At 56.0% G+C, this 129,710-nt stretch overlaps 6 protein-coding genes across 10 annotated transcripts; 5 read left to right on the top strand and 1 right to left on the bottom strand.

Annotated features, from left to right (window-relative positions):
- The first annotated feature begins 27,640 nt into the window (after nucleotides 1-27,640).
- Nucleotides 27,641-54,210, top strand: Inf2 (inverted formin 2). Its single transcript, XM_040742369.1, is given in 24 exon segments — nucleotides 27,641-27,789; nucleotides 39,015-39,414; nucleotides 40,416-40,531; nucleotides 40,607-40,766; nucleotides 41,083-41,116; nucleotides 41,962-42,103; nucleotides 42,889-43,030; nucleotides 43,191-43,753; nucleotides 43,756-43,981; nucleotides 44,919-45,064; nucleotides 45,156-45,217; nucleotides 45,598-45,700; nucleotides 45,872-45,957; nucleotides 46,347-46,447; nucleotides 47,291-47,361; nucleotides 47,465-47,572; nucleotides 47,900-47,970; nucleotides 48,681-48,801; nucleotides 49,165-49,329; nucleotides 49,522-49,624; nucleotides 49,787-49,948; nucleotides 50,472-51,092; nucleotides 51,606-51,662; nucleotides 53,557-54,210. Coding segments are annotated over 22 exon segments (3,750 nt in total). The 5' UTR covers nucleotides 27,641-27,789; nucleotides 39,015-39,023; the 3' UTR covers nucleotide 51,662; nucleotides 53,557-54,210.
- A 4,166-nt stretch (nucleotides 54,211-58,376) lies between these two features.
- On the top strand, nucleotides 58,377-79,979 carry Adss1 (adenylosuccinate synthase 1). Of its 2 annotated transcripts, none has more exons than XM_005068308.4 (13): nucleotides 58,377-58,635; nucleotides 66,863-66,965; nucleotides 70,881-70,943; nucleotides 71,324-71,374; nucleotides 71,715-71,781; nucleotides 72,867-72,974; nucleotides 73,118-73,199; nucleotides 73,390-73,516; nucleotides 74,007-74,161; nucleotides 75,130-75,254; nucleotides 76,928-77,025; nucleotides 78,329-78,478; nucleotides 79,593-79,979. In XM_005068308.4, exons 1-13 carry the CDS (start codon nucleotides 58,444-58,446, stop codon nucleotides 79,643-79,645), a joined length of 1,374 nt encoding a protein of 457 aa, XP_005068365.1. In that variant the 5' UTR covers nucleotides 58,377-58,443; the 3' UTR covers nucleotides 79,646-79,979. The 2 variants fall into 2 exon arrangements, with proteins under 2 accessions (XP_005068365.1, XP_040598302.1); XM_040742368.1 differs by lacking the exon at nucleotides 58,377-58,635 and adding an exon at nucleotides 64,225-64,648.
- A 3,611-nt stretch (nucleotides 79,980-83,590) lies between these two features.
- On the top strand, nucleotides 83,591-87,601 carry Siva1 (SIVA1 apoptosis inducing factor). 2 transcript variants are annotated; one of them, XM_005068307.4, is made up of 4 exons: nucleotides 83,591-83,763; nucleotides 84,981-85,196; nucleotides 86,091-86,247; nucleotides 87,436-87,601. In XM_005068307.4, the coding sequence occupies exons 1-4, from the start codon at nucleotides 83,646-83,648 to the stop codon at nucleotides 87,491-87,493; spliced, it is 549 nt and encodes a 182-aa protein (XP_005068364.2). In that variant the 5' UTR covers nucleotides 83,591-83,645; the 3' UTR covers nucleotides 87,494-87,601. The 2 variants fall into 2 exon arrangements, with proteins under 2 accessions (XP_005068364.2, XP_005068363.1); XM_005068306.4 differs by having other exon boundaries at nucleotides 83,594-83,763; nucleotides 85,002-85,196.
- A 704-nt stretch (nucleotides 87,602-88,305) lies between these two features.
- On the top strand, nucleotides 88,306-88,930 carry LOC101825906 (40S ribosomal protein S20). The gene is given in 1 exon segment (XM_013112137.3): nucleotides 88,306-88,930. A coding segment is annotated over 1 exon segment (360 nt). The 5' UTR covers nucleotides 88,306-88,543; the 3' UTR covers nucleotides 88,904-88,930.
- A 4,449-nt stretch (nucleotides 88,931-93,379) lies between these two features.
- On the bottom strand, nucleotides 93,380-115,228 carry Akt1 (AKT serine/threonine kinase 1). Of its 2 annotated transcripts, none has more exons than XM_013112191.3 (13): nucleotides 115,208-115,228; nucleotides 112,055-112,190; nucleotides 102,019-102,147; nucleotides 99,189-99,300; nucleotides 98,734-98,881; nucleotides 98,143-98,274; nucleotides 98,003-98,068; nucleotides 97,212-97,280; nucleotides 96,299-96,553; nucleotides 96,011-96,225; nucleotides 95,702-95,789; nucleotides 94,556-94,658; nucleotides 93,380-94,252 (listed from the first exon to the last, which is right to left on the bottom strand). In XM_013112191.3, the coding sequence occupies exons 2-13, from the start codon at nucleotides 112,098-112,100 to the stop codon at nucleotides 94,173-94,175; spliced, it is 1,443 nt and encodes a 480-aa protein (XP_012967645.1). In that variant the 5' UTR covers nucleotides 112,101-112,190; nucleotides 115,208-115,228; the 3' UTR covers nucleotides 93,380-94,172. The 2 variants fall into 2 exon arrangements, with proteins under 2 accessions (XP_012967645.1, XP_040598301.1); XM_040742367.1 differs by lacking the exon at nucleotides 115,208-115,228 and adding an exon at nucleotides 114,474-114,567.
- Nucleotides 115,229-118,976: 3,748 nt separating this feature from the next.
- Nucleotides 118,977-125,311, top strand: Zbtb42 (zinc finger and BTB domain containing 42). 2 transcript variants are annotated; one of them, XM_040742365.1, is made up of 3 exons: nucleotides 118,977-119,235; nucleotides 119,659-120,932; nucleotides 124,709-125,311. In XM_040742365.1, exons 2-3 carry the CDS (start codon nucleotides 119,676-119,678, stop codon nucleotides 124,940-124,942), a joined length of 1,491 nt encoding a protein of 496 aa, XP_040598299.1. In that variant the 5' UTR covers nucleotides 118,977-119,235; nucleotides 119,659-119,675; the 3' UTR covers nucleotides 124,943-125,311. The 2 variants fall into 2 exon arrangements, with proteins under 2 accessions (XP_040598299.1, XP_040598300.1); XM_040742366.1 differs by lacking the exons at nucleotides 118,977-119,235; nucleotides 124,709-125,311 and having other exon boundaries at nucleotides 119,387-122,954.
- The last annotated feature ends 4,399 nt before the right edge of the window (nucleotides 125,312-129,710 follow it).

The following is a 129,710-nucleotide window of genomic DNA, read 5'->3' as shown; positions in this document are numbered from 1 at the left end:
TCCAGTCAGAGGGCATCATGGGGGGGGGGGGACAAATGGAAGACAGCAGACCAAGCCTGGCTCAGTCAATGTGTTACTTAAGATTTTTAGCCTCCTGTGGGCATGGTGGTGCAGGCCTGCCTTCCAAGCATTCTCGAGACTGAGGCAGGAGAATTGCAAACTTGATTGCAGGCTGGGGTGACCAAGCAATTAGAGGAGCCCGGTATGGAGAGTGAGATCTTCACCGTTGCAGGAGATGTTCTAAGGAGACACATGTGACTCCTCCTTTCAGCTATCAGATCCTGAAACAACAGGCTCTAGACACTGGAGTTTCTCCAGGAATGCCACACCAAAGGAAGGCAATGTCTGAAGCCTGGTGTCTGACAGGAGGAGGGCTTGTCTACCAGGAAGCAATTTCACACAGATCCAGCGATTTGTCAAACCAAACGAGAGACTGGAGCCCAAAGAGTCGGTGATGGGTGGGACCACGCCTTGACCAGAACTGCTTAGCTATGCATTATCTCTTGCCTTCTATTTAGAGTTAAGCTTAATGCCAGGACCCCAAAGATGAACTTAGGGTGTCACCATGCCTCTTTAAGAAGCCACTGAGGACAGATTGCCAAACCCATCTTGGGGTGCATTGACCCAAGAACTCCCAAATTAACTTCCTGTTTTAGTGGGGGGGGAAGATTTCTAGTATAAGCTCAAAAATGAAATGGGACTTAATTACAAGATTAACTCACCTCATGAAAGGGCTGCCAGACTCTGTGTGTGTGTGTGTGTGTGTGTGTGTCTACAAGTGTGTATACATGTGTGTTCATGTGCATACATGTCTCTACCGGAGGATAACTTCAGGTCTTCTTCAATCATTCTCCGCATTATTTACCTATTTTTATCTATCTGTCTACCTATTTATTTAGACAGGGTCTTACTAAGCAGCTCTGACTGGTCTGGAGCTCTCTATGTAGACCAGGCTGGCCTTGAACCTGGAGATCTGCTTGCCTGTGCTTCTCAAGTGCTAGGAGGCGTGTGCCATCATGCCCGGGCTCCCTTCTTCTCAGTTTAAATCTAGATCTTACCAATCTCAGCACTGGTGTCTCACTTCCCATTGAAGTCTAAGAGTTCCTGTTTCCCTTCCCTGTGGGAGTCATGCAGTAATTGAAACGCCTCCCTGTGCCCAGTGGTGACCTCTTAGCAGGTGTTAGTCTAAACACAGGGTGTGCAGTCACTTAATCTTACCAGCACCTGTATATCGTGGGACTTTCATTTTCCCTAGAAGGCTTGCGCACACAGATAAGTACTAGGGAAACCAGGACAGTTAATCTCCCATGCTTATCTCTGCAAGGAAGGGATGTGTGCCAGTTTTACACCCAGAAGGCCAGGAGTGGATATAGTTAATAACCTGATGGCCTTTGCTGTCCATAGGGCCAGGCCTCAACAGAACCCCCAGGATGTTTATCCCGAACTCTCTCTCTCTCCTTACACCTTTACCTTTAGCTTCAGTTTTCCCACAAGAGAACCCATCCTCAGAGGAAATGTCACATGTAATTTTCTGCCTGGTGACCAGTGCACTATCTTGGTCAGAGACCACACCAGATCCTAGGCCTTTAAGCTATAGAACCCATCTTTATGGCACAAGTAGCAAGGCAAAAGAGTTTCTACGTAGTCATGCCTTAAGTTTTACTGTGCACATGGGATTGGGTAATTATTACCAGGAAACTTTTTCCAAAACTGTAATGTACTTAAATATGTCTGAAATAAACTGGCCTGGTGTCAGATTCTAGAAGTTTGAACCAGCATTGACGGGGATATTCTCCTGTATGTGTGCTTCTCTTATTGGTTGACGAATAAAACACTGATTGGCCAGGCAGAAAGATAGACAGGCAAATTCTGGGAAACATAGGCAGACAGAGTTGCCACGTGAGCCTGGGAAGAAAGGACGTGCCAGGCAATCTCTGGTAAGCCATAGATTAATAGAAATGGGCTAATAATTAAGACACAGCTAGCTAATAAGAAACCCTAGTCACCAGCCAGTAGTTTCATAATTAATATAAGTTCTGTGTGTTTATTTGGGGTCAAACGGCTTAGGGAAACTCCACAACCCAGCACTGGTTAAGTCATACTGAATGGAGCTTCCTTCTTGCCTCACACGATTTGTTTCCCTGCCGGCCATGAAGCTCGTAAGGACCCCACACACAATTCCCCATCATTTCCAGATGATGCAGAGCAATGAAGAGATTTGTCTAAGTCGTGTAGAAATGACAGTAGCCCAGATTCAGGACTTTTGCCCTAAAACTCCGGTATCACTTTCAGAATACAGTTTGCAACAAGATAGATGTTCCAAATTACACGGGAAATCAATTATTTGAAATGCAATTACCAAAGTCATAAAAGTCTAATTTATTATAGAGTAATAAGTGACCTTTCTCACTAATACATTAATCAAGATCCAGCCCCAGGTCCCAAGGGCAAAAATAAAAAATAAAAGGAAAGAGAAAGTACAAGTGCAAAACTTCAAGGCAAAATCACCCGACAGGGAGTCGGTGCTTTGCGGGGTAGCCTCACGGGCTCTGTGGGGCCGCACACTTCACCTGCATCGCAAGCTTCCATTCAAGACCACAAGAAGGGATTCTAGAGACGCTAGTTTAGGACACTAGGTCAGAGTCTGCCCCTTCCATCTCCTGTAACCATGACAACCCAAACAAACCCAGGAACATCCCACTGTCCATCCTGAGGCTCCCCACATGAGTGCTTCTTCCAAGGAGGCCCCAGGCAGGCTTGTGAGGGTAGCTGCGAGGCTTTGCGTGTCCAGAGACCCTTTACGATGGCTGGGTCACCGGCTTCCCTTCAGTTCCCTGATACATGGCTGTCTATCTGCTTTGAGTAAAAGGACAGGGTACCTGACTTCTGTTGGGATTTTCTCATTATTTGGAAGCTTTTAGAGTTTTCTTTGAGTCAGAAGCATAAGCCATGTCTGGTGCTGTGCTTGTCCTTCTGAGCCCTGTCACTCTCTACCCTGGACTTGGAGGGAAAACCTTCTAGTTCCCCTCTCTGGCGTCTGGAATGGTGTCAGCAGGTGATAGCAGATCCCCACTGCCTGTAATGTAGTGTGCTTATCGTGTGGAAACACCCCGTTCTCCTGGGCATTTCTACCTGTGGGTTACTATGAAGACGACTTCTCCTTAAGCTCTGCTGTCTAATTGACAATGATAGTGTTAGTTTAAATGGAGTTTTGGTGATAAAAAAAAAAAACAAGGAAGTGTCACACAGCTGGAACACATGAGTGTTTCTATTGAGGAGCTGAATAGACTCTGGCTTAGGTTAATGATTAAGAAAAACAACTGAGGCCCAGTAGCCCGGCTAGCTTAAACTTTCCTAACTTAAATGTTGGGAGACGGGCTGGAGAGATGGCTCAGCTGCTAAAGGCTAGGCTCACAACCAAAAATGTTGGGAGATATATGCACAAGTTTCAGAGTGCATCATAGCTGAAACAAAGCTTTGAAAGTAAAGTTAAGCTAAGATGTTTTTGTTAAGTACATTTAAGGTGAAAAACCCAAGAAGACAGTCTAAAACTTTAGAAAGGCCCACAGTTGAATAAGGAGCTCATTAAAGCCAGGGAACAAGAACAACGTAGTGCAGCTATCATTAGCGGATGTGCCTTTCTTGTTAGGATTGGTTGATGACTAAAGGTGATGATTAATTCTTTATACACATTTCTGCCCTAACCTCCTGATATAAAAAAATATATAGACGAGGGGGGTATGCACCCTAAAGATTTAAAGTAGAGCTGACTGATTCCTTTTCATATATAGAAGTTTAGATTTGTGATTCCTTTTAAATTCCTAAGATTACCTTTCAAGTAATAAAATGATTAGTTCTTTCTTAGTAACCGCAAAACGCAGCCTTCCAGTAAAAGGATATCTGGCTTATTTATGACCTGTTAATCTATAACAAGTTGCTCAGATATGAATGTATGTGGGCTCTTGGGATAATTTGTTTTTCAAATGTAAAACGTAAAATGTTTATTCATGTAAGGGATATGGAAAATGTGCTGTTTTTTTTTAAACTTGTATTCATTGTAATCATTCCATTGAAAAACAGAATGTAGCCACGTTGCAACTTTCATATTACCGGAAGGATTTTGCTGGGGTACATAAGCTGTGAGGGAAAGTATAAAGATAGAGTTAAAATGAGTTAGGGGGAAAGCACCAAGAATGAGAGAATTAGAAAGAATTAGAAGGAAAACATAAAGAATAAGATAGAACTAGAAGGAAAAGGTCGAGAATGAGAGAAGGAAATCATCAGGAAAATAAAGACTAGAGAATGTGGGGAAGAATGAAGGAAAGGCCTGAAGGAGACCATCCAGAGAGTGCGTGAATGGGACCCCCCCCCGCCGCGGAGAGCTGCCAGTTGGGAGAGGAGCCAGCCCGAGAGAGAGACACGTGTGTTGCAGTCAACAAGCTGGACAGAGTTGGAGATCTGGAGAACTTTTAGATGCTCTTTGGAGTTTGCCCCGCTGGTTTTTGCTCATGCTTTAGTTCAGTATTTCCTCACTATGCTCCCTTCCCTACACTTTGGAAAGGTAATGTATGTCCTGTGCCATTATATATTGTCAGTATGTGATCTGCTTTGTGATTTTGTTGTTGTTGTTTTTTTACAGTCTGAGAAGAGACTTTGGACTTTGAAACAAGCTTGAGACTGTTACAGACTATTTGGGCTTTTGAAGTCGTGCTGAATGCATTTTTTTGCATTATGACTATAAGTCTTTGGGGGCCAGGGAGTGGGCTGTGGTGGTTTGAAAGAAAATGGCCCCCAAAGGGAGCGGTACCATTAGGAGGTGTGGCCTTGTTAGAGGAAGTGTGTCACCCTGGGGTCAGGCTTTGGGGTCTCTTTTGCTCAACCTTCTCTTAGTGTGACTGTTGCCTTCCTGTTGCCTCTGAGTCAAGATGTAGGACTCTGAGCTCCAGTGCCATGCCTGACTGTGAGGGACCAAAAATTAAAATTAATACAAGTTTAAAAACTTGGGCCCTAAATCTATACAGAGAAAGGGAACTCTTCTAATGGAAAAGGAAACTCCTTAAATCAGGAGTGCCGTGGCTGGCGCCTGAGCCTCTGCTCTCAGAGAAGGGGAGGCAACTGTCCACCACTCCTGCTGACATTCCTTGCTAATTGCTGGTCATAAAGATCCCCAGGCCCAGGGGACAGCTGACAGACCCTGTGACCCCGTAACCCTGCAAGCCCATGCCCTATCTTATCTTACCCAAATGTAGCTTGCTTAAAATATATAGTTACTGCTTTACTCTGTACCTTGTTTAACCTTAAGTAACCATGGAAACTGAAATTTGTGGCCTTCAACCTTATGGTCTGCCCCTTTAAAAAGTCCTCCTTTTGGCTGGTGGGCATCTCGTTTCCTCCACCATAGAAGAGATCCAGCTGAACAATAAATGGAACCTTTGCTTTTGCATCAGAGTGTGGATTCCTTGGGTTAGTCTCTGGGCTCCGTGAACCTGGCCCAACAACTGAACCTCTGAATGTCTTCATTTACAAGAGTCGTCGTCGTGTCACAGCGTCTCTTCACAGCAATAAAAACCCTAAATAAGACACACAGGTGACTTCAAGATGCTACTGAAGCTTGAGGAAGGGCCGTCTGGGGCCAGCTGAGGGCACTGTGGCCGGTCTGCCACGTTCCCAGCGTGCAGCAAGTTCGGGCACACGAGAGAGCTGAGCTGTGCGGAGAGCACAGTCCCGGGATTGCTGTGTGTAGACAGAGGCACAGGGCCAACAAGAAAGGACGCGCCAACTCTTGTTCCGGGTCTTCTCTCCACTGTGGCATGGGACCGTCCCTTGATACCTTCTGCAGCGGGAGGTTCCCACACAGCCTCAGACACCAGAACTGCCAGGCTCCCGGATGACACCTGCAAAAATATCCCCCAAACAAGGGCAAGACAGGTTCACCAAATCACACGCCGAGGAAAGGGCCAAGCAGGAGATGCATGTAACTGCATAGAGGCTGTGCGGAATAGTAGCTGGTACATAGAGAGTGGTGGTTTTTTTTAATTTTATTAGTAAAACTCCCTTGATAGCCACAGGTAAAAGTCAGGGGCGACCATAATCAAAATACATTGTATAAGAATCTATTTTCAGCCGGGCGGTGGTGGTGCACGCTTTAATCCCAGCACTCGGGAGGCAGAGGCAGGCAGATCTCTGGGTTCAAGGCCTTGTTTACATAGAGAGCTTCAGGGCAGCCAGAGCTACATAACGAGATCCTACCTCAAAATAAACAGCAAAAAGAGGTCTTTCCAATCAACGTGGGAAGGGCAGACGTCTCCAAGAAGAAACGGGCAGAAGAACCTGGAAACACCTAGCATGAGGATAGTTCAGGGGTCAGTGAACACACGGGAAGGTGCCGGGGTTAGATAGGACCATGTAATGAGAATTAGAACCACAGTGTGATCTCAGCTGCGCTGCTATGGCGTAAAGAACAACACTGCTATATTTACAAGGACACAGAAGAGCAGGGCTCCTGTGTGCTGCTGGTGACTAACGCTGGGTATCCACAGTGAGAAAGTACGGGGCCACACCCATTAAAGCTGAACACACGCAGATCCACTCTACTGTACCCATTGAAGTTGCACACATGCAGATCCACTCTACTCTACCCATTGAAGTTGCACACATGCAGATCCACTCTACTGTACCCATTAAAGCTGAACATGTGCAGATCCACTCTACTGTACCCATTAAAGTTGCACACATGCAGATCCACTCTACTGTACCCATTAAAGTTGCACACATGCAGATCCACTCCTAAGAAGCACCCAACAGAAACGTATGAAGAGCCAGCCAGACACACTCTGTTTGGACGGCCATACAGTTCCATGAAACAGAGCCCCTATGGGCATCGTAGATGTCTTAGTCTGTATGAAGACAGATGACCGTGAAGTTCCCTGAGGACACAGCCCTCAGGATGCATCCAGACATTCAGTGACACGAAACTGTGGCAGGTCTTTCTTCGGTCCATCAGCTCCCAAAAAAATGACACGGAGACTTGGCCTTAGCTTAGGCTTGTTCCGAACTAGCTCTTAAAACTTAAATTAACCCATTTATATCAATCCACATTTTGTCAAGTGGTTCATTACCTCTCCTCCGAGCCCGATGTCTGACTTCCTCTGCCTCTGACTGGTGAGCCTTTCCCTGAGTTCCTATCTCTGCCCAGAAGTCCTGCCTACCCTCTCCTGCCTGGCCAGTGACTGTCCAGCTAAATCAATCAGAAGGTGCCTTAGGCAGGGGGTTGGGGTGGGGAAGTAAAACAGAGACACATCTTTATACAGTGTACAAAAAGATTATCCCAGCATCTCCCCCTTTTAATCCAATAAAAGACTCTTTCTCTAACATCAATAAACTATTACACAATAAGAACAGCTCTCAGGGAAGACTACATTCACAATGCCCAGGGTTAAATCTGCACCTCCACGCCTCCATAGACAAGAGTGTACCTCATGCTGGCAGTTAACTTTGTAAGAGTCACCCAGGTGGTATTGGTTTTAAAGACATTAAAGGGCCATAGAGAGCAGCTAAGGCTAGGTACCGTATGGCAAGGCTGGAGTTCCTGAGAGCCCAGGAGAGGCTACTGGTGACAGTGCAGCCCCCAAGAAGTTTTAAAAATGTGGGTGCCACAGTCTGTATGCGATTCCAAGTGTGGGGCCAGAGGAGCAACCCAACCCCCCTGAGGAAGCCCAGAGGCTTGTGAGTGGATCCCAGAGGCTTGTGAGTGGATCCCAGAGGCTTGTGAGTGGATCCCAGAGGCTCGTGAGTGGATCCCAGAGGCTTGTGAGTGGATCCCAGAGGCTCGTGAGTGGATCCCAGATGTTGAATATTGAGTTGTTTGAGCTATTGGAGTTTGGTCTTGCCTTGTCTACATTGTGATTATGCCCTGTTGCTTCCCTCTTGAAGAAAAAAAAACAGGTACTTAATTTATTTTTTGATATTGTGGGAGTCCACAGTTGAGAGATCTTAAACATCTTTAAAAGGAACTGTTAAGCCGGGCATTGATGGCGCATGCCTTTAATCCCAGCACTCAGGAGGCAGAGGCAAGCGGATCTCTGTGAGTTTGAGGCCAGCCTGGTCTACAGAGCGAGTTCCAGGACAGCCTCCAAAACAATACAGAGAAACCCTGTCTCGAAAAACCAAATAAATAAATAAATAAATAATAAAAGGAAATGTTGGCGTTTTATAGAAAATTTAAACTAAAAGAAAAAACCGGATCTTTTGTAAGTAACAGCTTTTAAAATATGTCAATTCATAAGGCTGTGGGACATTTTAATTTTATAAAATGTGTTACACTATGTCTTTATTAACATGCAATTTTAAAATAAATAAAAGGCTAAAGATGTGGGGGCCACAGCTACAAGCACCAAACGCTAAACACCAGAAACTGGGGTCCCTGTCTTATGATGTGGAAAGACAAGAGCCTAAGCAACCTGGCAAAGAGCCCACAGAGTGCTCTCCTTCCTACAGTCTTCAGGCTAACAGAGACCGGCTTAGGAATTAAGTCTCAGCACCCTGTCTTTTCTAACTTTGTTAAGCTTTATCTATGTTGATAAACTGAGTCACACAAGAAACTGATATTCTGCGGTAGGTGCACTGTGAAGGGACCAGGAAGAGATGTTCCAGTCTCCCTGTGGACAGATTTAAAGTTTTATTTTGACACCAAAAGAACCTTGATTCAGAATTTTCTTTTCAGGCTCAAACGTAACAGAAATAAAGCTGTAAAATCATGTTTTAAGAGCTACTAACTTATTGCAAACTGTTATTTAATCCGCTTACAGAAATAAGATTTATTTATCCTCCTGTATGTGTTTTCAAGGTTAAGACTAAAGCAGGTAACTAAAAAAAAAAAAAGTAAAGTTTATCTAAGATCAGGTATACTTCATAGATTATGGCCCTCAGACTCTTCAGAGATCTGCTGATGTGGCATTTTAAATGTTTAATGGGAAAAGTTTTCCATAATTGGCTGAGATGCTAGCTCCTAGTGGTGGCCCTAAGGTCTCCAAAAAAACACTATGGGCACAGACAACGCCATCTTGATTGTGGTAGTGCTAACCACTGAGTAGAACTGCATCATGGCTCTCCCCCCTCCAGGACCCTGCACAAACTGTGGACAAGAAGGACACGGTTAAGTCGATTGTTCCACATTGCTCGGACAAAGTAGGCAGGGCCCCCAAGTCCCTCCTCCCCAGGAAAGTGTCTCAGATCTTGGGGGGGGGAAGGGGCCTTGTGGCCAAAGACTTCCTTGGGACCTCTACCCCCAACTAAGCCATTGAGACCACAGGGGCCTAGGGTAACCCTCTAGAGAGTGGTTAAGTCTCTGTCATTTTAGTTGATACATAGGTCATTTGGTCTATATTTCCTGCTCTAATTTATCCTGTTCAGCTCTCTGATGGTGTTAATTGTTAATGGCTAACTGTAGCCTTATGTAGCAAACCAGCTCCTTCCTTCTCCAGGGCTACAGACACCTCGTTAGTTTGTTTCACTCGTAAAAATCAGGCCTTGCTATTTTTAGAGCTACTAGGTGTCCTGCCGAGAAAGGCAGATAGGTTTGCCTTGCTAACCGGCTTCATATTAGAAGATAAACAGGTTTCTGATGTAAGACTTTACTTTTGCTTATTTAAAAGAACTTGGTTTGCAATGACTGCTCTCACAGTAATAGCGACATGTGTCTCTGGTAAATGATTAGAGGGGAAGAAAAGGTTCTAAAGTTTATGTAAGTTCTGGAGGGTCTAGGAAACTGTTCTAAGATAAATACAAATTGTGAAATTCTGAGGGTGTGAAGATTACATAGATTGTGAGGGTCTAAAATGTGTAAATGTAAATTAATAAAGGTCTCAGGAAGTGATCTAAGGGATGTAAAACATTCTTAAAAGGGAAATATTTTGACTTTCTTTTCCTCTCTATGCTACTGTTATACTAAGATTTCAAAGGTTCGGAGTTTAAGCATTGATGGATGGAGTTCTGACAAGCTGGTCCAGCACTGACCACTACTTTCAGCCACAAACTCAAGATTTTAAATATCCTGTCCTTGTCCTCGAAATATAGACCTCAGGGTGCTTCTCATCGGGCTAAAGACATTTCTGTCCAAACTGTATATCCAGCTATCTGGACATATTAAAGAATGTTCATGTCGTTTAACCCAGAGCCATAGCTTTTGTCATGACTCAAAGGCACGAGTCTACCCCAGCTGTTTTACAGACACCTGTTAGATGCTTTTTCTGCAATGAGGATTTCAGTACAGATTTCAAACAATGGTAATGCTAATATAATTTTTTGTAAACTAAAAAGCATCGCCGGGCGTTGGTGGCGCACGCCTTTAATCCCAGCACTCGGGAGGCAGAGGCAGGCGGATCTCTGTGAGTTCGAGGCCAGGCTGGACCAACAGCCTCCAAAACAGAGAAACCCTGTCTCGTAAAAAACCAAAAAAAAAAAAAAATGGGGCTGGAAAGAGGATGGTTCAGCGGTTAAGAGCACTGACTGCTCTTCCCAAGGTCCTGAGTTCAATTCTCAGCACCCACATGGCAGCTCACAACTGTCTGTAACTCCAGTTCCAGGACACGGCAAAACACTAATGCACATAAAATAAAAATAAAAAAACTAAAAAGCATCAGGGAGTCATAAGACCTGAGTCCACATGTCACAGGTCAAATGGACTTCAGATAAGTGCTCTTGTCATTGTCAACCAACAGCCTGAGTCTCCCTGGCTTGTTGCCTATTACTGAGAGGGGACTCTCCAGATGTAAGATTTTTCCTTTAAGTTTCTTTTTCTTCCTTTTTTCTTTCTTTCTTTCTTTCTTTCTTTGTTTTTTTTTTCGAGACAGGGTTTCTCTGTGTAACTCTGCTGTACACCAAGCTGGCCTCGAACTCACAGAGATCCACCTGCCTCTGCCTCCCGAGTGCTGGCATTAAAGGCGTGCACCACCACTGCCCAGCCTCCTTTAAATTTCTTAACTTTAACTTCTGTCCTATTGTATATCTGTCTCAGCAGATTTACACTTGGCTGACAGACACCTTCCAGGAATCATCTACAGACTACAAACCGGTCCAAACAGCTATAAGCCCTGGCCTTACTAAAAGCTGATGTGGACCAGTCCAGCTGATGTGATTTCTTTTGTCTCTTCAGAGGGGGTCAGTTAAACAGATGCTCCATTGTCTGAATCCCTCCTGGCCTTTGACTAGCCTTCCTGGGTCCTGACAACGGCATCCTAATTCCAGCAGGAAGTATTACAGAAGAGAGTACACAGCCCCTCATCCTCTACAAAAGGCTGGGATGTCAGGTTGAAAGGAAACTCCCCAGCAAAGGGGACAAGATGCCTACCTACAGTGCTTGTTGACATACCAGAAAGGGAACCTGTTAAAACCAAATAGACCAAGACTGATGAACAGTAGATTCATTACCTGAAGTTCTACAGTGTGAAAGGGCACTGAGCCTGCTCTGTGTAGAACAAGGACGTTATTGCATGGCCTTAAGAGAAGCTTGTTTCTATACAAAACTAGTCATGAGCCATTAGAGATAATCTGACTGTACTTTTTTAAAAAATCACAAAAAAGGGGAACCCAAGATGAAATAAATGACTGGTCCCCAGTCTCATTTTCATGCTCATCTTACGTCAGCCATAGCAGGGCCCCCGGCACTTCTCTTTCTGCTAATTACTGTTGGCCCTTGCATCATTAATGTCTTAACTAGATACGTAAGTTCCCATCTGGGTGCCATGTTGGGTTCTTAGGTCCCAATATAAACAGGTACCTACCTCAGACTCAAGGACGTGACTCAAGATACAACTCAAGGGGACAATGTGACAGCCAAAAGCTACATTTTAGGTTTAAAGTACTGTGCTTACAAGAGCTAGAAAACAAAAATACCTCTAACCTGAAAGCCTCACTTGCTCAAGTACAGACGACTTCCTGGAATTCTGTTGTTCATGTGAGATAACAGGCCTCATGTTTTGCTCTCTTAAATGAGCTTGGTTGCCCCAAATGTGCAGGGCGTGCTTGATCACACATAGGAGGCAGGCAGGCAGGAAGCTTGTCAGGATTCATGCCTGCCCCCAGTTGGACGAAGGTGGGAAGAAATTAGCTTATAAATGGTTTGCCTTTATAAGCCTCTGACTAATGTAATTCAGGACCAAACTCTGGGAATCCCAGGTATGGATCTGGCTGGTGTCCATCATCCTGGCCACTATTTAATAAAGCCTGCTTCAAATTTGGCTCAAAAATTATGGTAATGGTCTTTTTCTCTCCCGGTTGGACTAACACACACCGTGGGTATGTCTATAATGGCGTTTCCTGAGAGATTTAGCTAAGCGGGGAACTCACCTGAATGTGGGTGACACCACCAACAGGCTGGAGTCCCAGCCTGAATAAATAGAAGACAGTGCGCTGTTCATCTGCTTCCTGATGTGTGACCATCCGCCTCCCTCTCCTGCTGCCGTGAATATTCCTGACGTGGCAGGCCACATCATCAAAATAAACCTTCCTTCCTCAAGTGGGTTTTGTCTGGTATTTTGTCACAACAATGAGAGAAGTAGCTAATACACTCTGGGGTCTAATTTGCTTTTCCTGATGAGTGAGAGTCAGGAAACTTCTAATAAACTAACAGCTAATAAAACCAAAATCATCTACAGGGCGCTGGGGAGATTATCTTTGAGTATCGTGCTTGCTTCACCCGGGTGGGATCTGGTGTCTGCACTCCCAGAACCCAGGCGAAGGGGGAAGTGTAGAGGCCACCTGTAATCCCAGCATTCGGGAGGACATCCCTGCAAGCTGGATAGCTAGGGTAAGTCACCTTGGAAGCTCTGGGTTCAGCAATAGATCCTGCCTCAACAAATAGCAAAGAACAGGCAAAGGAGACACCCAGCATCCACTGTGAGCCTCTGCACACCCCCACCCACATGTGGACCACACCCATTTCAATACATTGTTAAAATGCCTACAGAGAAAGGGCATATTTCCCCAACAACATCTCAAACGAGAATGCTAAAAGCAGTGGGGAGGAGGCCTGAGAAGATGGTTCAGGAGTTAGGAGCAACTACTGCTCTTAGGAGGAGCCAGAGTGCTGATTCCAGCACCCACTAGGAGACTCACATCTGCCTGTAACTCCAGCTCCAGGGGACCCAACACCCTCTTCTGGCTTTCTCTGGAACTGTATTCATGCACATACACAAAGACACATACATATACACATAATTTGGTGGGGGAATGTTTCAAGACAGGATCTATATAGCTCTGGCCATCCTGAAACTCACTACATAGACCAGGCTGGCCCCGGACTCACAGATATCCACCTGCCCCTGCCTCCCAAGTGCTGGGAAGGTTAAAAATAAAAATATGATTTTTTTTAAAATGAGGCCTGGGGATGTAGCTCAGTTGGCAGAGTGCTTGCCTAGCATGCACACAAGTCCTGTGTTCTAATCCCCAGCACCGCATAAACTTGGCCTGGAAGTGCAAGCCTTTAATGCCAGCATTTGGGAGGTGGTGGCAGGAAAATTAGAAGTTCAAGGCCATCGCCCTCAGCTACACAGTGCGTTCAGGGCCAGCCTGGGACACATAAGACCGTGTCTCAAAAGACAAACCAAGAGTTGATATAGCGGTTAAAAAGACACGCCTTTGGTTCTTAGCACCCAGCTCAGATGTCTCGAAGTCACCTATAACTCTAGCTCCAGGGAATGTGACACCTTTTCTGGCTTCTGCAGGCACCTGCATTCATACGCGCACACACACACAATATTAAAATAATAATAAAGACAACCCCTTAAAAACATAAACAAGAGCAGTAACCAAAGAACTGTTCTTGCTTAAGACCAGGACACTTGCAATCCCGGGTTTTACTATTTCAGCACTCAGCTCCTCCCAAGTCTTCAGAGTGGCCTCATCAACCACCTGAGGACAGCATTTACACAGAACATCTTTACAACAAGAAAAATAAACCAGCTCATATGTTTTACCTAGACTTTCCTGGAAGTCTAAGCTTGCTTTCGCTTAAACATTGTTGCAAATGACACCCTTTGAGAAATGCAACAGAATTCTACAGGCTTGGATACAGTCAGATATCTCTTGCTACAGACCTCCTCTGGAACCTTGGGATTGCTCACACTATTTCCTATGTGGTGCTTCATTTAAATACTTAGCAAACTCACTAACTCAGCTGAAGCCAGGCATCCGGCTTCACCTATGCGGGCTGCTGTTGGCTGAGGGGCTGTCTCCTGGCTGCTGCAGACAGTCAGTGTCTTTGTTCCTGATAGTATTTATCTGGAATCCAGCAGCTCCCTCCACTTAAGTGCAAATGAACTACAATTTGATGCTTCCCCCCTACACACACCGCATCTATGAAGTTCCTCTCAACTGTTCCATTATGCCCAGCCCTCCTCTCTCTGGACCAAGGCTTGGCGATTTACCTACAGTTATTGCTTAGTTATTGGACTGAAATGATGGTAAAGTTAACATTTTTGTTTGTTTGTTTGTTTGTTTGGTTTGGTTTTTGGTTTTTCAAGACAGGTTTCTCTGTGACTTTGGAGGCTCTTGTAGACCAGGCTGGTCTCGAATTCACAGAGATCTGCCTGCCTCTGCCTCTCAAGTGCCGGGAGTAAGGTGTGTGCCACCACTTCCCGGCTAAAGGAACTTTTAGAACTTCTTTATTACACTTTCTGTACTCACCACTGTTCCCAGTCAGGGTTGGTTGTTTGGTTTGCAACAGGGTATCTCTTATGTATTCCTGACTGTCCTGGAACTCACTCTGTAGACCACATTGGTCTCAAACTCACAGAAATGAGCCTGCCTCTGCCTCCCAAGTGCTAGGATTAAAAAAAGTGTGTTATCACCACCTGGCTGCAAATGTCTTAAAGTCAGGTAGGCAGAAACCAGTGAGGCGTCCTCTCTTGCAGGGGGGAGGGGGGGGCGTGTCAGAGGCTCTCTGATGACATTCTTAGCTTTTCAGGTTGGTGGCTGTTACTACATTCCAAAGGTTTTACCTGATAGTCACAAGGGTATTAGTCCAGACACAGAGACAGGCGATGAAAGGCTACTAAGGGGGAAAAGGTAATTCACCTGTGGATCAGCAGCATTCCAGTTTTATGCAATCACAGAGTTCCATTCAGTCAGCTTTGTATAATCTTCAACACAGACTTTATCTGGCTGCTTCGGTTTACACTCCTAAGTCCAGCTCCTGACATTACGAGTGCCTCCCGTGTGCAGGGTTACACCAGCTCCAGGCACCTGGTTTAGAGTATTCTTAACCTATCAACAGTAAGGAAGTTTCTTACACAGACAGCGGCTATATTCATAGCTGCAGACATGTTGGGGGAGAGCCAGAACACCACACAGCCACACTCTAAAGACCACAGTCAGAAAGACCCTGCCCCACTCTATGAAAAGACCTGTCTGCATCCCACAGGAGGGGGACTCCCGTCTGCAGAGAAGCAGGAAGAGGCAGGAAGCACTGCCTGGTCCAAGGGGCTTTGAGACAAGCATGCCTCTAGGGACAGAGGACAGCTGGGCTTGCAGGTGTCGCCAAGGATGGTGACACTCTGGGTGTACTGAGTTCACGAGCCTCCTGGAGATTTTACATGCCTTGAAGCAGGGCAAGAGAGGGCCCCAGAGGCAGTTCCAGAAAGCCCCCAGGGACAGTCCCCAGAGTCCCTTAGGTGGGAATCCTGGGGTTTCCCTGCACAGACTCAGGAGCCCCACCCCTTGGCTTAGGTGCAGGGGCAGTGTGTGTGTGTGTGTGTGTGTGTGTGTGTGTGTGTGTGTGTGTGTGTAGGAAACAGGAGCTAGATAGGGAGCTGCAGTGGAAAAAACATCTTATTGTGTAGCTAGGAAGCTTCCTGGCCCTCCTTGATCCTCCCCCCCTCCCCCTTCCCGCCCTCTGGTGCTCTTCCTGAGGAGGCAGCTGGTGGAAACTCCTCTTCCTTCATTTTCCGGAGCAGCGTGACTCAGCCAGGCAGCTTCTTCTCCATCCCCACCCCCACCCCGCCCCCACCCCGAGCTGGGTCTCCTCCCCAGGGGCTCCCCAGAACTGGGCCCCATCAGTTGCACATGTGAAGCCCAGCTGAAAGTCCCTTCCAGGACCTCCGCCTGGGAGGGAAAGGGCACCTGGGCCATGGCCCACCAGCCTCCTGAGGGGGGGCCTTGAAGTAGCCGCACAAACGTGTGCTGGGGCTTCAGAGGACCACCCTGGTTCAGGCGAGGGCCGAGTTAGAAAGAGCAGTCAGGCCAAGAAAGGAGGGAGCCGAGGGGGAGTCTCCAGAAGCACAAGGAAGCTGGAAGACTCCGGCAGTTTTCAGGAGTAGGAGGCGAGGCCGCTGTGGAATGCTGCAGGGAGAGGCCAACTGACTGACATGGACCCAAGCCTGGAATGAGAACTTTCCTCACCCGCCATCTCCTGCCTCCCATCCCACCTAGACAGTCCTGGGAGACAGCTGTAGGAACCCGCCCATGGTCAAGGCCCTTCCCCTAGTCCCAGGGCTGAAGGTGGCAGGGCCATAGAAACCACCCCGAGGCACCCGGCCCATTCCTGAGAAGTCTACTTGTGGCAGGTCTGTGCCAGGCCACGCCCAGGGCCCAGATAAAAGAGGCCTTCTGCCTGGAGGCGCTTACAAGCCGGGTTGAATCCTGCTGCCACCCTGAAATTGAGCTGTGGCCACTCTCATGCCCCACTCCCAAGGAAGTTAGTTCCCTAGCCGCTACACTTGAGGCTAGTAGCCTGCTGGGCACGCCCAAGTTACACGCCAGCTTCAGGGTCTCTTCCCTGACAGCCACTCCCATCTTGAGCCTCGGTTTCCCTATGTGGAGTCAGGAATAACAAGATGCCCTGCTGTTCTTGACTCTGAGAAGACCTGAGACTTTGATCACAGGGCCTATGCCACCAAAGCCCAGATCCGTGATAACCAGATGCGGTTCCAGCCTCTGAGCAAGCCCTTGCCCTCCAGGACCCCGAGTTCACCTATCCGTGGAGAGGTGGCCACATCTGCTGGGTGGAGCCATTCCTGAGACTCTGTCTGTCACTCACTGCACGCTGAGGACCTGCTGCAAGCATGTACCACTGAGCAGGGCGGAGGGATGGAGAGAGAGAGAGAGCCTGCTTCTGTTCTGGACTTGAACAACAGCCTGTGACAAGGGAGCATGGACCACAAAGCGGGGTCTGCTGTGCCTTCTGGTTCTATCTTTTCAGAGCCAGGCCAGACAAGGACTTGAGGGAACTACGTCATCCCCCCAGGGGCCTCAACCATTCTGGCCGTGCTCCAAGGCTCACAGGGCTAAGAGGCTGAGCAGGGAGGACCGAGACCCTGAGGGAAGACAACATAGTAGATAACACACTCCCCTTACCTCACCTCAGCCAGCTGACCACCGTGCTGGCCCCCAGAGTTTCCACTGTCCTTCAGCCTCAGACAGCCTGTGCTCTCTCGCACTAGTTGAGAACTGGTGACCCAGCTCTCACGCCAACCATTCTCCCTCCTGTCACGCTAAGACTCAAACCCGCTCATGCCTGGCAGTCTGCGGTTTGACATCGCTCATGCCTGGCCCTCTTCAGCTTCTCACCAGCAAGTCAGTCACAAAGCAGGGCCGCTCCCTGGCTTCTGCCCTTTCCCGCCGATTCAGCCCCTGGCTTGTGCCTTCCGTGAGCCCCATCACTGGACCTCAGCGAAGTCCTTAGCTGGGCTCCTAGCTGTTTTTCCTGTCTCTACCTGGCCTTGATATCTTGGCCATTTTCCTTGGCCACAGCTGAGCAGGGCCTGAAGGACCTGACGCACATCTCCAGGTGGCTCTCCAGCTGCCTCTGGAGACTAGAAGCTGGGTTGCTGTCATCACCGCCCAAGGCCTAAGAGGCCAAAGCTCCCAGATTACAGCTCCCAGCATCCTAGGTACCTGCCTGCGGCCAAGCTTCTCGTGAGGGGCAGAGAGAAGACCTAGACTACTGGGCACACAACCTATGGGGCTCTAGCCTCTGAGAATCCCTTTGGCAGTCCAAACCCCAGGGCGGGAGCTTCTGTAGCCCAGCACAGGGTGGTGACTCAGTGGTCAGTCTGTGCCCGCCCTCCCCCATCCTTGATCCAGCAAACCACAAGTGTGGCTGCATCAGGGAGATGGGAGACGACTCAGGCCTGAGTCAGCAGCTTCCAGAAAAGGAGACGGCCGTCCCTTTACCAGCACAGGGAGGCTCCTCCGCTCTGTTAGCGGCGTCAGTGCTGCTCAGTTCAAGATATGGAGCCCTGGACCACACACACACACACACACACACACACACACACACGCACACACACGCGCACGCACGCACGCACGCACACACACGCACACACGCGCACACACACGCGCGCACACACGCACACACACGCACACACACACGCACACGCGCACACGCACGCACGCACACACACGCACACACGCGCACACACACACGCACACGCACGCACACACGCGCGCACACGCGCACACACACGCACACACACACACACGCACACACACACACACACACGCACACACCATCACCAGGGGCTGGACAGTGTCGGTGTCTCTGAACTGGAGGCTTCCTCTTCAGCCTCTCTGACCACAGCAGCCCCCTTGCCAAGATCCCAGCAGATGCCTAAGACAGGACAGGAGACAGGAGAAGAGAAAGGCCCCTCGCTTTAATTCTGATCTTCTCCATTTACTGACTGACACGCGGGACATCTGATATAACTGAGCAGCTCACCTGCAGCAAACCCTGTCCTTCCCAGAAACATTACAGAGCAGATTGTTGAAACGGCCTAGAAGCTAGTCCTCGGGTCCAACTGTCTTGTGTCCTATGGTCGGGGTTTTATGCCTCCTAGCACCCCCTCTCCAGTGGCAAGCCCAGTCAAGCTCCTCAAGAAAACGCTCGTCAAGGACAGAAGGCTGTAGAGAAGGAGGAGGAGGGGCCTTCAAGATGGTTCGGGCGGGCAAAGAAGCTCGGTGCCAAGACTGCCGACCTGAGTTCGTTCCTAAGGACTCTGATGGAGACAACTGACTCCCACAGGTTGTCCTCTGTGGCATGTGCGCCCACACATGTGTATGTGTGTGCGTGCAGACATACATGCAAACAAATAAGGATAAAAGGAAGGGCTGGGAAGATGGCTCAGCGGTTTCGAACGTGTGAACCATTCTTCCTACAGCTTTGTTCGCTGAAACAGAGTGGTGGCTCACTGGAACTGCAGCTCCTGGAGATCCTTGCTACCGGCCTGCCTCTGCAGGCTCCTGCACATCCTATCCTGCCCCACACACAGTATAATTTAAGCAAATTATTAAAAAAAAAAAGATAGGCCAGCGCACACTTCCCAAACATCTAAACTTAGCTGCAGACAGAGTAATTCGCAGCCTTGGATCACACAGGTGGTCACTGTGGCGTTTGGATCCAGCCCTCTCCCGACTTCCACATTTGACGCTCTTCAAGGACCTCTTGTGCCTCTGCTTTGACAAGAAATTTACTAGCGTTGTTTTACTTTGACTCATCCTGAAATTGTTTTCTGTGGCAGAGTCCAGGGAGCAGGCTGCCCCTGACTAGAGCCCCTGGCTCAAAGGGGACTCAGGCTCCTCAGGCCAGCCTTGCTTCCTGCTAGTGACAGCACACTGACTCACTCAGCAAACATCCTGACTCCTTGAACCAGGCACCGGAGGGGCAAACATTGTAAACCGCTGCCAGAGATGGGAAGGGAAGAGGGAGTGTCATTGTCCCCACAGAAGGAAAATAGAGTTTGGGAGGAGGGCCTAAAGGGCTAACCAGCCCTTCACACCCTACTCCAGCCTGGACTTTCTGTCTGTTGGCAGAGAAGTGTTATCACTCAGTGTGAAGAAGACGTTCTGGAAGGAGTCAACCCACACAGCTTGGCATAGCAACTCCCAGACAGCAGAGCGGGCAGCGGCTCCGTCGAAACCGGGGTCCGGTGCTAGGGTTGGGGTGGGATGCCCAGGACTCACTGTGGAAGGGCTGACTCAGTATAGCATCCAGCACCTGCCCACCTCACCCATGGGGCCCAGGGTCTCAGCACACAGATTTCCTGAAGCCCGGAGAATAGCAACAGGCCCACGGCTGTCCCTCTCTCTGAATCCTGATATCACAGGTGATGAAATAAGAGTTTGATGTCAATTTCATGTGCAAATAGGGCCAAGGTAGTAAGTAAGGTGTCAGTGGACAAACAGGAGTGAGGTACCAGACGGAGAGGCAGCAAGGATGCTGCAAGCAGAGGGAGGGGCAGCAGATGTCTTCAGGTCCGAGAAGAGGACACCAGAGAAGGACATAGAGCTGCGGTCCCAGGCACAGACCGCCACTGCTGGCTGCAGCATAAAAGGTTGCAACTCCAACTCAAGTCTGAAAACTGTCCCTGCCTGGAGAACTAAGACACAACGGACCTTATTCCCTAAAAGTGAAGCTCAGAGATGGCTGGGGGAAAGCAGGGGCAGGCTATGTGTCACCCGGGGATGAGCAGGTGGGTGCAGGGTACGGAGACCTGGGGCAGGGAGGGCCTGGAGGTCCCTGCCAGACAGGTAAGGGAAGATCCAGACCAGCATTCACCCACGAACAAGGCAATGGGTCCCATCAAGCTGGAAAGCAAGTTGCATGGGGGGCAGTCATAGCTTCCTGTCTAGCAATAAGACTGGAGGGCAGATGTTATGCAAGAATTAGATGTTCTCAACTCACTTAATTCAGGCTGCGTATTGTGCAATCAGACCAAGCCCCAAAGGAAGCCAGAGAAGCTGCTGGACAGCACCCCAGCACAGGGGTATTAACGGCCATGCAACAGCACCCTAGCTTTTTCCCCCCAAGGCCATCCTGGGGTCGAATGTTAAGAGGAAGTCAGCAAACCCTGGGGTTATCTGTGGCTCACTGGACTTAGTTTAGACGTGGGGGAATGTCCAGGGCTGGCTCAGCATCACTGTACAACACTCAGGGCCAGACCAAGAAGGGACCACCCTCCCCTGGTCCCAGTGTCCTCTGTAAAGCAGAGATCTCAGTGCCCAGATCACTAGGGTTGAGAGGATCAAAGGAGCAGGGATTCACCAAGAGGTGACAGGACAGCCAGGTGCCCATATAGGTGTGGTTGGCCCTGAAGATCAATCACAGGTAATTAAGTAACTGACTTAGATCTGCAGGTTAAATGAAAAGAAATGAAAGCGATAGTTTGCCTTTGTAGGCAATACTAGAGGTTTTGTTAAATTTATTTAGTGTGTGTGTGCGTGTGTGTGTACTTTCCAGTGTGTGTGTGTGCGTACGTGTGTGCGCGTGTGCGTGCATGCGTGTGTGTGTGTGTGTGTGTGTGTGTGTGTGTGTGTGTGTGTGTACTTTCCACTGTGTGCAGACAGAATCAAAGGACAGCTCTTGGGAGTAGGCTCTGCCCCCCACCATTGAGTTCTACCCCTCAGGTTTGGTGGCAAGTGCTCAACCCACTGAACCATCTCAGTCGCCTATATTAGGACTTTTTGTTTTTTAGTTTTAATTTTTAAAAATTTACGGGAAGCAGAGGCAGGCGGGTCTCTGTGGGTTCGAGGCCAGCCTGGTCTGCAGAGTGAGTTCCAGGACAGCCTCCAAAGCTACACCGAGAAACTCTGACTCAAAAAGAATTATTTTAGATTTATTTATTTTATTTTATGGTTGTGTTTCTCTCTCTCTTTGTGTGTGTGTGGGGGGGGTGTGTATCACATTTTCATGCCTGGTGCCTGTGGAGGTCGGCGCCTATGTAGCTGGAGTTAAAAAGATGGTGTGAACCACCATGTATGTTCTCTACAAAAGCAATAAGTACTCTCGCCCACCAAGCCATCTTTCCAGACCCCATAGTAGGACTCTCAAGGGGGATTAAGAATCGCTGTATCTGATGTCGTCTGACGCTTGGCGCTCTGGCAGGGTAGACCACACGTGTTTCAACCGTAAATGCATCTGAAAATGGAAGTAAAGCCCTGGGGAATGATTGACAGGGTTTACTGCATTAGTAAGCGCAGTAATAGGGCTGGTCAAATAAAGACGGGTAGCGTGACTCTGAGTGCGCTGCTGTAACAAGCTGTCGACCTTGAAAACTCATAGGTGAGGCAACCGTGAACCCTAAGATAGACAGTGGCCTGAGAAGGTATGGGCTGAGGAGCTGGAGTGCTCCGTCACCATGGGTGCCTCTTGATGTCACAAGGCGTGGCTCTCTCCCCGTCCTGCAGACTGGGGTGCACGCCCTATGTTCACGGTTTTCTCAGTGGCCTGGCTTCTCACGGTTTCTGAACCATCAGCCAGGTGTGGCAGGGCACAGTGGTTGTCCACAGTGACCGGGAGGCCTGAAGGCCAGTGTGGTAAGTGGGGAGGGACATTATGGGAGCCACGGAGATCTGGTGTGTGGAGGCCGAGTTGGGAGTGGCGGGGTGCATCAGGAAGGGCTGAGACCGGCTGGGTTGTTGGGAGTCAGCCCACAGTGGTGTCCCTTCGCTTTAGTATGACACCCCCAAAATGCTTCCCAAGAACTAGGAGCCCGAGCCCAGGCTAGCCCATGGCAAAGTCAGCAGAGAGGACTTGCAGGCTCCGTTCATGTCACTTGAAGGACACAGATACAGTCCCAGCCTTAGCCTAAGTGTTTCTGCATTTCTTTGCTCCAGCCCTCTCCCATCCTGCCTGGCCCTGCCCTCTGAAAGTCTAAAGGTTCAAGACTAGCAAGAATAACGCTCTTTTCCTTCAGAGGCCAGGGTTGAGGCAAGGGTGGGACCCAAGCACCCTCCACTCAAAACCATGTCCCTCCCCTCCTCCAACTCCTAGTACCCAGGCTGCAGATCCAGCGGTTTCTCATAGCATTGACTACAGAAACCCCCTTTCAGCAAAGGATGACCCAACTGCATCAAAAAGTTCAAACTGAGGGCCTCCCATCCCTACTGCACTAAGCATGTCTTTGGGCTATGCTCCCTGGGGGGCAGCCAGAGGTCTTAGACAGGAGAAGAGGTGTATGTGGGTATCAGTGTGTGGAGGGATAGAGTTATGGCTTGGGTTCGTTGAGGGTCATCAAAAAGGCCCAGATTATGTTCTAGGTATGTCCCAGGTTTTACCACGGCTGGCCAGCTGCCTGGGTTGGGGAAGGCCACCAAGAAGTTAGTTATCCACGCACAGCTGTCTAGTTCAGAGCCCAGCTGTGAGGTGTCACCATTAGAATAAGAAGCCAAGAGCAAAAATGAGTGTCTGTGCCTGCAAGGCCATGCTGAGTGTCCACCTAAGAGCAGAGGCTAGCCCTCACCAGGAAGCGTGTCCAGATGTGGAAGCCGCACATCCTAATGGCTGACTGCACCAACCCCATTGGCCACCAGCCATCTAATGGCTGTATAGGTTGTGATGTGTTTAATGATGGTATATTTCAAGGTGATGGAAAATAACGAGCCTAGGGCTTCTACTGTTAGACAGTGTCCACTAAGCTCAACAGGGAAAAGGTGTTTGTGAACTCTCAACAATATGGTCACCTCAACAAGACCAGCATAATGATAATACCAGTTGACAAGCCCCTTGGACAGGAGTAAGTCCACAAGGTCCTACCCCTAAATAAAGAACTGTAGATGACCAATGGGGGAGAGAGGGAATCTGCTTCCTCCAGGGATGAGCTCCCACACAGCTTGTCCAATCTGAGTGGTCAGCCCTGGACACATGTACATATAAGCAAAGCTAGAGAGGTGGCTCGGCTAAGAGCACTGGTCTCTGTCCCACGGTACCCTGGTTCAATTCTCAGCACCCACATGGCAGCTCACGACCATCTGTGACTTCTGCAGGGGATCTGATTCCCCCTTCTGGCTTCTGCAAGCACATCATTCACATGACGTACAGACACACGTGGGGCAAAAATGTCCACACATGGAAGCAAGCTAAAAATAAATATATTGTAAATGGACTCAGTCAGTTATATATACACGTGTGTGTGTGTGTGTGTGTGTGTGTGTGTGTAACAATAATAAGCAAAGGAGGGATTGTGATTTGGGGGGAACATGAGGGGAGTTGGTGGGGGAGGGAGGGTCAGGAGTGTTCATATGTAAAGTTCCTTTATAGAGAGAGAAAGGGGGGAGAGAAGAAGAAAGAATGAGTTAGCAGTACAGAAAGGCACGGGTTTCTGTAGAAAAAAATTAATTAACTACAAGGGTGGACATGCTATAAAATTCTAGCCCTTCCCTGCCCCCCCAAAAAATCTGAAAATAAAGAGGCAAGAAGAGAAATGACCTCATCTCTGGAGGTACAAATTTGGGGGCAGAGGATACAATGAAACTTCCAGGGGTCTAGAATGGTCCATGGCCGGTCGCTCTATAAAAATGAAAACTCGCCACGCTGTAAACCATGACTGCACGTCAGCTAAATACAACCATTGTTTCGTCGGTCGACATAACAAAGACTGACGTGTCTCAGCTATGGGCCATCAGCCAGCTAACAAAGACTGAGCCATGCTTCTGAGGAAACACAAGGTAGGTGTCTGTGAGCCTCTGGGTCACATCAAGACTCCCTGCTCAACCTGCTGCTGCTCAGCACTGACTCGGGACTGCAGCACTAGAACTCAGGCATGGACCGCTCATGCTTTCTGCATAGGACATTGTGGCATTTTTTTGAGCTTATTCCTGGGGCCACTTTAATGGTGAGGTCACCAATACAACGCACAAAAGTGAAAGACCATGCCTCACATAGACAGAGAAAATTTCCAGCTGTCCATTGGTGACCCCAACTTTCTCCTTGTGTGCATGTCTGAGAAGGACAGCAAATGGCCTTCCAGCATTGATCTTAGGGCTGTAGACACATTTCGTTGAGTAGGCATATTCACAAACACGGATTCTGCAGTTCTGAGCTGCTCTGATGAGCTGCGTGGTATCCAAACAAGGAGGACAGAGAGCTGGCCTGGGCCAAGCCCCTGGCTAACCAACCTGCACATTGTCCCTCTTCAAAGCCGATGTTTAGTCCTTGCTCCAACCCGCCCTCTTCCTGGGTCAGGGATGAGCCCTCTCTGGTGTCTACGTCCTGCAGACAAGCACTGTGGACTTTCAGACCATTCTCGTAGACACTCGGGAGAGAGTGTGGATGCAGAGGGCTGCCTTGAGCAGAGCTCGTGCCGAGGGTATGGGTCTGGGGTCAGAAGCAAACAACTGCATTCTCTTTGGAGCCAAGGTAACTGGACTGGTCTTGTCTCTGTCGGGACTCCTGTTCAAGGTGGGTGTGTGGAAAAGGGGCGGGGGAGGGTAGCTGGGTGTGTGTGTGCCTTCACTTACTTCATTCAATAACAGCATCGGAAGGCATCTCGGGGCACCCAGGAGGAAGAGAAAAGAAACAGTTTCAAAGGCAAAAGATAAAAAGTATTCCAGGACCAGATACAATGGAGGGGGGCGGGATGAAACCTAGTCCTAGGGGCTGCTTGGGGTCCCAGAGTCAAGTATCCCCTCTGGGCCTTCGAGGGGTCACCTGCTGCACCTGCTGTTTGTCTGGGCCTTGTACATGGTGCCAACCAAACCACCCGGAGGGAAGACTCCTCTTTGGGAAACGCCCACGCCTGCTTCTTGCCTTGTTCCCAGTGAAGCATAAGCTGGCAGCGCCGAGGTCTGCTCCTCCCTTGTTCCAATCACAGCGAGTCTCTGCTCCCTGATGAGGCAGCAGTGAGCTCTCCTCAGGAAGGCCCTGACTTGTCAGCGTGGGGGCACACTCTCAGTGGGGGCAGGTGTGCGGGCCTCCGCCTGGTGTCCTGTTGGCACAGGGCATGCATGTCTAGCACATGCTTACGTGTCTGTAGGCATCTGGTGCTGAGATGCGAGAAAGCGTGCGTGCACTTCCAGCTGCAAGGACAGGCTCACACCCCCAGATGTGTGCTGTCCGTAGCTATGGCTTCTAGAAATAAACTCCTAAAGTCATGTAGGGCCCAGTGTGCTGAGCATGGCCACAGAAGAAGATTTCTGAGGGTGCAGAAAGAAAGTGAAGGATGGGGTTGGGGTGTCTGGTGGCGCAGAGGGTGACAGTGGAGTGAAAGAGGGGGAGAGGGAGAGAGAGAGAGGGAGGGAGGGAGAGAGGGGGGTCAAGTATTGTACTTCCCAAGCCAGGAGAATCAAGATTTCTAGGCTACATGGTACAACTCAAAAAACAAAGAAAAAAAAAAGAAAAGAAAAAGGGAAGGGTCTGAGGATATCAGTAATCAGGGCAGCTGTTGTTCCCAAAGCTGAGGTTTCCCTGATCTGGCCAGAGAGCCCAAGCCGAGATCCAAGGGAAAGCCCCATCTCCCCATCCCCGTCCCCCAGCATCCATAGGCACAAAATACCAGATCTCTGACCCTTCACCCCACTACCCACTGTCTACTTTGTCCTCTTCACCCTGCTCTGGCCTCTTGTAACCCGGTCTGACCTTGAGGTACAGCTCCAATGGGCCCCCAGCAGTGCCCATGGTGCCTGGAATGTAACCCTGTCCTTGGGTCCAGCCAACCCACTCAGGGAAGAAAGCCTCAAGAAGAAGCCAACAGGGAGGGGTGGGGGGGTAGGGTGGCCCTCCACCTCCATCGGGGATACTGCAGAAGGTCCTGGAAAGATGGCACAGCTCCCCCACACAACCTCTCAGGGTGGCTCAGGTAGATTGAGGGACGGTGGTCAGGCTGAGGCCAGCGGTCCTCTAGGCTGGGACTTGAAGTCGCATTCCTCCTTCTGAATAAATAAACACACCCACTAGCCAAAGGCAGCTCTTATCCAGAAGATGCCAGACCTAGGTGATACTGGGTAACCAGAATTGCAGTTTGGACAAGGCAGGAAGGTCTCTGGGGGGGGGGGGGGGGTAGTGGGGCTGACTGGCTTCTTAGGTAGAGGCTACAAGGACTGTGTGTGCATTCTAAGAACAGCTGAGTCCCAGTCCCAGTACAGGAATGACCACAACTTACATCCCAGGATGGACAGTGTCCAACAGTCAGTCAGTGCCTGCCTTGGCGGGCTCCCCTGAGCTCAGAGTCTGTCCCAGCGCTGGCTGGCTATCAAAGGTTACTCCTGCCCTGGGGCTCAGCCAGGGTTTCCAGGGATTGAGATGATGGGGCCAATCAAGGGACTCGGAACAGGGAGATGGCATTTACAGGCAACCAAGGGTGGGCTTAATCCCATGTGGCCGGGGAGCACACTGGGCACCCCAGACACGAGATTATATCCAGAAGTGACTACACAGCTAGACAGAGACCCAACGCCCTCACTCTGCCCATCGGCCACATGCCCTCCACCAGCTCGGGGAATTCAAGACACGAGTGGAGAACCTTTATTCGCGCTCATGCACCTTTTAGAGCTACTGCTTCAAGCCAGGGAGCGCACTTCGGGTCCTCGGGACAGAGTTGGAAACTGGAAAGAGGTATCTCACACGAAGGATGAGGGTTGGAGCAGAGATCAGCAGTCTAGAGCAGGGCTCCCGTGTAGGAGGCAGAGTGGGACCAGAAGCGGCCAGCGTAGGAGACAGACCAGGAACGTGCTAGGGAGCCTAGGCGGGAACTGACAGTGAGATCAGAGGCAAAGGAGCCACCCCAGCCCAGTTCTGGAATGTCCCACTTCTTCCCATCTCTCCGCCCCCTGCAGAAAAGCTAAACCCTGCTGGGCAGGGCCTCCTAGGAGACCCCACCCGCCCCGCCCCAGGCAGCACCGCCCCCCACGTGGCCGCCGCCGGGCGGGGCCGCACCTCCCCTTCCTCCCTCCAGCCCCGCCCGGCCCGCGAGCGCGGTTAGACCGTGCGGAAAGGAGCCGCGGGGCAGCCGCCCGCAGCCTCAGACGTTCCGGCGCCGCCACCGAGAATCCTCTGCATCATCTCTCGCTGTGCCCCCCCACCCGGTAAGTCTGAGGCTTTGGGCTAGTCTGGGACTCAGAGGGAAACTGAGTCTGGGGGCGGTGAGGGGTAGGTTGGGATTGAGGAGAGGGCTCCTGGCTGCCGCGTGTGCACCAAGGTAGCCAAGAATCCCTCCCTAAACTACGGGCTGAGATGGGGACGCTGCTCACTGTCTGCCTGGTGTTTGCCCAGGGTCTGATTGGAGGAGTTCCCCCACCTTGCGGCTACCACATCCTGACCATGAATCAGCCACAGTTGAGAAAATAAACTTCAACTGGAGGTTAGCTTCTCGGGCAGCACAGTGCGACTTGCAGCCCCGCCTCGATGCTAGCCTCTAAAAATGCCCAGCAGTGAAATAGCGCAGGCCCTTGCACCCCACTGGCCGACCTAAGGGAGTGACACAGCTCTGTTTCTTGTAGCAGCATCTGCCAACCCCCATCCAGGGCAAGGGTGCTGGGGATGAAGGTGATTTTAATAGGAAAACTGAGTGACTCCCCAGCTGTGCCTTGGCGGACTCCCCAGAGGACCGTGGGGTGGCGAGGGATGTATGGAACTGTCTGTCCAGGCCTCTAACCACCCAGGGCCCCTTGTCACACAGTGGCAGGTTGGGCACACTGGGAGTCAGTGGCAAAAATGGCCCTGATCCTGTCTGGGCCCCCCCCCCAGGTCAGTGCATCCACACCAAAACCTGCACACCCGCGCTGAAGCCAGAGTCGGGAAGTCCCTTCTCAGTAGTCCTCCTGTGGCATTTGCCTTCTCTCGGCCTCAGTTTCTCCACCTGTACTTGAGGGGTGAGGAGAGTGGCTCAGACGTGAGCAACCGTCTAGATCTCTGCAGGGTGTCACCCAGGGCAGGGGGCGTTTGAGGAGCAGACACGTGTAGCAAAAAAAAAGGGGGTGTTTGTTCCAAGGCTAGGGACTGAGACTTCTCCCGTTGGCTCGGGGGCGGCTGTTCAAGTTGACCTAGCAGGGTCCTCCTACGGCCAGGTGGAGTTGACCCTGCCCGGTTCTACCCTCCTACCTCTTCCCTACGCATCTGGCTCCAGCCCAGCACTACCAGGGAGGACCACCCTCCACCACCCTACCCGAGAAAGGGCTCTGCTCCCGAACAGCAACGAGTCAACCTTCAGGTGAGGCCCCTCACTTTGTGGGGGTGCTGATGGCTGTCGGAGCTAATTGCACATGTCTCCCTGTGCTGGGTCCCTGAAAGCACCTACCTTAAATAGACTCGTTCACCTTCTACCAAAGTGCACTTGCTACAGAGGGAAAAGTTTTCAGGCTCGTGAAAGCTGTTGGGGGAGGCAGGGGAGTGGCTGGATGGTGGGTGCAGGTGCCACCTGTGGGTGCAGGCAGGCTGCTGCTGGCCCAATCTGGGCAGGGATGGTGGCGTTCCCTGGAGTAATCTGAATCCCTGGGCTCTGCCAGGGTGCTAGTGGGTCGGATCCCGTGGTCTGAAGGAGAGTTTCTGACTCACCTACCTCAGACTTGCACACAGCAAGTTCCTGTTAGAGAAGGCACGCTGGCCTCTTTCTGGAGTGAGCTTCAGAGTCAGAGTCCACGGGGCTGCCCCTGGGGCCATAAGAGAAATGGACTGCAGAGCATCTGGTGTGGACAGGGAGGAAGGACTCCCTGCCCCTGGAGCTGTGAGACAGGGCCCTCTTCTGTAGCCTTCACCCTGGTAGCCTGATCTCAGTGAAGAAAGTCTTGTTGAGACATCCTGGGCCTTGAGCCAAAGTAGGATCTGTTCAGAGCTACCCACCTGCCTGGCACCCAGCATGTCACCCCAGCTGTATAGGAACCGGGTAGGGGACGCGCCAGCTGCTCCTGGGTGCCCCTTTCCTAAAGTGTGATTACATTAGGAACAGGGCAGGGGTTTATCAGGCTCTCTCTGCTGGGACCCCCTCCGTGATCCCTCAAGCACTGGCCTCACGCCCTGCTTTCCTTATTTCTCACAGTCTGTGAGCAGGTCTGTGTGCTAAGAGCAGACAAGCCAAGGGCTGACGGGACCCATCTGGCCCGTTGGCTCTCACTCCGTTTGCAGAGTGTGCGAGCTACTGTCTATTCTGACAAGAGGCACTTAGGATGCCTGCGCTATAGGCATCAATTCATTGTACCCACGTCGCCCCACCCACCCACCCGGGAGGTGGTACCCCGGGATATGCCACGCAAAGCCCTCTTACCTCCCTATCCATTATTATGGAGTTCTGAGGATGGGGCCCTAATATGCAGTCTTCCCCCTGGTAGCCCGACTTACATGAGCAAGTACCCACCACAGGGGAGCATCTGGGGACTGGGCGCTGCAGCCCAGAGAGTCAGATAGCCTTGTCCTGGTCAGGTAGCCCCTGCTGGGTCACCCTCTACCCTCCCTTTCCCACAGTGACTGTCATAGAACCTGCTGCCCAGACTCCTGGGACCTTGGTTCATGGGCACTGGTAGGTGGAGTAGGGTGTGGCTAAGGGGTGGTGTCATACTTAGGGTTCCTATTGCTGTGATAAAACACTATGACCAAAAACCAGCAAGGAAGAAAGGGTTTATTCCATCTTACAACTCTCAGGTCACGTTCCGTCACTGACGGAACTCAAGGCAGGAGCTGAGGCAGAAGCCAGGAGGAGAGCTGCTTACTGCCTTGCCCTTCATGGCTTGCTCAGCCTGCTTCCTCAGGGTACCCAGGACCATCTGCCCAGGGATGGTACCACCCTGTGTGGGCTGGGCCCTGCCCACATCAATCACTAGTCAAGAAGGTGCCCTGTAGACATGGCTGCAGGCGATCTGATGGGGACATTTTTTCTCCATTGAGGTTCCTCTTCCAAGATAACTCAGGCTTGTGTCAACTTGGCTACAAACCAATCAGGGCAGAGGGTGTACACTGCAGCCCAGGACCCTTCACCACTATTTGAGGACAGGATGGCCACGGCTGTGTTCCTGTCCTTTCTATTCGAAGCAGACATAGGACAGAGGAGGGAATGGGAGAGTCCAGAGAAGAGGCCAGGTAACCTCGGCCAGTCTCCTGCCTCTGGCTCACTTCTGTTGCTTATGGACTCCTGGGAGGGTTAATGGGCTTGAGGAGAGCAGGCTGGTCCCCTGCAGAGGCCTTGGCAGAGTCAGAGTACCAGCCCCTGCCTATGCCGTCCCAGCATTCTGCCTGTTTGCAGAGCTAGACTTGGTCAGAGCATCCCAGATCTACATGGGCTCAGCCTCACCAGCGTGTGTGGCCCGTGCTGACAGAGTTCGGGCTCATTGGGGTCTGGGTGTGAGGCTCGTAGTGGATGGGAGGCCCATGGAAAACTCACATGAAGGAACGGAGCCAACATCAAAGGCAAGCACTAGACCAGCCCAGGGCCTAGTGAGTCAGGAGGGACACACACCCCAGCATTCCCAACCGGTGGTAAGCAGAGGCTAGCCCAGGACCCCGAGCCAGGACTGTCTCTCATAGTCTCCACCAGCACTGAGAGGAATGTTGGCCCTTGCCGGTGGTGGGTGTGGCCTGGAAGCCACCTGGATGCCTCCAAACTTTGTAAAACAAACTGGCATATCTGACTCGACCTCCTCGCCTGCTGTTCCAGGCCCCCTGAAACCCTGGGCTGTGGTCTCCACGTGAAGACTCACTCCCTCATCATCCCTGTGTCCTCATTCCTGCCCCAGGCACAGCTCTCCTGCTGCTGTACCCACAGCAGGGAGGTAGACATCTGTTCCCAGCCTGGCCCAGGCTAGGAGGAGGGCGCTGCTGTCCCACGCCCGTCTCTGCCCCACTTCATGTACAGGCACGAGTGGTTTGAGAACAATTCTCTCTGTGTGTCTCTCTCTCTGTCTCTGTCTCTCTGTCTCCCTGTCTCTGTCTCTCTCTGTCTCTCTCTGTGTCTCTGTGTCTCTGTCTCTCTATCTGTCTCTCTGTCTCTCTCTGTCTCTGTCTCTCTGTCTCCCTGTCTCTGTCTCTGTCTCTCTCTGTCTCTGTCTCTCTCTGTGTGTCTCTCTGTGTCTCTGTCTCTCTATCTGTCTCTCTGTCTCTGTCTCTGTCTCTCTCTGTCTCTGTCTCTGTCTCTCTCTCTCTCTCTGGGACACCTACGCAGAGGGCCTAGGCTGCGGACATGTAGACAGGAGTGGGGCTGGACCCTGGATGTTGCAGGGAGGTGGGGGGTCTCTGAAAAGAGTGAAGGATAAGCATTAGAGATGTGATGCTTGCAGGTCTGACAGCTGTCGTACGGACAGTGCTGGGTCATCCAATCCATGCTGAGTGTCCAGAGCTCCATCCTGGCCACTGGACAAATAAGAAAACCCAAGCCCAGAGTGGGCTGGCTCCTGCAGGAGCCCTGGTGTCCTCGTTTCCCAGCCAGTGCTGTGAGCAAAACATTGCACCTCGGCTGAGGATCTCGCTCGCCCGGTTGGGCCTGACAGCCTCCCTGGGGCCAGGTGGCTGAGGAATGTAAGCAGGAGCCCTGGAGACTGGGGCACTAAGTTAAGCTGACAGAGACTGGGGGCCGAGCTGACCCTGTGCGGTAGTAACAGTAAAAGTGGCATTTTTTTTTTTCTGACAACCAAGTAACCATGGTGCGGTGGTGATGCGCTTGTCATCGTACGAAGACAGAAACAGGAAGTCCATTGGGTTGGCCAGGGAACCAGCAGGCCGGAGGTGAAGCCCTCCTCACTTGGAGGCAGCCTTGTCTTCTCCGCGAGCCCTGCCTACTGCCCCTGGCCGAGCTAGAGGACACAAGTGCTGCCCCTCTCCCATTTCCAGGGAGTTCTTCATGCCCCTGTGAGGGGAGCCTGGAGCTGGACACTGGCAGAGGGCGGAGACTTCGATGTGGCATGTGGGTGGACAGGACGGCTCTCCCATCCTGGTCATGGGCAGGCTGAGGCCCAGCTCTCTGAGGGCTGAGCAGCACACAACACTTGCCACGTAAATCCCCAGAGAAGTCTGTCCTCCCAGGTTGGGAGAGGCCTTGCCAAAAACATCCGAGGGACCAGAGAGCACACCAGGCCTGTTGGAGGAGGGCTTTCCAAGTACATCTGATTTTGGAGTCGGAGAACCCAAGTAGATGGATTCTAGGGTGAGCCTGAGGTCCCCATGGCCACAAACTCCTGAATGCAGCCCCGCAGATGGAGGGAAGTTGTGGTTAGGAGCTCAGGTCTGTAGCACATAAGGCCACAGCTGTAGCCCTGCCTTCCTACCTGCGGAGCCTGGCAGACCCGGAAGCCCAGATCCGCATACCTCATACCTCTCCCGTCCACTGAGGGGCTTGGCCACAGGAGGAAAGTGCCCTCACAGATGGCCACCAGGGTCGTCGTTCCCCTGTGCCTCTCCACAGCCCCAAAACGCCAAGAATGTCAGAGGGGGCCGGGCTGTCCTGTGCTTAGCGCAGCTGGGGAGACAGGCTAAGAAAGGGGCCTCTCTGGTGACATTGCAAGTCTAGGGTAGCTAGAGTCCCCACATCATCCCGAGCGGGTGGAAGTGAAAACAGCTTCCTGGCGTGGGCGCCTCCACCCTTCCTGTCTCCACCTTGCCTGGGCGAAACCTCCAGGAGAGGAGGAGGAGGACACTCCGAGACCACCCCAGCCTGCCCACAGGACCCCAGCACCGGCCTCCCCACGCACACCTTTCTCAGAGGGAGCAGGGGCTGAGGGGTGTCCCCTAGCCCGAGCAGGCATCCTGTTTACTGTTTCTCTTGCCAGGCAGGTGTCTTGGTGACAGCCCAAGTGTTAACTCCAACTGAAGTTCCACAGACCTGTGGGCTCTTTCCCTGACAGTGCCAAGAGCTCCTTCATGTACACCCCCTCCCTGGGACCCTGTATCCTGCGCCACATACTACGGTGGCCCCTAGGGACCCTCACTCTCCTTTCACACCCATCCTGAGCCATGGTGACAAGTGGAAGTGGGCTGGGCTGCTGCTTGGGCAGCCATTTCACCCGGCCTTATGCACCCCGTGTCTGTGGGCACAGGGACGGTGGGTGGGTTAATTCTTTGGCTTCCTGGGGATGGTGGATAGGTTAAGTTTTTTGCTTCCTGGGGATAGCGAACGGATTAAATCTTTTGTTTCTTGAGGACAGTGATGGATTAATCCTTTTGCTTCCTTGAGGTCCGCTGTGCATATAGGCTGTCTTAACCTGAGTTGAGCCTAGGCCAGCTGAGGTCCCCTGAGGGGCTCACAGTCTGGCAGGAAGATGACCTACCTGCTTTGAACTGAGGCTGGTCAGGAGAGAAGGTAACGGGGTCAGGGTAGGACAGGGGCTGTCCCTGAGCCCACAGAAAGCAACCAGGAATACGTGCACTTCTGTAAAACCAAGCGTTTGTCAAGCAGTGGAAAATCTGGGAAAAGCTAAAAATACAGCGTGGCAGCCCCTGCCACCCAGTTCCGGAATCCCGCTTCTGCTCTTTCTCACTCCCACCCATGGAAGACAAGCTCAGTCCTTTGTGTTTCACCCATCCCCACCCCCACCCCACCCCCTCTGGCTCTGGGCCCAGAAACACCCCAGGCCTTATTTTGGTGCTGGCAGGGTCCTAGGCAGCAGCCCCTCAAGGGGTCCCCTACCTGGCCTGTGCCTGACCTAACCACTTACCTCTGCATTGGCCCAGCAGCTCCCTACAGCTGACAGTCCCTGCAGGGGTTGGGTGCAGATGGCAGCACCTACCTCCCCAGGGCTTAGGTGCAAAGCCTGGCCTGCTGCTCCTCAAGGGATTCCTGAACTCTCTCAAGGGCCAGTGTAGCTGGCTGCCAGGCCTCCTGGCTCCAGGAACTGTAGCCCATGTTTTCCTGGATGTAGCAATGAGGAAGCTGAGAATGTGGGGTCGTGTGACTCACTCAGATTCTCTAATGTGTTGGGACACCACCACAATTTTGGGTGCTAGGGGACCCATGCAGGATTTCATGCTGCTGTCTCTTGCCTTGGTTTCTCTGTTTGCATGGCATGCTGGGTAAGTGGAGTTGGTCCTCCACACCCACTCAGCTCACGTCAGATTAGCAGGCAGGGGCGGAAGCCTCTGGAGTTCCATGAGTCAGAGTAGCTGCCCAGGCATGTGGGATGGAGTTGCGGGCAGCTCCATGCCAGGGCGGTCTAGAGCTCGTGGAGGAGGCAGCCAACTCTTACTGAGAGCCTCCTCCCAGGCGGTGACCCTGAGGCCCGCGGGCCCTGATCCTCTCCTTTCTGGGAGTCCTGTCAGTGCTCAGATCTAGGCTGGTCACCATAGACCCTGAGGGAAGTAGTCTATAAGTGGAAGATCTGGCCTGTGCCTGCAGAAAGGTAACTCTTAACCATGTGTGCAGGCTGGAAAGGTGGCTCAGAGGTTAAGAGCACTGGTTGCTCTTCCTGAGGACCCGGGTTCAATTCCCCAGCACCCACATGGCAGCTCACAATTGTAACTCCAGTTCCAGGGGATCCAGCATCTTCACACAGACATGCGTACAGGCAAAACACCAACGCACATAAAATAAAGATAAATTATTAAAAAAAAAGAACCAGGTATAAGCATGGTAGTACGTGCCTTTAATCCCAGTACTCTGTGAGTTCAGTGCTAGCCTGGACTGTGTAGCCAACCACAGGCCAGCCAGGACTACATAGTGATACCCTACTTTTAAAAGAAAAACAGCAATAAAAACACATGGGTAAAGGACAAGCTACCCTGAGCCCCTGGCTCTGGGGATTTTATGTGCAAAGGCCCTGCCCACTGCAGTCCCATTAGTGCCGAGTGAACTGGGTAGGCAGATGGGACAGTCTCCATGTCCTGGTCCCCATCTGCCAAAGCTTGGGCTGCAAAGCTGATCCTTCCACCCTCAGAAGCTGACTGGGGAAGACTCCTGAGAGTGTCCCCGTGCTGGGCCATCCCCATACCCTGGGCAAAGTCAGGGTATCCAGCCCCTCTGAGTCTCCACCAGGTCAGAGTTGGACACTTTGCCCCAGACAGAGCTGGAAGTGGCATCCGCAGATGCCATTAGAACAGCTTCGTGCCAGCCATGGAGGCACACGGAGAATCCCAGCACTTCAGAGGCATGGGTGAGAGGTCAGGAGTTTGAGGGGCAGTCTCGGCTATATAATAAGTTAGGGGCCACCCAAGAGGACATGAGGCCCTGTCACAAAGCAAAACAAAACAAAACCAGCTACACGCATTCCAGCTCCACTCGGATCGCTGGCTCTAATTCTGTGTGGGTCACACTGCAACCAGCCCGCTTTGCAGACGAAAGAGAGAGCTCAGGAGAGTGAATTTCCCTGAGACACACAGATAATAAGCACGATGAGGCTCTGCCCCAACCTCGCTTGGCACCAGTACTTTCCTGGGTACTGTTCCCCGGGTCCCCCGTGGCAGGCAGAGACTGCAGTAGTAAAGGGGTTGACCACAGCTGTTTGTCACAAGTTTGAAAGCAGGCAGGAGAGAGACGGAGAGGTTTAAAATCTCCACAGGAGGGTGCAGGATCGGGGAGGAAGGCCCAGGATGCTTCATGGAGGCCAGCCAGAAATGGGACATCCAGTTGCTTAGATTTGCCCTGATTCTCTGATTGGCCCTGAGTTGGAAACATGGGCACAGGTAATGAGGGCTGTCAGTCATTAATCAGGTCCCAGCTGTTGGCCTTCCTGGCCAATGCTGCTAGACTGTGGAGTGCCCGGATGCTGTTGCAGGATGCTGTTTCAGGCCTAGGCCACCGTCACCTGTTCATACTCAGTGTCATCCTGCGGAGAGGCAGGAGGCCTGACAGATACCCCAAAGGAGGGAAGGTGGCCCTCACTTTGGCATCCTGGTTTCCAGCCAGACTGGCTCTCCCAGGTGGGCAGTCATCACTAGGGCTTTGGGAGCAGAGCCTCCTTACCCCACCCCCACCCCACAAGTTGCCCAGGACAGAGAGCACGAATCCAGGGCCCACTCCACAGATGCAGGGAGGATCCTGTCAGGGAGTGAGTCCAGAGTGCTTGGACAGAGTTCACACAGGCCTGGAGGACCCGGCAGTATCAGAGGGGCAGTTGTGAGGCAAGCAGGTACCGTGCCCTGACCTTTGTGTCTGGAGGCCTCAGGCCTGGGGAGCAGTGACTCTGGTGATCCGATTTTCCCAGAAAGATTGGGTGAGTTCAGCATGAAAGTCTGGGGCTCCTGGCCAGAAATCTCTGGATGCCACAGGCCAGGTCTGGGTGAGTTCATACTCCGGCCATGCAGCCTGTGCCAAGGGGACAGGGCCTCTGGCCAATAGAGGCAGGGGTGGGGGTGGGGAGGCCAGTTCTGGACACCTTTTTGGGCAGCACAGAAGCTGGGGAGTGCACAGAGGCCCATCAGCCGGTTCCGTGCTGTGGTGAAGCTCCCACACCTACCACCAAGACGTACTTCAGGGATATTACGCTTCCCAAGGGAGACCGAGTTCAGGCCAGCAGCTGGCGTCAGGGATGCAAAGCTGGAGGCAGGGCCCCGCATGGGTAGGCAGAGGCGGCCGGAAAGTCTTGCGCATCTGGGTGAGTAGATGGATGAACGGAGAAAAGGGCCCAGGACTCGGTGAAAGCGGAGATTAAGGGTAGGGCCCGGGGTTCCCACACAGTGAGGCGCAGCGCAGAACCCAGGCTGATCTCCCTGGACATCCCTCTTACCCACAGGCAGGGGAGGAAACTGAGACTCAAACAGGCTAATTAAAACCCACAGCAGGTCCAGGCTGCTTGTGAGAGGGGGGACCTACCGGCCTCCAGCATTTGAGCGGGCAGAGAACGGGGAGCCAGGCAGGGGCTCTGTCATCACTGCTGGGCGGGCAATGCTCTCCGTAGCTTCCACCCAGGGCAGTAGGGCCTCGGGTGCGGGCAACGGACACCTGGGACCCAGAACCACATTGGCAAAGAGCCTGAACGCTCGCTCCACTCAAGCGATGGTCTCGGGGTACCTCTTCATCCCGAGGCCTCCGCTTCCCTGACAGCTGGGGAAAACCCGATACAAAGTGGACTGGCCTCCCAGCTTTCAATGGGTTCCAGGGTCACTTGCAGGGGTCCAGTCAGTGTGGGTGTGGCCACAGCACCAGCCTCCCTGAGTGCTGCCTATAACCCTTCACCTGTTCAGCAGGTAAAATGCCTGTCCTGAGACCAGTGGGGAGCGCAGAACTGGACCTGTGGGATGCTTGTCCCAAGTCCTTTCCCTCGGTATTTTCCTCCCACGGCTCCATGATGCCGCCTTTCTCAGATGCTAAATATAAGATCCCAGCCATACATGGTTGCAGGAGGGCCTGGGATTCCCCTGACCTTTGAAGCTGTCCCCAGGGGCTGTGATGGGGCAGTGTTACAGCCAGTGGACCTGGGAGATGGCCCCGGGGAGGATTGCACGGATGGAGGAGGCAGGAAGAGAGCAGTTTGTCTGTCTGCAGTTACGCTTTGAGGAAAGGCATGATTCGGAGAACGTTTCAGGCCTGACTTGCGGCCCCCCCCCTCCCCCGACTTGGGGGCCATTTCCTAAGTTGGAGTTAGGCCTGTTGTTGCTCGAGGGACTCGCTTTCTCCCCGGGTGCACCCTCCCGAAGGCAAACCGAGACCAGGGGAAGCCGCCACCCACTCCGTTAAACCCTGGGCATCACATCACACAGTGTGTCCTCAGCCTGCTCCCGTGACCCGCCCCTCCTCCCACCCCACCCTCCCCACCCCCAGGCTGTGGGCAGTGGGAAGCGCCTGGAGCCAGATAAGGGAGCCTCGGAGATGCTGTTTTTGTTGCATCATGACCAGGATGTCATAGCGTTCCCCCAGCATGGCTGCCCGCTTCTCCCCCCAGGCTCTCCTGGCTGCACCGGGGCTTGTCAGGATAGGACAAGCTCCATACCTAGGCACCGGTCTCTAATGGAACCGCCGCCTCTCGCTGCGCCTTAGGGTCTTGGCACACATGGTAGGACTTTCCTGTCTGCTATTCACCCCAAATGGAGCATGAAGAGCCTTAAGCAGGGTCAGGAACAAAGTACCTGGCCCAGGCCGGGCGGTGGCGGTGCACGCTTCTAATCCTGGCACTCGAGAGTCAGAGACAGGTGGATCTCTGTGAGTTCCAGGCCAGCCTGGTCTACAGAGAAAGTTCTAGGACAGGCTTCAAAGCCACAGAGAAACCCTGTCACAAAAAAAAGCAAAGTACCTGCCCCAACTTTCCATCGTTGGCCTACAGCCAGAAACCCAAAAGAGAAACGGAGGCAGCAACCAGTGCCTCCACGAGTCACCTATGGCCAAGCTGGCCTCTGACCTCTTAATCTGTGGGCCTTTTCTATCCCCTGGTCAGGCTGATGGCCTTGCCCTTGTCTGTTCGTGCAGCTCAACAAGATGTCTGTGAAGGAAGGCGCCCAGCGCAAGTGGGCGGCACTGAAGGAGAAACTGGGGCCGCAGGAATCAGACCCCACGGAGGCCAACCTGGAGAGCGCGGAGCCTGAGCTGTGCATCCGGCTGCTGCAGATGCCCTCGGTGGTCAACTACTCGGGCCTGCGGAAGCGCCTGGAGAGCAGCGATGGCCTCTGGATGGTGCAGTTCCTGGAGCAGAGCGGCCTGGACCTGCTGCTGGAGGCTCTGGCGCGGCTGTCAGGACGCGGTGTGGCCCGCATTGCAGATGCCCTGCTGCAGCTCACCTGCATCAGCTGCGTGCGCGCGGTCATGAACTCGAAGCAGGGCATCGAGTACATCCTCAGCAACCAGGGTTATGTGCGCCAGCTCTCCCAGGGTGAGCTGTGGGTCCTTGTGTGTGAGGGCGGGGCGGGGGGGGGGCGGGGGCCTCATCAGGGAAAGCTGAGCCCTCAGGTGAGGAAGGTGGAGACCACTCCCCCCCATCCAGGCCACCAGCCGTGTGCTGGCTCTACCCTCGGACCTCCAGGCCTGGTACACAGAACTGATCGCACATACACTGCCTGGCTCCAAGCCCCCATAATAGCGCAGCCACAGACCCGTACAGGCCTGGCCCACACCTGCTAAGGATGTCGCCCTCTGCATTTTAGCACCTTACCTGGTCCCCCAGGCTTCCCTCTATGCCTAGCTGACCACCCCAGCCACGCCTCCTGCTTCTGCCTTTGAATACCTCAAAGGCCAGCTTTACCTTCTGGCTTATTGCGGTGTCTCTGTATGTCCCTCAGTGGAAGGCACTAGGTCCCACGGGGGCTCTAAGACTGTCTGTGGAGCAGTGACTAGGGAGATGGTGTCTGTGTGAGCAGGGAAACCAGAGGCTGCCACATATGTCTAGCCCGGGACCCACACCAATTGTAGTCTGTCCCTCCCCCCCAGCCTGGACTTGATTGTACCCCTCCATCAAGTCCTTTGTGGCTATTCTTAGCACAGCCAGATGAGGAAACTCCCCAAAACTTCCCTAGCTCAGGATGGAGAAGGCATGGGCTCACAGGGATAAGGAGGCATCCAAGCTGTCAGGGATGCAATTGCTGTCAGGTTTGGAAAACACTCAGCCTGGAGCCAGCTGCAGGGGCTGGGCTGGGCTGAGCCAGGCTCTGTAGACTCCATGTACCCTCCCTTGCCCTCAAGCCCTTCCCTTCCCTGAAAGGGCCTGTCTGTGGCCCAAGAGACAAATCCGGGGTGCCGAGACAGATCCATGTGGCAAAGCCTGGGCCCGGAGTTGGCATCCTAGGCGCCAGCCCTGGATTCAGATCACAGGTCTGTTAAAGACTGACGGGGGAGGCAGGACAGTGGCCTGCTGACACGTTCCTGACCCCTCCACAGCCCTGGATACATCCAATGTGATGGTCAAGAAGCAGGTGTTCGAGCTCCTGGCTGCTCTGTGCATCTATTCACCCGAAGGCCACGCCCTGACACTAGACGCCCTGGACCATTACAAGGTGAGTGGGGGGGAACCCGGGCCAGCATCACAGCATCTCCTGCCGGAGCGCATCCTAACCCTGCCCAACCTACAGACGGTGTGCAGCCAGCAGTACCGATTCAGTGTCATCATGAACGAGCTCTCGGACAGTGACAACGTGCCCTACGTGGTTACCCTACTCAGCGTGATCAACGCCATCATTCTGGGTCCCGAGGATCTCCGTACCCGTGCCCAGCTGCGGAGTGAGTTTATCGGTAAGTGCCCTCACCGGCTGCCCAGGCATCTCCAAGACCTTCCAAGTGCCTGCTGGGCCAGCCCAGCCTATGCCACGCCCCCTAGGATCCAGGGTCTGGCTGCCTCGCACCACCACCTGCTCCTACGGCAGGGGAGCACCTCAGGTTCTGTCTGATAGCCGGCCGGGTAGCGGGGCAGATAGGCGGCCCGCCCCCAACTCCAGCTCTGCTCCCTCAGGCTGATGGTCTTACAGGAGGGAGAGGGGAGATACAGGGGGCAGGGAGAGGCCCAAGGTGGTTTCTGGACTTTCTGACCCCATCCATCCATCCCTCCCAGGGCTACAGCTGCTGGCTACTCTGACCCGGCTACGGTGAGTCCCAGCTGAGGCTGCTTCTTCCAGCTGCCCCTCCCGAGTCCTTCCTCGGGGTTCCAGCCGCCTGGCCCATGCAGAGTCTCCAGAGGGAGCTGAGAGGTTTCTTCCAGGAGTGGACCTGGGCCTCAGACACTGCCCATAGGAGCGAGGTCGCCACGTTAATTCGGGGTTCAGATGCATGGCGTGGGGTCCCTGTGGTGTAGAACCAACTTCCGCTGACAGTTGCTCTCCTTCCGATGAAGCTCAGGGGTAACACGGCCCAGAGTTTGGCTGCCGACCCTGGCAGCGTCTCCAAAGGGAGCCCATCCAGTTGAGAGCCCTGGTCCCGACTAGTCAGGACAGACCCCGCCCGGGGGGGGGGGCTCTTTACCTCCAAGAAGTCAGCAAGGAGCCTTACAGACTCCCTGCTGTGGAGCCAGCCCGGCACAAAGCGCTGGGCAGTGAGGGGGGGTCAGCTACTGGCCAAGCGGAGGTGACGGCAGCACCTGGTCCCAGCACACACTCTTGACTTGACTCAGTTCCTCAGCCCCTCCCCTCTAGTGTTCCATGGTGGCCTCAGGTGTGATCTTGACTTCTTTTAAACCCTGTACTTGTCATGAAGATCTGCCCTACCCCATCCCTGGACATGCCCAGGTGACCCCTGGGCAGCCCGGCAGGGGGGGAGGCGCAGACCCACTGATTGCCACTCAGGCAGCAACCCTCGCTGCGGTGCCGATGGCTGTCTGCAGCACGCTGGCCTGGGTACGGATGCTGCCCAGTGTGCTCAGGGGGGTGGCGTTGGCAGCTGCGCGCAGCCCGGGTCCAGCGGGACAGCCGCTCACCGGGTTGTCCTCATCCCCTAGAGATCTAGAGGACGCTGATCTGCTGATCCAGCTGGAAGCCTTCGAAGAGGCCAAAGCGGAGGATGAGGAGGAGCTGCAGCGTGTCTGCGATGGCGTCAACATGAACAGTCACCAGGAAGTCTTTGCCTCCCTGTTCCACAAGGTGGGGCGGGGCCTCTGCTGGGTCGGCCCCAGGATGGCCAGAAACAGAGCTGGGGTCGTAAGGCAGAGGGGGTGGGGTGGCGGGAGCACAGGGGTGGAGCCGGAGAGAGGTGGGGTGGGTAGAGGTGAGGCTGTGGTGTCCTGGGAATGGGGCTGTGATGCAGGACAGGCTCCCAGAGGTCCCAGGCTGTGCCTTCCCGCGCCTCAGCTAGGTAGTCAGTACTGGGGGCTTCAGAGAGCTTCAGGGCCAGGTGAGGGGTCGGGGGCTGAGCTTACATGACCCCCCGTCTCAGGGAGTTTCAGGGCCAGGTGAGGGGTCGGGGGCTGAGCTTACATGACCCCCCGTCTCAGGGAGCTTCAGGGCCAGGTGAGGGGTCAGGGGCTGAGCTTACATGACCCCCCCGTCTCAGGGAGCTTCAGGGCCAGGTGAGGGGTCGGGGTCTGAGTTTACATGATCCCCAGTGTCAGAGAGCATCAGGGCCAGGTGAGGGGTCAGGGGCTGAGCTTACGTGCCCCCCAGTCTCAGCCATGGAATGCAACAGCTCTCATCTGAGGGTGATGGCATAGGTAGAAACGAGGGGTACCATTTGACATCTCATAGCATTTGGGCGATCGATCCTCAACGCCACCAGTAACACAAAGAGCTCTGCCTCCCAGTCACTCGTTGCCAGGGCTTTAGTGAGATGAAGGGGCTGGAGGCCAGGGTGCCTCCGGCACACGGGCTGGAGGGTCTCAGCTGCCCAAGGGAGGGGATAGCCACCTGCCCGTTTGTTTTGGTTAATTCAGGTGAGCTGCTCCCCTGCATCAGCCCAGCTGCTGTCGGTACTGCAGGGTCTCATGCACCTGGAGCCTGCTGGCCGCTCGGGCCAGCTGCTCTGGGAGGCCCTGGAGAACTTGGTGAACCGTGCCGTGCTCCTGGCGAGTGACGGTGAGAAGCTGGGAGGGGCGAGGCGCTCACGGGGCGCAGGCTGGTGGGAAGACCCTGAGGTCTTTGGCTGTGGGGAGGCTGTGTGGGGAGGCTGTGGTCTCCCTTTTCCTTGTTTCCGTCTCTGGCCCTCCCCCTCGACCCTGCCCACTTCTCCCTGCAGCCCAGGCTCGCACGCTGGAGGAGGTAGTTGAGCGACTGCTGTCCATCAAAGGGCGGCCCCGGCCAAGCCCCCTGGACAAGGCCCACAAGAGTGTCCAGGCCAACCTAGGCCAGAATCGGGACAGCTCCTCCCGAAGCGCTGCCGCCCCCACGGCTAAGGGGGAAGGCCAGCAGCCAGCAGCGGCTTCTGCCCGCCCCTGTGTGGGCAGCTCCCACAGTGCCAGCGGTGACACAGCTCCACAGCCAGCAGCCCTTCGACAGGCAGCCTCACCTCTACCCACCCCTCCTCTCTGCAGCTCCACCCCTGTGCTCCCCCCACCCCCACCTCCTCTGCCAGGCCAAGGGGCCGTGGCTCCCCCCCCACCCCCTCCGCCCCCACCCTTGCCACCCCCCTTGCCAGGCTCAAGGACCACATCTCCTCCTCTGCCCCCACCCCCACCTCCCCTGCCAGGCTCAAAGGCCGTGTCTCCCCCAGCACCTCCGCCACCTCCACCCCTGTCTGACTCCTGGAGGACCCTGCCCCCACCCCCACCCCCGCTCCCTGGCATGGGATGCTCACCTCTCCCCCTCCCCCTCCCCCACTACCTGGAACAGGTGGGATCCTGCCCCCACCTCCTCCCCTGCCCGGTTTCTCTGTCCCCTCCACGGTGGGTGACGTGGAGGAGGTCATTGTAGCTAAGAAGGACCGCGGCCTGGGCTCCGACTGGGTCCCCAGTCACCGTAGGGTGAATCCACCCACACTGCGTATGAAGAAGCTAAACTGGCAGAAGCTGCCATCCAATGTGGCACGAGGTGAGCCCTTCCTTGTTCCAGGCCAGCCTCTGGGAGGGCGGGTGCGCGCTGGCCATCCCACCATTCCTGCGGCCACCCTCGGTCAGGACAGCCAGCCTGTGTCCCTGTGTGCGGGGCGTGTGTGTGTGTGTGTGTGTGTGTGTGTGTGTGTGTGTGTGTGTGTGTGTGTGTGTCTGTGTGTGTGTGTGTGTGTCTGTGTGTGTGTGTGTGTCTGTGTGTCTGTATGTGTATGTGTGTGTGCGTGTGTGTCTGTGTGTGTCTGTCTGTGTGTATATGTGTATCTGTGTGTGTATGTATGTGTGTACATATATGTATGTCATATGTATGTGTATGTGTGTATGTGTCTGTGTATATATGTGTGTATATATGTGTGTGTGTTTGTGTATATATATGTGTGTGTATATGTATATGTGTGTATATGTGTGTGTATATATATAAGATTTATTTATTTACTATTTATACAGTGTTCAGCCTGCACACAAGCAGATCTCATTATAGATGGTTGTGAGCCACCAAGAGGTTGCTGGGAATAGAACTCAGGACTGCTGGAAGAGCAGCCAGTGCTCTTAACTCTGAGCCATCTCTCCAGCCCCAGACCTTATGTGTCTTACATAGGTCTAAAAGCCGCCTCAGAGCCCTGGGAGTCCTAGGTGTCTTCTGCCGAAGGCCCCGCCTGCCCTCCTCTAGGCTCTCGGTGTGGGGCCCTAGGTGTTAGGTGCTGATGCTCAGGCGAGGGCATCAGCGAGAGACCAGCATGGATGTGTGCGCTCACACGCGTGCACAACAGCATGGAGGCTTCCTCCATCAGATACTCAACCCAGGCTGGGCTCTAGGCTCCTGTTCAGCCCCCGGAACCTCGGCACACCTGCCTTTGGACCCGCAGGCCCACATTAAGGATGGCTTTCAGCGGAATACCTTGCCCCTCCCTCCCTTATAGAGCGCAACTCCATGTGGGCAACGCTGAGCAGCCCCTGCACAGAGGTGGTGGAACCTGACTTCTCCAGCATTGAACAGCTCTTCTCCTTTCCCACGGCTAAGCCCAAGGAGCCCTCTGCTGCCCCCACCAGGAAGGAACCCAAAGAGGTAAGCACAGTGGCAGAACCTCACCCATCTCCGCGGGGGAATGGCCTGCTCTGCCCACCCCGCAGATGCCGGCTAAAGGTGGGTTTTCTAGGTCACCTTTCTGGACTCCAAAAAGAGCCTGAACCTCAACATCTTTCTGAAGCAATTTAAATGGTGAGTGAGGGACATAATGTTGCTGCCAAATTCAGCCCCAGGCAAGCCGCCTGCTCTGCCCGGAGCCTTCCAGGTATGCCCAGCAGTGCCCTCTGCAGGCTGACCAGGTCCATGCACGCTCCAGCCTCAGGGCAGGAGACAGTGGGTAACAGCCACAGCAAAGTGAGGCCCCGAAAATCACCGAGGTAGATCCTAGGTCATAGGCAAGCTGTGACGACGTCAAGGGAGACTAGACCCTGCCTCCCAGTTCCTAAACCCTTACCTAGGAACCCCGTCCATGAGCTCCGTGGATGCCCATCGGCCACTGCCATCTCTCAGCGTGGCAGGGGACGAGGGGAGAAGGGAAAGCATGCTCCTTGACCCGTCTTCACCCTCTCCAGCTCCAACGAAGAAGTCACCACCATGATCCGGGCTGGAGACACAACCAAGTTTGATGTGGAGGTTCTCAAACAGCTCCTAAAACTCCTTCCAGAAAAGCATGAGGTGAGCCGGGGCCCAGATCGGCCAAAGAAGCGGGGACAGCAAGATCCTGACCCACGTCGCCCCCGTGGAGAACCACGCTGGCCGCGAGCCACCGTGGAGCCTCATGGGGAGCTGGAGTGGGCAGGCAGTTGAGCGGGCCGACAACTGGTCCCCACATGTGGCACCATGCAGATTGAGAACCTGCGGGCGTTCACTGAGGAGCGAGCCAAGCTGGCCAGTGCTGACCAGTTCTACATCCTGCTCCTGGACATTCCCTGGTGAGCAAGGCAGCCTCGGGGTCCTGACAGGATAGGTGGGGAGAGCAGGAGCCAAGCTTGGGCGAGGAGGAAGGGGTCAGGAAGGCATCCTCTTAGTCCGGCATCTAAATGCCACCGTGTTCCTTGTCCCCTCTCAGAAAGCAGAGGTGGCCTCTGAGGCCAGAGTCTTCCTGAGATGCTCCAGGCCTCCTAGGCTGCCACCCAGTTTCCTAGGCCTTACTTCTGTCCTGGGGATAGGCCTAGAAATGTGCACGTTCCTAGAAATGTGCATGTTCCCAGGCCAGGCCATGGGGACCCCTCCCTCAGCCCACCCACCAAGGGCAGAGCATGCTCCCAATGGCAAGCATGGTGGAGCCTCCAGGCCCTAACCCCCTGCTCTGCTGCACCAGCTACCAGCTGCGGGTGGAGTGCATGCTGCTGTGTGAGGGTACGGCCATCGTCCTGGACATGGTGCGGCCCAAGGCCCAGCTGGTACTCACCGCCTGCCAGAGTGAGTGGGGCCCAGAAGCCTGCGGGGCTGGGAGGGACAGGCCTGCCACGTGTCAGCCCCTGCTATTAGCCGTGTCGTGATGGCCGCTGAGAGCTGGTGAAGGGTTGACTTTCTCCAGCAAAACCCGTGGTCACCTCTGCCGTTTCCACGTGACACACATACACATGCCTGTGCACTCACTCGTGGCACACGTGAGTGAGGATACAGAGTCCATACCCACAGGTATAGCATGCATGCAGATATATTCATATACGGTCACTCACACGCGCACAGAAACACGGGAGTGCATATATATACATATATATATACATACATACATACATACATACATACATACATACATACATACATTTGCAAGTGTACGTACCCCTTCTGTGAATGAAGAATGACAGAGACCTGCTTGGCCACCAGGTCAGGGACACAGATGGGCTTCAGTGGCCCAAGGACAGCTCTCAGGCACACAGCATGGTACATGCCTGCTGCCATCTCAGCCACTGAGCCAGGAGTGTCTGTGTCCTCCCTGCAACCCAAGGGACAGGGACCTGAGAGCTAGGGTGGCCACAGATTGGAAGGGGCTCCTCTGGCGTTCCAGAGTCCTCCCCCAAAGGACACGTAATGGCCATGCACCTGCTAGAGTTGAGGGGTCAGCAAATGTGGTCATCACAGAAAGTATTTCCAGAGTCCCTGCACCTATTGATAAAGGAGATCGTTGTCCCATGTGGCCCCTGCCTTCTGTCCTTTCTGGGGCTGTGATGGGCCTGGGGTCAAGAAGCAAAGGAAGCAGCCACACCCTGGGGTCCGAGGAGGCTTCGGGCCTCCTTCAACCCTGCCCATCCATCGCAGGCCTGCTCACCAGCCAACGGCTGCCTGTCTTCTGCCAGCTGATCCTCAAGATTGGGAATTTCCTCAACTATGTAAGTCGGAGCTGTCCTGCGGCCCACCTCCCACCACAACCGGGGAGTGGAGGGACTCAGCCCACACCCTGGGAGTCGGGGGACTCACCCCTGTCCCCCACAGGGCAGCCACACAGGAGATGCAGACGGTTTCAAGATTAGCACATTGCTGAAGCTCACGGAGACCAAGTCCCAGCAGAGTCGTGTGACACTGCTACACCATGTGCTGGAGGTGACCTCTGGGGAACCTTTCGGGTGGGGTGCCCCCTACTCTTGCCACCCCCTACTATGGCCTTAGGCCTGTTATTCTAGAGACTGAACCACAACACTGCCCGTCCCCGGCAGGCCTTACCCACCACCTCCACGCCCCCACTGGGACAGGCCCTCTACTCTAACCTACCTCTGGAAACAAAAATGCTAAAAGACCACAGGCCATGGCGGGATTTTAGAGACCCGGGAGGGTCAGAGGGCTGCAGGAGGCTCTACCCGTGATTGTACGGGGTGATATCCAAAGGCCCAGAGGGGTCAGCAGGCTCTTACTGGGCACATTGTGTTACAGGAAGTGGAGAAAAGCCACCCAGACCTCCTACAGCTGTCACGGGACCTGGAACCACCCTCTCAAGCTGCAGGGTGAGTGTTTCTGCCAGCCTAACGCCTTAGCAGCTAGGCTCCGACCTCTGATCCTCCTGGATGCAGGGCCTGATTCCCCACCCCAAAGAATGGTGACTTTCACCTTGGGACAGGACCGCGTGTCAGCTATGACTGTGTGACTCAGGTGAAGGCTAGAAGGGACGGGGGTGGCAGTCTGACACAGCCTCTCTGCAAAGTGAACCTCCGCGGCAGCGTTAGCTAGGTCATGCCACCTCATGGTTCAGACGGGGAAACCGAGGCTCAGGGAAGCGGCGTCACCATCCGGGAGTCTCACCACCCAGCAGAGGGACACCAGCTCCAGAGTCTGTGCTCCCATGATGCATTGCCCTGGGAGATTTAGTTTCAGCAGCCGCTGGGCCTTAGGGCCAATCAGACAAGAATGGCAGTGGGCCCCACAGCTGGGCTACGGTCCCCAGGTGTGCCCAGCCCGGCACAAGCCCTGCTCTACAATGAGGGGCCAGTGGCCTGACAGGGCTGGCTGGTTTGAGTGTCACCAGAACAGGCACCTTCAGGATTGACTGGCTCCAGGGGCCAGCGCTGTGTAAGCTGTGATGGCCCCGGGGTTGGCTGTGGGGTGTGTGAAGAGCACTAATACAGTCTCAGGGGCTGTGCAGTCAGGAGCCATTGGGACTGGTTGTCAGCTGATGGCGTGACGTATCTCGCCCATCCTGCCCCTCGGTGCCTTTCAGGATCAACTTGGAGATCATCCGCTCAGAGGCCAGTGGCAACTTGAAGAAGCTTCTGGAAATAGAGCGGAAGGTGTCTGCCTCAATCCCTGAGGTGCAAAAGCAGTATGCTGAGCGCCTCCAGGTAAGCTGGCCAGTGGGGGTCCCGTGGCTGGCAGGAGAGGCTTCCCAGTCCAGTCCAGGGAGGAGCACAGACCCTGGGGTGTCCAGGACCATGTAGAGGCGGGAGGTGGGTGAGCAGCTCCGCGGTGAGCACAGGCCAAAGGGGACAAGACAGCCTGAGTCGGCAGAGCAGTTTCTCTGGTTTCTGCTCTAGAGTTTCCTGTAGGGTATGGACTCCGTGGCCCTAGGCCAAGGCTCCCAGGTACATCCAGCATGCCACAGGCCCTACTCTACATGGAGAGCTCTGCCCATGGGCCCTGTGCCTCGAGCATTACCGGCATGCTCCCCTGGCTCCCTGGGTGGTGACTGGGCCTTATGTCCCCAGGCCAGCATTGAGGCCTCGCGAGCACTGGACAAGGTGTTTGAGGCCATTGAGCAGAAGAAGCTGGAGTTGGCCGACTACCTGTGCGAAGACCCCCAGCAGCTCTCTTTAGAGGACACGTTCAGCACCATGAAGACCTTCCGAGAACTCTTCACCCGTGCCCTGAAGGTGTGGTGGGCTCAGGGGGCGTTAGGTGATGCCTGAGACCAGAGTGGGGTTCCCAGCCGAGCCAGGCGGAATTCGCCCCCCTCTGTTTCCAGCTGTGGATAGGTACAGCTGTGAGCCCCACCCTGCTTGTCCCTTGGTATTCCCGCTGTGGGTTACTGAGTTGCGGGGCGGGGCTCCTGTCTACCTGAGCAGGAGAACAAGGACCGGAAGGAGCAGATGGCGAAGGCAGAGAGGAGAAAACAGCAGCTGGCAGAGGAGGAGGCCCGGAGGCCGAGGGGCGAGGACGGGAAGCCAGGTGGGTCTTGGGGGCAGGTGGGAACAGTCGCAAGCCCTGGGGTCCAGGCGGGGCTGCTCTCCTTCCTCTCCCAAGCCTTGTGGTGCCTCACCAGCTCTCCTAGGGGTCTCTGGGGGTGGCCTGGGGTCTCCGAGCTGCTATCTGAAGCCTGTGACCCTGCAGTCAGAAAGGGGCCCGGGAAACAAGAAGAGGTGTGTGTCATCGATGCCCTGCTGGCCGACATCAGGAAGGGCTTCCAGCTACGGAAGACAGCCCGGGGCCGAGGGGACATGGAAGCAGGCAGCAGAGTGGCTCCAACAGACCCTCCAAAGGCCACAGAGCCCGGTGAGACACAAATCTGTGACCTCCTTCCCATTCCCTCCTGCCACTTACCAATGCTTGCCTCCAGGGAGCCTTCTGGGACCTGAGGCCCTTTAGGAACCCTACACATACCGCCCTGGAGACACTAAGGGCAGTGTGTGTGTGTGTGTGTGTGTGTGTGTGTGTGTGTGTGTGTGTGTGTGTGTGTGTGTCCTCTCTTGGACATTGCCTGTATAGCCTTTGGGTAGCCAGGAGATGTGGGAGTTGGTGGTCCACTGATGGACACACCTGAGTTCAGGGTACCTGAGGTGTTAAGACAGGCGAACCTTTTGGAAATGAGTGGTTTTTTATGGCTCATTGGGTATCCCCAGGGCTCCCATGTATGGCGAGACTGAAGATACTGCCCTGCCTTGGTGCCAGAGGGTTCCTGAGACTGAAGTTTGGAGTAGTTAGGAAGGCTCGGGGTCAGGGTCACTTCCAGGGGCGGGACCAGAGTGCCTAAGAACCCGGCTCTTGGCACCTCGCTGACGGATCTCTCCATCCACAGCAGCCGCCAGCAATGCTACACAAGGCGCAAACCGTCCTGCCCCAGAGCCAAGCTTGGACACTGCAGCAGCTGGCAAGCTACAGGACTGGGACCTTGTGGACGCTATAACCCCCAGCCCCCAGCCCTCCAAGGAGGAAGGTGGTCCCCCAGCCCTGGAGAGGCGTTCCTCCTGGTATGTGGATGCCAGCGACTTCCTTGTCCCTGAAGATACCCTGAATGCTCAGCCCTCTGAGGGGGTCTGGCCAGTGACTCTGGGAGATGATCAGGCCCTGAAGCCCCTCGAGTTCTCTGGCGATAAGCCTCCTGGAGTCGAGAGCTCACACCACGATGCTATGGACCCTGAAGCCTTGTGGGGTGTCCACCAAGCCAAGGCTGACAGCACAAGAGAGGGTACAGCTGAGCACGGCCACAGTACCCGCCTCCCCTGCACAGGCCCTGGAGAGGATGAGGACCAGGACGACACAGCTCCAGAGTCTGCACTTGACACGTCCCTGGACAGGTCCTTTTCTGAGGATGCAGTGACAGATTCCTCAGGGTCTGGCACCCTCCCCAGGGTCCGAGGCCGGGTCTCAAAGGGGACGAGCAAGCGAAGGAAGAAACGTCCCTCAAGGAACCAAGAAGGTAACTGGGAGGAGGGCTGTGGTGAGCAAGGCTGGGAGACATCTGGGTCTGGGCCTGCGGTTAGAACCGATTGTCCCACGACAGGGCCCGGGACCTCTCCCTGCCATCCAGCTGGTCCCTCCCCTATCCCTGCGGGTACTACAGGCTCAGCCGGCGTCCAGGAGAGAGGGTGATTCAGAGGGACAGGGCACTTCACACACAGGGCAGCTTTGGGGGCCACTGCCAGCATCACCCTCACCTGCCAACTCCTGCCTTCGCACCCCTTCTGCAGGGAGTGGAGCAGGGTGGCCCTTTGCGCTTGCTGCTGCAGGGTGGTCTGGCGCTAAGTCCCCTCGTGCAGCTGCCTTTGTCCATGTGACCGGAGCATCGGGACTTCGGTCTGGCAGTCTGTCTTTGCCCCTGACCAAGAGTGTTGGCGTGGCTAGATTGGCTCCCACAGATCCTGCCACCCCTGAGTTGAGGGCTGCCCACCTGTGATAAGCTGATAAGTGTGTTTCTTTTATTTGAAAGCAGAGTGTGCCCCTGATTCTGATGATAATAAAACAAAAAGGCTGTGTGTGATCCAGTGAGGTACGTACACAGCCTGGCTCGTGTTGACTAATGGTGACAGCGGGTTCTGGGGCCTCAGCCTGCTGCCTGCCCCCCTGGGCACTAACCTAGCTTCTCTCCAGCCCTCTGGGTGTATCAGCAAACCCCAACCTTGGCTCCTGGTGGTGGGCCCTTTGCTGTTCCTGCCCTGTCTTGTTGGAGAAGGCCCCGCTGCCAAGCCTTGCCTGCCCAGGGTCTTCTCTCCCCTAGCTGGACACAACCTCAGAGCTGGACTCTAGATGGGCTTCCAAGGAGGGGTAGATAAAGACAAGCTGGGCTCCCTGTAGGGGGTGGGAGGCCAGGCCTTTGTGGATACAGTGCGGGATCTTTGGGGATGCCTGTTTCTTGGTCCTGCAGGACAGACTGAGGTTGTTCCTGTCCACGCCCCAGCCCTACCAGGGTCATGGTAACTGCAGCTTTACTAACCCAACTCCCCGGAAGATACCATCCCTCTGCATGGGGCCAGTCCTCCCAAGACTAGCTCTCCTATCGTCCAGACTAAGGCCACGCACATGCTCAAAGGGACTGTAAGGAAATGGATGTCTCAAGTGCAGATGCTACCAGAGGCCAAAGTGCCTGCCCCACTCCCCCCCACGTAGCCAAGAGCAGAAAGGGATCAGTTTAGATGCCAGGTCTTGATGCATGTGCCATATGGGTCTCTGGACCCCACTCACGGCAAGATACGGCCCAAGAGGTTAGGGATGCTGTTGGACCAGCTTGGGCTGTGCTCCTCGTGGATGGAGGAAGGCCCCATCGTGAGCCGTGCATCCAAGCTGAACATCTCCCCAGCCCTTCTGGACATGCTCAGGGACCCTGGGTCCGCCTGGCGCTTTGAACCCGCCGGCCACTGGGCTGAAGTCTCAGGGTTGAGGTCCAAGGATGAGGTCTGTTGGCTCATTGTAGGCAAGACCCATAGGAAGGTCAGATCTCCTTTACTCTTGGTTCTCAGCCTGCACAGTGTCCTTCCTTTACTTTTTGAGTGGTGTTAACCCCGCGTATGGGCTGCCCCATTAGGTAATGCATTTTGGTGGAGACGGCTCCTGTGTCCCCGGATCGGCAGCCTCTCCATGCTGAACGCCAATGTTGTAGCCAAACCAGACTTGGGTACACCCTTGCCTTGCTTGGTGGTTCATTTCCCCATTCCCTGTGGATGTCCTGGGCAAAGTCTTGACAGACTCCCTCATTTGAATGCTCCACTCATTTTCTTGAGCAGATTCTCAAACTCCAGGCTCCAGGGGGGGGAGTATGGAACCCCACCCGCCACTGGTGGAAAAGCAGGATTTCTTTTTGTTTTTGGTTTTTACGAGACAGGGTTTCTCTGTATTGTTTTGGAGGCTGTCGGACCAGCCCGGCCTCGAACTCACAGAGATCCACCTGCCTCTGCCTCCCGAGTGCTGGGATTAAAGGCGTGCGCCACCACCGCCCAGCTGAAAAGCAGGATTTTTAGGCAGCACAGAGAGTGTTGGTTCCTACAGGGGCAGGCTGGGGGTCAGTTCAAGTGCGTGGCTGCCAGCCCATGGCCCTCCCTGGCCAGCACCCAGCCAGAGAGAAAAGCAGGAAGGACCAAGGGCGGGTTATTGAGGACAGACAGTAGGTTTTTGTCTGAGATGTGAGAAGTAGACCCCATGGACCCCACTGCAGACGGAATCAAGCTCAGGCACCAAGCCCGGCTGGGACAGCCTCTGCAGAAGCAGCCTGCTGGTGTCACCTCGGCTCCATCCACTCGGATGTACTCTGCTGCTCTAGAGAAGAACCTGGGGCCGGAGTTGACCCGGATGCACATCCTAGCCTTGGCAGTGGCGATGAGAGCCTGTGTTCCACACCTGCAGCTTCCTGAGAAAGGCTGCTCCTAACCCTGTCACTTCCTTCCCCACAGGCCTCAGGTCCAGACCCAAAGCTAAGTGAGTGCCCGAGAAGGCTCAGCACAGCATCGGGCTCCACGTGCTGTCTGGAGAGGCTCTCCGGGGCCAGGCTGGGACTGGGCCCCTGAGAAACTGAAACTCTGTGCCTTACCCAGCCAGGAGCCTTGGGAGCCTTGGCCGTTGATGCTAGGACCTGGCCCGGCCCGGCATCACCCTGGACCACCTGCACACTCATAACCTCACAATCTGCTTTGCAAACCTGTACCCACCCCCTATCGCATGCACCACAGGGGTGGGAGGAGCCTCCTGCCTGACTCTAGGGAGATGGGTTGCAAACACCTGCATCGGGCTGCAACTTTCCCAGCCTGCCTCCATGGCTCGGTTGACTTTTTTTTTTAGCTGAGTACTGGTTTATGCTTCTTTATTCTGCTGTGGCTGAGTTGGGGATAGTGAGGGCCTGGGGGAGGCCTGGTGACAGTGCTGTGGGTCGGGCATGGCTGGGAGGCCCCAGGGAACAAAAAAAGATGAATAATGGCTGGTGACCACAGCAGCTGCCGTCTCTCAGTGTCTGCCCAGAGAGGAACAGACTGCCCCTGCTCAGTCCCTCTGTCCCCACTCCCAGGTCTGGAGCCCAGCAGGGATTTTAACCAATAAAGAGCAAGCTTGTCTGCTGTGCCTGTTGTATTCACGCCATGGGAACGAGTGGTGACATTGTGAAGGGGGTCTGCGGCCCCTGTTGCCTTTGCCTCGTAGCTCTGGTGGGAGACGCACGGTGGGTTAGCGGGTGGAAAGATGGATGGGTGAGCCAGTGCGGGTGGGGAGACGCAGGAGTGGCCAAGAAAGTCTACTCTCCTTCCGGAAATGGAAATGCAGCGGCGAGGAAACACCAGCCTGGAGCTTGTATCCAAAGGGCAGGGCCTGGGCCCCTGCACGCTGCTGCCCAGCCCAAGTGATCTGGGTCTCCAGATGGGGTCCTCACCCCTCTCACCCCCAGTACACAGCATGGCTGTCTTCCCGTCAGCCAGCAGCTGGGGCAGTGTCCCTAGATCCTACCCAGGGACCCTGTTCCCAGGCTTACAGGAAGGTCGCACAGTCCAGGCACTCCTGGGCCTGGGATACCTGCAGTTCTCCCTTGCTTGCTTCAAACAGATGCAGCCACTCCCAGAGCCCTTGCTGAGGGCCCTTGAGCCCTGGGGAGGTGGTGGTGGGAAGGAGGTGGGAACTAAGGCCAGACAAAGCCAGTGGTAGGCAGCCCCCAGCTCCCACGGTGGTAGGCAGCCCCCAGCTCCCACGGTGGGATGGTTAATTTGCATTCTGCAAGCCTCACCCCACATGCTGCAAACTTTTTTTTTTTTTGCCATCATGATCAAAGGACTAAAGAGATGCTCAGCAGTCAAGCACACCGGCTGCACTGACAGAGGACCCAGGTTCCTTCCCTAGTACACTCCGGCAGCTAACAGCCATCTGGAATTCCAATCCGAGGGAATCTGGTGTTCTCGTCCGGCTTCTGTGGGCCACAGGCATGCGCATGGCGCACGGACATACGTGCAGGCAAAACACACATACACATAAAAGTATTTTTTTAAACATCCATAATCAATCCATAATTAATCCCAGCACTGGGGGGTTCAGAGGCAGGCTGATTTCTGTGAGTTCAAGACCAGCCTGCTCTACAGAGTGAGTTCCAGGACAGCCAGGGCTACATAGAGAAACCCTGTCTCAAAAACAAAACCAACAAAATCCATGATCAAAGTTTCCCATTATCCCAGAATTCCTTCACGCCCGTGAGCGTCTACTCTTCTGGCCCCACCTCTACCATCTGGCTTTCTCTGGATTTGCCCATTCTAAGCAAGTCGTGTAAACAGAAACGGTGAACACTGGTCCTTCTGTGGCCGGCTGCTTCCAATTGTTCCTGAGGTCCGGGAGCAGGGCTTCACATCTCATGGTTGAGTCACGTTCTGTGACAAGGCTGGATTGTGTTTTCCCTTCAGCTGCCTCTGCACGTGGGTCATTCCGCATGAGGGCGGCACCAATGGCCTGGAGAGGACTGTTTCCCTGTCCGCTGCACACACCTACCTGGGCTGCAGACTAAGCTTATGCTCAGCTTTTAAAAGATTTTCCCAAAGCTGCTGCCTTATTCCCACCAGGGATACTTTTAATTTTTATTAGCTATGAGGGGGTGTTTACCACAGCGTACACATGGAGATCAGAGGACAACCTTGGAGGATTGCTCTCTCCTGAAACACGGATCCAGGGGGTGGAGCCCAGGTTGTCGGGTGTGGTGCCCTTACTATCCAACCATCTCGCTGGCAGTTTAACTCTGCCTTCTCACTCTGGGGCTCCCAGATATCAAAGTAAAGCTGAGTTGTGAATCATCCGCTTCTGGGTAGAATCCCTACCCCACCATTCAAACCTGCTAAAGCCTCAAGCCAGGGCAGCATTTCTAGGGGCTGGAGACAAAACCGCTCCTCACCCCCAAACTTCTTTCCCCACTTGCTGGAAGCAGCCTAGCAGCTAACAGATGTGGGAGAAGCCAGCCCTGTGGCGGCTATGAAGCCCCCCCGCTCCGGTAGGCGTTGTCAGTAGGTGTCTGCCGTGTGGCTCGGCCTCATGGTGGCCCAGAGGGAACCATAGGTGGTGCTCTGCCTACACACCCTCTCCCTGAGGCCTTGCTCTGCATTGTTGAACCCACTTGCCTGAGGTCACGCAACTGCAAAGCCAGAACCCCCAAACTTAATGACGGCTCTACTGCCCGCCACCCTGGAACAGGCTCGATGAGGGGGTGAGGATGCTAATTCCGGCTGAGCCTTGTGACAGTCAGGGCCCCAGCTGCTGAGCTTGAGTGTAGCTATTTTTAGAAAAGCCTTCCCCATTCTATCTGGGCCCTTGGCTATTTATAGTCCCAGGCTTAGGAGAGTCAGTGCCCCAGGGCCCATCTAAGCCCCCATAGTAGATCCCTCTGAGCCCCAACCCATGCCTCCCACCCAAAACCCCCAGGAACAGGAACCAAAGGGCAAGGGCTCTCCCTCTCTCTCCCTCTCTCTCTCTCTCTCTCTCTCTCTCTCTCTCTCCTCCCTCCCTCGCTCCCTCCCTCCCTCTCCCCCTCTCTCCCTCCCTCCCTCTCTCCCTCCCTCCCTCCCTCTCTCCCTCCCTCCCTCCCTCCCTCCTCAAGACAGGTTTTCTCTGTGTAGTCCTGGCTGTCCTGGAACTCACTCTGTAGACCAGGCTGGCCCTCTAACTAACTGCCTCCTGAATGCTGGGATTAAAGGCATGCGCACCACAGCCCTGCTTCAACATGAGCACTCTTAATTCATAATCTCTTTCCCCTGGAGACAAAATTCATTAACCCTCGCATTATTCTGCTGGCCTCTCTCCTCCCTCACTCCTCAGAAGCCGCTGTGCCCACCCCCACGTCCTATGACCCCCACCCTCTCTCGCACACCCCCACTCCATCCCTGCACCAGCCGCCCCTGCCTGCTTCACCCTCCAGAACACCCTACTCAGGTGTTCCTGCCTGCCCCAGCAGCTTCCGGAAGTCTTGGCCCGAATGTCCCACTTCTATTAGTTCGTCCCCTCCCCACCGTGGCACTGAGTGAAGTAGGCAATGCCGTCTGCGCATAAACTCGTAGCTCTCTTCTGGCGGTAGTGCCCAGACCCAAGTCCCTGACTGCCTCACCTACAGCAAGTGAAGGAGGGCCAGTGTCTACGTCCCTGTGAGAAGCAGGGACACAGATAACAGTGACCTGCACAGCCAGGGAGGTAGGAGGGAGATAACAGCAGCGTGGCTGAGGCTGGATGGGAACAGCCTCTCTTTCCCAAGTTGGGGACTAGGGGGGTGGGTCAGGCCCTCAGAGGGTGTGTCAAGTCTCCCTGGTCTTGTGACAGGTCTGGGAACTGGCCCCAGGACCACAGGAGCCTGATAGGTCTATGAACCCGTCCAGAGGTCAGTCAGCACACCCTGGAATCACATATCACACACACACACACACACACACACACACACACACACACACACACACACACACACACACACACACGGACACCGGGGTGGGGGCAGGAAGCAGAATTCCCAGCCGCGGGGTTTCCTTTGTCCCTGTTTCCAGCCTGGGCTGACCTGCTTCCTGTACCACCCAGGAGTGAACAAGAGCAGGGCAGAGCAATGCACCCAGGGGCGCACCCAGGCGCGGCAGAGGTCATTACCGCTGAAGTCTGGTGTGGGTCTCTTGGAAACCTGAGCCCTGTTCTGCGCCTGTGTCTCTCCAGTTGCTCTGACCGGGGTGGTTGGGGGTGTTCATCTTACACCTGGTGCTGGAGTCCAGTGGCTAGCTACAGCCACCCCAGAGCTTCACGCCACCTCCACAGCATGTACTGGGTTCGGAAGGGTGACTATGTGGCCCGTGGGAAGAGACTGTCCTCAGCTAAGGTGACTTTCTAGGCAGCCCCCAGGAGACCGGCTCCCAGTTCTGGACTACGGGAGAGCAGGGGATCCCGCAAGCAGATCCCAAGGGCGCATTTGTAGTTCTACTTTTGCTACCCTGTTTTGCCCGGTAAAAGACAGTCACCTTCTCAGTTCCTGCAACCACAAACCCTAGTCCTGGCAGGCCAGGGGGCAGAGGTAGTGTCCGGGTCACACAGTGTTGGCCCACCTCGCAACCCGGGATGCTCTGGGTCATTTGCTTTCCCGAATTGTGTCGGGATGCCTGCGCCCTAAGTGCGCGCCACCTGCTACGACAGCGGCAGGGGCGGGGAGTTGTGGTCTCAGGTCGCCAAAGCGCGTCACCGCACGCTCAGGACCCGCCCCCGGCCCGCCCCCAGCTCTGGGCGACCGCATTTAATGGAGCGAGTGCGCTGGCGGCGGCGGGCTCTCCCGTGGCCCAGCGCAGCAGACCGGCTCAGCCAGCATGTCCGGGACCCGAGCCTCCAACGACCGGCCCCCCGGCGCGGGCGGAGTCAAGCGGGGGCGGCTGCAGCAGGAGGCGGCGGCGACAGGCTCCCGCGTGACCGTGGTGCTGGGCGCGCAGTGGGGGGACGAGGGCAAAGGCAAGGTGGTGGACCTGCTGGCCACGGACGCCGACATCGTCAGCCGCTGCCAGGTGCGGGCCAGGCGCCGAGCCCCTCCCCAACCCGCCCAGCGAGTCTCCCCCCTTCCCTGGGATCCTGACGAACCCTGACCTCCGGTGCCCTGAGTGGGTCACTGCCTTTTGGATTCCTCCCCCACGGGAGCACCTTCTTCCCCTTCTCCACCGCCTAAACCCTTCCTTTCCCCCACACACACCCTCTCACACAAAGCGTTTGTCCCCCCACCCGTCCCATCCTTCCCTAGGGCAATGGCAGGGGCCCGAGCTAAAAATACAAGTTGCTGAGCAGGGGACATGGGATCCTCGGGGGTAGGGCGTTCCAGGGCAGTGGCGGTGGGCCCTCTGGTGGGGCGAGCCCCACCGGGGTGAGTCCACTAAGACACAGCCATGGCTGAGAGCTGTTTTCTGGGCAGGGGTTGGCCAGGCAGAGACAGGATGAGGACAAGGCAGGGGCAGGTGCGGGAAAAGGAGTTCACCGGGGTCCTGGCTGACCCGGGGAGAAGGGGAGGGCACAGATTTCCGGGCAGGGTGACCTAGTGGCTGGTAGTGCTCAGAAAAGGCCAAAGTCAGGCTTTGTGCTCTTGGCTAGCTGCAAAACTGCTCTGGCTGACTCTGGACAGGGGGTGGGTACTTTCCTTGGGCCAGTAGCCTGGTCCCCTTGGGTCCCCGGTGGTGCCACGCTGCCCCTGACAACCACGCTGCCTCTGGGCTGTCAGCCTAGCACAAAGGGCTCAGTTTGAGGGAACATGCCCAATCGTGACTCGATTGGGAGCCACGCTTAAATGGCTGCTGACCTAGATGGAGGGGGGGGGGCACCCGCGGGAGTCGCTTCTCTCTGGTTCTATGGCTTTCTTGCTGAGTTCCCGAGGAGTTCAGAGCAGGGGTTCATTCAGGCTTGTGGCAGGAGACAGAGCTCGGCTCTCTGAGCCACACCTGCCCAACTAGGGATGAGGGTTTCTGGAAAATTCTCCCCAAAATAGGGAGATAGCCTAGTCTCTTGCCCTGTTCGCCCTCTCTCCTGAAGTGTCTAGGTCCTGAGGACAGTCCTTGGACTCCCCACTCCCAACACCTTGCATGCTTTGTCCAGCTGTGTGAGTGCAGCTGGGGTATGTATACTCCCAGTGCTCTGAGGGCCTCTTGCCAAAGTAGCCCAGCACCGCAGCCCCCCCCCACTTCCCCTGGGTGCTCCTGTGTGGCGCCTACGGTCCCTCCATACAACTTGCTGCTTCTGGTCAGCACTGTCAGATAAGCCCCACGGCATGCCTTGATGGCCTCCGGCTCCACCTCCAGCTGTGGACACAGTTCTGGTGGAGATGGTCATCTCCCCGCCCACCCTGAGCCCAAGTCAACATGCCAGGCCCAGATCCCTGTTGCTCGACAGCACCTGCAGAGATGACAGTCAGCTGGACCACATCATCACTCACTCAGACGGACTTGCTCTCCCTAGCCCGTGGCCTCCCCAGCAGATCCAAACAGGCCTCCCCCAGAGAACAAGGGAGGGGAGACATGTTTCCCTTCCAGTCTCTAATGGACCCTCTGTTCAGGAGCCTCTGATAGCGCTCCTCTACAGGTGGGGAAACTGAGGCTCAGAGTTGAGGGATGAAACTAGCTGTTCCTTTGGGTCCCTTAGAGCCGTTATCACAAGCCGTCATGATGGCACAGAGGGGGATCTAGGCAAATTGCCTCTGACTTTGAATGATGGACCAAGTGAAGCTTCCAGAGGCCAGCCTGAAGCCTTGGACCCACTGGCTAGGACAAGATTGCAAGTCAAGTTCTCCCCATAGCAAGTCGGCTACTTAAAAAGGCTATGGCCAGCGAGGCTCCTGGTTCCTTGGGCTCCTGGAGAATGACCTAGCCTAGAACCTGGGCGCATCACACTCCTAAGAGGCAGCTGTAACCCCAGAGGTACCCTGGTCTCTGGCAGGCATAGAGACCTGCAATCTGCCTCTGCAGGCTGCGAACTCTCCGTGCCAACAGGGCTATCCTCCAAGGGCAGCTTCCACACCTCTCTGTGGCCACAGACACCTGTAGATCTCACTTCACCTGCCTTGGGCTCTGACTCTGCCCAGCCCCGACAGCTGCCCTTGTTTCTTGCTTTGCCGTCTTGATTAACGGAGGTCTGTGGGGGCAGAATGCGATGCTGAGCACCCCCCAGCTACACCTTTGTCCCTGGGTCCAGCATTCTCCTCTGCCTCTAGGTCCCAGTGCTGACACGGTTCATGCCTCACCCCCTGCTCTTGGCACTGTGGGCATCCTTCCTCCACCCTGAATCTCTGAGGCTGCTGGGGGCTGTGTTCTCCTCCCTGGTTCCCCTACTGCTCTTTCGCCCCCTCACTCGCTTCTAGGCACGTCTTTGTGACCTCCTGCAGCTCAAGTCACTTGCCTCTTGTGCTGGGCATTTGTTCTCTCTTCCGCTTCCTTGGGGTCCCGGGCACCTCTGCCTAGGCTTCCTCTTTTGTGACCTCCATGTCTCCTCTGACGCCTGACTGGCCAGCCGTGTCCAGCTGCTCCCTCAGATGACACCTAGGTACCTGTTACTCCTGGGCGTCTTGGCCACCATCTCCCGTGCCATCCCACTGCTAGTCTGGGCTCTCTCCCCCTTCTCTGATACTGTGGCACCCTGCCTGGCACTGCTGGGCTGCCATGCAGGCCTGTAGGGATTTAAAAGTCTCCTTCCATGTGGTAGGAAGGCCAGAAGCCTCAGCTGCTAGGGCGCTGTCATCCGGTCACGCTCCGTTCTAGGATGCTACGGGGGCTTGTTGGCTTCTACCGTGAACCCACAAACCATTCCCAGGTCTGAGGCTGAGCTCAACCTTGTGGGAGGGTAAATAGTCATGACCATGAGCAGAGGCTGTGAATCCCAGGACTTTCTCTAGCACAGTGACTCTCTTAGAGCTGACGTTCTGTGCCAGGACCTGCCTGGCGGTCTGCAGGGGCTCTGGCACCTTCTCCAAGGGATATGCATGGCCTTGGATCCAAGGTTGCTCCAGGAGCCTCTGGCAGGTGAGAGGAGCCCCCTCTGTGAGCTGGGAATGCCTGGTGTTGATTCCAGAGGAAGGTCTCTCTATGGCTGTACCTGCTGACGGCTTTGGTGGCCAGGCAGTATCTCCAGCAGAGGACTCTCAGGGTCACACAGCCCGATATCACCCTGGGCAGGACTTTCACACTCCTGCCCAAACCTACTCCTCCCTGAAAGGAAAGAAGTGAGCTGTAGGTCTGTGAGCAGATCTGGAAAGGAAGGAAGACCTTGGCACCTTCCCACCCCACCCCTGGCCCTTAGAAGGTGGCCATGAGGGGAGGGGCGTCAGCAGATTAGAAATCTACGGAGCCTTCTCCTCTGGCCCAGGGCAGGAGCTCTGGCAGGCAAGGACAGGAGACGGGCAGTGACTAGACAGTGGAGCTTGCGATGTGTCACTAACTAGGCTCAGTCCTGCAGGCACTTAGCACCTGCTCCATCCAGGCCCTGAAGGACAGCCAGAGTGGAGAGAGGGGGGACGGGCAGTGGTACTGTTTGTGGTGTGGAGAAACCCCTGCAGATACTGGGACAGTTGGGCGTGAGCTAAGGTAAACCTTAGCTGCAGAGGCCCCGGGAACTGAACACCAGTTCCTTAGCCTGTCCCTTCCCTGCTGTCCATGAGGAGGACAGGGGTCTTTCCTAGGTGTCTCAGCCATCTCATTGTACCCTGCCCTACCTGGGGCCTGCAAGTATCAGGCCAGAATAGGGAATGAGGAGGCCTAGGGAGGCAGGAGCCCAGAGCACCCCCTGGTGGAAGGCAAAGGCCACAGCTCCCTGCCCAGGGACCTGCAATGGAAGGTTCTGGCCTGAAGGACAAAGGCAGTGAGAGGGGGAGGAAGGCCTCCAAGGTGTGCTGTTACACAGGTCTTGTAACAGAGGCGTCCAGCTGGCCATGGAGGTCGACCTCGGGTCTCTGCATCCAACTTTGAGGTCCTCTGCTTAGCTTAGATCTGTGCACTGGCAGGGCCCTGGAGAGTCAGGAGCTGTGTCCAGACAGCCATGAGGTGGATGGCTATAGGGGAAGGATTCTGGACATTGGGCTTTGCGCTCAGGGCTGTGGGGGCAGGTAGTTTCTTCAGCTGCATGACTGAGTAGGCTGTTTTCTGTGGTGTATGTCCCCAGCCACGGCATAGGCATCCTGGTCAGAGGGTGCCCCTACAGGACTTGCACCCAGAACCCTTCCCTGCCTTACACTGGAGATACTGGGTCACAGCTACAGGGCAAAGCACAGGGCCGGACCAACTTGATCTAGAACAGAATCCGGTTTATCTCTGGTTCCTCTTTGTTTGCCCAAGACAAAGGTCTCTTGTCTTAAACCCTTGCACACCAGGGACAGGGTGTTCTGGGTGACCAGCCAGGCTGTCAAAGAGTGATGGGGGTTACAATGTACACAGGGGCCTCAAAATTGTGCTGTGGAGAAAACTCTGGGAGGTGCCTGGAGGCACCAAGGGGTGCTGCTGTGCCCAGCGGGCTCCGTGATGCCGCTGACCGTGGGCTTGCAAGCCTGGCCTCTGTGGTACAGGCATCTCAAGGTATGTGCTTTTTGAGCTGTCCTTGGAGCCATTCCCCTTACATGGCCAGTGTTGAGAGATGTCATGATGTGCCTTGGTTGACCATGCCTTCAAAGGCACTGCTCCACACTATTTACCCTGTAGGTGGAGAGGAGCCGCCATTGCTGATGGAGCCTAAGGCCGTACACAGGTGCCTGGCATCCATCTGCAAACACAGGCAGCTGGTCCTCTTCCAGTGGCCCTCCAGGAAGGGGGACTGAACAAGAGCCTGGCTCTGAAGTCTCGGATCCTTCTTAGTGCTCAGCACCAGTAGTCATTCTAAGCAGAAGGCCCCCACAGCAGGGCGGGGCCACGGCAGATCTTCGGGCTATTCCTGGCACACACTGGCCAGTGCCCACTTAGGCACGGCTGCACTCTTCCCCACACTGAAGGATCAGTGAGATCCTGAGGTCTAAGATGCCCTAGAGCAGTCTGAGGCTGGCACACCTCTCCACCCCCCCATCCTCGAGCTGGCGCTGACGGTGGCATGGGTGGTGTTTCCTCACTTGTGCAGATCTCCACAGGGCCCTGCAGAGCCTGCCCACTGAAGGTGGCCGCTGAGCCGCAGACACAGAACTGACCTCTCTTCTCCTCACCCCACCTCCACAGGGGGCCTGTGTACCAGGCAGGTCTGAATGCCCCCTCCTTTTCGGGGGCTGGGGACTCCCATCATTTCCAGATCTTATTGAATGTCTGGACGGGGTTAGTTAAGCCAAAGAAAAGGCGTGGGACGCTTGTCTCTGTCTCCACCAGCTGTCCCTCTGCAGCCATCCATCTAAGACCTCAGTGGGAAAAGGGAGACTGTCACCCTGGGCTCCACAGGGTTGCTGGAAGCCCAGGGCCCTGAGCTGGTGTGTGTCTTAGCAATGGCCTATGCCTGATGTCTGGGTGTTGCAGTGGGCTCTGGTGCTGAGGTCATCTGATACCTGCTGGCCCGTGACACTCATGCCTGTTCCTAGGCAGCCGTGTTTACCCCAACACAGACAGGCGGGTGTTTGCTGTCTGTGTTCTCAAGCCAGCTGACACGGCCCTGCACATTCAAAGGCAGGGTGGGACAGAGCAGCCCGCCTTGGGTGTCTGGAAGGCAGGTTGGCCACCTTGCTGTCCCCGGAGGCCTGCCAGCCCAGGAGAGGCTCATCCACCACTCTAGGCTCTGTTGCGAGCTTGTCTTCTCTTTGGACTTCGGTTTTCCCATCTGCTCTCGGAGACCCCCTTGACTGCCTCAGGAAGGAAGCAGCATCGTGGGTGATCAGTGTTTTGGGAACTGAAAGGGGGTGGTGGCAATTTTGCATCTACTGTGTCAAAGCAGAAGAGCATGGCTGGAGTCTCCAAACCCTAAGGCTTGTTCCTATGCTCTTTGTGGCTGTGTCCCCATTCTGGGGGTCTGCCCTCACAAACTCAGGGGCAGGACACAGGCATCTGCTGTGCCCAAGTGATGACGAATTCACAGCCAGAGCTGCAGGTATGTCCCTCGGTGCCCACCTCCTTCATGCCCTATCCACAAATCCTCTACTCTTCCCAACGGCCTCTCTGGGCCCTTCTGTTATTTACTATTTATTTATTATGTGTACATCATTCTGCCTCCATCTATCCCTGCAGGTCAGAAGAGGCACCAAATCTCATTATAGATGGCTGTGAGCCACCATGTGGTTGCTGGGAATTGAACTCAGGACCTCTGGAAGAGCAGTCAGTGCTCTTAACCTCTGAGCCATCCCTCCAGCCCCCTCTGGGCCCTTCTTACAGTTCACCTTCTAGCACTACATCTGTCTGTCTCTGTGTCATTTTTTCCTGCTCCATGCACAGTCCCGTGTCTCTGTCACCTGTTCACAGAGCCTGTAAGGCCAGACTGCCAAGCACTTCGGGTTTCCCAAGGCGGTACCTTCATGTGCCTGGAGTCACCCAAAGATCGGGAGCTCCCTGCACGTCCTGTTGAACTTAGGGGCCTCCCAGACGGTTCCTACCCTTTACACGGCCAACAGCTCCAGCAGAATTGTGTTTCAGAAGTTTCAGAACAGGCTGCACAAGAGTACCTTCCCTAACAGTCAGGTTCCTGGGGCCCATGCCATGAAGGAGGCCTCTGGTTGACCCATCTCTGTCATCCGAGGTCATGTACGTGGTGATAAGCCTCACAGAGGGCAAGCAAGGAACGGGAAGCTTAGGGTAGGCAAACAGGTCTGGAACCGGAAACATGTGGAAAACGAAGTCCTTGGAGGGAAAGCCCCTTACACAGGATCTCAGCATCAGCGTTGACAGCGCCTGCCTCAGCGGAGGACCTGGTAGACATGACTCTGCCCGCACATGGTGCGAGATGTGCCCTCGCCCAGGGTCCTGCAGGGAAAAGACGTATGGAGGTTGAAACCGCCTCAGCTCTGTCAGCGAGCTAAACAAAGTGTTGTGTGCCTGGCCCGTGTGTCTTCTGGGAGATGGGGCGGGGGGGGGGGGTAGCCTGGAGCTGAGCTTCAGGGTCCCTAGGCTGGAGTGAGCTCAGTACTACAGGCCAAGCCCCAGTGCTGGGCCCATCGCACAATTAGGGGAACCACAGTGCTGTCTGCAGGTGGGATTTGGTATTGCAAGCCATAACTCTACTGGCCTTTGAAAGCCTGACCACTTTGTCCAGAGCAGTGGTTCTCAACCCATGGGTCGCAACCCCTTTGGGGTTACATAGCAAATGTCCTGCACATCAGATAATTGCGCTATGATTCACAGCAGTAGCAACTTACGGTTATGAAATAGCAATGACATAATGTTATGGTGGGGCGGTCACCGCAGCATGAGGGATTGTATTAAAGGGGCGCAGCCTTAGGAAGGTTGAGAACCGCTGCTCTGGAAGTACCACACACGGGCACGAGAGGCCTGGCTTACAGGACATCAAGCCGTCTTGGGGGCTGAGTCTGTCCCTCACTACACCGATCTGTGTGCCCGCGTGCTGACATCCAGGCAGCGTGTCCCTTCCGCCTGTTCATGGCTTCAGCCTTACGCATTGTGCCTTGGCCCCACCCACCAGCACACCCGGACTACAGGGTCCTGCTGGACAGAAGCCTGCTGAGTAGCCCCGCGGCCCCGTGCGGGTGACAGGCTACCCCAGTCAAAGGCACCAAAGCTTTGGTCACCCACCACCGTGGGCCTCTCCAGTTTTTCCACTGGCATTAGCTGCCTATGTCACGAGCCTCTTGGAGCCTGAGGACGCAGCGTCCAGGCATTGGAGCTGTGTGCTTATGGTCAGGTGGCTGATTAATAGAGGAAGGACGCTGAGGCTGAAGCCCACCCTGAAAGCCCTGTCCCAGCAGGCCTACCTGGTCAGCTTGAATTCCAAAAAGAAGGGGCCTCCCTTGAACAGGGCTCTGCCGCACAGGGCGACAAGCTGGGCTGTGGGGTCTGGGTCTGCGCTCTCCTCAGGGATTAATCCTCAATTCCTCATTCTCCCCTGGTGGGACCAGGCTGACCCAGAACAGCCCCCCATCCAATCCCTGGTCATCCCAGGATCCGTGCTAACTCAGCCCAAAGCCGTGACCACTGGCTTATATTGCCCAGGCGGTACCGCTGGACAACACTGGGGCCTCAAACACGGTGTAGGGAGAGAGTTGGCTCTGGAGTGAGGCTAGGGTACTAGGTAGGGCCCTGTGGGACCGTCTTCAACACGCAGGTTCCAGCTGCTCACTCTGTTCTCTGTTCCCAGGGGGGCAACAACGCTGGGCACACAGTAGTGGTGGATGGCAAGGAGTATGACTTTCACCTGCTGCCCAGCGGCATCATCAACACCAAGGCCGTGTCGTTCATTGGTGAGTGTCCCGCCAGCCTCAGCCTGACTTCCTGAACCGGGATCCCTGTGTGTGAGGAGGGCTTTGGGAGTCTCACTGTACAAGCCCCAGGGCTGGACCTCGGCCTGCCTGCCCAGTGTGCTCACCTGGAGCTCTCTACCCAGAAACTGTCCTCAGAGCATGGTCCATTCTGGTGTCAGAGGGTGCAGGAAGCTCTGTGGGGTGTGCAGAGCAGTGTGTGTGTGTGTGTGTGTGTGTGTGTGTTCATCAGTCAAAGGGTGCAGGAAGCTCTGTGGGGTGTGCAGAGCAGTGTGTGTGTGTGTGTGTGTGTGTTCATCAGTCAAAAGGTGCAGGAAGCTCTGTGGAGTGTGCAGAGCAATGTGTGTGTGCACGCGCGTGTGTGCATGGGTGCATGTGCGTGTGTGTTCAAGTTCGTGTGTATGGATGTGTTTGTGTGTCTGGAGTGAGTGTGCAAGGGCGTGCCTTCAGAGTACATAGGCCTGGGGACAGACTGGGCACATTTCCTGATACTGTCTGGGCTGTTTCAGATGCCGGACAAGGCTTCCCTGCCCCTGGTCTCTCGAGTTGGTGCTGAAGAGGGTTCCCTTCTTTCTCCCCCCAGCCCCTCTTGTCCTCATTCTTCTAGCTCTGACTGACATGCATGTGGCTTATCTGACCCCCACATCTCAGTCAGGAAGCAGAGGCGAGGTCCTGCCTGTCCACGGCCAGCGGCTAGCACAGGTCTGGCCCATTGTGTAGGAGCAGAGGAAGGAAATGTGCTGGGACCGGGAGAGTCAGAGCCCAGGCTTCTTAAAGCCCCTCCTCGCCAGCACACCGTGTCTAGCCCTCCAGTGCAGAGCCAGGGTAGTGGTGACTACCTCCTTCCACGGTGAGGAGCCCCAGCCTCTGAGGAGGCCTGTCTGCCTGTGTGCTGAGTGGAGGGGCTGCAGGAAACATTGCCAGCCTGGTTCTGCTTCACCCAGAACCCTCCTTGGTGGGACAAGGCAACAGTGGAGATGTATGACCCAGAACACGTGCTGCCTAAGCCAGAAGACGGCTTGGAACCAATAACAGGAGAGTGACTGGCAATTATCTGGGAGCTCACTCAAGAGTAGAGGTGCCGGGGCCATCACAGCAGCCAGTCAGCAAGAGCACCAGCTTGTGCTGACCCTCAGCTTACGACACTCCTTGCCTCTGCCATGGGGTTATTTCAAGACGCTGTGGCATTTGGGTGACCTTTCGTGTTCACTGTGGCTTGTGTAATCTCTGAGTCACTCCGTTTTGGACTGGTGTCCCTCCTCCCTCTGCCAAACCTATGCCGTGGCCAACCCCACGAGGCTGGCATAGGATCCCTCCTGGGAGCAATGGCGGACTCTGCTTGCTTTGGTCGCCTCAGCCGGGACCCCATACTGCCATGGCATGTGACCTTCAGAAAGGCAGCCTCCCCTCTCTGAGCCTCTGTCTGTCTCTAGCTGTGTGGACCAACGCTGAAGATCGCATGTTTGTTTTCTCCACGATAAAGCACAGTTCCCAGGGTGCTGGTAGGATTCTGGGAATCTTTGGGGTCCACGCTTCTCCATGGTTCCTATCTTCTTATTTTTACGCCATTTCAATGAAATGCCTCATTGAACCATAATGTACACATTATAAAACTCACCCACTGGAGGGGCTAGACAGGTGACTCAACAGTGAAGAACACTAGCTGCTCTTCCAGACGACATAGGTTTGATTCCCAGCACCTCCATGGCAGCTCACAACCATCTGTAACTTCAATTCCAGGATATCCAACACCCTCTTCTGGCCTCCGTGGGCACCAGACATGTTCGTAGTGCACAAGCATGCTCATGCATAGGCAGGCAAAACACACACACACACACACACACACACACACACACACACACACACCGGGCGGTGGTGGCACATGCCTGCAATCCCAGCACTCGGGATTTCTGTGAGTTTGAGAACAGCCTAGTCTAAAAAAGCGAGTCCCAGGACTCACAAAACAAACAAAAAAAACACGCACACAATCAAAATGGAATCATTTAAAACTATCCTCTGTAAAGGTCCATTTTGAGGCCACCATAGTTGATTTCAGAATGTTTGGGGGATATTAGGATGTTTTGGTCACTCAGAAGTCCCCTGTGTCATTGGTGCAATCATCATCTAGGTGGTAGTTTAGATTTGTGTTGTTGTTTTTCTTTGCTTTTTGAGACAGGATCTCTATAGCCCAGGTCCGCCTTAAACTTGCTCCAAAGTCAAGTCTAGCCTTGAATTCCTTATCCTCAGGCTGAGCACCGGATCAATAGGGGATTTGGAGGCATGTAACCCAGACTGGCCCCAAACTTGTGATCCCCCTGCCTCAGCCTCCCAAGCGCTCGCACTTCCTGCTCCTAATGGGCTTTAACCTGCTGTTCTGGGTTCAGCTGAGGAGACGGAGAGTCACACCGCCTTAGAGCAGGATGTGTGGGCAGAGAAGGCTAGCTCCGGAGGCACACATGGCGTGGGGGCAGCCATCTAGGTTCCTTCCTCGGGAGAGAGAGAACTTCTTGCTGTACTGACTTGGAGCGGGAGTCTCCTGAGTTTGGCTGTTTTTTTAATGATCATCTTGGCATCGGATCCTAGCCCAGCACCTCCGTTCTGGTCCGCCGTGATCACCAGGTCTCCACGTGGAACACTTGGTTTCTACTCTTGTTTGCTTTACGATGCTGTGATAAAGCACCATGACTGAAAACAACTTGGGGAGGAAAGGGTTTCTTTAGCTTACACTTCCAGGTCAAGGTTCATCCCTGGAGGGAGTCAGGGTGGGAGCGTAAGTGGGATCTGGAACAAAACCCGTGGAGGAAACCTGTTCACTGGATCTCACTTTCTGGATCATTCATACTCAGCTTGCTTTCTTCCTTCCTTCTTTCTCTATTTATGCACGTATCTCTAATCACCATTTATTTGTTTGTTTGTTTATCCTCCTCCCCTCCCTCCCTCCCTTCCTCTCTCTCTCTCTCTCTCTTGAGACGGGGTCTTGCTATGTAGACCAGGCTAGCCTCTACTCATAGCGATCTGCCCGCTGCTTCCTCCAGACCTCTGTGATTAATGGCATGTCCACCAAACATGCCTCAGCTAACGACTTTCTTATACAGCCCAGGCCCACTCGCCTAGGGGTGGCGTCACCCACCGTGAGCTAGGCTCTCTGGCGTCAAGATAACGTCCCATAGACACGTTCACAGGCCAAGCTGATCAAGGGAGTTCTCCAGCTGAGCTCTCTTCTCCTTGCTGAGTTGTCAACAATACAAACGAGCCAGGACCGCCTCCACAACTGCCCTCGCCTCACACCAGCTGGGGCCGGAGTGGACGGCCTCCTCCGTCTCTCCTTCATTTGCCTGCCTTTGAGGGTCCTCCTGGATGGACAGCTCACTTCCCTTAGTGCTGAGAAACACCCCAGTGTTTACCATTCACGGTTATTTATCCACTCACCTTCTGAGAGCCTGGCCAGCCTTCAAGATTTGTCAGTTATAACAAGCTGCTGTCACCATCAGGGCAGGCTCGGTGCTCAGCCCCTTTAGGCGAACACCCAGGATGGAGGCGTATGGGGCCATCACACCACTGACTGCAGAACTCTGCTTTCCCCGCACCCACACTATGGAGCCCTAAACACCTGCCCGCCCCTCCACTGCCCCCGGGTTCCAGAAGCTGCCATTCGGCTTTCCGTCTTCATGAGCACGGCACCTCAAGACCTCACCCACGTGGGTCGTAGGGCTCTTGTCTCCAGCGTCTAAGCCCAGTGTCCCCCGAGTGTAGCTGTGCTGCTGCGTGCGATGAAACGACCTTTATCTTTAAGACTGGACCTCATCCACTTCAGCCTCTTGCCGGGGCTGTCTGCCAACGACACTGGAAACGTTAGCATCCGAGACCCGGGATGTGATGCTGTCCCTTGTGTTGCAGGCAATGGTGTGGTCATCCACTTGCCAGGCTTGTTTGAAGAGGCAGAGAAGAACGAGAAGAAAGGTAGGTCATCCGTGTCCCCGCCTGCCCCCCCGCGCCCCCATGGCCTGTGAGGTCCTAGCTGCAATACTAGCTCTGCTGAATAGACCTCAGAGTCCTCACTGAGGGGCAGCGGCTGGGCAGCCTGCATCCTCAAAACCTGCTGCTGCAGACCACTGCCTTGGCAGTTCCAGCCCCTGGAGTTTCAAGGTGCAGGCCATCCAGGAAGGAGGCTGAAGCGGGCAGGGCTCTAGCGTAGGCGTGGTGTCTTTGGGGTTTGGAGCCCAGCAGCCTCAGTAAGCGCCAGGGCGGGGCTGTGGCCACTGCGCGATGCATGTTGGTCTTTGGGACCTGGCCGCACACTTAAGCCAACAGCACCGGGGATACCTGCCATGTCCCCACAGGTCTGAAGGACTGGGAGAAGCGGCTCATCATCTCTGACAGGGCACACCTTGGTAAGGTTCCCAGTGGGCCCCGGGAGTGGCCCCTCCTTGCTCTCTCCATCCAGAAGCCTCGCCCCTCCATGGTACAGAGCCCAGCAGACCCTGGAGGGCCTTCTGGTACCATGTGCTGCTAAGCTTATTCTTTTAAATGAGCCTCAAGGTAGGCCTAGGTCAAAGCCAGGGTCATGCTTGGTGATCCCTTTGTGGAGCCCGGAGCTCTGGAACCCCAGCATCTGCTCCCAGCCAGGGACCTGCTGACCCCTTCTCCTGACACCATTCAAAAAACATGAGGTCCCTCACAAACTTCTGTCCTCTGCTCCTCTCCTGCCCACGTGCTGGCCACTGGCGACAGTGTTTGACTTCCACCAGGCGGTGGACGGGCTGCAGGAAGTACAGCGCCAGGCACAAGAGGGGAAGAAGTAAGTCCCTCACGTCACCGTTCTCCCTCCTCCCGGGGACTTCCAGCTCCTCGTGCTGGTGGCCTGGGCGCAGGTCCTGTCTGAGCAGGAGAGGGGGCCACCACCAATAAATAAATAAGCCTGCAAGAGAGCAATCGGGTAGTCTAGCCTTGGGGTGGGGGGGCACATTCTGACTTGGTTGACTGTCACTGCTGTCCCCTGACACAGCTGCACTACCCTAACCATGTACATGGCCCACAGGGAAACGTGGGAAAACATTGCAATGGCGTGACTGCCCCTGCTTGGCCAACAAGCAGCCTCACATCCAATGCATGATCTTTCGCGTGTGGTGTTTACACTTTTGTCTCTGCAGAAATGTTGGTTAGGACTCCAGATATGCCAGGGATGCATTGGGAAGCAGTCACCAGCCACATACACACACACACACACACACACACACACACACACACACACACTGCACAGGTGCACAGTGCTCACACACATGCATGTCAAGGCACATTTGCTTATACAATTGTGCACGTAAGAGCGCCGCTGTATTTGCATGAATGAATGGCACACGGGCACACATGTGCCTGCACACATGTGTGTACACATTCACACCTACACACGTGCCCTTGCATAGGTACATTCACACAGTGCACTTGCAGTCACGCGCACACTCTATCGCCTGCGCGCTCTCACAGGAACGCGCAGAGCAGGACCCAGGTGGCAGCAGCGAGTAAAATTTGATTGACTTTGCGGTCACCCGTGCAGACCTTAGGGATAGGTGTGTGGCACCAGCACTCCTACAGTGTTCTTGCTGCCAAGCCAGGGGGCAACCAGAGCACGCATGCAAATGCTCAGAGGTAGACAGACAGGGGGAAGCCCTGACAATGGAACCCAGAACCCTCCCCTTACCTGCCCCGCACTGTGGTGCTGTGTGCTTAAGCTGAGCAGGTGTCTTTACAGCAGCTGAGCCTCCAGCCCCCACCGCTGCTGTTTGGTGGCCTCCTTCCGGCCTTGACTCGCGAGGTGGACCCTGAGTCTCCCGGAAGCAGGGGTGGGGTCAGCCGAGCTCCTCAGCAGCACCCACTCCCATCTTTCAGCATTGGCACCACCAAGAAGGGAATCGGACCAACTTACTCCTCCAAAGCTGCCCGGACAGGCCTCCGTATCTGCGACCTCCTGTCGGATTTTGACGAGTTTTCCGCCAGGTTAGGTCCACCCACCCTCCCACAGCCCGGGGGGGGGGGGGGGGGGGTAAGACGCAGAAAGGCGGTGGGAGATGTGATGGAGAACAGAGCCCCCGGGTCCAGAGTGGACCCTCAGAGGCTCACAGTGAGGGTTGCCTGCACAGATTCAAGAACCTGGCCCACCAGCAGCAGTCCATGTTCCCTACCCTGGAAATAGATGTGGAAGGCCAGCTCAAAAGGCTCAAGGTAAACTGGCCCACACTGGGCCAGGCACTGGGGAAGCACATGGGGAGGCGGGACAGACCTCCCTGCTGTGGCAAGGGAGCTGCCGCCCAGCACAGAAGGCCCAGGCGGGCCCTGCTGCCAGCTGTCAGTTTTCATGGGCTGTGTGGACCCTGCCTCTCGGCACCCTCACATGGTTGCACGGTTCTCTCAGGGGTTTGCTGAGAGGATCAGGCCCATGGTTCGAGACGGTGTCTACTTCATGTATGAGGCGCTCCATGGCCCCCCCAAGAAGATCCTGGTGGAAGGTGCCAACGCAGCCCTCCTTGACATTGACTTCGGTGAGTCCTCTACCAGGCAGCTCCCTCCTGAGGGGCTCTAGCATGGCCCTTTGTAGCTGCTGGGACTGTGAAAGCTCACGGAGCAGCTGAGTGGATGCAGCAGGCCGCCTTCCAAAGCTGCAGTGTTGTCCGTACCCACACCCACCACAATGCGCCCGTTGTCCTGTTTGCCTAACTTCAGCCCCATAAGGGAGCATCAAAGGCCAGAAGTGGGTCAAGGGAGCCTTGCGAGGCCGGGTACCTCATGTCCCCGACCCCATGACAAACCAGTCTACTGCCCTCGTTGTTGGGAGGCCAGGCCAACTCAGTACAGCCTCCTATGTGAGCCACACAGAACCTTGTGTAGGCCACCACCCCAGGACAGGCCCTCGACTGGTGGCTCTGGTTTTGTCCCTAGAGGGAACCCAACTAACCCTTTGCTGAGAAGGCGTCTTGGGCCCTGAGATCTGCAAAAGGGTGATGGGTGGCCACTGACTATTCTGTCTCGCAGGGACCTACCCCTTTGTGACTTCCTCCAACTGCACTGTGGGCGGCGTGTGCACAGGCCTGGGCATCCCACCTCAGAACATAGGTGACGTGTATGGCGTGGTAAAGGCCTACACCACCCGTGTGGGCATTGGGGCCTTCCCCACGGAGCAGATCAATGTGAGTCCCAGCACAGGGGTGGGGTGAGACATTTGGGGTTGCACAGCATCAGGTGGGACTGCAGGCATGCTGAGGGGACCTTGCTGAGCAATCCTCCATGTCCTCATGGGGTTTTTCTACAGCACAGGCTCACGAGGGTGTTAGAGACCATCACCATCTACAGCCCAGTTCACAAAAGGGGTGTGTGTGTGTGTGTGTGTGTGCGCGCGCGCGCGCGCGCGCGCGCGTGCATGCGTGCATACGTGAATGTGTATGTGTGTGTATATATGTGCTTGTATTCGTCAACGTGTGTGTGTTCATATGTGCATGAACCTGTATATGTGCATCTGTGTGTGTGCATGTATGTGTGAACGTGTATATGTGTGTGTGTGGGTGTGTGGGTGTGCATGTGTGCATGCATGCGTGCATGTGAGAACGTGTGTGTGCCTCAAACTCCATTGCTCCATCAAGCATGTGAGGTCCACAGACAAGCGAGAATACTTCAGCACTAACTTAGAACTGAGGCTGAAATCAGCACCCTCCCCCCCAGCTCTCCGGCCTTGCAGCATTTCTAGGAGGTACTGAGGCCTCACAATCTTCCTGGCCTTCCTCCCCTGACACCTGATTTGGATGGGCTCTTGGACCAGGAAAGGCAGGTGTTTGAGAGAGTCTGAGGCGAGGCTATATTCAGGGTGTGGATAAATCCTGCCCCCTACCTCAAGTTGCAGGACAGGACCCACAACCCCTTGCCCACACTTACACATGTGCTGCCTGTGCCCCCACAAACAGGCTGGACTTCTGGGGTGTTCTGGAAAAGACGTGCTGCCTTCTCAGAGCCATACTGGGGAGCAAAGTCGTGTGTGTGCCCATCCAGAAGAAGGATGGGGAGGAAAGGATGGGGAGGGCACGGGAGACAAGTGGGCACACACCACACCCACCCTGGCCAGTGCCCAACATGGCAGCACAGACAGTCCTTTACTGTCACGTAGGAAATTGGAGACCTGCTACAGAACCGTGGCCATGAGTGGGGGGTGACCACAGGCAGGAAGAGACGCTGCGGATGGCTGGACCTGATGATCCTGAGATACGCTCACATGGTCAATGGCTTCACTGCGTAAGTCGTCCCTGTCTACAGATGCACCAAGGTGTCATCAAGGCTATATCACATAGAATGCCCTCTGGGCAGGTGGGACTCATCTCAGGGTCCGGGGCCCCAACATCGGTATGGAGTCTCTCCATCCAACCAACCCCCGCCCCCAAGAGCAAGGCCGACGTGGGGGGGGGGTAGCACGGAGGCCATAGGTGTGAAGCAAACCCATGGACGGCACTGCCTTCCATCCTGACCAATCAAAAGATCACGGCGAAGGTCACGTGGGAGTTAGTGTGAGGCTGACTGGGTGGTCACCATGCTGTGGGGATCCTAAGCTGGCGTACCAGGGCCTGAGAAGAGCAGGCTTCGGAGAAGGGCGTGCTTGGGAGGATGGGGGTGGGGGGATGGGTGTTCTGGCCTCCATTCCGTACGGTGCACACGCAAACATGGCCACTGGCTTTGTCTGCAGGGCTCGGGGGACGTCCTACAAAGTACAATGGTGGTTTATAAGCAAGAAGGACCTGTCATCGAGGAGAGAGAGTTGGGAAGAGGGACAGGCCTGGGCGGGGGAAGCAGACAGGCAGGCAGGACTCTGGGTACCTCTAGCAGCAAGGAGACCGACCAGTCCCACGGTTCCCATGGGACTTAACACTCCCGAGCACACAGAGCCCCAGTGAGAAAGGCTCCCCGTGAAGAACCCGAAACCCTCCCCCAGTCAGGAGACACAGGTGGGGGTCAAGGTTGGGTAAGGACCTAAAGCCAGGTATCCCTCCAGCCACAGCGAGGGCTTCCCCCCACCTCTGTGAGCCTGCAAGGGAGAACCCCAAAGATGCTTTCAGCTGGAATGCTAGAACAATTTCCTGCAGGAGTGTCAGGGAGCACAGGGTGGACCCCATGGGGTCCCTGCAGGTCTGATTGCTCAGGACCCTGTCCTGGGTACAGAAAGAGGTGTGAAATGCTGGTTTCCCTGCCCACTCTCCAGCTCCAAAAGAGGACCAAGACTTCACACACACACACACACACACACACACACACACACACACACACACACACACACACACCAGCCCTGGAAAGTCTCTTCTGGCTTCAAGACTTAACCGGAGCCTTCCCGGACGGAAGCAGGGGTGATAGGTAGCTAGAATTTAACTGTGCGTGGCTGGTGACGAGGTGACACCTTGTGAAGCAGATGCGGGGTAGCGCGGGTCTGCACCCCACATCCTGCCTGAGCAGGCCCAGCCAGGTGAGATCCACCTGTGAAGCCTATGTGGAAAAACAAGGGGGAGGGAAAGAAACTTCAGCTCACCGCAGCTCCAGGCAAGGCCGCCGCCATACTGCATGGCCACGGCTCAGGAGCGGTGTCCAAGCGGGATCCATCCTAGAAAAGTGGAAGGAAAAGTGGGCACCATGCTCAGAGCACGAGGCCCCACATGCCCCACCCCACAGGGAAGTCATGGCAGGAGCCCCAGGCAGAGGAGGCACCCACTAACAAGAGAGAACGCCCGGGTTTCAGGGATGCTACAGCTGGGGGACAGAGGCAGATGCCCCTGTTCTCCAGCCCGTTCCGTGACTGTATTTGGGGGGGAAATCACCTAATCCTTACCGTGTTCAGTGCAAACAGCAGGAGAAAGGGGTGGGTGAAAACCAGACGGAAGCAATGGCTGTTTCTCCATTTTGTCTGTATCTTGTTTTGGGTACAGGCTGGCCCTGACCAAGCTGGATATCCTGGATGTCCTGAGCGAAATTAAAGTTGGCATCTCCTACAAGCTCAACGGGAAGAGGATTCCTTATTTTCCTGGTATGTGAAATGAGCCTGAGGGTTTTTTTTTCTGGCCATTGGGACACTTTTTGAGCATTAGAAAAGACATCCACTAATTTTCAGGTGGCTAGTGTAGGGACTTTAAGTTGAGGGTCACTGCTTGTCTCCAAAGCCTGGAATCCACCTGGTTTTAGTCCCTCAGTTTCTTGGTAAGGCCTGGACCATCTCTGGGAAACTCCAGGCCTTCTGGTGGCTTGGAAATGTCTTGGGACAGGGCTGAAAGGCAGCTGAAAACCTACCCCATCACTTGCCCTGGTCCTGGGAACCCTCACCAGCTTCAGAAAGACCCACCTCCAGGGCGATGGACAGCCTGCAAAGTCAGGAGAAATGAGCTTCTTTGAAAACTCCCTATGAAAACATAATGCATTTCAGACGAGAAAACCTGCTTTGTGGGTGGATTGCTTTTCCTGGTGCTGGGGCTAGAACTCAGGGCCTCGCCTCTGCTAACAGGTACTTAGTCCCCCAAGCTGTATCTCCATCCCTGGGTGACATCTAAGGATCCGGCTAGGCTCCTGCACGCATGTGCCCTGCACTTTTTCTGCCTGTTAGCTCCTTGTGCATCTGGGATGTGCCTGTCAGCCTCGGGACTGAGGCGCATCTCCCCAGCTGAGCTTCTCTGCCCTGTAGTATATCATAGGAAACTGTCTCTTGCTTGTACCTCCCCGTAAACCCACACAGACTCAGTAGTACCCCTCAGCTGGAGGAGCCCGGTGAATCCTTGAGGTCCTCTGACTCTATGACCCCTGACCTTTGAAAGGGTGATCCTTCAAGGTGATAGCGTCCTGCTGGTGGCTCAGGGCTCTGTGGTAACGTGGAGTACCCAGGTGAGACACTGTCTGACTCTGAGGCCGGAGAACCCTTCTAGGAGGCTTCTTTTCCAGCGTCTTCCATTAGCAAGGAATGACACATCCCCTGGGATCCGTGGTTCCAGCACAGAGCTGGGGGTCCCAGGCAAGAAGAGAGTCGCATATCTGTAGGGATGCCTGGCTTCAGGATTCTACGGTCTCATAATTTCCAGCTGTACCTTGGCATCTCTCCATTCTGTGGACACTCAGCAGTCATCCGGGGTCTAGGAGCGGGCCAGGCTTCCTGGCTGGAAGGGGCCCAGCGGGTGTTTGAGTCCCACTACAATCCCCTGCTCACTGCCCTGTGCTGAAAAGCCAGCGGGGCCACTTGTCCTCGGCAGCTTCCTGCCTGCAGAGTCATTGGGTCCGAAGACAGCCATGCCCAGGAGTAGGACGGTCTATGGGTCCCTTCTGACCCCACTCTCTGCCACCCCCAGCTAACCAGGAGATCCTGCAGAAGGTGGAGGTGGAATACGAGACCCTGCCTGGATGGAAAGCAGACACCACGGGCGCCAGGAAGTGGGACGACCTTCCCCCGCAGGCCCAGAGCTATGTGCGCTTCGTGGAGAATCACTTGGGTGTGGCAGGTGGGTGCCGGGGGGCCTTCTCCTCCTACCCCAACACCCTCGGCCTTGGATGCCCCAACACACGGCCCAGTGAGGAGTAAGAACCCCCAGGTAGTAACCACCTGAAAGGATCAGACAGGAAGAGGTGGAGCTGGGAACGGGTGCCCCCTGGGGAGGGCCGCTTCCACAGGTCCAGCCAGGTGGGGGCCCAGTGACCACGTAGGGTGTGGTTTAGGGTGCAAAGAAGCAGGCGTGGTGTGTGCCTGCCCTGTGGTTGTGTTTACTCTGCCATCTAGAGAAGGCCCAGGGCTGCATCCCAATGGTTCAGGCCAGGATGACAGGAGACGGTGCTGCTTTCTGATGCCTGTGGATGGATGGCCATTATAGGGCCCACCGCACAGTTTAAAACACTCCCTTCTGGGGCAGGAGAGGTGGCTCAGCAGTTAGAGCCTGGTTGCTCTTGTGGGAACCAGGGTTTGGTTCTCACCACCCACATGGCCGCTCACAACCACCTGTAACTCTAGTTCCCAGGGATCCCGTGTCTTCTTCTGACCTCTGTGGGCACCGGGCTTGGTCACGGAACACATGCACACATGCAGGCAAAACTCTTATCACATAAGATAAAATTTTTTTCAACTTTTTTATTTTAAATAGCTTGTTTTACATGTCAATCCCAGTTCCCTCTCCCTCCCCTCCTCCCGCACTCCCCTTTCCCCCCACCCTCCCACCCTAAAATTTTAAAAACCTTACTTTATTTTTAAAATTCTCCATTCGGTAAACAGACAGCCCCTTCTGCCAGGGGAATGAAAAGCACAAGATTGGGCATTGAGGGACATTTTGTGACGTGTGTACATGTGTGCAGAAGATAGCCTCAGGAGTCACCTCAGGAACCAGGAATGCTGTCTTCCTCTTCGTGTGACTGGGTTTCTCACTGGTCTAGAGCTCACTGAGCAGGCTAGACTGGATGGCCAGGGAGCCCCAGGGCTCTGTCTCCACTTCCCCATTGTAGGGATTGCAAGGGTATGCCAGTAGGCTGGTGTCTTGTGAGGAAGCTCTACCAACAGAGTCTTCTCTCCAAGTCCCGGGAACCGTTTTTGCTCATGGTGTCTCTGCTGTGTTCTTTGTTGCCCCTCAGTCAAATGGGTCGGCGTTGGGAAGTCCAGAGAGTCCATGATCCAGCTGTTTTAGATGCCAAGCAGAAGCCAGCACCACAGCCCACCACCATGAGTGAGCAGCTGCAGCCAAGATTCTCAGTGGTACAGCCAATGCCTTCCACAAGACAATCTGAAACCATTTCCCATACTTCTATTTTTCTATGTACGTCCTCAGCTTGGCCCACTGAACTCTCCGACAATTTTAAGGGTGTGAAAGAAAAACACTGTGTACACTTTTTAAAGTCAGCTTTTAAAATGAGCCTAAGTGCTCGAAGCAGAGGCCTTTCATGACTGATGGTCAACGGTGTGTGTTCAGCTGGAACCATGCCATAATAAACACATGCCCGGGAGCCACCGAGAGGCTATTACACCTGTCTTGACTCTGTCCTCGTCACTTTTAGTCACCTCTCCCAATGGTGATGGTCTACATGATGCCACTCTCAGAGAGCAAAACCCAGCTGTATGAGGGATGCTGCCACCAGCATAGGGTCTGAGAAACCCAAACCAGAAGCACACAGAGCCAAGATTGCCTGAAGGGTATCTTACTGAGGACTTACATGCAGCACAGCAGGAGGAGCCCGTTTCCCAGGTGTGAGGAAAGGCCTGTCACAGAGCCAGCCATAAGTGGGCGGGGTCATCTGCCTTTAAATCAAAACTACTGTCCAGTATCAATCAGGAAACCATCTGTGTGTCTGTGGCCTGCACTTCACACTTAGTGACATTGTCCTGCTGAGCTTGGGAGAGAGCCAGTGTTAACTGGTGTAATATGGGTGTTAGGACCAAGGTGTCCTAACAGCTGGACTCCTACATTTCTGGTGTAATATGGGTGTTAGGACCAAGGTGTCCTAACAGCTGGACTCCTACATTTCTGGTGTAATATGGGTGTTAGGACCAAGGTGTCCTAACAGCTGGACTCCTACATTTCTGGTGTCATGGAGCCACAGTGTTGTGCTTCCTCAGGGGAAAAAATGCAGCAAGCCCATGAAAGACGGATCGGGTATATTACATGTTTCCCAGGACTAACCTTCTGAGAACGTACACTCCAGAGCTGCCAGGGGTCCAGCAATAACAATCCTTCCTGTCTCCAGGGACAGAGCAGCGCAGACACACACACTTGGTCACTGTCCCTGGAAACTTCTCCAGGCTGAAGCAGACAGGTCTTAACTAGCACTGCCTGTGCTCACTGGGACACCAACAGTTTGGGGATACATTGGGCTATCCCAGTCTAAGGACATATCTCATTGTGTTTTCACCTCTATGACAAAATAACTATATATACATATATATATATATATATATATATATAACTAAAAGGATTGATTTTGGATCATGGTTTCATCAGGAGTCACCTCAGGACTAGCCCCATGACTAGAGCCCCATGGAGAGGCAGAAGCATCCTGGTGGAGAGGCATTTTATCAGGAAGGAAGTGGAGAGACAGGGTGGGGACCCGGATACCATACACCCTTCAAGACACACTTTCAATGGGGTACTTCCTCCAACCGGCTCTCACCTAAAAGCCCATCCAGTCATGACCTCACTGAAGGATTAATCCATTGAAGTTAGGCCGTCATGATCCAGTCACCCCTGGATCATGCTGCCATCTGGGGACCAACATGTGGGGCCTCTGAGGAGAGACTTCACATTCACACCAGGCCACCCAGGAAAGGCTCACACTAAACCTCCCTGAGCCTATCAGGTGGGTTAGAGATGAAGGTCTTTTCCCACAGCTCCCTGAGGACCAAGCGGGAAGAAAAATCGCAATAACATTCTTGACTTAAACGACCCTATTCCTAACCCTTTGGGAAGCTGCCAGTCTGTTTAGAAGATAAGCATATGTCCCCCCTCCCTCTAACACATTCACACGTGCAGGGAACAGGGAGCCCCACTCCAGAGTACCAACCAACACTGAGTGATCAGTGTGTCAGAAAGCTGGTCCACAGGAGCTAAATTCATCATAGGCAAAGCTTGCCAATGGCCCCGGTGTCTTTAACAGGCAGATACACAAACTTTAGGCTGTCTAGGCAGGAGAACACCCAGTATCAAAACGAACCAGCTGCCAACAGACGTGAACTAGAGGGAGCAAGCTCAGAACTGTGGGAGAGCAGCCAGATAGGTCAGCCACACAGAGTGAGTCCTCCCTAACACCCAGAGTTAGAAATGTTTCAAGCATACTCTGGCTGGGCCCCCCGCCAGAAGAAAAAGACAGAAGAAACTATGACATGATTACACCTTTCTTACACACGACCGGCAGGCAGACCCAGTGGACCCTCATGGAAGCTTGCAGGGAATTGGGGGGGGGTATGTTAATGTAAACAGCCTTCCGAGTGGCGGTTCCCTATCCACGTTCCCGAACCTGTCTGTCCACTGGATTTAAGCCTTACAGTAGGAGACATATACATGTCTCCACATAGAAGTAGAGTCCATTTCTTACAGGGGCCACCACCCATGGGGAAAGGAACCGCAGAAGTCTGTAGTCACTTCTACAGGTGTTTGTCATCAGGGCTTTAACCTGTACACTTTCTTGGCACTTGTTCTGTGTGGAATTGTGTCCCCTGTTCATGTTGAAGTCCTAACTCCCAGGGCCTCAGAACGTGACTTTCTGGACACAGCTTTTGCTTATTTTGCTTTTGGTATCTTGAGACAGGGTCTCACTATACAGCTCAGACTGGCCTCGAACACAGAGATAGATGAGCCTGCCTCTGCCTCGGGTGCCACACTTGGCTCCTGGATATATAGGGTGTTTTTTTTTTGTTTGTTTGTTTGTTTGGTTGGTTTGGTTTGGTTTGGTTTTTCGAGACAGGGTTTCCCTGTATTGTTTTGGAGGCTGTCCTGGAAGTAGCTCTGTAGACCAGGCTGGCCTTGAACTCACAGAAATCCACCTGCCTCTGCCTCCCGAGTGCTGGGATTAAAGGCGAGCGCCACCAACCCCGGGCGATATATAGTCTTAACGAGCTAAAACGGGGTCCTTGAGGTGGACGCGAATTCAAAGCACTTGGTGTTTTCACGAGATGAGGAACACAGACACCTCATCCAGTTTCCATCTGCAGATGGAGGAAAGCGAGAGGCTTGCAGAAAACCCAACACTTTGATCTGAGACTGTGCCTTGGGAATGTGCCGCGAAGCCCAGGCTTCGTCATTACGGGCTCCCTATTCAGCCCCAAGTGATTGGCCTTTTCCCTTTCTGGACTCGGGAATGCAAATTCAAGTACGGAGACCTGGGGCGGGGGGCGGGGGGGGCGGTGAGGAGTCTCCAAAATCTGGAGAATAGACGCCTGCTGAGCATGCGCCGGTCACCGGCACACCGAGATGAGCGCAAAACTCAATGCACCTCAACTGGTTGCTCTTACGTTCAGACACTGTGTGCAAATACAAGGACTGAGAAGGCCCTCGGCACCGCCGCTTTGCCTGGGTTTCACCGTGTCAGAAGACGCCCGGGCAGTTTTAAATCCGCTCTGACCAGGGGACCCGCAGAGGACGCCGTAAACCATCACCCAAGCTCAGGCTCAGGGACGCAGGGAAAGACAGGTGCCGGGACCCATCACGACTGGAAGCCCGGACAAAACGCGCCACCCGACTGCCTGTGACTCGTAGCCCAGTAAGATTAACCATCACAGTTGCTTAGCGACAACAGAGACTTTCCGCTTTTCGCGCGCTGAGCCCTCGGCGCGTTAAGTCCCGCCCCTGGGCATCCTCCCGCTTATTCCCCGCGCCACACCCCTCCAGAGCCCCGCCTCTTAATGCTCGACCTATCCCGAGCCGTCTCGCGCGCTATCCCCGCCCGCCTCCAACTCTCGGCCTATCGCGCGCCGCGCCACGCGCAGACACCGTCCTCCGTACCATCCCCTTTGGCCTTTTCCCGCCCACTTCCTGCCTCGGCCTATCCCGTGCCCTTGAGCCCCGCCCCCGGGCTCTCCCCGGCCTATCGGGCGCCGCGCCCTCGCCCGCCCCGCCCTCGCCCTCGGGGTGTGAGCGCGCTGTGACGTGTGTTGGGCGCGCTGTGCGCCGCCGTGCTCCGTGTTTGGTACCCGCTGCCATGCCCAAGCGGGGCTGCCCGTTCGGGGACGCTTCCCCGCTGCAGCTCAAGGTCCATGTGGGCCCGAGAGAGCTGAGCCGCGGGGTGTTCGCCGAGCGCTGCTCGCGCGAGGTGTTCGGTGAGTGCGGGGGTTCCGTGGCAGAGCGGGCCGCGCCGCACGGGGCAGCGGGAGACCCCAACTGGCTTGCGCGTCGCGAACCCGGGGGTGGGGAGGTGGAGGCGGCTTCGTGCCGCTCCCGGGGAAATCCGAGTCAAGCCGAGTGCTGCCGAGCGGTGTAGCCTGGCTCGGCACAGGCGGAGGGACCCGGCCGGGGTGGGCGTGAAGGCGTGCGCTGCAGGAGGCCCTCTCAAGCGGACTTTCTAAGCAGACGGATGTTGTTGACCATTGCTTTGCAGCGATGACTCTCTGGGGCAGATGCGACGCGATTTGCGTTGCTAAGGGCAAAGTTCGTACCTGAAGTTTTGAGTGGTGTCATTAAAGCCCCAGGAATTACAGACGTCCTATTCGGGCCCCAAGAGTGTGTGTGGCTGACTGGCCTTTTCCCTTTCTGTACTGGGGAATGCACACTCAAGGGCTGAGACCTTAGGGGGCGGGGGGGGGTGATGAGTGAAGCGTGAGGCCTGAACAGCAAAGCGTTGTGCCCACATTTCAGACAAACAACAGTAGACTACTTTCTGCTCGCTGTTGCTGCTGCCACTTTTCACAGAGAGGCCCCTGGGTCTGACCTCTCCTGGCTGTATGTGGGAGTGAGCATTTCTGGAACTAGCACCCAGTGTCTCATTTTGAGGGTTCCTAGGCCTGTAGCCTAATGGGAGTCCACCGTTAAAGATTTGTGAGCAGCCACTCAGCCCTGGGTTGGGGGCGGGGCGGGGGCTGGAAGGTTCCGGGAGTCCTTTGCCAGGAGGTCGCCGTCCCTGCCCCCTGTGGCAAGTGCAGTTGTCCACTAGCCTGACAGTGACTGTGCGCGCCGTGTTGAACCTGTGTGTCTCCCGCCTCCTCGGGGCACTCGCTTTGGAGAATGAAGGCTTCAGGGCCAGAGCTTTCTCTGGCGTGGTGAGACAAGCTTACAGGAGCGATGGGAGGATGGAGAGGATGAAGTAAGATTAGCGGCTGCTGCTGAGATAGACTAACGGAAGGAGGGCCAGCCAGCGTCGAGCGTGTGGGGTGCGGCGCCTGGGCTGCAGTATCCGCCGGCAGCAGTGGAGTCAGAGAAAGGACGAGGAGCATCTTCGGCTTGGGGGTAGGGAGGGCCTGGCAGTGTCACAGCATAGGGAACCGGCACAAAGGACGCTGTGCCTGCGCGAGGGCCTTGCCGTTGGCCGTGTTGTCTTTAGGAAGGATCTCCTCTTCCCCAGAAAGAACCAGGCAGCTCCTTTTCCAAGGGGCCCAGGCCTGTAGAGACCACATATGGGGCGAGAGCTGTTCTGTCATCCACCTGCCGGAGTCACCGAAGCCTGGCCTGGTGCGGGCCCCTCAAGCTGCAAGGGGACAGATGCTGATTGGACCTGATGGCCGGCTGATGCGGTGCCAGGCTCAGGCCTCGGAAGCTGGTGAGTAGCCGCCAGCGGTACTTGCTGGTCATTTACACCTGGCAAATGCTCTTTTCAGGGGCTTTGATGACCTTGGCGAGTAGCAGCCACTTAGAGCAGTGGTTCTCAACCTGGGGGGGTCACGACCCCTTGGCCTGCATCTGTCTCCAAAACATATCTGCATTACAGTTCCTAAAAGTAACAAAATTACAGTTATACAAAGCGAGTTCCAGGACAGCTTCCAAGACAAAAACCAAAAAAAAAAAAAAAAAAAAATTGCAGTTATAAAGTAGAGGAACCGTATTAGCAGGAAGGTTGAGAACCACTGACCTTGAGCCTGGTAAACTGAGCATATGGCAGGTTGGTAGGCCTCCTGTTGTTGGGAGGTCTGCCCCTCACAGATATCCAGGAGTGGAAGTCAGCAGTCTCCAACTGTTGTACCGGAGAGGGACAGGGTTCTCCCGGTATCCCCTCTGTAGTAGGAAGATTCCTGTCCATTGCCTGTGAAGAGATGACCTCATGTGACTGGTGAAAACAGGCCTCTGCATCAGCCCTGAATCTGGCTGGTCCCAGAGGCAGCCGGAAACCACCTGGCTGACCAGCGAAACAGCGAACCATATCTTGAGACCTCGACACAGACTCAGTTCTGATAGAGTGCTCCAGGGGAGGGGGCTTCTGTACTAGGACTAGGCAGGTGATCTGTCGTGGAGTCAGTCCTGTGACTGGTCCCGGGAATGCACTGTTGTGGATCTTCAGTGTGGTGCCCCAGGTGGCTGAGAGTTGTAAGAAGGACTGGGTTGCTGGGGCAGTAGTTGTAAGAAGGATTCGGTTGCTGGGGCAGGTAGGGACCCACTGCCCTCGTGCTCCTCCAGGTTCTTCCCAGTGCCGACAGCCTTGGTGTGTTTTTCCTCACAGGTCTGCCCAGGACAGCTGCCATCGCCTGCTCATCCTGCGTGAGATCCGCGGACGGGAAGGCGGTCTGCAGCCAGTGTGACCGGGCCCTGTGTGGACAATGTGTTTACACCTGCTGGGGCTGCGGCGCCTTGGCCTGCGTGCTGTGTGGCCTTGCAGAGTGAGTGCTGTGATCTGTGGGTCTGTAGAAATCACTGTCCCTCTCCCTGGGTGGGTTCTCTGTAGGAACCATTCATCGTCAGGCTCTTCTCAAGACTCGGTGTTTCCCAAGTGCCTGTGGCCTGCGTAAAGCAGCCGCCTGGCTTAAACAGCCCTGTGGTTGGCCTTCCGAGTCCTTGTTAGAGCTCCAGTCATCCACACTGTTTCCCAGCTTCAGCTTCTGATGCGTGTGGCTGTCACCTGAGGATCGCCTCACGCCTGCCACATGCAGGTCAGGTCTTCCCTGAGTGTCTCCTGGTTGGCAGTGGTCTCTTAGGTGGTACGGAAGGGGAAGGGGGTACTGCTCATCAGTTCATTGCAGCCAGCTGGGTCAGCTGCGTATTTGTAAGTACTTGGTGAGGGGGTGGACACTGCCGAGCCCACCCCTGGTCCCACCCTGTGCGGACACACTCCACCAAATGTGTATGGACTCAGCCCAGTGGGTCCACATAAGCTCAGGCCCAGCATTTCTAAAGCTAATGGGTCAGACGTAAAACCCACACATCACATGGCAAGCCCTCACCGCTAGGGCACTCTTCAGTGGTTTGGAGAGATCAGGAATGCCCAGCAGGGACGCTCTGGGGAAGTCTCGGGTGCCCGTAGGGCTGGTCACGCTAAGGCTGGGAGGGAGAATTGACCAGGCTGCTTCCCAGCTCCTGGTGACAGCTTACTACAGGTCCTTAGTGTTCCCGTCGGTGGCCGTCTTGTTGCTGTGTCTTCATGTCACATCTGTGTGTGTCTCATGACATCTGCTCACCTATCTGATGAACTAGAAAGGGCTGGAGCCAGCAGCCAGGGGCGTTGGTGGCGCACGCCTTTAATCCCAGCACTCGGGAGGCAGAGGCAGGCGGATCTCTGTGAGTTCTAGACCACCCTGGTCTACAAGAGCTAGTTCCAGGACAGCCTCCAAAGCCACAGAGAAACCCTGTCTCCAAAAACCAAAAAGAAAAAAAAAGAAAAGAAAGGGCTGGAACCCAGATGTCGGGTCCATAGGACGTTGCATGCTAGACCTCCCAGAGCGTGGCATCCCCAGACTGTCCCTGGAAAGCTGCAGTCACATGCTGAGGTGTCCTGGGACTCAGGGCTTCAGGAAGTAGAGATGCGATCGGCCTCTCAGGTGGCTTTTCTCTCTGTCCCCCGACAACTGTAGTTACGCTGATGACGGGGAGAAGATACTTTGCACCAGCTGCGCTGTGTTTGAAACCTGACGTGGTGGCCATGGACGGCACAAGATGCTCACACTGAAGAGAGGAGCTGGCTTTTTATACATTATGTTTTGTACCCCAGTAACGAATGAATAAACCTCTATATTTGCACAAGGAGTCCCTTTCATCTGTCACCCGAGGGCAGCGGGGACAGCCTCGGGCAGTTCTGCCAGCACCTCAGTCGCCTTGGTCTGGCGATACCCTGCTTATTGGCCCCACCTGACAGGCAAACCGGCCCAGAGAATTCTGTCCTGTCCTCGCTCAGCTGAAAGACAGGGAGGCGCTGGACCCCAGGAGTCTGGCTGCCGAGAAGTCACCTGTGTGGTCAGCTACCCTCTCTCCGAGGCCACTGTCACATGGCCATCTTTTCCAATGCCAGATGATTTGATGAGCCCTCATCCTCCGGGAGGTCTGGCCCAGTGGAGTGTCCTGTTGATGCTAGGGTACAACAGTCCTCACCGCATCTTCAGAGATGTGGGGTTTTTTGTTTTGTTTTTTTATTTGGCATTTTTAATTTAGGTTTGTTTTATTCAGGGTTAGTGTTAATTCCATGCTGTGTTTCAGTAAGAACAATACAGAGTCTGTATCTGTGGCTCCAGTCAGATATCCAGTAGTGCAAATTAGCTTCAAGTTACACATACAAAAGAGGTTGAGCAAAAATATGGAACGCTTCACCAGAGATGGGGTTTTGTTGTTTTTCAAGACAGGGTTTCTCTGTCTAACAGCCCTAGCTGTTCTGGAACTCACTCTGTACATCAGGCTGGCCTCGAACTCACAGATTTCTACCTACCTCTGCCTCCCGGGCGCTGGTATTAAAGGTGTGCACCACCGCCTGGCTTGTTTGGTTTTTTGAGACAGGATTTCCCTGTGTAACCCTGGCTGGCCTGGAACTCACAGAGATCCCCCTGCATCTGCCTCAAGTGCTGGGATAAAAGGCACGTACCAGAGGCGTGGTGGTGGTGCGTGCGGAGCTCTGCCCGTCCTTTCCTGTCCTGACTCACCGCTGTTCGCTCCTGCCGAGGAACAAGTCTGTCAGGAAGACTCTCCACAGCCATGGCTTTTAAAGACACTGGGAAGACGCCCATGGAACCCGAGGTGGCGATTCACCGGATTCAGATCACGGTCATCAGCCGCAGCGTGAAGTCGCTGGAGAAGGTGTGTGCCGACCTGGTCAGAGGCGCGAAGGAGAAGAATCTTTAGGTAAAGGGACCGGTGCGCATGCCTACTAAGATGCTGAGAATCACGACAAGAAAAACACCTTGTGGAGAAGGTTCTAGGACATGGGATCGTTTCCAGATGAGAATCCACAAGCGACTGCTTGATTTGCACAGTCCTTCCGAGACTGTCAAGCAGATCACGCCCATCAATATTGAGCCAGGAGTGGAGGTTGAAGTCACTATTGCAGATGCCTGAGTCAACTTTTTTTTTTTTTTTTTTTTTTTTTTTGGTTTTTACGAGACAGGGTTTCTCTGTATTGTTTCAGAGGCTATCGGTCCAGCCCGGCCTCGAACTCACAGAGATCCGCCTGCCTCTGCCTCCCGAGTGCTGGGATTAAAGGCGTGCACCACCACCACCTGGCTCTGAGTCAACATTTTTAATAAATTGACTTACCCTGTTAAAGAAAAAAGAAAAAAGGCACGCACCACCGTAGCCGCCCAGAGATGGAGTTTATGCAGGGTTTCGGAAGGAATTCACAGGACATACGGTGGAAGGTACTGGTGGGCTGGCTGCTGCAGCCACATGGGCCTGCTGCTTAGAAGTGTGTGGCTGGGGTGTGGAGCTTCCTTGCCCTAGATGGGGTGGGTTCAACCTTCCTGGTGTGGCTGGACAGTTGGCCCATAGCCCCTGTGCAAGCAGGAGGTTTGGAGGCTGCAGGTGGGAAAAGACATAATAATGGTGGGGTGGGGAGCCATCACTGCTGTGGGTAATGGGACCCCGGCTAGTTTTTGAGGGTTAGGTAATACTGAAAGCTGCTGGTCTGTAGACAGTGGCTTGGAGCTGGACCCATCTGGGCCAGGAGTAGCACGTAAGCTACTGCAGCAGTGCTGGGTAGGGGAGAAACAGATAGGCTGACCAGCAAAGCTCTGAGATGGGATTTGGGGTTCTCCCTGGAGTGAGTGAGTGAGTGTGTGTGTGTGTGTGTGTGTGTGTGTGTGTGTGTGTGTGTGTGTGTGCGTGCGTGCGTGCGTGCGTGCGTGCATGCATGCTTGTATGCTTGTATGCTTGCAGGTATGTATTTGCAGCAAGGGCTTACTATAGCTCTGGATGTTGTCAAACTGTGTAGACCAGGCTGGCCTCAAACTCAACAAAGAGATAGATCACCTGCCTCTGCCTCCCAGCGCTGGGATTAAAGGCGCGCGCCGATATGCCTGGCAGTCTTCTGAGTCTTAAACGTTCTGAGGCTGTCGTAAGTGCTGAAGCCGTAACCCTTGTCAACAAGTATCAGGAAGGAGCTGGATGCTGGGGACACAGGAGCCACAGCAAACCCTGTCCACACACCACACCCTCACGCCCACGACTTCTGATGCTGCTTCCAGTCAGGCCCTGTCCTCCATCCTGCTCAGCCCATCTCTCCCCAGCGAGGATCATTGTGCAGCCCACCACCTCCAGGCTGTCCTCAGAAGCAGCTGGCTGACTGTAAAATGCCAGCGTCTTCGCCTCTCCTGCTCCTGCCCCCAGGGTTCACTCTGCAACATGCTTCCCTTAGCTCCCCTTCCCTGACTGTCCGTGTGGTTCGTGTATTCCTTTCCGGTTTGGGTTCAGAAGCATCTTAGTGCCTTAATGCACAGCCCTGTTGACTTTTCTGATCCCACCATTCAGAATATATGATGTTTGTTAACCCTTCAGCTGCCATGTAGGTGGGTTCCCAAGAGCTGTGACTTGGCTTGAAATGGCACCTTACGTGTCATAGACTTGTAATCCAGCCATGGAGTGGTGGGGACTTAAAAACGGCTTGTTTAGGGAGTACATATGAGTATGCTAGTGTGCATGCATGCGTGGAGCCAGACTACTTTGTGTTTTGTTTTTATTTGGTTTGTGGGTGGCTTGGTTTCTGAGGCGGGGCTTCTCATCTGGCCTGGAGCTCACTGATTAGGCTAGGCCGTCTGGCCAACAAGCCTTAGGGACCCACCTGTCTTAGTCTCCCCAGCATTAGGATTACAGTCAAATGCCACCGCGTCTGGCGTTTTTAAATGTATATTCTGGGGATCAGTCATGTTTACACAGCAAACATTTTACCAACAGAGCACTCCAAGTACCAAGACATCAGACAGCACCCAGTGTCGGATGGTAACCCCAAAGAAGGGAATGAGATGAGTTCAGGGTGTTAGCTCCTGCGTGCAGGGCACTCAGAGAGCCTTGAAAAGGACTAAGAAGGTTTGGGGCTTACAGCTAGGGTGGCCAGAGCTTGCACATCGGTTTGCAAGTGTGACCTGCACGCCGGAGCAGAGCCCCCTTCAGTGTTACTGTTTTTGAGAGCCAGGGAGAGCGCAAGTTCACATTCCCAACAAAGGAGGAACATGGGCAGGATCCTCACTGGGGTTTTCAGACTGTGGGCAGGCCTCCCCTCCCCTAGTGCAAACTGCTTGGCCTCTTCCTGAGGTGGAAGCAATGCCAGACCAAGTACTACTGCTGTCGGTCCTGACCCGTAGCAGCTTCCTGTCTTGGAGGGAAACTGTAAGACAGGGTGTTGGTGACACACCACTCCTGTAGGGAGCTCTAAGCAAGTAAACTCCAGGACTGCAGAAGTGCCTGACACTGACCAGACTCACTAGGCCTGTCCCTCCCTCGCTGTCTCAGGTCAGCTGACCTGCCTGGAACAAGCAAACCCCCATGAGCTGTGTCAGAGGCTCAGACTACTGTTCAGCCGCCTGCAGTGTATGCTGTCACCCATGCTGTGGTGATGCAGCTGTCTCTCGAGTCACTTCTGTTCCTTGGTGGTGTCTGTACTTTGCTCTGTCATGGGTTCCCTAGCTGGAGTGACTGGACGTCTGCTCAATCTCCCCAGGACTAGGGTCATAGGAGTTCTTAGCCATATTCTAGAACACAACGCAAGAGTGTCACAGTACAAGTACCCAACCATTATCCCAGAACACAATCCAGAAGGTCTTCTCTCAACTCAGTCTGCATAAGATAAACAGTAAACTTTCCTTTCCTCGCCTGGCCTTAGTAGGTCATTTCCCTAAATGGAAACAATAACCAGTAAGCAATTACTCCTCGTTCCGACTGGTCCCCACCCTGGCAAACACCATTCAACTTTCTATAAAGTGGACTACTTTAGACTCCTCCTTTAAGCTCGCCAGCCCTTCCTTGCGGCAGAGTTAGCCCCTCATCTGCTCTGGTTGCAGGCTAGGCTACGTCTGCCTTTGGTGAGGGTCCCGCATGTCCCAAGAGCATCCCCTGGATGCCCACTTCTTGCCAACGATTCTGAGTTAACAATGGGCTCAGCTGACCATTAATAATACCCAACTGTAAAATGCCCACCTAGACCCCTTCCACATGTGGGATGATGCTCTTGCATGCTGTAAAGATTTGTCACTCGTATTGGTTTAATAATATGCTGATTGGCAGTAGCCAGGCAGTATAGGTTGGAGAATGCCGGGGAGAGGAAAGGCAGAGACACAGTTGCCAGCCAAACGCTGAGGAAGCAAGATGAGAATGCCTGAGAAAAGGAACCAAGCCACGTGGCTAAACATAGATGAGAATTGTGGGTAAATTTAATTGTGAGAGTTAGTCAGTAATATGCCTGAGCCATTAGCCAAACAGTTTATAATTACTATAAGCCTCTGTGTTTGAGACCAAATGGTGGCAGGACAGAAGCTTCCATCTACACCTTCCTCTGCACTAGAGACATCCCTGAGCGGGGGGGTCTCCTGGAAAGAACAGCCTGCAGCATTCCATCCGGCCCTGCTCTGGCTTTAGCTGTTTCTACATTTCAGCCGCTTTATTCATATAAGGTTTTGCTCTAAGTCTGAAGGTCACAGAGACCGCTATCTGCCATGTGTGTGCTCCCCCTCTCCCCCAGCCCCCAGTGTCTTGCTATGTAGGCCTGGCTGGGCTTGAACTCGAGATCTATCTGCCTCCACCTTCTGAGTGCTGTACCAAAGGTGTACACCACCACCTGTATCCAGTGTCTTCTATAGATCCCTAATAACTTCAAGTGCAGTATACAATGCTGTGTGTGCCTCCAGGAAGGCTCTAGAAGTCACCCAGAGAAAAACAGGCTATTGTGGAAGTGGACAGTCTCATCTTCCAGAGGTCAAGACCATCACCAAGTCCTATCGTTGCAAGAGTCAGACACCGTCCCAGTGAGGCCACCAGCCACCAGCCACTGGGCTCTGTACATGTATAGTCCCCCATGCCTGCAGGGAGCCCAGAACCTGAGGCCTCTTAAATGAATGTTTTGCAGGGTAGTTGCTCATCTCTTGCTCCAGGAGTTCCACCAGTAGCCACCAGGTGGCGCCAAGAACACATCCAGTATATCCGGGAGACTGCTGGGATTTGACACTCTACAGTGACCTTGGCTCCTGTCACCTCCGTCCAAACCCAGAATGGTCCTTAGTTCTGTTCAGTCACAGATGTGCCGTGTGACTCAACCAGGGCCTCCTGTGCTCTCTCTGAATCACATCCCCAGCGTGTTGCTATTCTTCCTGGTACCCAGGTTCGGCTGGCTTACTGCTCTGCCTGGACACATGGCAGATAGGGCTGGCATCCTTTGGAGAAGGTCAGGAGAAAAAGAGACTCCAGAGGCAGTCAGGATACCCCACTTGTCATCAGGAGGCACACTGGAGCCTCGGGGACCTGTGCCCAGGACCCACCTGGAGGTCCCAGGTGACCCTAGCCCTTCACCTCCAAACCCACACTCCACAACATCCAGCAAAGCAAACCACAAACTTGAAAAGCAGTCTTTATTGATCTGGAGGGACAGTTTCTTATAATAGTAAAAATGCTGAAGTTGAATGTTGTAAAAAACGACATGGTGCAGCAATGCCAGTGTCTGGCCAGGAGGGGACAGGTCAGGGCGACAGCTGGAGAAGTAAAGCGTCTAAAAGGACAAGTGCTAAGAGCAGAGCTCGTGAGGCAGACACTCTCAGGCAACCCAAGAGCCGCCACACGGGGGGAGGCGCAGCTCTGTCACCGAGATTAAAGTCCGCCTTTGAACGGCATGGGACACAGCAACACACTGAATCGTTGTTCCTCTGTCAACCTAGGTGAGCCCGGCCTCCCACCCCAGAGGGAGAGCCAGCTAGCATACAACAGTGAGGTGGTTCTGGTGCTCTCCGGTTGGACGTTGGCCCTGGACCCCAGAGACGGGTGGCAGCCAGGGTAGCCAGGTCGATGGGAACAGTGACAGGACCCACCCTGACCCATGAGCCCACATTGCACGTGGTCACAGAAGTCCTGAATATTTTCCTACACGAATCTAATTGTTCTGGGCACTGAGGCCACATGCGGCCTCAAACTGGATGAAATAAATTAAGAAAAACCCAGGGATAATTTTCCTCCTGACCTGGCTGGGAGGTAGGCTGCTGCCCACAGTAGAAACACTCTCCCCTGGTCCTGGAGGCTGGCAAGGTCCCTCCCAGCGCTTCCGAGAAACAAAACCATCAGATACAGATGATCCACGCGGGGCTTCTGGACTCGCATTGCAAAGGAGGATGGCCGCCAGCCACTGCCCCAGGCCTCAGGCTGTCCCACTGGCTGAGTAGGAGAACTGAGGGAAGTGTGGCCTCCTCTCGCTGTCTACACACTCCATGCTGTCATCTGTGGGGACGAGAGACGGTTCAGACTCCAGAAACAGCCCGCCCACCTGCCACAAAACGGAGGACACAGCAACCCTGGCCCTCAGAGTGCCTCCTCCCAGCCCCGTTGCTACCGCCCTTCAAAAGAGGCTCTCAAAGTGTGGGCTTGGGGCTGGAAGAAGTCTTAGTGCTTAAGAGCACTGACTGCTCTGACAGAACCCAAGTTCAATTCCTGCACCCACGTGGCATCCCCCAACAACCTGTAACTCCGCCCCACCCCGCCTCCACACTTGACACAGGCGCCTCAGAGCAGGGTGGCCCTCACCTTGATCAGGCGGTGTGATAGTGATCATCTGGGCCGTGAACTCCTCATCGAAATACCTGGTATCCGTCTCAGAGGTGACCTGGGGCTTGAAAGGTGGGCTCAGCTGTGGAGGAGCAGCAGAGGACGGGTTACAACGCCCGCCAAAGCCCAGTTTACAGCAAAGCCCAGTTCACAGCGCTCCAGCCCCTCCCTCTCCAGCAATGCTAACTTCCTGAGGGGCAAGCCACTAGCCCAAGGGTTCAGCTCTAGATGGGAGTGGGCGGGCACTGCAGCACCCAGGGCAGCCCCGAGGGGCAGAGGTAGCGAGTGTGCCCATCTCCGGGGAGCGGGAACTTTCTTTGTGAGTTTCCTTATCAATGGGGAAGGAGACAAAGGAGAGCAGACTGTGGGTGAGCTCACCTGCCTCACTGACAGGCCAGGGAGAAGAGGCAGCTGGAAAGTGACGCCAGGTCCTCAAATACCACCCCCCCCCCAAATCTGGTGAGGACAGTGCTACGTGTCAACTCAAGGGAGCTCTTGAGGTATGGAAGGAGGTGTGCCGCCCGCACCCCACATATGATCAGAGGGCAGCCCCCATAGGGGCAGGCTTGGTGCCCGGGCACCCAACAATGCTGAGCCCACTGGCCGTGCCTCATCAGCCTGGCCCCAGACTGCTCAGGAACGGAAGAGCACGCCTACAGATTGAGCACAAGGGGCTCTGCTCCTTGCCAGCGGCCTCCGCTAAGCCAGGAAGACGGGTACCGTCCAAGAGAACGGGAGGGGCTCTCTGTGCTGGAGCTACCTAAACATTCCTCCACTGTCAGCTAGCTTTCAACATGGGGCACATGAGGAGACCTCCAGGGAGGAGGCCCGCGTGAGGCACAGGTGTAGTCACCACAGGGCCAGTGACTGGGTGAGGCGTACGGGGCAGCGCGACACCCCACGCTGTGAGTAAGGAGGGTGTGTGTGCAAGCCTGTGGCTGTGTCTGCACCAGCAACAACTGAAGAGTGTGTGTGTGCACGGGTGTGAGCAGGGACAACTGAAGAGTGAGTGTGCACGGGTGTGAGCAGGGACAACTGAAGAGTGTGAGTGTGCACGGGTGTGAGCAGGGACAACTGAAGAGTGTGAGTGTGCACGGGTGTGAGCAGGGCCGGCCAGATGCACACCTTCTTCTCGTACACGTCCTGCCACACGATGCTGGCGAAGAAGCGGTGCTGCATGATCTCCTTGGCGTCCTCGGAGCCCCCGCCAAGCCTGTGGGCAGGAGACAGGTCCAGAGCTCAGACGCCGCACAAGGCGTCAGGCTCACGGGATGCTCGCAGGGCGGGGCTTCCTGAGCAGCGTGGGGATCCCCTTGCTGCCCGACCGCTACCTCTGCCCTGGCTGCATGCGGCTGTGCCTATGTGGGGCAGCATGGTGGGCACGCAGGGAGGCGGCACTGCCGGAGGCGGAGCTGGGAGCCCGGCGGCCCTTACCTCTGTGTGGGGTCCTTCTTGAGAAGCCCAGAGAGCAGGGACTTGGCCTCAGGGCCAAGCGTGCGTGGGAAGCGGATCTCCTCCATGAGGATGAGCTCGAACAGCTTCTCGTGGTCCTGGTTGTAGAAGGGCAGGCGGCCACACATCATCTCATACATGACCACGCCCAGCCCCCACCAATCCACGGCACGGCCATAGTCGTTGTCCTCCAGCACCTGGATGGGGGACTCTGTCACCACGTGTCCGGGGCATGGGGGGTGGGGGAGCACATAAGAAGTGGCGGAGCACCTCAGGGGCCAGGTACTCGGGGGTCCCGCAGAAGGTCTTCATGGTGGCGCCGTCCTTGATGCCCTCCTTGCACAGCCCGAAGTCTGTTATCTTGATGTGGCCGTCCTTGTCCAGCATGAGGTTCTCCAGCTTCAGGTCCCGGTAAACCACGTTCTTCTCAGAGTGCAGATAGTCCAGGGCCGACACGATCTCCGCACCATAGAAGCGGGCCCGGTCCTCAGAAAACACGCGCTCACGAGACAGGTGAAAGAAGAGCTGTGGAGACAGGGTGCTGAGGAGGACAGCTTGGGGAGGACAGTGCTGGGGAGGACAGCTCGGGGAGGACAGTGTGCTGAGGAGGACAGTGCTGAGGAGGACAGCTCGGGGAGGACAGTGCTGAGGAGGACAGCTCGGGGAGGACAGTGCTGAGGAGGACAGCTCGGGGAGGACAGCTCGGGAAGCGCAGGGTGCTGAGGAGGAACAGCTCGGGGAGGACAGTGCTGAGGAGGACAGCTCAGGGAGGACAGCTCGGGAAGCGCAGGGTGCTGAGGAGGAACAGCTCGGGGAGGACAGTGCTGAGGAGGGACAGCTCGGGGAGCGCAGGGTGCTGAGGAGGACAGCTCGGGGAGCACAGTGCTGAGGAGGGACAGCTCGGGGAGCGCAGGGTGCTGAGGAGGGACAGCTCGGGGAGGACAGGGTGCTGACACGGGACTGCTCAGGGGACCCCACCCCTGACGCCCCTGAGGCTGAGGGAAGGCCAGGGACAACCCCCAAAGAGAACTAGGGGCCTGGAGCCTGGAACTCAGCAGAGACAGGACACACGAAAGCAAGTGACTGTGGGCTGGCCCACATGGCCAGGGATGGCAGCACCATGTGCTCACAGAGGGACAAGTGCACCCACGAAGCCCAGCTCTGAAGCTGCCTCTCGCCCTACCTCGCCCCCATTGGCGTACTCCATGACAAAGCAGAGGCGGTCATGGGTCTGGAACGAGTACTTGAGGGCCTGAAATGGAAGCATAGCAAGCCTTAGACTGACGAAACATTAGCATCCTGGCATCACCTGCCACCAAGGCCTCCCCAAGATGTACCAGGGCACATTTTACTGTCTCAGCCTCCCAAGTGCAAGTACAGATGCAAGCCACCGTGCCTCATGGCGTATTTTAAGATGAGAAGCGTGGAGTCTGGGTTCAAGTGCAGGGCAAGATGGCTTAGAAGTTGACCGTACCAAGTTCTGGGGTTACCAGAAGCCTCCAGGTGGGGAGTTTTGGCACAACAGCTTAGCATTTCTAGAACTGGTGTGCTGAGCCACCCCAGCAGCTGCCCGTCTTGGACTACAGGTAGCTCTACTGAAAGACGAGCCCAAAATGCTGACCCTGGAGCAGGCCAAGCTGCTGTCACTGCTGACCCTGGAGCAGGCCAAGCTGCTGTCACGAGCTTCACTCCAAACCACGCAGAAGCCTGGCCTCCAGGAGTCAGCCTTAGGATGCCTGAGAGGACTGGGGGGAGGGGGAGTTTGGACAACCCAAGGTCTCAGCGGAGTGAGGAGAGCAAACCCTCCCTGCACACCACAGTTGTGAGTGTGCTTCCCAGCCCCACATCAGCACCCCACCCCTCCACGGTCCACCTAAAGCCCCGAAGTCTGTGTGTGCACAGGGGCGGCACCATGTGACTGACCCCCCCCCATCCTTCCTCAGAGGGCCGAGGACGGATGCGGTCACTACTCACGGTGAGGAAGGGGTGCCTGGAGTTCTGCAGGACACGGTTCTCGGTAAGTGTATGGGCCACCTCATCCTGGAAGGCAGAGCCAAGTGAGCACCACCTCGCCCGCACGCCTCACCCTCCCGCCAACCCTGCCCTCCTCGCACCTTGGCAACGATGACCTCCTTCTTGAGGATCTTCATGGCATAGTAGCGGCCCGTGGCCTTCTCCTTCACCAGGATCACCTTCCCGAAGGTGCCCTTGCCCAGGAGCTTCAGGTACTCAAACTCGTTCATGGTCTGTGGATAGCACAGAGCCCAGTCAGGGAGGGCCCGTGCTCACCACAACGAGCCTATGGGGATAAACATCTATGCTACCGCCTTCAGCCTGATAGCGTCCAAAGTGAACAAGGCTCCAAGTTACCCCACAGCAGACTCCAGAGAGCTGGAGACAAGTCAGATCCATTCTCCTGTCTGCTGGCCTGTGGGGTCAGTGAAGGGTCCTGGACAGTTTAGCTCAGAGCACTGGGACTTGGGAGATGGTGGGCATCTTCATTTTACTTGCTTTCTTTTTTTTATTTTTTTTTTATTTTTAGCACTGTGGCCTCTTGCACACCAGCAAGCATCCTGCCAACTGAGGTTTATCCCCAGCCCATGTCAAGGGGAGCCAGGGGCACCCAGACCAAACAGGGAGCCAGGCAGGATGCCAGGACCTGCCAGGTCCCTCGTACAAACAGAGCCCAGACTCCCCAGACTCACCACACGATGCTTGGGCTTGGCCAGGGATACCTCCATCTCCTCAGCCCCAGAGTTGTCGCTGGGAGAACCGGATCGGAAGTCCATCGTCTCTTCTTCCTGCCTCTTGAGCCCGTCAGCCACAGTCTGGATGGCAGTGGTCCACTCTTCCCTGCGGGGTCAAGTGAGGCCTCAGGCACAGTGGGGTTCCGCCACGGCTCTCACCACCACCGTTTGCCTGACTGCATGGTCCTGAGCTGAGCCTGGGTCTCCAGACACCCAGGGGGATGAGAAAACCTCCAGGTTCTGGGGACACTGATGCTTCTCCCAGCGTCCCCCCCCCCCAACGCCCCTCACATGGAACCAGCCTAGCTCTCCAGACTGCTCTCAGCAGAGGCCTTTGGCTCTCAAGCAAGGATGGCCTGAACAGGGGTAGAATCCACTGCTCCAGAAGCCCTCCCCACACCCTGCCCACTCACCGTTCCTCAGGCGTTTCCACATGGAAGGTGCGCTCAATGACTGTGGTCCACTGCAGGCAGCGGATGATGAAGGTGTTGGGGCGTGGCCGCTCCGTCTTCATCAGCTGGCATTCTAAGGGAGAGCTCAGGGAAGTATCTACTGGCAAGCACACTCCTTATAGTCCTGGCCACACAGACCCTATCCCCAGACCTCACCCACGCTACCCCAGGAAGGGGCATCCCATCCTCCCCTTTAAAAAATTATTTATTTGAGAGGTAGCTCATTGGTTGAGCACTGGCTGCTCTTCAGAGGACCCAAGTTCAATTCCCAGCACCCACATGGCAGCTCACAGCCATCTGTAACTCCAGCTCCAGGGACCTGACACTATCTTCAGGTCTCTACAAGCACCAGGCACACACACACATAAAAGTACAACAAACACCTTACACATAAGTAATAATAAAAACATTAAGTCTTAAAAATCGTTTGTTCTTGATGTGGGGTCTTTGTTATATAGCCCTGGAACACTCCATGTACACCAGAAGTCTCTACTGTGGCAGTCCTCCTGCCTCTGCCTCCTAATTGCTAAATTCACAGGTTTTAGCTACCACCCCTGGCTTTTTGTTTTCTGAGGCAGGGTCAGGTAATTTGACTGACCGGGAACTCACTGTGTAATCTAAGCTGATCTTGAGCTTGAGGCAATCATGCCTAGCAACATCCCCTCTCCTAACCCTAATTCCCCTCAAAGAACAGCATGCCAGCTGGGACGCCCTGCCCTGAAGGTGAGAACTATTAGCAGGGCGTTGGTGTCGCACGCCTTCAATCCCAGCACTCGGGAGGCAGAGGCAGGAGGATCTCTGTGAGTTAGAAGCCAGCCTGACCTACAGAGTGAGTTCCAGGACAGCTAGGGTTGTTACACGGAGAAACCCTGACTGGAAAAACAAAAACATGAAAACAACAACGAAAAGGCGGCGTCAGGCTTGATCAGTTAGCCCTGGACGACAGCCACGCCTGAACTTCCCCTTTCCTCAGCTGCTGACCCTACCTCTTGCAGGGCCTTGGCGATTAAGAAACACTGGTACCCGTGGGAGGGGCAGGAGGACACAGCCCACCCACTCTGTCTGGTCCCCAGTCACATACAGAGTCCTTGGAAAATGACACACATACGCAGCACCCACACCCAGAGCACGCACACCAGGGGCACCCACCGACACCCAGAGCACGCACACCAGGGGCACCCACCGACACCCAGAGCACGCACACCAGGGGCACCCACCGACACCCAGAGCACGCACACCAGGGGCACCCACCGACACCCAGAGCACGCACACCGGGGCATCCACCGACACCCAGAGCACGCACACCAGGGGCACCCACCGACACCCAGAGCACGCACACCAGGGGCACCCACCGACACCCAGAGCACGCACACCAGGGGCATTCACCGACACCCAGAGCACGCACACCTGGTGCACACACCTCCAGTGTGCACACCTATGAGGGTGGATCACCAGGACAGCCCAGGCCCTGAGGGTGTGTGTGCAGCAAGAGGGCTTCCTGGCAAGACTCTGTAAGGCAGGAGGGGCTGAGGGGCCTCCCACATTCCATCGTCTGGGTCCTGGCAATGTGAGGGGCCTCCAGGCTCCAATGAGTGAGCAGGGGGCAGTCTGCCAAGCCAGGGGCCAAGAGGGGCTTGAGGCCCAGCCTTGGGGAAGGCCTGTGTCAACATGGGGTGGGGGCGGGGCATGGAAAATCACCCTGAGCCTTGTCCTCAGCACATCTGGGATAGCTTGCCAGGCAGGCAGATGACACTAGCACCAAGTCGGGGTCTTAGTCCTGCCACCAGAACCTACCTCCAAGGAAAAGCCCTAAGACTGGCTTGAACACAGCCCCACAGCTCTGAGCCCTCCTGGGTGCATACTGCCCAAACTCCTAAGGTTCAGTCCTGCTCACTGCTCAGTGGCTTCCCCGGCTGGTGCCCACGCCTGTGTGTCTGCTCCAGAGCGGCCCCTCCCCACCCGCTGCAACAAGAAAGCTGGGATCCTCCTTCATCCTGCTGTAGAGACAGCGGATCTGGGGACTGGCCAAGTCAAGGAAGGTGGACAGCCCTAGGATCCGTGGCAGGTCAGTTACCTGCAGGATGGGAGCGATCAAGAAGGTGCTCTGGGTAGAAAGCAGACCAAACTATGGTGGGCACACTCTCCGCACTCCAGACCGCAGCCCGAGGACAACCCCAGAGCCTGCCATTAGTAACCCCCGTGGCTAGGCGTGCTGCTACTTATCACTATCAAACTCAACCACACCCACAAAACTAGCTGAGCCTTTGGCCAGTCCCGGCAGAACTGGGCTGTCACGATGTGGCACCGGGAACAAGGACATAGCTCCTCAAGCCCTAAGCTCTCAGGGTTTCAAAATGTCCCCAACTTCATCAGCCTCACCAATCCTGGAGCAGGGCCGACTCGCACTGGCACTCCAGCTAAGGGGACCACAAGACCCAAGGGCAAAGGACTTCCAATGGTCTTCCCAGGGAAAAGTACAGAAGCGGTTCCCAGGATGTCATAGGCTCCTAGAGCTGGGAACCCCTCTTCTCAGCCCACTCAAGAGTCCCCAGTGAATGCCCTTGAGTAAAAGGACCCTGGTCAATCCACCCTCTAAATCAGGCCCAGTCACCACATGCTGGAACCTTCAGCCTTCCTAGCAAGAGTTCCCTGGCCCAGGCAGAGCGGGCCACTGGTCAGTCCTAGAAGAGCACTGCCCAGCACCCTAGAACAAACCCTGCTGGCCTGCCCAGCACCCCAGAACAAACCCTGCCTAGCCACCTCACTCAACCCAGGCGGCCGAGACACTTACGTGCCACTGAGAAGTTGTTGAGGGGGGACTCGCGCTGCTCCACATCCTGAGGCCGTTCCTTGTAGCCAATGAAGGTGCCGTCATTCTTGAGGAGGAAGTAGCGTGGCCGCCATGTTTTAATGTATTCCCCTGCAGGGGTTGGGGTCATAAGACGCTGCTTGTGAACAACACTGCAGTGGCCCAGCACCCCAGAGGACCCGGCACACAGAGGTGGGGAAGGGATCTGGGCCACGCCAGCCTTCCCAGAAGGCACTGGGACTAGGCAGAAATGCCAGTGCCTGTTGCTGGGAGAATCTTCTAGGGCTGCCTGTGCTGCAGAGCCAGGAGGTGCCATGGCTGGAACTGTGTGTGTGTGTGTGTCTGTTGTCTGTGTGTGTCTGTGTATGTGTCTGTGTGTTTATGTTGTCTGTGTGTCTGTGTATCTGTGTGTGTCTGTTGTCTGTGTCTGTGTCTGTGTCTGTGTGTGTGTTGTCTGTGTGTGTCTGTGTCTGTGTGTCTGTGTGTGTATGTTGTCTGTGTGTGTCTGTGTGTGTATGTTGTCTGTGTGTGTTGTCTGTGTCTGTCTGTGTCTGTGTGTCTGTATGTGTGTTGTGTGTTGTCTGTGTGTATGTGTCTGTGTGTGTCCTAGCTGAGCCCTGCCCTGGTCACCCAGGTACACAGGAACATTGTCCCCTTCTCCCGTTTTGCAGCATCAGCCAGAAGCAGGCACCACACTCAGGCATCAGAGCAGATGTCCTCTGTGATCTCCCAGCGACTGTCATTTTTCATACTGACACCCGGAAAAAATGTTTCATTTACATTTTGCCGAGCAAGGAGTCTGAACAACAGGGAGCTAACTAATTAGGCAGCTTCTTCATCTGAGGGGACACTCGGCTGAGGACAGGAGGGGCAGCCACAGGGCTGGGATCCCTGAGCGCTATCTGAGATGAAGTCGGCTTGCCCCACTGAGCCCTGAACAAGAGCACCTGGAGGGGTGTGCAGTGAGCAACTGTTTGGACCAGGCCACCTGCCACCAGGTACTCCAGGGCGCAGACCAAGTCACAAGGACAAACACCCTGGTCTCAGGCACCACAGTGCACCTAATCCCCTTTCCACAGCTAGCTCTCCTTCTCCACCCTCAAGGCATGCACTAAATCTAGGTGTCCTCTGAGAACACCTCCAGGCTCTCAGGACCTGCCAGGGTGCACGTAGCAGGGGCTCTGGGCAGCATATTGCAGGGTTCCTCACATGACCCGCCTTCCCCAGCTCCACTAAACCCCTTCCAATGGACACCCCGGAGGCATTTTGAACACCAGCGTTGCTCTGCATGACGCTACTCAGCTCTGCACGAATCGGGATGAGAGAAAGCCTAAGTGGTGGAGGAAGGCTCCTGGTAAGGTAAGAAGTGGTACAGACACTACCGGGCCATCCCCACACTCCAGGCCACCCCCACACCCCAGGCCATCCCCACACCCCAGGCCATCCCCACACCCCAGGCCATCCCCACACCCCAGGCCATCCCCACACTCCAGGCCATCCCCACACCCCAGGCCATCCCCACACTCCAGGCCATCCCCACACCCCAGGCCATCCCCACACTCCAGGCCATCCCCACACCCCAGGGCTGGTGGCCACTGGAGCTAGGGACCCTGTCTCCTCGTCACTGCAGATCCCCTAAGCCCACCATCAGCACTGACGAAGGCCCCAGCATCACAATGGAGAGGGCAACAAAGAGAAAGCCTGAGCTCCTCCCGACTCTGTGGCACATGCCCAAAGGTGGCTGGTGGTCCTCCAGGGCATACGCAAGATTATTCTGCTTCTCTTCAAAGGCCTCCAGTCCACATGTAACCACGAGGACACCTGTAAACCCATTCCTGCCTCCCATCCTTAGCTCCCAGAAACCCATTTCCCAAGCCCAGTCACTGGGGGCCTAACAACAATGGCCAAAGCCACCCTCCCCCACTCAGGAGGAGGGCCTAAGGCCTCAGCAACCTGCCTGTATAATAGGAACACAGAACAGGGTTCCCACCCAGCTCTGCGAGGTCCCCTGGACCCACGCCGGCTCCTGACCAGGTGGCCCACACCTGCAAGTATTCCCATGGCCAGTAGCCCCACAACAGCCCCTCCCCTGGCACAGGGCCTAGAAGGTGCAGCGGGCAGGCAGGGGCTCTGGGTAATACAGCAGAGCCAATGGGGGGTGAGCAGCCCACCCCCATCCCGTTCCCTCCGAGGCCACCCGCTGTGCGTGCCCACCCGCCAGCACCAGTCTGGAGCTGTCGGCCCCTGATGGAGTGCTTCCCATCTCACCAGCTGCTGCTCCCCAGGACACTAACTGAGTACGGAGGCTGATGAGCAACGCACCGCACCCCAGAAATCCATCTTGATTTGCCAACTGCTGCCCACCCCACTATGCCCAGTGCAGGCCCCCACACGAAGACCGCCACCCTGGCACTGAATGGACAACTGACTCTTAGCCCACGTGACCAGCCCCTGGGCCAGGCAGACTCCAGAGTGCGGATGGGGAGGTTCGGGCAGAGAAGGCCAAGTATCCAGAAGGGGCCTGGTGCCCTTCCCCTCCCCGGCCTCACAGAGGCCTCATGGCCAAGGAGAAATGTAAAGTGAAGTGACCTCATCAGGTCTTTCCCTGGGGCAGCCTCTTCCAGAGGAAAGGGAGCCACAGTTCTGACACACACAAATCTCTTTTCTTCATCTCCGGCCTCAAGGTCTAGCCAAGTGGTCACTGGGGGTACCGGCTAAGCCAGCTGCAGCCTAGGCTGTGGCCTGCATGTTAATGAGTTCAGCCCAGACAGACCCCAAGCCCCAGCCCTGGGAAAGAACTGTGCCAACACACGCCAGGCAAATACAAGAGGTAGCTACACTGGCCCTTCATGGCTACGTGGTATCTAATGCCCTGACCCCTCCTGGGACGCTTTGGGGGACAGGAACTCTGGCACGCCTCCCGCCAGCTCTCACACACCAACAAGGAGGGACCGACACTGAGCCTGCTGAAGAGCTGCTACGCCCAGCCAGGCTCTTCTCGACCCCCTGGCCCCGTCAGGATGCTTGGCACCCTGAACCCAGGCAAGGCGGAGGCCAGCTGGGGATGCAGAGCAGCAGCTGGAGCCCGCCACCTGTCTACACAGCCTCTGGGAGCACAGGTTCACACGGCTCACTAGAGGTGCTGCGCTCCACCTGGGGTTTCTTTACCAGACCTGTGTTCACACAGACACAAACGCATGATAACCAGGTGCCACCTCCACGATGGGGTCCCCATGGTTCTTGAGGCCAGATGCCTGACAACAGCTTCTCAATGAGCAACAAAACCAGCCAAGAGCAGACACCCAGGGCTAAGCCCTGCATCACAATAGACCCAGTTTGTTTCCCGCTAAGCACGTGTGCAAATCCGCCCCGGGAGCCTCACACCTGCCATGTAGAGATGGCAGCCAATACCCACCCCACCCAGGGGCCTATCCCACCTTCTTGCAACAAGGCCAGCACCTGGGAAGAGGTAAGGGCTCCCTCAGGTACCCAGAGACGCCACTCATTGATGTCCTCATGGCCTAGACCCTCGAGCATCCAGGTGGATTATCCTACAAGTCCCTCATCAGGGCCTCCTGGACTAAATCATCACAGAAGGAAAGTGGAAGCCGGGCATGGTAGTGCATACCTTCAATCCCAGCGCTCAGGAGGCTGGATTTCTCACAGTTAAAGGCCAGCCTGGTCTACACAGTGAGTACCAAGCCAGCCAAGACTACATACAGAGATCCTGTCTTAAAAAGAAAAACGAAAAGAGCTGGGTGGTGGTGGCTCACACCTTTGATCCCAGCACTGGGGAGGCAGAGGCAGGCGGATCTCTGAGTTCGAGGTCAGCCTGGTCTGCATAGAGAGACCGTGTCTCAAAAAAAACCAACCAAATAAATAAACAAGAAGGAGGAAGAGGGAAGCGGAGGCTGGGTACTAAACCGGAATCTCCATAAGAGGCTTCCCCTGCTAGGCCCCCGACAGCAGAGCACTGACAGCAACAAGATAGCCAAGGCCCGTCCTAGGGGACACCCACGTCCTAGGCACAACTAGAGTCTTCTCACACCGGCCTGGCCCCTGTGTCCTCATCACTGTGAGCATCTTCTCCAAGCGCCTGGTTCTTGGGCAAACTGCTGGATAAACACTTTGCTGCAGTGGCAGTGGCAGGGGCAGGCGGCAGCTGGCAAGGCGCCAGGCAGCACCGAGCTGTTTCTCCACAGCAAAGTGAGCCCCAGCAGGCCTGGGGAGCAGGCGCCAGCTGACAGCAGCGACCGAACGTCCCCCACCGCCAACACATCCATCGCACCGACAGCTGCCGGGTGCCCATTTACCTTCTCCAGCACATTGAGCAAGCGGCCTGCTGAGAGCAGCCCATGGGGCCGCGAGCCCAGCTCTTGCTGCCCTCTGGGCAGTGGGTGGCCAGCAGCTGCCAAGGTCATCACCAAGGCCCAGCCTCCCGGGGCCCCCGCAGGGCCCGGGTCCCCTGACCCCCAACAAACTCAAGGACCAAGAGCTGGGCAAAGGTGGGGTACAAGGGTGCCCACAAGCAGGAGAAACTCCAGGTCTGGTGTCACCAGGGTTATCCCAGGCCCCGCCTTTCTGAGAGGAGCGCTCGTGCGGGTCTCACAGGGTGGGGCACCAGTGGCCAGTCTGGACCTGAAGAAGACTGGGACTCCACTGAGCCGGGGTGAGCTTTTGCCACAACCCATGACTCTAAAATGTCACCAAGCAGGAGACAGGGCTCACTGTGCCCACCAGCTGTCTGGAGAAACTGAGGCTTAGAGAAACAGACTCTAGAGGTCACAGAGAGGCCGAAGATAGCCAGAGCTGAGCGACTTCCAGGACACAAACTGTCATAGGCAGACACAGGCCCTCAGCGGAGCAGGCCAAGATACGGCAACTGCCCAACCACAATGCCTCCTGAATGAAGTGATGGACGCCACGCACCTGCCTGCCGCTCCAGGATATGCTTCCCACGGCGGTGATGAGGCCTCCAGCCTCCTAGAACCCAAGGGGGTATCAAACCTCCCCACAACTGCCACCTCCAACCCACCTCCCTGAGCCACAGGGAGCAATGGTCCAGACTCTGGTCCACCTACCTCCTCCACACAACTGCCCCACCCACCATCCCTGGACCAGAAAAGAAGGGCAGTCCAGAGCCCCACCCTGCCATGCATCCAACATATCCCCAAGCCTCCTGTACCACTCAGACCACCCCATTCAGTCCCACAATTGTTGTGGAAGCCACGTAGCCCGCCCCACCCGTCCTACGCCTTGCTTTTAGTCTACACTAGTCCAACATCCCTCAGCCATCCTGCTTCCCCGGACACCAGACACAGCGCAGACCCCACTCCGTTCCGGTGCTGGCCCCTCCTGTTACCACCACCTCCTCTCTACCTCGCCCGTGGCACCGTCCAAGGGGCCCAGATAGTCCTGTAAGATGCCCGGCGGGTAAAGGCGCTTGCCCTCAAGCCTGATGACCCAAGTTTGATCCCTGGGATCCACACGGTAGAAGAGTGAACCAACTCACAAGGCACCCTCAGAACATACGTATGTTGTGGTACATGTGAGCACCCCCTCCCATGCATGCGTGCATGCATGCATGCACACGTGTGCACACACGCGCACACACACACACACAATTAAAAACAAGCAAACAAACAAAACAAGAGGCCCAGACAGAGCAGAAAGGATATGCTGGGAAGCAGAGCCAGTCCCAGCCCTGCCTTCCCCCTACAGAAAACAGAGCCTGCGTGGGCCGGCCAGATGCTGGCCGTGGGCAGGGACGCCTTCTCTGGAACAGTGTCTCGGGGCCCACTACTTCCTACGTCCTATGCCAAGAGCCCATCAGGGTGAGGCAGGGAGCTCACGTGAGTTGTGAATTCAGGCCAATCTGGGCTACAGAGAAAGACCCTATCTCAGAAAACAACTATTGAGTGAATGAAGAGAGGGGAGGGGTGCGGAGGGAGAAGCCAGACATCCAGAGGCAAAGGATCAGCCCCGAGCATCAGGAGTGAGGTGTGCGGCCCCCTGCAGACAGGCCATTGGCTCTGAGGGGCTCCTGGGTGTTCCTCTACCCACCCGCCTGGGCTGGGGCCTACATCTTGGCTGGAGAGGCTCTTCTGGGAAGTTCTGGGTGTGGGTGGGGCACCAGCCATAGTAGGTGGCTAGGACAGCCACCACTACCGTTACAGGGAGGGCCTGGGTTGGTGTTGGCTCCGGGCCTGGCCTGGGTGTGACTGGGCAGAGAGGACTGCCAGGCAAGGGCAGGACGGCTGTCCCCACTACCCCACGGCACTTCTAGGAACCAGCCTGATGCAACCCCCAAGTTTCTCCTAGCAGCGGCAGGTGGCGGCTCTGGTCCTCCTCGTAGCATCCTCCTAGGTCTCAGTGTCCCTCCGACCCGTGCACCCTGCCACCCAGCAGAACAGGCCGGGCCCCACGGTTGTCCCCGGCCCAGCGGCTCAGTGCAGGGCCATGTCCACACACACTTTTCCCTCACCAACCTTGTGACCTCCATGGGCTCAGCCCCACGGGGACAATCCCATCTGGAGGACAGTGGTCAGGAAGCAGAGGAGTGCTGCCCACTCTGGAGTCACCAGGCTGGGCCAGCAGTGATCCCTCACACCCCAGTGGAAGGCTGCCCAGCTTCCTCTTTTGTTGTTTGTTTTTTAAGGGAGAACTCAACACGCTCACAAAACAGGAAACTCAGCCCCAGCCCCAGCCAAGACTCAGCCACAGTCACACACTACGGCGTCCTGTCGCCTCCATGGGAGGGCCCAGGGCACTCAGCTGCCACCCTCTGCCCCGTTTTCTAGTGGGTGTCACATGCTCACCTCCCTCTCAGGCTCAGCCCCCACGCAGCAGCACCCCTGTCCCTAAATGCTGACCTGCCCACTGGGCTCAGCACTCCCTGATCAAGACCCAAAGCCAGAGAGCCCCAAACCATATGCCAGCTTCCCCCCCCCAATCCAAACCTCCTCTACCTGACAGGTACTGGCCCAGTGAGAACAGCCAGGTGGCTCCTGCCCTGCCAGGCCCCTCAACTGACAGTTTTCTGAGTGAGTGAGCCTTCAAGTTGGCCCTACAGAAGCGCATGCTACCTACTCCAGACACACACAGCCCCTTCCTCCCCTGTGACAGCACCGTCTGCCTCTCCTGGCCACCTGCTCTGGCCACCTGCTGTGGGCTGGGGACACACACACAATGGCTGACTTGGCCGAGTAGATGGCCACAGGGTGGGCCCTGTGCACACAGCCCAGCAGGGGATTAGGGGAAACCCAAAATGGCAACCCGGACAAGCCTGTGGCCTCGGCACAGAGCTCATTTGCAATCTGAGGACTGAAATCAGAGGTCACAGACAAGTTCAGCCACACCTGCAGCTTAACCCTAGGTTGGCTATCAAAACACAGTCAGAGTTCATTGACCCCAAACTTCTGCATCTGGGGATCTAGAAGCAGCGCTGGGCCCTGACATCATGCCCACTCTCCTGAGTGACGCTGCTGCCCTTAACGTCCACCCATCTGTCCGTCAGACCAGCCACCTTGCTTCTAGCTCACCCCTAGCGCAAGCCCACTGCCTTCCAGAGGTCTTTGGACCCTTAGTGGATGCCCAGAGGCTTTCAGGGCCAACCGCTGACCAATGCACAGCTACAGTGTCTGCTCTGGTACTGGGCACTTGGCTGGGCACCCTCTGGCCCAGGGCACAAATAGTCAGAGCTACCAAGAAGTGGTTTGGAAACTCTTCCTGAGGGGTGAGCTCCCAAGGGGTAGGAAAAGCCTGGACTGGGGTCTCTGTAGATATGGAATAAGGGGGGAGGACCATCCTCTCTGTATGCCCAAATAGCCCTGAAGGCGTGGCCAGCCCATGGGGAACGTGGGGGTTCAGCCAAGAACCAATGTATGTGCTCCAAGATGGACACGGGCGACCTAGCAGAAGGGTTCGATTCCCAGTTAGTTGTACTCCAACCTTCAGAGCCAACAAAGTGGGGAACATGGGAAGTACCCAGGTGTCCAAGGGGCCATGGGACACTGAGGGACAATTGCAGTAGCCTTCCTTCCCTGCCTACACCAGCCAGGTCAGCGTGGCCTCGGGTGGGAGAAAGCTAGGACCCTAAACGAATAATGCAGGCATGAGCTGCAGTCCATAACGTACGCGGCTGGGGTACTCAGAAGGGAGAGATGGGGTCACCAAGACAGGCTTTTCTCAGCAAGCAGCAGCTGGCCAAGCAGGGGACACGGCTGGGACAGAGCAGGACACAGCAGAGGTCGCCGAACAAAAATGACATATGGATGCCATCATCCCCATCAGGACCCTTGCCACCTGGGCTGGAGCTGGAGGAGGGCAAGGAATGGCAAGAATGACCTGCCTCTTCTGGCCTGAGGCTGGGAGGCCCTTGCCGCAGACAGGTGCTCCCTGTCCACCCCACAGGGCAGGCGCCGTGTCTAGTTAGGCCACCCCACAGACAATACTCTCCCCTCCACACCCTCACCCACTACCATGTCCGTGCCTGAAAAGTGGAAATCGAGGTCTAAAGAACTCAATGACCTTCTCCCCTGGAGAGGGACAATTACAGAACTGCCAAACCAGGCTCAAACACAGCGTCTGCATGCCCAGAGGGCCCGATGTCCTGTTCCACCTGGCCCCTTCAGAAGGCTTAGCCATAGGAACAATGTGAGACCCCCTAAGCCTCAGAAGGGCTGTTGCCTGCGGAATGTCCCGGTAACTTGAGGCCCAGCAATCTCTTGATCGGCCCTAACCCTGACAGCCACACGCTACACGCCTGTCCATGAAATAGGCTGTGTACAGCCAGGGTAGGGGAGAAACGGGAGCCAAGAGGGATGAGTCCCACTTCCAAAGAGGGCTGACAGATGAGGCAGAAACTAGAGCATGACCCAGGCAGGGACCCGAGCTCAGGAGGCAGAACTCCAGGGGCCGGGGAGGGGGGGCACTGGGGAGATGGGAAGGCGGGTGGCGCAGGAAGGACTGGAGGGGTACAGGTCACAGGCCTTGCAGAGCCCAGCACATGACCAACCCTGCAGCTGTCACACCGAGACCTCACCACAGCTGACCACATCTTCCATCCCTGCTGAGCCCTCCGGGTCCCCTCGAGTCTGCATCCCAGACATCGTCCCCCACTTCCCTTCGCTCCTGAGGCTCTCTCAGGCCGGCTCTGCTGGAGCTCTCTCTATACAGCCCACACACCTCATGTCCTAACACCAACTTCTGCCCCCATGTCCCGTCTTCTGAGTCCTCTCCCGCTACCGAGATCACAACGCCCTCCGCTAGCGAGCCAGGAGGAGGGGCGGGAGGGGGGGCTAGCATTGGCAAGGATTGCTAGAACTTCCGGTGGGAGCAGGTCTGCAGGAAGAGGAAGTCAGGAGGGGCTGAGATGCCTGACCTGGGGCAAACACAAGTGACTGTCCTGGAGAGGTGGCTTTGAAACTTACTCCTGGCAGGCAGCAGGCAGGCAGCTGGCGAGTGAGCCTCAGGAGAGCCGGTCAGCTCCTGGGTTCTAATGCCATGACCCTGCCGGGGCCCTGCTGGTGAGGAGCCCCCTGACTTTAGGAACCCAGGACTGAGGTGGGCACAGGGCCGAGCGGAGCAGCCCTGCCCTGCCTGCCCTCAGGAGCCCTTGGGCAGTGCCCAGGCTCCCAGCCTGCCAGCCCAGGAACAGCAGTCATGTCCTTGCTGCCTTCCAGGAAAGCCAGGAATGAGGCTGCAGCAGCAGCAGGCCCCACCCCCAAGCCGGCAAAGCAGGCCCTGTACAGGGCCTCAGCCTCTGGCCAAGAGGCCCCAGGAGGAGGCCATGACCTCCATACTATGGGAAAAGCTGGGCCCGCACACCCCTCCTGTAGCAGGCCCAGAGCCCCACAGTGGAGAGGTGCCGCTCCCGTCCAGCAGGCCTGGACGTAAGCAAAGCAGCCTGCTGGGGCAGTACAGCCCCCCACCACCACACACCCAACTCCACACCCAGGGGCTGGGCGGGGCTGGCAGACCCAGGCCCGCTGGACTCCTCCGCAGAGCAGGGACTGACCTCGTTTATGCAGCCAGCCCTCCTTCACAATGGCTACGTCGCTCATGGTATCCGTGGTCCCCACAGACCGGGGTAGCCCAGGGATGATCAGCGTCTCCTCTCAGCAGGCTGAGCCCAGCCGGCCTGGCCGTGGCGTCTAGGGAAAGTCAAGAAAGTATGTGAGGAAAGGGTCCTGCGTGGGGTCAGCTTCAGTGAGCCCCGAAGACCCACAGTTACCCATGTCCCCTTATACGATCTACCCCTTTCTGGTTCCCAGGGTCCCTCCTCACCCTTACTCCACCAGCCTGCCTGATTTCCCTCGAAACACGGCAAGATGAGATCCACCTCAGGGAGACGCTGTGCCCAGATCCAGGCCTGGTAGTCTAGGATGAACGAACCTCCCTGGCCTCTGTGCTGGGACCACTCATCCCCAGAAGACCTTTCCTGACCGGCAGCTGCTGGGTTCACTACCCCAGCAAACAGTCCACCTCCTCCAGGCAGCCCTGGGGGCTTCTGCTCCACCCCACAGTAGTGAGGGGCGCTCGTTCAGTGTTCCGGTATTCTTACCCACCCCCTACCGTCTAGGACGGCTAAGGCAAGAGGCAGGGCTCCCGCCTGCTCGGACTAGGAATACGGGAGTGTGGCCATTGCAGAGGCACAGGTAGAGTAGGTAATGGTATAAAGCCCAGAGTCGGAAGGGGAAACCCCAGACCCTCACCCTGATCCCCTGGAGGTGCTTCATTCACCGGCTAGCATACGGTTGTGCCAAGCCTTCGCTTGACGCCAGGGACGAAGAGACTCTAGACAGCCCACAGGTACAGCATTCAGCCCACAAACGAGGCAGGCAACATACAAAAACCTAGGGTCCTGCAGTGGCCCACCAGAGAGTCCAGGTCAGAGCACACTTTGTCAGTGCGTCTTGCAAAGGGTCCGTCCCCCCCGCCACTGCTTCTCTGCTGGAGGGACTCCTAGGCATCCCTCAAGCCCCAGTTCCTAAGCCAGCCACCAAGTCTAGACACTCTGGGAAAGTGCATTTGGACACTTCTTTCCCAGCAAGCACCTGCTGTCCCTCCCCCTGGGGTTCCTGTGGACAGGCCCGGGAGAGACCCAGAAGGCTACTGTGGAACAGATCCCAACCTGGGTCTACTACAGCTGACCCAGAACCACCCCATAGGTCACCTCTCTAGTCCAGAAGGCATAAGCTAGCACCCAGAGACACTGTCACTCTGCCTTGTCTGAAGCTAAATGTGGAACAGGAGGAAGGCCCTGCTGCTGCTATGTGTCAAACGCCAAATGCCAGAGTAGGAAAGACCACACTTGGCCTAAGAAGGAAAACACCCTGCCCTCAGCAGGCAGGTGGTAATGGAAAGCCAGAAAGAAAATGATAAGCCAAGAAGGAACCCCAGATGATGGCTGTCCAAGTGGGTGTGGCCTGGAGGCAGAGGGTTAGACTGGAAGACCTCTCTCTGGATGTCCCCCACCCCCACCCAGACCCAAGGTCTGCTGGTGACAGTCAGCTGTCCAGAGCCATGTAAAAATAAATTCATATGCACGGAGTGGAGAGACACAGAGGCGTTAACCGATGTTCACATCAAGCGGCCCTGCGCATGGGACTTTCTTCCCTCCGCGACCCTGGAGGGCCTTGCCATAAGGGCATATGGTTGCTATTGTTAAGTCTTGCGAGTTCAGTCCCCGTGGGACACTGGGCCCACAGGCCCAGCTGGGGCCCCACCAAGGCGACTCGCCCTTCACATGAATGTTGGCTCTAAGCAGTCAAGGCTAGCCACCTGGGGCAAGACCAGCGAGGCCTGGGGGGGGGGGGGAAGAAGGAGTTTAGCCGCAGGGCAGCGCAAGGTTCCGCCACCACCTAACTTAGAAAACAGTCCTCTTGACAAATCCATCAGCTCGCCCAGTATCCGGGATTCCAGAGGTCGAGCCCACGCGTCCTCCAGGCCCCAGCACCTCCAGAAACCACCTAGTCCAGGAAGCCGTTTCCGAGCCCAGGAGGGCTAGCAGTCCTTTGTGGGCTAGCCTGGGCACAGTGCCACCGTGCACAACTTTCTGTCCGTGGGAAATGAGTTCTCCTTCCCAGGGCCCTCCCACCACACGCAGGCCGCGGGGCGAGCCTTTCTCCTACCCTCGCTGGCCGAGTGCCCGGACAGCCCCAGGCCCCGGGGCGCACCGGCCCCCACTGCGCACGCTAGCAGCGCCCCTCTCCCGCGGCCTGGCCCCGCGGGGCGGCCACCCAAGGTCACGCGGCGGCCGCCCGCACCCTCGCCGGCGTGGGCCTCCTGCGCGATCAGCCGGGCCCCGCGCGCTCCCCGCCCAGGCCTCCGCTCGGCCACTTCCTGCTCTGCTCGGAGGCGCGGCGCGGAGCGGCGCGGCCGGGAACAAAGCCGGGTGGCCGCGGCCCGGAACAGGGCGCGGCGCGGGCACTCACCGGGCCGCCGCGTGCGGGCGGGCGACGGGGCCTAGCCGGGCCGCGGCCTCGGGCGCCCGCCGCTCCGCATCCCGCGGGCGGGCGCTGGGCGGGGCCGGCTGGAGGCAGCGGCGGCCGGGCGCGCGCTGCTGGCCGGGTCTAGGCCGCCGCGGTGCCGGCCGCCGGGCGCTGCTCGGTCCGCTCCGCCTGTCCGGGACTCGCGTGCGCTGCCGCGCTGGGCCGGCCGCCCGCCCGCCCGCCAGCCGCCTCGGTGCTGCCGCCGCCGCCGCCGCCGGCCCGCCTTCTCCCCGCCCCGCGCCCGCGCCGCCCGCCCACATCCGCCTCCGCCGCCCCGGGCGCCCCCGGCGCGGCCCGCGGCCAGGGCGAGGCACCCCGTGAGCGCGAGCGCGGCCCCGCAGGCGCCGCCCTCGGGTGGCCCCGAGCCAGGGCCATGCGGGTAACGGAGCCCCGCCGCAGATCCAGAGCTCCAGCCCTGGCCTGCGTGTTCCCCGCTCGGGGACGACCCGGCACTGGGCGGCCCAGCTCTCCGGAGCCCGCGGAGGCCGGCGTGGGGAGTGCATCGCTCTGACCCTCCCGAGAGGCCCAACTGTCCCCGTCTTGGGAGCCGGGAGAGACCGGTGTCCTCAAGGCCACGCCACACCGAAAGGAAGGCTACTGGGGGCTCGCTCAGCCCAGCACTGTCAGCCACAGAAACTGACGTGGGCTCCGCGGGTGCCGGGGAGAAGGGGACACACCTGGACATCCAGGGGGCCAGTGTGTTGTTGGGGGCAGACCCGAGGGTAGGGCTCAGTCACCAAGACCTCGCTGTGGACTCAGATGGGCGAGGCGCAGGAGGGGGCGGCGGGAGTGGGGGGGGCGGTTCCTTATGGTTGTCCCGGAATTGAAGAGTCAAGGTGGCCTCTAACTCATCAGTGCTCTCCCCCTTCAGCCTGCCCCAGCAGTTCCTGCGCAGAGCCCCTCCCTCATCCCTGAGGCCCAAACTGATAATAACCCTTCTGCGAGTTTACCTTCACGGCTTCGGTATTTTTTCCGAGGGAGCATGTTTTGTTTTGTTTTTCGTCCAAGGGTCAGAGTTCACCCGGAGTGTAAACAGGATAGATTTAGTCCGTGCTAGCGTCCAGTACGTGGAGTCGCTGCTAAAAATCGGCGCTCCTTCTCTGCCTCGGGGGCTGACTTAGGAAGCACGCCCTTCTCGGGAAAACTGTCCTCTCAGCAGGGGACGCGCGCTCACGGGGCGGGAGCGGTGGGGGGTAGGGGGTCTGTCCTGCGCCCTTCGGGCAGCACGCCCCCACCCCACCCCAGCTCTGAGCACCTCCAGGGCGCTAAGCCCGGCAGGTCTGCGCTGCTCCAGCTGTATCCCTGACCTGAGGGTTACCCACATCCATCACTCACCCAGCAAACTTTCACCCCAAGCCCCCGGGACCTCCTCCCCTGCTTCCCCAATCCCGGTGCTACACAGGGCTGGGCAGTGGGGAATGGCCACTGCGGGCCCGCAGGGCGCCCTCTTGTGGAAGGCATAGCAATTCTAGGCTGTTCTCTAAGGGCTGGTTATCTTCTGTGTGCTCTCTCTGGAAGACACTATTGCGGCACTCCCAACTGGGATGAGCCGTTTCTAGGCAGCACCCATCCCTACCTGCCCTGTGTCTCTATCCTCCCCCGTGCCCAGGGTCTTCCTGCGCACAGAGTGCGCAAGGCCCTCTTCTGGGCCCGCATTTTAACAATACCCCTCTTGGGCCTCCTGGGCAGAGCCACAGGTGAGAAGCAAGCCTTACTGCGACTTGCCAGTGATCTGCTCCGCAGCCAGATGTCTCTGTGGTCCTGACCCTCTCCCCAGGCACAGAGGTGTTCTTCCCTGTCCCCTCCCGCAGCCGGCAGTTGGGTAGGGACTCAAGTGCCTAAGCCCTATGCTAAGAGGTCTGGGCATCGTCTGCAGGGTGGGACCCCAAAGTAGGAGAGGGTCTGCCTGGTCTGGGACTCTGTGACAGCCTCCTGTCATCTGCACGCCACAGAGTGGTGGGGACGGATCTTGGAGTGCCAGGTGGCAGGGTTCTCACACAGATGATGCAGCAGCCTGAGCAATACGGTGTGACCCCGCGGGTCTGCCAGGTCCTGCGGGCAGAAGCCACTATCTTTGTACTCAAGAAAGGAGCCAGGCTTTGGGGCACTGCTCCATGTCCACCGTCGAGGAAGAGAGGCAAGGGGGCTGGTTGGTGTCACCGTTCAACATCCAGACAACATTTTCTCAAAAACCATTCTGTGGCAGGCCAAGGATCCACCCGTCGGTGTACACAGATGCCCCCCCATAAAGGGTCAGGGGTGCATCTCGCCTGACAACCTTTGACTCCCTACACAGAGCCAAACTGGAACGGGGACGGGTCTCAGGTCAGGAAGGACAAATCTAGCTAAAGGGGTGACCTGCACACAAAGACAGGATGAAGAGGAGCCAGCGATGGATGGGGACTTTGGGGGGAAGAACGTTCCAGAATTAAAGGCCTGTCGCCTGATAGTATGTCACTCCCCAAAGTTAGTTTTCATAGATCCAAGCGTGTACTCTGGTTTCCACATCGTCGGTGGTGGTTATTAATGCTAGACAGCTGGATCTCAACCTGTGGGTCTCAAAAAGATTTTCACAAGGGTCACCTGAGACCATCAGAAAACACAGACACTTATATTACGATTTGTGACAGTAGCAAAGCTATGAAGTAGCCGCAAAAATTATTTTATGGCTGGGGTCACTATAACATGAGGAACTGTACTAAAGGGTCGCAACATTAGGAAGGCTGAGAGCCACCGCTGTAAGGACTCGGAATCATACTAGCCGTGGAGGGGCTGAGACAGAGGTAAGCTCCTGCCCAGGCAGTCTCAGAGAGGGCCAGAAGGGCCTGGGCTCGCCCTGAATAAATACATGATGTGGGCATTCCTGCTGAGCAGCACAGGGGGGAACTGGCCCTCCTCAGGCAAGGCTCCTAGGTTGAGGACAGCCCAGTTCAGCTTCCCCCCAGCTGTGCTGGGCCTGGGTAAATGTAGCATTGCCTGTAGGTTCCTCGGGGGTAGTTGCCCGATTCAGGAAATAACTCCTGTAACCAGTCAAATTTGCCTTTCAGATACACTTTTTTTTTTCCAAGAAGGGAAGTTGAGACAGGGCCTTGCCATGTAGCTCAGGCTGGTCTAGAACTCAAAATGCCCCTGCTTTGGCCCCCACTTAGTATAACAATGCGGTTTTCGCCCCTGTAGAATCTGGGCCCTCCAGGGACCCTGGCAGCCCTTTGGGTTTCCAATCCATCTGCTTTGGACAAGACCCTGGAGGCTCCCTCCAAAGGCCCAGCAGCCTGGGCACTCTGTTCTGCATGTCTAGGGAGCAAGCCCCTACACACAGAATGCCTTTGGCTATCCTATCCAAACACCCGACCTCCGCCCTGTCCACTGTACCCCAGCCCACTGGGAAAACGCTGCTTTGTACAAGATCACCTTCCCACTTGCCTTCTGTCATTCTGGGCGATGCCCACCCAACATTCTTGGCCCCAGGGCTTCTAGCAAATGCAAGGTGAAAATTGAGAAAGGGCCTAGCCCCATAGGCACCCTGGTCCTGCAATTTAGTACTGTGTGAGTCCTCCCTCGAACCAGAACCCTACACGAGAGCATCTAATTGACAGGCTTGTGAAAGTGACCTGAGCAATGTCTCAAGTAACTTCAAGCCTCCTCAGTCAAGGATATGCACCCTTGGAAGAGAAGACTTCCCAGGGCATCGGTGCACCCCCAAACCCTCCAGCATCGGTGTACCCCCAGGCCCCCCAGCAGCGGTGCATCCTCAAGCCCCCCAGCATCGGTGCACCCCCAAACCCTCCAGACCCCGAGCTCTATTGTTCTTGCCATTCCCTTGCCCCACAAGAACCAGGTGTGTCCGCTCATAGCGTCCAGCCCCCGACTCCCCCTGGAATACCCTACCCAGGATGCCAGCCCTGGCCTTTCTCCATGTCATCCCTCAAACACATCATCGTGTGACCTGCCTGCCTACCCCTGGAGGTCTCCCGCTGCTCCTCCCGCCACACCTGCCCCTAGCCAGGGCCCTCTGACACAGATCTTAGTGTGCTTGGCTGCCAGCCCAGGGTCTGCAGCGGGCAGCAGATAATCCTGTGCTCGAGATCCCAGCTCCTCAGCCTATCCCCGCTATGTCAACCTGAACGAAGCCCAGGGGAATGCTTCCTAGGAAGAAGTGAATTCTTTTTGAGGTTGGCGGTCTCCGGGTAAGCGCCCTGACCCATGTGCATCCAAAAGGGGCCTGAGGCTATTGTCCTGGCTAAGCCATCAGCAACCTCGGGTGTACTGGTCCAGGGAGAAGCAGATGCCTGGGAGGTGTCCCTTTGTCCACTGGGGCAGTCGGAACCCCATGGAGGGCACAGAGGCCCAGGAAACAAGTATCGCGAGAGGGTCCCACACGCCCGCCCGCCACAGAGCTCGGGCTAGCTTCTAGCGGGGCCGACCGGGTGGGGCGGACAGAGAAGGGGTAGCGAGGTGACCTCAGCGGTTCCGCAGCTCCGGGAAGTCGCCTGGCCCGCCCCCTCCTGCCCCAGCCGGGAGTTTCGCTCTCCGGGGCGGGGCGAGCAGCAGGCGTTGCCCTGCCGGCCAAGTTGGTGAGCGCCCCGCCCGGCGCCGTCCGGGTCCCCGCGCCCTCCCGGCCGGGGCGCATCGCTCGCAGCTCTGTGCAGTACGAACCGCACGGGAGAGCTTGCAGCACGAGCGGAGAGCAGCGCGTGCGGCGGAGGTGAGCGCAGGGGCGGGTTCCCGGCTCCGCCTGCCGCGCCGGCCGCTCCCCGCGGCCGCGCTGCCATAAATGGGGCCGACGGCAGCGGTGGCAGCTGGCGGCGGCGCGGGCGGGCGGCAACTCCGGCGTCGGGGGGCGCGGCAGGCGGGCGGGCGGGCGAGGCAGCCTGAAGTCCCGACTTCTGTCCGCGCGGCTCGGCCCCTCCGCTGCGCCCCGAGCCCCGCCCCGGCGACAGAGCGGCTTCTGTTTACTTTCGATCGAGTTTTTCCTGCTCCGGGCAGGTGCCCGGGCAGCTCGGGGTTGGCGGTTGCGCGCGTCACTCCCGCTCTCTCCGCGCGCCGCCTGCACCCGGGAAGGGCGCGTCGGGGCTAGCGGCGGTCACGGCATCCCCGGCGTGTTGACAGCCGTCCCGTTTGTGCTCAGGTGATGACCGCGGTGGCATGGAGTTCCCGGAGCACGGTGTACGGCTGCTGGGCCGCCTGAGGCAGCAGCGCGAGCTGGGCTTCCTGTGCGACTGCACTGTCCTGGTGGGCGACACGCGTTTCCCTGCGCACCGCGCTGTGCTGGCCGCGTGCAGTGTCTACTTCCATCTCTTCTACAGGGACCAACCCGCGAGCAGCCGCGACACGGTGCGGCTCAACGGCGACATCGTCACGGTGCCCGCCTTCAGCCGCTTGCTGGACTTCATGTACGAGGGCCGCCTGGACCTGCACAGCCTGCCTGTCGAGGACGTCCTGGCTGCTGCCAGCTACCTACACATGTATGACATCGTCAAGGTCTGCAAGGGCAGGCTGAGGAAGAAAGACCCGGATCTGGAGACCCGCACTCTGGGGATAGAGCTTCCTGGTCAGCCACCACACTCCCTGCCTTCCTGGTCCCCTGACTTCTGCCAGGCCGCACCAAAGGTCAGACCCCCATCTCTAGGGGTCAAGGCTGTCCATCCTCTGCCCACATTTGGACCTCCATCTTGGCAGGCCACAGGGGAGTCAAGTGGGGCCCTGGACCTGTCACTGAAGCCTGGTCCAAGACCGGAGCAGGTCCACCCACCCTATACCCTCCAGGCAACCTTCTGCGGCTCCGTGCAGCCAGGGGCCCAGCGTCTGGTGAAGGCTGAGCAAGATTCACTCTCTGAACAAGGTAGCAGCAGCCCTCGGAGCACCAACAGATCCCCACCACCAGTCTGTGCTTCCGAAGCCCAAGGCCTGGCAGCAGACTTGGAGCCAGCCCACGTCCGAGGGCCAGGCAGCCAGCAGCTGGGGCTGGGTGCCGAGCCTGTGGGGGTCAGTGAGGAGCTAGGTCCCAACAGGCACCTTTGCATTTGCCCGCTGTGCTGCAAGCTGTTCCCGAGCGCCCATGCACTGCAGCTGCATCTCAGCGCCCACTTCCGGGAGCGGGACAGCGTCCGCGCCAGGCTCTCTCCCGAGGGGGCCGTGCCCACATGCCCACTCTGCAGCAAGACCTTCTCCTGCACGTACACACTCAAGAGGCATGAACGGACACACTCTGGGGAGAAGCCCTATACGTGCGTGCAGTGTGGCAAGAGCTTCCAGTACTCGCACAACTTAAGCCGGCATGCCGTGGTGCACACGCGGGAGAAGCCCCATGCCTGCCGCTGGTGTGAACGCCGATTCACACAGTCTGGGGACCTGTACCGCCATGTCCGCAAGTTCCACTATGGCCTCGTCAAGTCCTTGCTGGTGTGAAGTGTTCTCGTTTTGTTTTTCTGTATCCCCAAGGTGGAGGGAGGGACGGGGCAGGGTCTCCTGGATGGGACTCTGGGACAGAAGCAGCAGCCCAGGCGGGTGGAAGCCCTGCCCCAAGGCTAGAAGGTTCCACCTGCCAACCTGAATGAATGCTGCTGAATTCATACCCTTCCCGCTGCACCTCACACCTGAGCACAGGTTGTCCCCTGCCCAGTTAGGGGCACTGTCCTCCTCAGTGTCCTATCCAGCAAGGCTCCAGGCGTGTGGACCCACCTGTTCACTGGGCCTGGGCTTCTCAGTGTGAGGTAACCGCTGTCCTCTGTCCCAGGGCACCCCTGGCCACCCTGCTGGGACCCTCGACGGTGTCCTTGTGTGTATGGAGTGCCACCGTGGGATGACTCGCTTGTCAAGAAAGCCATTAGTGCCAGCGTCTAGCGGGGTGCAGAGTGAACAGGCCACCCCTAGTGAGTGGCAGCGGGGACCCCCGTTGAGAAGGCCTCCAAGGCACAAGCACCAGCAGGAGCCACAGAGACGCAGCTGGCCGTGCAGGAGGCGTGGCCCCAGTGGGGGACCCTGGAGCATCATGAGGGCGACTAAAGCTGGGTGTCCCTGGAGAGACTGTCGCTGGGGTGGAACGGAGGTGGGACTTTGGGCAAAGAAGGGACATTTGGAAATAGATTCCCTTTTTATCAAAAGGGGCCTCACAAGGCCACCATATGTCTGATACTGGGTGAGGACCCTCCAAGTATCCCCTACTGGGGTCACGGGGCTGGTGATGGCAGATCCTGCCATGAGCCAAGCTTGTCATGTGGAAGCTAAGGCTGTGCTCCAGCAGGCCTGACCCTGGGAGTCACTGTCCTGCTGTCTATGGGTCTCCCTGGAGCTGTAGCCATTCCCAGGCATCAAACACAAGACCAGAGCTTGCCCAGCTGCAGAGGAGCAATGTTTGCTGTGCCACCTCCTGCTGTGGGGCACGGGTAGGAGCAGCTGTCACAGGGAAGGAAGGCTGCCCCCCCAAATGTGAAGGACTTCTTCCTCTGCCTCTCTGGCGGACGTGGGCCTCGTTACTTTGGCCACCTGCTCCCCAAGCAAGTTTTGCTGTCCCAGAACCTTGATGGTTTCAGGAAGGGGGTGTGGCAGGCTGGGGGTGGCCTCAGCCATGCCTCAGCAAGTGGTAGAGCTGTCTCTGATGACCACAGATGGCCCAGAGGGCAGAGGTGGGCCAAGTCTAAGGCATCGTGTCCTCTAACCCTTGATGTATTTATTTGTCTGCTTGGTGTAGAGTGACGTGACAGTTAGTGTCCCCAAGGTGGGCAGAACCATTGTTTATCTCCTAACCCTCTCTGTGCCTGTCTGTGATGCTCCAAGACTGGAGGTCCGGGACAGGCTGCAGTTCAGAGAGCGGGAGAGGAGGCGGTGACGTCCTGGTTTCTGACTCCGCTGGTGACTGATGACCTGAGGTGTGTGTGTATGTGTGTGTGTCTGTCTGTCTGTCTGTCTGTCTGTGTCTGCGTATCTACAGGACTACAAATGAGCAGGCAGAACACCACTGTGTTGGTTTTCCTTAGTGCCTGCCTGCTTTCCCCGGGGCGGGGAATCTGCCCTGAATCAACACTGGACTCAAAGTCTTCGGCGCGGTTACTGGGAAGCTAAGAGAGAATAAGTGGCTGGTTGCAGGTTTACAACTGGCACTGTTCGGTTGCCTGTGTGCGTGCGCATGACTGACACACTGCCTGTGTGGAAACACAGGACATCTGTGTATAGGAGTCCAGGTGCGCTCTGCTGTGTGGGGTCCTTAGGGCCAACCCAGCTACTGTCCCTGCTTGTGGTCTCCCTGCTGCTCCGCCCCTGGAGGGACCCCTGGGACATGACTACACAGGACAGTTCTTCCCGTGTAGGTTTGGCTGGGGTGTTCGCACAGTCAGCCCGCGCCACTCCGAGAAATGAGTGCTGTCTTCCCATTTCACACATTCTGGCGGTCACAGTGATAGTGCAATAAAGCCAACCACATGTGGAGATGACTGTGGCTGTTCTTGGGGTTAGGAAAGGTGAGTGCTGCCGGGCTGGGGGGTGGAGTGGTGGACAACCTGGAGATCGGCCCACGAGGTGCTGGTGCCCTGTGGTGTGAGTGGACAGGCCCGGAGATGAGCGCCCTCTTTCCCAGATGCCCCACCAACGCGCACAGCTGGAATATGGGGAAGGAGTCCCGGGAGGCAAAGTGATTCGAGGAAGGGGCAGCGTCCTGGTTCTCTAGCTTCCCCAAGCCACCGGACAAGCCCCAAACTGCCACCCTTTGCTCTCTCCTTCCCGCCACATTCCCTCCAGGCTTCTTTCAGGGGGGGCGGGGCCAAAGGCTTTCCAGTTCCCCTCACTCTCCCTGGCCCTCACTCTCCCTGGCCCTCTGCATGGGTGGCCGGGGCCTCTGCCAGTTCCCCTACTCCTGCCTGTGCTAGCCCACAGAACAGGAGTACAGATGTGCCCCTGCGCTCTCCAGGCTCTGTCTGCCTCCTTACCAGTCCTTCGGGCAGGTTAATAGCATGGCCTCAGCAGTGACATTAGCTTCATTCTTCCTGGGTCAAGTTCAAGGAAGGGCGAGGGCTGTGCATGTCATGGACCCCGAAGTCAGCCTAAGCTGGTACCGGAAGGACCTGATAGTTCCTGGGCCCACTCCTGTGCCTTTCCCAGCCTTGACCCCAGATGTAAATCTGGGAAGAGGCGCCTGGCCCTCTGCCCCACACTCACGCGGCCTCCCACTAAGCCTGGATGGGAGCCATTGTCCTGCGGGAGGCCCTGTCATGTTCCCAGTTGAGCCCATGACTCAGCCCAAGCTTCCTCCAGTCCCGGGGAGGGGGGAGAGGGGCAGCAGCTGTTGCCATGCCATGGGAAAGAGAAGAGGGGGTCTTGTCCCTTGGAGGGGAGGCTTCCTGGGGCCCCTCTGGTCTGCAGGACTTCATTACGTTTCTTGTTGTATTCCTGGGCGGCCTGGGCCTCTGGGCACCCTCCCTGAAAGTATCCATCTTTACCTGTTGGCCGGATGGTAAACTGAGGCAGGTAGAAAAGCTTGGCAGTAGCTCAAAATCTCAGTCAATGGGCCACAGATCCAGGGCTTGCCTGCCTCCCCCAGGAGTGTCAAGTGCCTCAGCTGTGGCAGAGCGAGGAGCACAGACCCTAGTGGCCAGAGGCCCGGGGCCCCAGGGGACTGAGGCTCGGAATCAAGAACAACAAAGCTGGGGGAGTGAACAGGTGTCCCCAGGAATCCCAGAGAGGACCCCACGCCAGGTACCCCAGAACAGTGATGGGCCAGCTGCTGCGTCCTCTGCTCCCTGAGTCTTCCTTGACCTTGGAGGCCCCGGGCTGCCACCACACAGCATCCACTTGGTCCCACCCCTTCCGGTATTCATAAACAGCACAAGGTGTTTCTTTCTTTTCTTCTCTTTCTTTTTTTTTTTTTTTCTTGGTTTTTTGAGACAGGGTTTCTCTGTGGCTTTGGAGGCTGTCCTGGAACTCGCTCTTGTAGACCAGGCTGGTCTCGAACTCACAGAAATCCACCTGCCTCTGCCTCCCGAGTGCTGGGACTGAAGGTGTGCGGCAGCAACACAGGGCCACAAGGTGTTTCTAGGGACACCCTCAAGGAAGGACAAACACACACCGCGGGTACCATTCTGCACTTGACCTTCACGGGAGTAGAGGGAGTGAGCTCCAGGCTCCTCTGCATCTGTCCTGGTCTTCTGTATCCGTCCCCACTCAGGCCCGGTCTTCTCTCCCGACAGACGAACCCGGCTTGTACAGCCATCATCATCATCATCATCACCATCATCACCCCCACCGAATCTGCTGCTCCGCTTCTGTGCCCGCCCACCGCTCCCACCTACATCACCCGCAGTGCTGCCAAGGTCACGCTGTCTCCACCCCGCCCCCACCATCGCCACCACTCACCGTTACCATCTCTTCAGCCTCCCCAGGACTACTGCTGTCGCCCTGCTCCCGCCTTCTCTAATCACTAACTCTACCACACTAATGCCGGCATCACCCCCACCGCTTGTCCCCTCATTGTCCGCGGCGCCACCACCACCTCCACCATCTCCGTAACCACCACCGCCCGTTACTTCTGCGCCTCCAAGTCCGGCTGTGGCCGTCACCTCTGACTCCACCTCCACCTGTCACCTCCACCCCGCCACCAGTGTTTCTGTCGCCATTTCCCCCACCATCATCCACCACCACCACTCCCCGGCGACTGCCATCGTCATGCCCACCACCCCTGGCGTCGCCACCAGCATCACCTTCATGCGGGGGCCCCCTGACCTTAGGCCAGCAGTTTTGTTTGCTTGTTGTGTGTGTGGGGGGAGGGGTGGTTGTTGCTGTTGGGTTTGTTTTTTTGGTTTTTTTTTTTTGACAGAGCATTTCTCTGTGTAGTCTTGACTGTCCTGGAACTTGGCTGTCCTGGAACTTGTTTTGTAAACCACACTGGCCTCAAACTCACAGAGATCCGCCTGCCTCTACCTCCCGAGTGCTGGGATTAGAAACGTACGCCACCACTGCCCAGTTTAGGACAACAGTCTTAGTAACCTGCAAGCCGAGAAGCAGGCGGGGGACAGGGCAGTCTCCGTCCTACGTGGGGCTTTAGCACCTGAGTTTTGCCCCTCTGTTCTCCATGGTCAGTGACCACCCCATGGATCAGGCCTGGGCTTCTCCCCACTGACACTAACTCCTAGAGCATGCCGTGGAAAGTTAGTCACGGGGACGTTCTACCCCGCCGGGTTCTGTCCTGGTCCCTTCCTTCTCTTTCGCTTTGTGTTCTCACTTGACAGACGGAATGAAGGTGGTCATCTGTGCATGGTAGGCATGGGATGACCCTGAGCGATCGGGGGCTGCTGCAGGTCAGAACGCCTCAGGCTGAGGAGCCTGGCGCAGACATCTGGGACACATCAGGCCAGCCATAGCATTGGGCGTCCCAGGACCTCTGATGACAGTAGTGTGAAGATCACTGCTGTTGAGCACGGCTTGACTCAGTTCACCTCCTGGGAAAGCCACCTTGTCCCCTCCCCTCTCTTCTGCTCCCCACTGTGGACAGCTGTGGCATAAATGGTGGGGTGATGTGCGGTTATAGTTGGAGTTCAAGGGCTGCAGAGTTGCCTGCTGTAGAGGACTGGGCAGCTGTAGGCTCTAGGCTGGCAGGGTGCCAGGGCCTCTGGGACAGAGGAAGGTGGTCCAGAGGCCCTGCAGTCAAACGCTGTGGTAGTCAGGCGTGACTATTCACCCAGCTGCAGGTGAATAGTATAGTAAGTGGCCCCTCAGATAAGCCAGGGGATCTCACCTCCCTGAAATGGGATCCTACAGAAAGGAAAAGTTCACGGAGGTGCTGGGGCTGTCGTTCTGATCCTGTGTTGGCTGTATTCACTGGCCCAGGTTGTCATGACAGTCCAACGGGCAGGGCTCTGAACAACATTGTGTCTCGTTGTCCCAGAGGCCAGAATCCTAGAGCATGGGCAATAGATTAGCCCTGACACCTCTCTCCCTGTGTGGACCGAGTCACCTTATGCTTATGCCTTTTCTTTTTTTCTTTCTTTCTTTCTTTCTTTTTTTTTTTTTTTTTTTTTTTGGTTTTTACGAGACAGGGTTTCTCTGTATTGTTTTGGAGGCTGTCGGTCCAGCCTGGCCTCGAACTCACAGCGATCCTCCTGCCTCTGCCTCCCGAGTGCTGGGATTAAAGGCGTGCGCCACCACCGCCCGGCCTCATGCCCTTTCTTAGAAGGACACATTCGCACTGAACTAGGACCCACCCTAGTCATCTCTGTAACAGACATACCTGCAAACACAGGTGCCCAAGGTCCTCCTTCAGCATGACACAGCTCCGTCTGCACACTTGGTGTTTCAGATGAGTGCAGGAGGCTGGGAATGTGGCCTGGAGTCAGAGGTCCAGGCCCTTCCCGGCTCCACTGGACTAGCCGCTAGCAAAACTTGCTGGTATTTTGCCAGAGGGTTAGAGCATGCCCACAGGTCTCCAGGCCCTAAAGGGAAGTGGGATATTTATCTCCTCCCCCAAACGGACCCCAGGTCTGGCCTCTCTGCCTGCCCATCTTACCTACTGTGGCTTGCTTGCCCAAGTCCTGTATCTCAGGGCGGGTGGGTGACCAAGGCGTGTGGCACGGAAGAGGCCTGGTGAGCTCCTCTGTGGACACTCCATTCCCTCACGGGCTCCACCAGCGTGGGAAGCTGGGGGAATGTCTCCAGCCCGCACGGCTTCTTCTCACCTTTGTGCTCTCGAGGTGCTCGCCCCCTGGACTAAGCATCCTGTCCTCATCTGTGGAAGGGCCTGGCTCTGCGCCATCCATTCCCAGCCCCACAGGAGTCCTCTCAGCTTGTGCAGATCAGGTCCTCCATCATCCTCCTCTCCCAACACCAGTGGTCTGGTGCCAGTCTGTTGATCTAACCACCGTTTGTCACCCCCCCCCCCCCCCCCCGCATTCTCCCTCCTCAGGCGAGGTGCCACCACAACCCTGCCCCAGCTGGCCTCCAGGTTCCAAGTCCCCTCCCCACCCCCGCACTGACATACAACTCAATGTTCTAACTGGTCCCAACATTTTCTCCAAAGTCCATCTCGGGCAGAGGGGGGACAAACATGTCCAGGACGCGTGACAGGCACTGGAAACGCCAGAGCAGCGTGTTGAAATAACCCCCTGGATAAAACGATCACTTCTACACAAAAATACACACGACAAAAACGTGACTTGAAAATGCTGGTAAGAAACGTGAGGGTGGCAGGCAGTGCTGAGAGGAGCCAGCACCGGGCAAAGGACACGTGGCCACAGGGCTGTGTGTCCGTAGCCACCAGCCTAACACATGGGGACACCACCTGGCATGCCTCCTTCGGGAATGTTCTTGGCAGTGACTTCTGCTTCCCCTCTACATCTGGCACTCTCGATTCCAGAGAGGTCACAAGCTGCACCTACGTGATTAAGGTGTTCACTGCTAAATAACCTCGCCCCGAGTCTCGGAAGCCAGATTACCTACCGGGTGACCTCCTGATAACACCAGGTGTGACAGACACCTCTTCAACTTTGATCCTGCGCATCACCCAGCACGGAGCACACAAACTGCCGTGAGGAAGACACACACCTCAGATGAGGAAGTCCTTGCTGGAGAGACAGTAACTCTGTCACGGTCCCACTGCACAGTTCAGGTTCCGCTTTAAGGCCAACAGCCTACCTCATCTTCTCAGGAGACAGACCTGGATCCAGCAAGTTACAAGGATAGCCAATAAGTCTGTGTGTGTTTATGTGTGTGTGGGGGGGGGGCTCCATGTCTCTAACCACCAGGAAATGCAAATTAGCCCAGTGAGATGCCACCACACACCTCCTAACACGACAATGAGAATTAGCAGTGGGATGGCGAGGCCTTTGGGTACCCACCACTGCTGTCTGGGAGGACTCTAGAAAGGACAGACAGCCCAGGCTGGCTTTGAACTCACAAGTCTCCTGCCTCAGCTTCCTGAGTGCTGCCAAGCCCAGCTTGGACTGGCAATCTGTAATGAAGTTAAACCCACCACCTGGGGGCGGGGCTGGAGAGAGGGCTCAGAAGTTAGGAGTACTAGCTACTCTTCCAGAGGTCCTGAGTTCAATTCCCAGCAACTACGCGGTAGTTCACAATCATCTATAATGAGGTCTGATGCCCTCTTCTGGCCTGCAGTGCAGGCATACAAGCAGGTAGAACACAGCATACACAATAAGTAAATAAAATTTAAAAATCTACCACCTGTCACCTGACCCAACAATTCAGCTAATGGGTGTTACTTAAGAGAGAAACGAATGTGTAAAAAGCGTATACTCAAATGCACAGTAGCTCTGGTCAGTACGGTCACAAAACTGGGGAGTACCCTCACAGACATCAACAGAGGGCTGGATGGGTGCATTAACTGCCGAACTCCACGGAGTGACAAAAACAAGGGGCAAAGAGGTGACACAGGGAGGACATGGACACTGCTGCAGGGAAGGAAGCCTAACTACGTACAGACCAAGGCCCAGTGCGAGCATAGCCAGCCGGGGGCAGGGAGAGCAGGGGCAACAGGTGCTGAGGCAAAGGCGGGTGTCCACTTGGGTAAGGATGCGTGGATCAAGACTCCCGGGACGAGGCTCAGTACAGGTTAATATAATTTTATTCGGGGAGAAGGCACTTACACAAGAACCACCGCAAGTTCCTATTCCAGGGATCCACCAGGCTGCTCTTCATGACCCAGAGAGAGCAGCCTGTCCCCGACCCAAAACCGCTCTCTGGCAAGTACTCACCTGTGACCACGTCCACCTGGGCGTGGTCAGCGCTGAAGCCATGGGTGGGGCGGATATCTCCCGACACTTGGGATACATGGGTTACTCCTGAACTGACATAACTAACTTCGGTTGGACAGGAATGTGCTACATGAATACATCCAGTGGGTAAAACGCATGGGATGACACAGGTCCAGAACAATAGAGGGGCAGGAGAGGGCTACTGCGGTCAGTGGTGGGTATGCGAGGTCTATGTACTTAAAACTCGAAACTTCCCATAAATGCTTTAGAAAACACAAAGATACCACTTTGCAGATCGGGAGAGATAAAAAAAAAGGTGTCCCACTTGGTCTGCTGCAAAACACCAACCAAGTAGGGAAGCCAAGAGCAGGCAGCATTCCGTGTCTGTGCCTCACGTGGCACAGAACTAGCTGGCCACTCCTCACAGGGGTACAGTTCTTACCACAGGGACCCACACTCGGACCCATCTGAGCTTAACCACCTCCACAAA

The sequence above is a fragment of the Mesocricetus auratus genome, unplaced genomic scaffold (assembly GCF_017639785.1).
Source record: "Mesocricetus auratus isolate SY011 unplaced genomic scaffold, BCM_Maur_2.0 Super-Scaffold_15014, whole genome shotgun sequence".
Taxonomy (NCBI): domain Eukaryota; kingdom Metazoa; phylum Chordata; class Mammalia; order Rodentia; family Cricetidae; genus Mesocricetus; species Mesocricetus auratus.
The sequence above is the reverse complement of the archived record's forward strand: the minus strand, read 5'-3'. Positions and strand labels throughout refer to the sequence as shown.

What these genes read in the sequence shown, in the direction of transcription:
- Adss1 (XM_005068308.4), top strand. Translation starts at nt 58,444, where the DNA reads ATGTCCGGGACCCGAGCCTCCAACGACCGGCCCCCCGGCGCGGGCGGA. An exon ending in ACATCGTCAGCCGCTGCCAG is followed by an intron (nt 58,636 to 66,862) that starts GTGCGGGCCAGG and finishes CTCTGTTCCCAG; the next exon opens with GGGGGCAACAACGCTGGGCA. An exon ending in TCCCCACGGAGCAGATCAAT is followed by an intron (nt 74,162 to 75,129) that starts GTGAGTCCCAGC and finishes ACTGTCACGTAG; the next exon opens with GAAATTGGAGACCTGCTACA.
- Zbtb42 (XM_040742365.1), top strand. Translation starts at nt 119,676, where the DNA reads ATGGAGTTCCCGGAGCACGGTGTACGGCTGCTGGGCCGCCTGAGGCAG. An exon ending in GCCTCGTCAAGTCCTTGCTG is followed by an intron (nt 120,933 to 124,708) that starts GTGTGAAGTGTT and finishes CTCTCCCGACAG; the next exon opens with ACGAACCCGGCTTGTACAGC.
- Siva1 (XM_005068307.4), top strand. Translation starts at nt 83,646, where the DNA reads ATGCCCAAGCGGGGCTGCCCGTTCGGGGACGCTTCCCCGCTGCAGCTC. An exon ending in GGCTCAGGCCTCGGAAGCTG is followed by an intron (nt 85,197 to 86,090) that starts GTGAGTAGCCGC and finishes TTTTCCTCACAG; the next exon opens with GTCTGCCCAGGACAGCTGCC. An exon ending in GTGCTGTGTGGCCTTGCAGA is followed by an intron (nt 86,248 to 87,435) that starts GTGAGTGCTGTG and finishes CGACAACTGTAG; the next exon opens with TTACGCTGATGACGGGGAGA.
- Akt1 (XM_013112191.3), bottom strand. Translation starts at nt 112,100, where the DNA reads ATGAGCGACGTAGCCATTGTGAAGGAGGGCTGGCTGCATAAACGAG. An exon ending in GTGGAAACGCCTGAGGAACG is followed by an intron (nt 98,882 to 99,188) that starts GTGAGTGGGCAG and finishes TTGACCCCGCAG; the next exon opens with GGAAGAGTGGACCACTGCCA. An exon ending in CCGAGTACCTGGCCCCTGAG is followed by an intron (nt 96,226 to 96,298) that starts GTGCTCCGCCAC and finishes TCCCCCATCCAG; the next exon opens with GTGCTGGAGGACAACGACTA.